Source organism: Leptodactylus fuscus, chromosome 5 (genome assembly GCF_031893055.1).
Source record: "Leptodactylus fuscus isolate aLepFus1 chromosome 5, aLepFus1.hap2, whole genome shotgun sequence".
Lineage (NCBI taxonomy): Eukaryota > Metazoa > Chordata > Amphibia > Anura > Leptodactylidae > Leptodactylus > Leptodactylus fuscus.
Window position 1 is genome coordinate 104,864,933 of NC_134269.1, and position 144,179 is coordinate 105,009,111.

Below are 144,179 nucleotides of genomic sequence, written 5' to 3' on the forward strand. Positions count from 1 at the left end.
TTCTGTATTAGTTAGAGTTTGGACAAGCAAGAGTTTTGTTTTCACTTTTGCCTGAAGTTAAGGCTGTATTTTATTTTGCTTCTTTTTGTACATGACGTGAAGGTTTATTTGTTTTGCCATTTTTTTTCTAAATAAACCTGTTTGCACCACATTTTGTGTCAGTATCTCTGACTGGGTCTGCACCATTGGTGCTACTGAGCTACCTTCTCCACAGAACCTATTGTAAAGCTATAACCATGTTAGTAGATGCCCATATGACTTACAAAATTAACTTTCTTTTAATATGTTTGTTTGTTATACTTATCTGTTACTACGTTTGTCATGTACTTTCTCTTTGTCCGGTTGATTGCAGGAAAAGAAAAACTCAGAGAATGTATTTGGGCTTTTAAATCCTAATAAAAGTTTATTAGTTATTTTAAAAAACCTCCTAGCTCTGGAAAAGATCACTTTAGGTGAAGATTTTAAAGAAAGCCTCTACAGAAAGTGCTGCCATGGAAACATTCAGATTTGCAGGAAAATATAGTACATTCTGCAGATGTGACCTGCTTTCAGCACAACGATCAACAGAGTAACATGTTTCAATTCTGATGTTAGCAGCTAGAAACGTAAAAGAAATACAGGGGATACATCTCGAATCATAGCTTACAAGTAAACATATCTATAAATATAATGAGCTAATAAATGCTGAAATTTTAAAGAAAACAATTAGAATTAAAGCTTATGTTAACAAAGGTAACAATTGGTCACCTAGAAGTCCTTTCCTTGACTTATAATATTATGGTTGAGAGTGATTTCAAATTGGATATATAGTATACTTTGTGAGATAAAATACTGATCAGGGATAAGGAAAGGTTATAGTCAGAGCAAAAGGTAAATGTCAACACAGTTCCATCCAATACTTCTAGTCCAAAACTCCTAGTCTTCCTGGGCAGTTATACATTGGACATTAAAGGGGCTCTATCATTGGGAAAAGTCATTTTTAACTAATCACATCCTTGCATAGTCTTTAGAAAGGCTATTCAACACCTACCTTTTGTATGTAAATCGCCTCAGTGGTTTTTGAATGAGCCCGTTTTTATTCATATGCTAATTAGCCTCTCGCTGCACCCTGGAAGTCTCATTGTGCACCCTCTGCCTATTCTTTCCTATGTAGCCTGTGCTGCTGATGACTTAGTTTCCTGTTTGCACACACAGATAGGAGATAATAGCAGAGACGAGGGCTGCTGGGAACTTCCTGTGCTGGCTGGAAGCTAATTAGCATATTAATAAAAACTGGCTCATTCAAAAGCCACTGAGGCAATTTACATACAAAAGGTAGGTATAAAATAGTATTTCTAAAGGCTATGCAAGGATGTGCTTAGTTAAAAATGACTTTTCCCAATGATAGAGCCCCTTTAAAGCATATCTACAACAATAAAGAAAATGTTCACATGTGGCAGAACATGTGATTATGCAGCTTTAACTAATTATTAAAGAGAGATCTGCACTCCACAAATTTAGCATACATAGCCAATGCTATAGAGAGAGGCTATAAGCAGCTGCAAGTATCATCTTGTAATGCTTAACTTTTGGTTTAAACGTAACTGTTCTTTCATTTTATTTTCACAATTGTATATGGGGGTGTATTGGGAACATTTTTCTATTATAGGTTAATAACCTATTTAATTTCTTTATATTAGAAAATCTTCTCTACAATTTCTCCTTAGCAACACTCCAATTCAGCATCACAAAGGAGAGTTTGCTCTGTACACACTGAGGCAGATTTATTAAGAGCTTATAAAGATAAGAAACAAGTACTCACCTGTCCCAGCTCCTCTGTTCCTAGTGACTGCAGTTCCATTCATTTGAATACAGGTTCTGTTTATGAACAGGTCAGCGCTGATGCCTGTGATTGGTTGCACCGGCCCCCTCGCACAAATGGGATATCATTGGCAACGTCAACCAAAGGACCTATATATAGAAGAACAGAGCTCCCGCCTCTGGAAATGGAGGCCCAGGGATATGTGAGTACTCATTTGTTTATAGGCTCAGTAGCAGCAGCAGTTTTAAATAATAAAAAATGTGTTGGACCACCCCCTTAAGGATTAAATCTCCATCACTGTATCTCCCTGCAAATTGACACTCTCACACTACTTAGTGAACTGACTACCTAGCTGTTAAAGAGGACCTTTCATGGTCCAGGGCACAGGCAGTTCTATATACTGCTGGAAAGCCGACAGTGCGCTGAATTCAGCGCACTGTCTGCTTTCCTGATCTGTGCCCCGGGTAAAGAGCTATCAGTCCCTGTAGCTCTTTACAGTCAGAAGGTCGTTCCTGACAGTCAGTCAGGTACATCCTTCTTCAAAGCAGCGCCTATCACGCTGTACTGTGTAAGTGGGGAGGAACGCCCCCCTCCCCTCCTGATAATACTCGTCTAGGGACGAGCACTGTGAGCAGAGAGAGGGGGCGTTCCTCCCTGCTCACACTGTACAGCGCGATAGGCACTGCTGTGGAGAAGGACGTACCTGACTGACTGTAAAAAGCTACTGTACCGGGACCAATAGCTCTTTACCGGGGCACAGAAGCGCACTGTCGGCTTTCCAGCAGTATATAGAACTGCCTGTGCCCCGGACCATGAAAGGTCCTCTTTAAACCCTAATAGATAATGTATTTGTTTCTCTTGCTTGTATAGCACCAACATATTCCACAATGCTGTTTGGAAGAAACCCATGCAAAAACAGGGAGACTATACAAACTCCATGCACATGTTGTCCTTGGTCAAATTCTTAACCTTGGACTACTAGCCACTTTTATGGCACTTTTTAGTCATATGACATAACAGTATTAGATGGTAAAACCACTTTAAATGAAAGAACAGATACATTACAATCCAACTTCCCTAACAATGTTTCCCTTAATAGCAAAAAGGGTAGTGGGAGTGATCTCATACTTATTAAGTTCTCTGTACTGAAACTCATTTAGTTCTCTGTAGGTACTGTTGACATTTGTCAAGTATCTAATATGCATAGCCAGCATAAGTTATCCTGCATTATATCACACACAAAAAATGTTCTCTACCACAGAGTCATACATTTTCATTGGAAAAAAAAACATTACAACATTACTGTATTGCTGATTTAATATGCTTTACCCTGGTGACAGACTCCCTTTAAATCTCAGTCTTAGCACTCTCATTCTCTCCTATGAAATATAGGTATACACAGTAAGTTTACTTCAAAAATAATACTCAATTGTTACTATTAGAACTTACTAATACTACAGCTTTAAAATACTTTGTTTTAATGAAATGAATAGATTTTAGTTGTTATTTAGTGTCAGGCTTTTAAAAGGTTCCAAAGTTTCATTCTGGTTCTAATACTTGCAGATTTTTCTATAGGGAGTAATCTAAAGGGAAGCTGTCATTTATTTCTCAGTTCTTTATACAGTCCTATGAAAAAGTTTGGGCACCCCTATTAATCTTAATCATTTTTAGTTCTAAATATTTTGGTGTTTGCAACAGCCATTTCAGTTTGATATATCTAATAACTGATGGACACAGTAATATTTCAGGATTGAAATGAGGTTTATTGTACTAACAGAAAATGTGCAATATGCATTAAACCAAAATTTGACCGGTGCAAAAGTATGGGCACCTCAACAGAAAAGTGACATTAATATTTAGTAGATCCTGCTTTTACAAAGATAACAGCCTCTAGTCGCTTCCTGTAGCTTTTAATCAGTTCCTGGATCCTGGATGAAGGTATTTTGGACCATTCCTCTGTACAAAACAATTCAAGTTCAGTTAAGTTTGATGGTCGCCGAGCATGGACAGCCGGCTTCAAAGCATCCCACAGATGTTCAATGATATTCAGGTCTGGGGACTAGGATGGCCATTCCAGAACATTCTCATTGTTCCTCTGCATGAATGCCTGAGTCGATTTGGAGTGGTGTTTTGGATCATTGTCTTGCTGAAATATCCATCCCCGGCGTAACTTCAACTTCGTCACTGATTCTTGAACATTATTCTCAAGAATCTGCTGATACTGAGTGGAATCCATGCGACCCTCAACTTTAACAAGATTCCCGGTGCCAGCATTGGCCACACAGCCCCAAAGCATGATGGAACCTCCACCAAATTTTACAGTGGGTAGCAAGTGTTTTTCTTGGAATGCTGTTTTTTTGGACGCCATGCATAACGCCTTTTTGTATGACCAAACAACTCAATCTTTGTTTCATCAGTCCACAGGACCTTCATCCAAAATGAAGCTGGCTTGTCCAAATGTGCTTTTGCATACCTCAGGCGACTCTGTTTGTGGCGTGCTTGCAGAAACGGCTTCTTTCTCATCACTCTCCCATACAGCTTCTCCTTGTGCAAAGTGCGCTGTATTGTTGACTGATGCACAGTGACACCATCTGCAGCAAGATGATGCTACAGCTCTTTGGAGGTCGTCTGTGGATTGTCCTTGACTGTTCTCACCATTCTTCTTCTCTGCCTTTCTGATATTTTTCTTGGCCTGCCACTTCTGGGCTTAACAAGAACTGTCCCTGTGGTCTTCCATTTCCTTACTATGTTCCTCACAGTGGAAACTGACAGGTTAAATCTCTGAGACAACTTTTTGTATCCTTCCCCTGAACAACTATGTTGAACAATCTTTGTTTTCAGATCATTTGAGAGTTGTTTTGAGTAGCCCATGATGCCATTCTTCAGAGGAGATTCAAATAGGAGATCAACTTGCAATTGGCCACCTTAACCCCTTAACGACCGGTCCATAGGGAATCTACGTCGGCACTTGCAGGTCCTTCCTGACTGCCCTATAGGAAAACTACGTCGGGCAGTCAGGGAAGGATTCCCTGTAAGTGCCGACATAATTGGATGGGATTTTAGCTGTATCTAACAGCTAAGACCCCATTCCATAACCCCCCATCGGAGGGGTCTCCGATCGGGGGGTTTTAACCCCTTCAGTTCCGTGATCAAACATGATCACGGAACTGAAGCGGTTCCGTGACAGTGCCGGCGGTATCGGCACCCCCCGCGGCGAGATCGGAGGGTGCCGATATACAAAACATGCAGTCTGGGGTCTGGCCAGTGACCCCAGACTGCTAAAGACCCCCAATACCTGGTTGATCCTGCCCGGGGTAAGAGGAAGTCAGACGCAGGCAGCCCCTGCGTCTGACTTCCTCTAGACGCTGCAAGACACTGACAGCTGTGTCCTGCAGCGTCTAATAGAGAATTAGTGATGCTTTTATCAAAGCATCACTAATCCAAGTGTCCTAAAGGGACACATGAAAAAGTAAGAGAAAAAAAGTGAAAAATAAATAAATAAAGTGACTGATAAAAATGAATAAACTTATAAAGCCCCAAAATTCCCTTTTTTCTATAGAAAATGAATTATATTAAAAAAACCCCTAAAAGTTAATAAAAACAATACATATTTGGTATTGTCGCGTCCGTAACAATCTGAACAATAAAACTGCAACAATATTTCATGCATACGGTGATCGTCGGAAAAAAAAACCCGGAAAAAACCCGCCGGAAGTAGTGATTTTTCGCCATCTCACCTTACAAAATATGCTATAAAAAGTGATCAAAAAGTCATAATCACCGCACAACAGTACCAATAAAAAGCGCACATTGTCCCGCAAAAAATAAGCCCTCAACCAACACTGTCAACCAAAAAATAAAAATGTTACGCCTCTCAGAAGATGGTGATACAAAAAACGTTGATTTATGTCCCTAAATGTGTTTTTATTCTACAGAATTAGTATCGCATTAAAAAATAACATAAATGAGGTATCGCTGTAACCGTACCGACCCGCAGAATAAAGGTCACATGTTACTTATACTGTACGCTGCATGGCGAAAAATTTAAAAGGTAGAATGCAATGCCAGAATTGATTTTTCTTTAGAAAATCCAGCAAAAAAAGAGTTAATAAAATGTATTCAATAAGTTGTAGGCACCCAAAAATGGTGTCATTACAAAATGCATCTCATCCCACAAACAACAAGCCCTTATATGGCCATGTCACCAGAAAAATAAAGAAAATATAGCATCTAGTAATGTGAAGACAAACAACCCCAAAATCGCCAAAATCATTAGAACACAACTGGCTGCGGCAGGAAGGGAATATATATGCTGTGCGAGCGAATATCAGGGGACTCCCCAGATTTACAGCTTGTGAGGGAACAGACACCAGAAGTGACCCCCAAAGTGACCCCCAGTTTGACTCCCCCAATCATAGGAGCTACTGGGACATAGTAGGGAATTTGGTGTCTCCAATGTCCTCCGCACAGCTTATATATTCCCTCTTTGCCATCCGCTGTGCAGTCACGTCTGGGATACTAATACTCACTACACCCCCTGATAAATTCTTTGAGGGGTGCAGTTTTCAAAATGGGGTCACTCCTTTGGGGAATCCACTTTTCTGGTACCTTACAGGCTCTACAAACATGACATGGCGTCCAGATACCAAACATCTGAATCTGTGCTCCAAAAGCCGCATCGCGCTCCTTCCCTTCTGCGCCCTGCTGTGTACCCCAACTGCAGATTATGCCCCATGTATGACACTGGTGTACCCAGGATAACGTACGTAATGTCATATGTGGGTATATACTGATATTAGGGCACAGCCGGACACAGAAGGGAAGAACGGTTATTGGGTTTTTGGAGCACAGACGGTTTGGTTTTTGGATGCCATGACACTTTTGCAGAGCTGAAGCGCCAGTAAAGTGGAATCCCCTGATATGAGACCTTATTTTGGAAACTACACCCCTGAAGGATTCATCCAGGGGTAGACAGCATTTTAACCCCCAAATGTTGCTATAACTTATTATCCATAAATGAATACGCGGCTGATTGTGAAAGGTGAAAATGACCATTTTTCCAGGAATCCGTCATTTCAGTGCATAATATGTTGTGCCCGCCTTGTATCAGAGATGAACGCTCTAAAAGCTGTTGTGCCCGGGATACCCGCTTAACAGTGTTTGGAGTGTCTCTGCTGACATAAGTCGGGCACAACATATCAGATACTGAAATGGCGAATCTCTGGAAAACTTCATTTTTAACTTCTCATTATCAGCCGCAATTTCATTTCTGGAAACCAAATAAATGCAACACTCAAGGGTTAAAAATTCTCGCTACACCACTTGATAAATCCCATCAGTGGGCTAGTGTCCAAAATGGCGTGACATGTCTGCGGATTCCACTTTATTGGCAATTCAGGGGCTTTGCAAAAGTGACGTCCAAAAACCAAACTGTGCGCCAAAAACCAAAATAGCGCTCCTTCCCTTCTGTGCCCGGCTGTACCCAAACAGCTGATTCTACCCACACATGGCATTAAGTCCGTTATCCAGGGTACACCAGTGTCATACATGTGGGCATACACCGCCATTTGGGTACACAGCAGGGCGCAGATGTGAAGGAGCGCTATGTGCTTTTGGAGTGCAGATTTAGATTGTTGGTGTTTGGACACCATGTCATTTTTGCCGAGACCCTAAAATTTCCCCTACAAAATAGGGTCACTTCTTGGCGAATTCCAGTTTACTGTCACCTCCAGGGCTCTGAAAAAACAACATGGCGCCCCAAAAGTCCCTCTAACTCTGTACCCCAATAGCTAAAAAGCGCAGTGCTCCTTCCCTTCTGCGCCCTGCTGTGTGCCCAAGCAGCAGTTTACACCCACATATATAATTTTCTGCCCCTCGGGATGGCCCCTTAATAGTTTTAGGAGTGCAGGTCTCTGACAACACAAAGTGGGTGCAACGTATTGGGCACCGAGATGGCAGATTTCTTTAAAAATTTCAATTTTCATTCTGTACATTAATTTTTGGGAAGCATTTTTAGGCTCAAAATGATAATACCCCTTGATACATTCCTTGATGGGTGTAGTTTTTAAAATGGGGTCACATCTGAGGACTTTCCATTGTATTGGTACTTTAGGGGCTCTGCAGATACGACATGGCACCTGAAAACTGCCCAGGTCCCCCCATTCCCGCGTCGCCCACTGGACCGGCAACCTCCTAACGCCCAACACCCCACCCCTCTCCCTTCTCAAAGTCCCCTAACTCGCCTGTCGTCACAATCCTTCTCCTGCGGCCGAATGACACTGTAGATAGCCCTGAGCAGACATCGGCGACATCCCCGACGGACATGCAGAGTCCAGAGGCCACGGGACAGCAGGCCGAACCGGCATTCCAGACCGCGGCACAGGCGACCCCCTGTCCGGCTGCGGTCCTGTGGTAAGCCCACACAGGCGGGGCATCGTACCACTTCTCGCTGCCCCAGAGTACAGGCGTTGGTTCAGGATGCTCTGGACCTCTGAGAGCCAGCATGTTCTTTTGGACGCCGGTTGGCTGATAGCTCCGCCCACATAGAGAAGCTACACCCATCCAGGTGAGCTGCTGACAACGTCATCCCAGGTCCTACAGCGTCCTAGGTCCTGCAGTGAATTCAAAAGTGAAAAGCACCGGTCACGGGAGTGAATTGCAGTGGTGTACAGGAATTCCATGTAGCCTATCGTTCAATCCGGGACCCAAGGTATGTATGTGCGCAATTTCAGCCAAATCCGTTCGTCCGTCTAGGTGTCATTGCGTCCCCTTTCCAAACCCCCTTCCCCTCCCCCCGACCCCTTTGCACCCACCCCCGCAACCCTGGCCTCCTCCCCTGCCTGGTGTTAGGAGCTAGGCCCGAGAGGGCAATAGGGAGTTTGTGGCTTGCTATGCTAAAAAGTGTGTGGGATTGCAGAGTTGGTGGTATGAGTTGCGGTTTTGTGGGGGTCCTGGCAAAAACGTATGTCTGCGATTGTGACGAAAAGTAGCCTATCGTTCAATGCTGCCTAGGAACTATGTTTGTTGAAAATTTGAGCCAAATCGGTTGAGCGGTTTTCGCGTGATTGATGTTTGCGTGATTGAGGAACAAACATCCAAACAAACAAACATCCAAACACACATACTTTCACATTTATAGTATTAGTAGGAAGGATATAACTCCATACCATGCTGCCTTTATAGATTGGACTATAATATAACAAATCTGTTTTGTCTTAACTACTTTTGTCAAATTATACATCCTATATGCATATTTATTTCTGTAAAAGTCAGGTGCTGTTGACCTATATGACTCACTCCCACACCAGATGTCACCCTGCTTTTCCAGGATCCTGCCAGGATCTGCTATATCACATCCCTGCTCTCTTAAGGAGTTAGATCTAGCTAGAATCCAGGATTCTTATGTTTGCTGGTGGATTTCTTACAAACCTTTGACGGTATATCTTTATTAACATTGGGATCCAACTGTTCTTGTATTTTAGAGGGCATGATAACATCCATTGCAAGAGCCTGAAACAAAGCTATTCTTAGGCCAAAGCTAATGCTGAGTCATGATCTTGACTTCAAGCACTTCTGTAGTACGCAACCCATTAACTTTATGGAAAACTACAAAAGATGTGTCATTGCATCCCGACAAGTCTGTATGTGCTCATGCTCTAGGTTGTTGAGCTGTGGGATGATGGTGCAGGGATGATGTTCCTGGTGATGATGAGCAGGGTGCTGATGCTGCCAGGGTTTGCTGCGTATCCTGTTTGCTGTTTCTGCAGTCACGTGGGGTCCCTTTAAGTTTCCATTGAGAGCAGCCTGTGGTGTCACATGATGGACATGATATAATGTAACCACATCAGAGAGGAGTCACAGGCTACAGCTACGACAGGGGACAGAGTGAGAGGGACTAGGACAGAGCTCTGCAGCACTCCCAGCCCTATCACATACACCATAGGCTCTAAGGATGTGGACGCAGGCACTAGCACAGCTCACTACGTACTACATTGTGTACTGCGCACTCACAGCTTCACTGGAAGGAGAACTTTCTCCACTGACACAGACTGCGAAAAAGGAGAAGTGACGGCAAAGCAGAGCAAAGTTGCCTTGATGGCAGCCACAACTTGTCCGCACATAGACACAGAGATGGAGGGAGAGGTGCAGCACAACGCAGCATGTTATTGGACAGCAGAGGGAGAAGCAGCAGGATCCACATCCAGCACTGGGAGAGCACAGAGGAGGGAGGAGCAGCCACTTCCAGCACAACACATGGAGAAGGAAGCAGCAGCAGCAGCCACCTGCAGTCCTCACCTCTGTCACCAAGTGCTGCTCTCTCATTCCCTGGCACACCCAGCGACATGGCAGGGGAGCTGTGGACACGGAGCCCGGAGTGAGGGGCTGCGGCTCCTCTCATCCTTCATGGTGAGTCATGGCCACCTGCGTGGCGTAGTCTTCTCCCTCTTACCTTGTGAGCACTGCAGCTCCTGAGCCATTATGCTTTAGGATACCATTCTACAGTTTAGCAAGAATCAACGTCATTTGTTTTCCAGTCATCCAGCATAATGCAGACTGGGAGCCCTGGGCATGCGCCACGCCCCCCTTTTGTTGTCCATTACACGAGTTTGGTGTGTTGTATAATATGGACCCTATAGAACTATCTGTATGTATAGGTGTCACCATATAGTGTGTCATTACTGGGGCACGTAGTTGTATCGCCCTATATAGCCCCTATGTCCCGTACGGGGATGCTGCGTATGTGTGTCGTACAGCCACATGCTAATCCCTGCTACGTAGCTGTGCTCAGGAGATCGGCTACACGTTGGTAAACTCCGGCTAGATGGCTAATCCGTCCTGCTGGAGCTTTGCGCAATGTCCACTCGCTGTTTACACACAGGGCACACGCCCCTTGTCTCATTGATTCCTTCCTCCACCAAGGTCAGCGCTGCTGGTTAGTGGCTAGTAATCGTATAGTCGGGCAGTGTAAAAGTCGCAGCAGGGAGGCAATGCACTGTGCTGCTATGGTGCTCCCTCCGTATACGCATGTAGAATGGACTGCTTGACGTCAGTTGTGTTTCCAGCCGCTACGTGTGTGATGTGGTGAGTTGTGGGCTATATCTTGTGTGTGATGTGAGGAGCTGCACGCTGTGACACCGAGTGTTGTGAGCGCTGCTCTATGTCCGCATTCCAGCTCATGTTGCGCAGATAAAATTCAGCCCTGTTGTAAACAGAGAGGAGGAGTCGGCTAGCTCGCTGTTCCCTCCAGCCCCGCCTTCCCCGAGCTCCCCGTGTGCACATGGTAGTGTGTACATCCCTAGAATAAACCTTTTACATAATCCACGGGCAAGTCCTATACAGATGTAGCTGCACATATGGTAAACTGAGCTGAGGGGATGACTAGTAGCCCAGTTCTCTTGTGTCCCACTGCCATAAGCTCACATACACAGCAATACGTACATATCTAAGACATATATGGTTACCCTGTGAGGAAAACCGAGCTGAGAGGATGACTAGTAGCCCAGTTCCCTTATGTCCCACTGCCATAAGCCCACACACACAGCAATACGTACATTTATATGAGACATATATGGTTACCCTGTGAGGTAAATTGAGCTGAGGGGATGACTAGTAGCCCAGTTCTCTTGTGTCCCACTGCCATAAGCTCACATACACAGCAATACGTACATTCCTATGAGACACATATGGTTACCCTGTGAGGTAAACCGAGCTGAGAGGATGACTAGTAGCCCAGTTCTCTTCTGGCCCACTGCCATAAGCTTACATACACAGGAATACGTACATTTAAATCTATGAGACACATTTATGTATGGTTATCCCATGAGGTAAACCAAGCTGATGACTACTAGTCCAGTTCTCTTATGTCCCACTGCCATAAGCTCACATACACAGGAGATATATATATGACTATCCCCATGAGGTAAACTGAGCTGAGGGGATGACTACTGGCCCAGCTCTCGTGTCCTTCAGCCATAAACTCACATACAGAGCAATGTGTACATTTCTATGGCACAGATATATATGTAGCTATACTGATAATGGGATGGAAAGCCTACTATAAACTCACACAGAGTAATGTATACATCTCTATGGCACAAAGACATATAGCTGTATGGTGAGCTAAACAGAGCTGATAGGGTGACTAGACCAATTGTTTTGTGTCCCTTCACGATAAACCCATATACAAGTGAATGTATACGTTTTTATGTGACATAGATATATGTAGTTGTGCTGTGAGGTAAATAGAGCTGAGAGGATGACTACTAGCCCAGTTTTCCTGTGCCCCTTTACAATAAACTCTCATATAGAGCAATATATATAGATCCAGGCTAGTCAACTCACCCCTCTTTCCCAGGAATCTTCTGGCGTTCAGGCCCCTTAGGGTTAGTTCACACGACAGATAACTTTTCTGCCGTGTGGCTTTTTCACGCGGTAGCCGTGACGGAATGCCGTTGTAGTGCAGCATCATTCTGCTACTGATAAGGCCCGGTTGAATTGGCCTAAGCAGTAGGATGTCTCGAGCCGCGGATGCCATGGCTGACTCAGCCGCTGAATCTGCGTGAAGATAGGACATATCGCATTTTTTTTCCATTAGCTAAAAAAAAATCGCTAGCTGATAAAAACTTTCGAGTGACTCTCATTGAAATGAATGGGAGGCGTTTTTGCAGGCGACTTTTGAGGCGGATTCTGTGTCACAATCCGCCTGCAAAAAACTCAGTGTGAACATACCCTAACCCAGTCACCCAATAAGCATTCGCTTTTACCCGGCTGCTAGCTCATTGGTATTCACTTCACTGTGACGTCACCTGCGGTGAATACTAATGAGAAGGTTGCCAGAGTGTCCACCATCTATGGAAAGTTTTATTTATTTATTTTTTTATTTATTTATGAGCAGGGGTTTGAACCCAGGATTACACCGAATAATGATGGTTGGAAGGCAGTCATTATACTCTATGGGAGGTTTTTCTCTTATTAAACTTGAACATTGTATGCTGAAGCTTGTTAAGAGATAAACTTCTCATTGACCATTAGGCGTGATCCTAGGTTCAAAACCCGCACCTGATAAAAAAAAAATACTCAGAATAACACATTAAACAGGTGGGTGGATACCCACCCACTATCCTGAAATATGTAATAAAATAAATGCAGTATTTAAAAGGGTTTTCCCAGCTGGAGTTCTGGGTTCAAATCCAGCCAAGCACAACATTTACAAGGAGTTTGTATGTTGCCCCTGTGTTTCCGTGGGTTTCCTCTGGGTACTCTAGTTTCTTCCCAGCACTCCGAAGACATACTGATTGGGAATTTAGATTGAGAGCCCTATATGGGACAGAGTTGACAAATATCTGTAAAGCTCTGGTGAATATAATGGCGCTATATAAGAAAGCAATAATAAATTAAATTCATCTCCCTCTCTCAGCAGTTTGCTTGCTCTCACTTCCTGTATTCTTCAACAAGCTGGGGCGCGGGCTGTGACTGTTTGATGAACAGGAGACTATGAAGTAGATCAGTAGATATAGACATTGCTTTACCATGAGAGATTATTTATTATAATTAGAAATCTAATATAAATGCAGATGGTATAATATGTACAGTAAATGCATATTACATAGGTTTGTAGAGAACACTTACATTCTGTTATCTTTGTGTTTATGTGTTTACATAGATAGTGTCTGTTATCTGTCTGAGTCTTTATCAACAAACTGCAATTAGTTGACCCGGACTGAAAATCAGTAAATAACAGCGCCAGGTAGCAGTGAGTGGGTCATGTCATCCCACCTAAGATCAGATACAGGGAGCAGTGAGTGAATTGCGTCATCCCTCCTAAGGCTAGGTTCACATTAGCGCACGGTCTCTGTTGGAGTTTCCATCCTCATTCCTCTTGAAAAATGTGGAGAGAAAAGTCCGGCAAGCAGGACTTTTCTCTCTGTGTTTTTTGGGCACAAACCTGGCGGACTCCATTATAGTCTATGAGGTCCTCAGATAACCACTTTTTAAGCAGATTAGGTTTCCGTTCTTCGGGTCTCCAAATGGACTCGAAGAAACGGAAAGCCAAACACTAGTATGGATCTAGCATGAGATCAGGTACAGCGAGCAGTGAGTTAGTCACGTCCACCTAAGATCAGATACAGGCCGGGAGCCTTGACAACGATGTGTAAACAATGGGAGGAATGAATTGACATAAGCTTGAATTTACATAACCTAGCAATATAGATTGCATCCTTGAGGTGGGAATACCCCTTTAATGAGCACTAAATAATTATTATTATTTAACTAGTAACTATTTAGGTTACAATATTGTTATATGGGGTTGGAGTATATTTGCTTTAGCTGAGTCCTTTTATAAAGGTTGTGCCCCTGTGAATCACCATGTGCCCCAGGTTGATGGCTCTGTGTATTTATGAGCTACATACATATGTAGCTGTACTGTGAGATAGTCGGAGTTGAGGAGGTGACTAGCCCGATTCTCTCGTGTCACTACAATAAACTATCACACGCACTAATATTTATATGCCACATATAGATGTTCTCTGAGGTAAATAAGAGCTGAGAGGAGTGTGAAAACATTTTTTGTCTTCTGCCTCTCTTTTCCCCGAACCCATGTGCAGGTATATACATGTGGTGCATATTCATATATATCAGTACCTTAATAAGTCAGTTTTTTTTTAAATTTATCTTTTATTTTCCTGATACTCCATGTGTGTAGCTATAGGGCACATGCTATGTAAGGATATGTACATACTGTATGTCACTGGTTTCTGTAAAGTAAAAGAGTAGGGAATGACAAGCTCACAGGATAATGTATATAAATCTATATGGTACATATGTATGAAATATATAAGGAGGATATGACTTTCATGGATGGGATAAAATACATACAGTCCTATGAAAAAGTTTGGGCACCCCTATTAATCTTAATCATTTTTAGTTCTAAATATTTTGGTGTTTGCAACAGCCGTTTCAGTTTGATATATCTAATAACTGATGGACACAGTAATATTTCAGGATTGAAATGAGGTTTATTGTACTAACAGAAAATGTGCAATATGCATTAAACCAAAATTTGACCGGTGCAAAAGTATGGGCACCTCAACAGAAAAGTGACATTAATATTTAGTAGATCCTAGATCCTCCTTTTGCAAAGATAACAGCCTCTAGTTGCTTCCTGTAGCTTTTAATCAGTTCCTGGATCCTGGATGAAGGTATTTTGGACCATTTCTTTCTACAAAACAATTCAAGTTCAGTTAAGTTAGATGGTCGCCGAACATGGACAGCCCGCTCTCAAATGATCTGAAAACAAAGATTGTTCAACATAGTTGTTCAGGGGAAGGATACAAAACGTTGTCTCAGAGATTTAACCTGTCAGTTTCCACTGTGAGGAACATAGTAAGGAAATGGAAGACCACAGGGACAGTTCTTGTTAAGCCCAGAAGTGGCAGGCCAAGAAAAATATCAGAAATGCAGAGAAGAAGAATGGTGAGAACAGTCAAGGACAATCCACAGACACCTCCAAAGAGCTGCAGCATCATCTTGCTGCAGATGGTGTCACTGCATCGGTCAACAATACAGCGCACTTTGCACAAGGAGAAGCTGTATGGGAGAGTGATGAGAAAGAAGCCGTTTCTGCACGTACGCCACAAATAGAGTTGCCTGAGGTATGCAAAAGCACATTTGGAGAAGCCAACTTCATTTTGGAAACAAAAATTGAGTTGTTTGGTTATAAAAAAAAAGGCGTTATGCATGGCGTCCAAAAAGAAACAGCATTCCAAGAAAAACACTTGCTACCCACTGTAAAATTTGGTGGAGGTTCCATCATGCTTTGGGGCTGTGTGGACAATGCCGGCACCGGGAATCTTGTTAAAGTTGAGGGTCGCATGGATTCCACTCAGTATCAGCAGATTCTTGAGAATAATGTTCAAGAATCAGTGACAAAGTTGAAGTTACGCGGGGGATGGATATTTCAGCAAGACAATGATCCAAAACACTGCTCCAAATCAACTCAGGCATTCATGCAGAGGAACAATGACAATGTTCTGGAATGGCCATCCCAGTCCCCAGACCTGAATATCATTGAACATCTGTGGGATGATTTGAAGCGGGCTGTCCATGCTCGGCGACCATCTAACTTAACTGAACTTGAATTGTTTGTCCAAAATACCTTTATCCAGGATCCAGGAACTGATTAAAAGCTACAGGAAGCGACTAGAGGCTGTTATCTTTGCAAAAGCAGGATCTACTAAATATTAATGTCACTTTTCTGTTGAGGTGCCCATACTTTTGCACCGGTCAAATTTTGGTTTAATGCATATTGCACATTTTCTGTTAGTACAATAAACCTCATTTCAATCCTGAAATATTACTGTGTCCATCAGTTATTAGATATATCAAACTGAAATGGCTGCTGCAAACACCAAAATATTTAGAACTAAAAATGATTAAGATTAATAGGGGTGCCCAAACTTTTTCATAGGACTGTACCTATTTTGCACTTATCTAATATATAAGGAGAGTATGAAGTTTACAGATTAATGTATCCAAACCTGTATGACACACCTACATCTATTATATAGAGAGGGAACGACATTCACAGGATATGTTCAAATGTATATATACGGTACATCTAATATGTATAGAGATGATGACGTTCACAAGATAATGTGTGAAAATCTATATGGCATGTATACATTCTCTACGTAGCTTTACTGTTTGATGTAAACCCAGCAGAGGATTTGACAAGCCCAGTTTTCCTCTTGATTTCTTCCTTTTCCAGAATTCTTTTTGTGCACTCCTATCCATAAAGCACATACCCTTCAAACATATTTAGCTGGCTTGTGTGATGTAAATAGAGGGGAGCGGATGGCAAGCTCATTTCTCCAGAGCCCTTCCTCTCCCAGAACTCTCTTTGTGCACTTGGTGATATATAGAAAGCACATAAACATGTAGCTGTACAGCACGGATGAGGAGGAGCTGATGAGCTTGCTTTTTTCTTTATCCATCCTTTCCATAGCTTCCTGCGTGTATACATGAACAAATACGTTGCTGGCAAGATTCTCTAGCTTCTTTGCTTTTCTGTCCTCCATTTTTGCGTGCTCATATGTATAAGGCAGATGTTATATAAGCACATATACACAAGCTTCAGCTCCATTCCGGCTTGTTCCTTCCTCATTCCCTGGTTTATTTAAAAACGGACCCATTGATTTCTATTGGGTTTGACTATCCATATTTTTTTAAAGGGAATTTTATCAGCTCCCCCTGACACTGTAAACCACTGTTATGGTAATGTACCTGATATGAATACAAATCCCTCCATACCTTACAAATGTCAATCCGCCGCCGGGATGGCTGTAAAAGCCTGTTTTAACTGATATGCATATTAGGTTCACAGAGCACAGGAGGCGTTGTCTTCAGTCCCCAAGCACAGCTGTGCCATCAGTAAACACGCCCATCTAGTCCTTTTGTTTGGCCCCTCTGAGCAGTGGAAGAGCAGCATCATGAGCCCTGACATCGTTGAAATCCTGCACATGTGCAGTAAGCTCCTGTAGTACTGTACAACAGGAGTGTACTGCACATGCATGGGATTTCAGCATGGTGCTTAATGACAGCAGGCAGACCGAACAAGAAGCCTGGATAGGCGTATTTATTGATGAAACGGCGGGGCTCAGGGACTGAAGGCAAAGCCCCCTGTGCTCCGTGAAGCTAATTCGAGTATCGGTAAAACAGGTTTTTACAGGCATCCCAGTGGCCTATTACAACTTGAAAGTTATGGTTGGAATTGTATTCATATCATTTACATTACCATACCAGTGGTTTACAATGGCTGGGGGAAGAGAGAGACTCCCTTTAACTGAACGTTTTTTTTCTGTCAATCAAAAAAAATGGAAATCGGAATACATTTATTCACACTTAATAATTCTAAAATGGCCATCATGTGTATAAGACTTTTGCATTCAGTGAATGAGTACATTCCTATTTACATTTAGAGTTGAAAACCTAGAATTTATATATAATACTGTGACGTACTGTACCGTGAAATGGACTTGAAAAACCAGTGATGTGGTCCATTTTATAACAATCCAATTTGCATCCACATGGCACCAATTTTCATAGATCTGAGACTGAGTGATCTATGAAAAATGACCAGAAATAGAATGAGTCCTATTTTTTGGACAGGCTGTTCAACCTGTTTGTTAAAAGAATGAATTGTGAAAAGTACTGTAACCTTTGATTGTTTTGTAAGTAGTCACGCTCCACTTTCAAAACAAGTGGTGGAGATTTGGCATAATATCTGTGATTAGAGTTCTCTCTGATCTTGGGCATTAAATGCCTGTGCTGCCTCTATCCCCCTGCTCACCTTTTGTTGCTGGTCTGGCTCCTGTGTGACTTTTGAAGGCTCTCAGACCTTTCGCAGTAACATAACTATTGAGGGGGTAAAACACCACCCATCCTCAGGATCAGTGGGGGTCTAAGCAATTATACCTGTACTTATCAGCAATGTTACCATAACCATAATCCACATGAAAAATTTTTTTTTTCAAATCGTCCTCTTTACATAAAATGCGTATAAAAATAAATACATTATCTGTCCCGCATACAAAAATGCCCAAACAATAGAAATGCTCATATTATGGAATCTCCATTCTTTTACTGTTTTGCCTACCTTGCCCCCAAAAATCTAATATTAATCAATACAACAGACGTTCTCCAAAATGGTGTGCTACATTTTGTGCCGCAAAAAAAGACCTCTTACACAGCTCTGTATGTAATCAGAAATGTAAATTTACTGGTGTCAGATTTTGGTGACTTAGACCAGTACCCCAAATTGTGAATCCGAAGTGTTGTGGCCATTGCGAAAACACTCCAGTAAAAGTTGGTGAGCTCTACCTTACCTGCAAAGTGCATGGGATTCTGGCTAATCCCATCGACACACTGCAGAAAAGAAAAAGTCTGGCGGCCATTTTCCTGCTACCTCTCCCGTTTGGCCACAGGAAATGGGCTGCTGGACATTCCCAGTCGGTGCTTTTGAATGAAGACACGATGGGAGAGCGACTACAAAGGAAGTCTGAAGAGCAGGAAGGTAACAGCATGAAAACCCCCCACAGAGGATGCAGCAGCAACCAGAAACACCCAGAAATCACTCCAAAACCTGGTAAAGGTATATGGGTGTACTTATTAACCCATCACTAGCACTAACAGACCTTTATGAAAAAAAAAGATTTTCTGCTTGTAAAACCCCTTTAAAGGGGTACTCCCACGTCGCATACTCACTCGTCTTCGTTCTTCTAAAATCTTCTGTCTTCCGGCTTTGTTTCGTCATTGGTGGGCGGGGTCACATATGCAAAGCAGCAAGCTGCCGGCCCTGCGTGCGCGCTCATACACCAGTCTACCCTTCACAATGCGAATACAGACCCGACACCCTGCGGGTCTGTATTAGCATTGTGAAGGCTAGACTGGTGTATGAGCTTGCACGCAGGGCCGGCGGCATCTCGCCGCTTGGCTTTGCATATGTGACCCCGAAGCGGAACAGCATCGCTTCTGCTGCTGCTGTCTTCATGCAGGGCAGAAACATAGCGATGTGCCTGTGCCGGTGTCTAACAGTCCCCAGCATCCGCCTATTACAGCGGATGCCGGGGAGTTAGATGCCGGCACAGGTGAAGCCAGGAACATCGCTATGTGCCTGCCCTGCATGAAGCCAGCAGCGGCAGAAGCGATGCTGTTATTCCGCTCCTCCGCCCCCCCGGAATAACAGCATCGCTTCTGCCGCTGCTGTCTTCATGCAGGGCAGAAGCATAGCGATGTTGCTGGCTTCACCTGTCCCCCAAAGGGTAAACTGCCCCACCCTCCAGGCTCGCTACCGTGCACTTAGCCCCTCCTCCCTCCCCCCTGAGAGCAGGCAGATACATCACTTGACTCAGGAGCAGCTAGGTCAGGGCTGTGGCCACAAAAAATTTAATAAAGTGAGATAGTGGCCAAACAAAGCAGTTTTGCTGAAGCAATGTATTTAGGAAAAGTCTTACATTCACATTAATAAGCATTATAGATAGGATCCTTGTGACGGGACAACCCCTTTAATCACAGGCTTTATAACTTAAAATTTTAGGAATCTTATAACTTAGGGCTCGTTCACATCTGCGCCCGTACTCCGTTCTTCAGGTTTCCATTTACTGCACAAAACAGGGCAGGAGACAGAAACCTGCAGGCATTTTTCAAACCCATTCATTTGAATGGGCTTGAAGAGTGTCCGGCCGTGAGCACCGGTGAGCGTTTTATGCTCTCCGTGGCGAAACAGATTTCTGCCAGCAGAAGATGGAAACCTAATACGGAGTGCTGAACGCTGGTGTGAACCCAGCGTCATTGTTATTACCATTATTTAAATTTATTTTTATCTTTACCGTATGTGATATATTGTAGCTGAGATTACCACTGTTATACAGACGTGGCCATTCCTCTTACTTGAAACACAGAGTTCTGTTAACTTTATTGTTTTACTTCAAGACTAGAAAGGATACTATACTAGGCCATAAACCCCTGAGGATGTGATAATTTAGCTTCATTAGCATGTACTGTATTTTGTTAATGTTACCAAATATACACACTGCAGGGACGGTCTAGACATACCAGTTCCTCAAAAATAGTTTACTTCCTGTTTGTGAAAATTATTTGTTATATATTCATACATTTACAAAAGCGATAACAAAGTAATGATATCTGTGTCAGAATTATTGTGTCCTCACGATTAATTGAATTGCTGTTTGGGATCTAAAAGGGAACCTGAGTTGAATGAAAAATTGTGGTATCTGCAGGTCTTAGTGAGCAAGTTGTCCTATGACTGCATAAGTCTTTATACATGGTGTCCTATTTCATTACACATAATTCTGCCAGGGGTAACTGGAAAAGCTAGCATATAACTGAGAAAAACCCAAGTAAACATAATAGAGGAAATCAGTGTACAGCAGGGTACAGCAAATATAGGCCATTATGCAAATAAAAAGTAAACTTTTCTTACATTGTAAGCTGCGAGATCTTTAGAAATAGCATAAACAGGGAAAGGGGAAACACAGCCCACTTACTTGACCTTTGATCACTTGAAAGATATTTCCACGGTGATGTAATTTCAACTCTGAAGACCGGAGGAAGCCCGGATACGACCCATCGGCTTGGGACACAAAATGTAGAAAATCCAGCTCCACTCCAAAGGTCTTTAAATAAAACTTAACATTTATTGTACACCGTATAAAATCCAATTCAGTTGATGAAACATGAACACCATTATGGTGTTTCCATATCCATTGTTTCAGAAAACGCAGCTGACGCGTTTCGAGGAGTGTTCCTCTTAGTCGTAGCCTAGTTTTTTACCTCCTAGTAGGATATTTATATGTTATATGTTCCAATCAAATTAAAACACCTGTTGTATCCACATGGGAACAACCTTTCTAAGAGCAAATTAACCCTTTCACTAGTTAGCTAGAGGAGGGGGGAGGTGAGAGCTTCGGGATTACTGCACTGTCTATCTTCAGCTTTTCCAATTATCAGCCGGTTTAATTGAATTTGGCTGATAAGGGCTGAGATAAGGAGTCTGTTACCTCTGTATGTAATGGAAGCTGACTCAAATCCAGCTCTGCTACATCAGCCTCTACATCAGCTTCATACTGTGGATCATAGCAGATAGCAGAGCAAGTGAAACCCTGCCCACCACTGTGCGAGAAATCCAGGAAGTGAAGAGAGTACAGAGCCTTCAGGCTGCAGAACAAGAGTTATGGGAATACCCCTTTAAGTTAGTCAGTGATCATGAAACAATGTGCAACTTCTCATGAATTTATGATAATGTTACCAAAATGCACCATAGGCCTGGTACAATTTCTATTGATTGAATCCATTCAGGGTGTTTCAAAAAGACTGGTGCAAAATGAAAGCCTCGGAGTATATAAAACAAATGTGTTAACATGAAAAGGCATGCTACTTATCCAAGATTTATTCAAATAATACAATCTACAATTACATTAATTTAGTCTGTCAGCAGGATGGAGCACTTCCACATTTCTACTTGGATGTTTGCTGATATCTGAATGAAACTTTATCAGAACAACTTCTTTCTGTGGAGCTACATCAAGGACACAGTGTATCTCCTCCCTTCCCCTCAACCACAGTAACTGAACGATCTGAGATGACACATCACTGAAACAGTGGAGCCCATATCTGGATATACAGGTACTCTCTGGACAGAACTGGACTACCACCTAGACATCTGGCGTGTCACCAGTGGAAATCACATTGAACATTTGTAGTGTATAGATAAAACTTTTTATGTTGTTATATTCTCTCAGTTATGAATACGGAGGTAAGGGGGCGTTCACACTACCGTTGGTAATGTCCGTTGCTGCCTTCCATCATGGGTTGACAGCATTAGACATTAAGGTGTCACCGAGAATGGTCACAGATGGAATTTGTGTTCGTTCCCATTGACACTAATGTAAAAACATTATGGGAGCTGGCTGCTGTCATGTTTATTTACTTTTGTAGCAGAAGATAAAGTCATACATGCAGGACTTTCCATCTCAAAGGTAAACAAATATGACGCAAGATAGCTTCCATCATGTTATTTACATTAGTGTCAATGGGAACAGACACAGAATCAGTCTGTGACCGTTCTCTGTGGCAGTTTAATGTCTATTGCTGTCAACCTATGAAGGAAGACAGCAACGGACATTACAAACGGTAGTGTGAACGCCCCCTTATAATTTTGCACCATTCTTTTTTATTCACCCTGTATTATGTTTGTAAAAGTCATTCCATGTTCCCCAGTATATTGATACAGATGTGTAATCTTATGATTTACCAGTCCCGATCAAACCATTTCCATGTAGACCTCTATTAAATTAAATTTTTTACCATTTTTGATCGTTTTTCCTGTTATACCAGCAATATTCTTTGTTTCAACTTCTCACAGTCTCACTACTTGTAAAGCTTAAACATTTTTATCTGATTTGCTACCCCTCATTTGTTCCCATTTACTTCCTGTTTTCTAAGTTTCTTAGAATAGCTGTACGTGTGAAGTGGTTTTGAGTCTTTGAATGTTTTTATGTTTTATATTTTGTAAAACACATTAAAGTCACTTTTAATGTTTTATGTAGATGTGTTATGTACAGCCAATACAAATATACAGGTTAATGTTCTTTATTCTGCAAAGCAAGGAATGACAAAAGTTTTAGAGTTTCAAGAATTTATCGTTATCAAATGTACTCAAACATCATTATACAAGTATGATTTGATCCCCAAGAGCGGATTTGGGCTGCAGGACCAAAGGAAGTTGTATATGAGTATAATGCTGCTTCATATTGATCAATGTACTTTTGTAGTGATCACGATAGACCCAACTAGGTTAAGAATGGAGCTAAGGATGGAGTGTCGTAGTTTGAAACACACATGCAGTCAACTGATCTATAAGAAATAAGTCTTGCCAATATATACATATGATAGTAAAAGCTTAATAGCAAATAACAACACATACTATATACTCTATTTAATTAGTAATTCCATATAGTAATAATTTATAAATGGCAGTTATAATAAAGTGCACAGAAATGTATAAATACTCACCAAACAGAATGAGCAAATAAAGTGGGTACAGGAGTGGTGACCGCGATTTCCATTCTTCAGCCCTCAGAGGAAGTGGCTGGGTAACATTATTGTGGCTAACATTTTCTTGGGATTCATGTAGGTTATTATTGCTTTAGTTAGTATTCCCTGTGTATTCTGAATTACATTGGAATTTTGTAGGATTATTAATAAGATCTATTTGAGTTTATTAATTTTATTAATTTTTATTTGCATCAAAATGATGTTAATCCTTTATAACTAAGTCATGTCATATGCTGTTAGCATTCATCATAAACTCCTACCCATTGAAATTTGAAAACAACCTCAAAAATTGGATTAATGATGTAGGATCATTGTGCAACTTTACAGTTATCACCATTTGTTACAAAGTGAGAGGGACAAAATCCTTGAACTGAGAGATGTTGGTTTATCACGGCAGCAGATTACTGCACACCTAGTCCAAGATATCAGCACTGTTCAACATTGCATGCCTTGATGGCTAGAATAATGATGAACTATATTAACCACATGTATTAACAGGTGTATAGAGGTGAGCATCTGTCTGATTGAAAAATTGGACAATATGATGGAGCTATGTAAGTAAGCAAAAATAAAGATGGTGCATGTGCTGATTTATTTGTCCAAGTGCATTCAGTGTTGCATAACATTCCTCAAACAACCATTAAGCCTTAATGCCACAGCCATTTGTTGTTTTTGAATGTTTATTTTTTACTCCCAGCCTTCCAGAAGCCATAATCCTTTTAGTTTTTCCATTGTCAGAGTGGTATAAAGACTTACCGTATTTTTCGGACTATAAGACGCACCGGACCATAAGACTTTAGAGGAGGAAATGAGAGGAGGAAAATAGGGAAAAAAAAAATTTTAAGGAAAAAAAATTGGTGAAATATTTAATAACCTAATAATATAATATTTCACCAATGTAAATAGAACCGGGGGCTTTCGGACACAGGGATACCAAATGTGTATGTGTTTCACAGTAATGTTTTTGTTTTATATGTATTCTAGGGATATGGGGGTGATTTGAACATTATCTATCTATCTATCTGTCTGTCTGTCTATCTATCTAATCTCATCCATGGATGGAAAGAGACACCCTGCAGTGAAGCTATGCAAGAAGAGAAAAAGGGGCGGGCCAGACGGGTGAAGGAGGTGTGGTTTTCTAAGCAAACTTGAAAACACGCCTCCTCCCGTCTGGCCCGCCCCTCCTTCACTGCCTCTCAGATCTTGCTCCTGCAATGAAGCCACACAGGCAGGGAAGTAGGGGCGGGCCAGACGGGTGAAGGAGGCGTGGTTTCAAGCTTGCCGAGAAAACCACGCCTCCTCCTCCCGTTTGGCCCGCCCCTCCTTCCCTGTCTGTGTGGCTTCATTGCACGAGCCAGATCTGAGAGGCAGTGAAAGAGGGGCGGGCCAGACGGGAGAAGGAGGCGTGGTTTTCTCGGCAAGCTTGAAACCACGCTTCCTTCACCTGTCTGGCCCGCCCCTACTTCCCTGCCTCTCATATCTCGCTCCTGCAAATACGTGACACAGACAGGGAAGGAGGGGCAGAGCAGGCAGGCACCGTGCTGCTCTCCTTTTGATTCTCATAGACAGGACACAGACGCTGCACGCTGCATTCGGACTATAAGACGCACACACATTTTCCTCCCATATTGGGAGGAAAAAAAGTGCGTCTTATAGTCCGAAAAATACGGTAATATTTTGAGGACAAATTTTACATGTGCACATTCCGTCGCGGCTGCGCGACGAGATGCCGGTGCAGTGCATCGACATCCCGTCGCGGATTTCCGCTCCGGATTAGGCCTAAATGAATGGGGAATGGGTGTCCGAGGCGCACACCACAGCTGAATCAGCCGCGGAATCTGCCTGAAGAAAGGGCAGCTTGCTTCTTTTTTCCACAAGCGGGAACAAACCGTTAGCGGGAAAAAAGAACGCTAGTGGTCTACATAGACCTCAATTGTGAGGTAGATTTTGAGGTGGATTCTGTGCCAAAATCCGCCTCCTCTTGCCCGTGTGAACTAGCCCTAATGGTACCATTTAATATTCCATAAGGAACTAGGGAAACAATTCAGAATGGGGTGGAAGTAGAGAAAAGCTGTACTTGCACCTTTTCCTTATGATGTTCACTTTGAAACTAAAATGACATGTTACCTATATTCTGTGGGCTGTTATTATTACGGCAATATCAAATCTATATAGTTTTTGCTCTGTTTTAATACCCTAACAAAAATGCAAAAGTTTGGGAAGAAAAATTCTTATACCGTATATACTCTAGTATAAGCCGACCCGAATATAAGCCGAGGCCCCTAATTTTACCACAAAGAAATGGGAAAACTTATTGACTCAATTATAAGCTATGAGGGGGAAATCCACCATTGCAGATAAAAAGTCTGGTCATGTGCATTACAGCTTACGCTGGGTTCACACTAGCGCCCGGACTCCGTTCTGAGCTTTCCGTCTTCTGCATGCAGAAGACGGAAACCTGTCAGACCGGGTCTGGCCATGAGTGCTGGTGAGCGTTTTATGTTTATGCTTTGATGACATCACAGTCACGTGACCTCATGACAAGCCAATCACAGAGCAGTAGCACTAAAGGACCTCCCCCTTCCAGGTCTTTCCAGTTTTCTGTGCTCTGTGGACCCTGACTCGTGTATAAGCCGAGGAGAGCTTTTTCAGCATGAAAAATGTGCTGAAAAAGTTGGCTTATACTCGAGTATATACGGTACTTATGTATATAGAGTTGTATGAGGCATCTTTTTTTATGAGGAAAGGTTTTATTTTATATTTATATTCTTTTGGGTGTGTCTGATGTTTTGATTTCTCTTCATTAAAAATTTTTGGAAGGTGAAACTTCAAAAATACGGCGCCCGCCCCCCCCCCCCCAAGGGTGTCATATGAAAATGAATATGAAAAATATTTGATTTTTGTAGTATGGGCATAATGTAATAATAATAAATTTTATTTATATAGCGCCAACATATTCCGCAGCACTGTACAATTTGTAGGGTATTTTCAGACATGCCTAATTTGTTTTTTTTATTTTTTTTTATTTGAGATCAAGGGAAAGGGAGGTGATTTGAATGTTTAAGGTTTTTGGTTTTTTTTAACTTATTTTCTTTAATCGTTAATTAATTGGAATCAGAGTAAAGTATTCAATCATTGCTCAGTTTTACTATCAATCATTTAGTTTCCGTAATTACAAAACTTTTCTTCTTGATCTTGCAGTTTCATTGTTTAGAAGTTTATGAAAGATCTGGTAGAGTGTTTTGGCTTCTGTTGTGACATAGAATAAGGCCCTGATCACATGGTGGAGTCTGCCCAAAATAATCAGCAGTTTCTTTCTGAATTTTGCCGCCTATTGTTTTCAATGGAAGGCAGGAGATTGGAGCACGGTCTTGTCCTTCTGGATCTTGCTGTGGATTCTGTGGCTGAATCATTCTTCTGCACCTAATCAGTGATGGAAAGTCATGGCAGAATGCTGATGCTCTGAATTGGCATAGCTCCGGGGCTATGAAGACTGGCATTAGTAACACCAGTCTTTATAAATCTGCCCCATAGTATCTATTTGGTGACTCGGTTTGAGCTGGTCCAGAAACTTTGACTTCCTTTGTAATAACGAATTACAGTTTTCCAAGAGTTTGAATGTTTAAGAGGAAATATATTCTCTGTATGCAACTGGCTTCCCAATTATCCATAAAAGGCTTTATGTAAAAATGGAATTATAAGTAAAAAGTGACCACTTTTTATTTAAAGGCTTGATATGTTTGTATTGGAATTTTTACAGAAAGTTCCAGGCTGTTCGTGAGCTTTCTTTTTTGTCATTTTATCTTTCAAGATTTCATCTCATTTTCCTTCTCATGCATGTAGTTATAATGAAAAATTGGTTTATTTCCTCATTCCCTTTAGATTCGGTAACATTGCTGTTTTGTTTGACCAAGGCTGCCCAGTGTATTCATAAAAATATTGGAAATGCAAAGTACCTATTAAGTGATTACATAATGCGTCATGCTTCAGAATTCTTCCTCAAAGATCCTTTGTTCTTCATCTTTGTTTTCAACATTTTGTGTTACTCTTGAACTGTTTCCGTGTTGTTTACAAAAAAGAAATCTCAAGTACAGTAAAACCAGACTCTATTTTTCTGGAACAACAACTGCAGCCTTTGTTCACATCAGAAACATTTCACTTTTTAACAGTATGGCATTGAAGTATACTAACCTTTTGCTGTAAGTAAATATAGTAAATCTATACTCTCACCCCCTCAAAAATGATACAACTGAGGACCAGAAGAGAGTGGATAACTGACAAATGCAGCCACTACTAAGAAAAATTACCTTTACTATATACTAGTACATCTCAATAAATTGGAATATCATTAGAGATGAGCGAGTAGTGAAATATTCGACATTCGATATTTGTTTCGAATAGAGCCTCAATATTCGACTATTCGATCGAATATCGAATCCCATCTATTAATTTTTTTATTCTGGTTTATTGTTTGGTTCTCTGGTGTAAATGTTCCGGTCATGCTGACCGTTCTCCACCACCAAAAGTGCATAAAAAGGTCAATTGAACATCAGAACTAAACCATTAAACCATGTAGTAATGCTGGGAGATAAATCTAAAAATAACTGAAGCCAATTTGATTAATTTGTGAAGTTCTATCTGCAGTTTCGTTTGTACCGAATACATCCAAATCTGAACTGCTAATATACTCTTTAGACTCCAGGGGAGGTGAAGAAACCTAAAAAACTGTGTTACCTCTCCTGGGCTTCAGCGCTACTCTCTGCTGCCTATGGCACTCCTGACTGACTTCGGGGACCGCTGAGGCATGTGGTTGGGCCAAAAGCTGGTCATGTAACTTCATGACTCCTGTGACCGATGGGTCTAACTATGACATTTTGCCTGGGTGTAGCCATTGGCCTGTTGCCATTCACTGTTATCTCGGGGTTTCCAATGTATGCTGACGGTGTGCAAGTAAGTGCTACTTTTTCAGTGGAGTGTGGCAAAGCTTAGCTCTTTCTTGGACTTGCAGATTTATCATGAATTCTTGGGGGGTTTAAGACACAAATTTGCCAAAAATTATATTGTTTTCCATTTTACCAGGTTCACACAAAGAGAATCAAAAAGAGCTTGTTGACCATAATTTTTGTAGATACATTTTTTTTTTTTTTTATAAAAAATGTACTTCTTTACAACTAGGGAATGAATTAACTACTTTTCTATTTATATGGGAGAAATATAGCCAGTGACACAATTTCACATATTTGCTCTGGGTGCATTGGGAGATAAGTCTGCTAACTCAACTGTATTTAGAGTCACTGACATAAATACATATAGAAAAATGGATCTTAGTGGAATTACTTAAATTGTGAGTTCAAAAGGTATATCCACATACATTTTGCCCTTACCTTGTATAACAGTGACATGAAAATACAAGTTGATGTCAGATTGTGCTGTAATGAGCTTCAATGACCCAGATCATCCTGTTTCTTTTATCAAGGCAGGGAACTGGAATAATGCCCGGTCAATAAAATTACACAACATAGCGCTTACTTTGAAGACTATTTTCACAGATACAGTTGTTTACTATTGAAACATTATAAAATTATGATGTCAACGGTTTTCCTCACAGTATTCATCTGTAATCTCATTCTAAGTAGAGAGAGACAGTCCACACCGGTTGGTTTTGTCCCCCATTTTAGTGTGTAATAGGAATCTATTTCTTACACAGTCCTTGGTCATGTGATGTACACAAAGGTGCGCTGCCCGTTACAAATCTGATGACTTGACTACTGTGCCGTGACTGTAACAAGTTGTTCACCTGTGCGTCTATCACATGACCATGGCCTGATTTTTATCCATTGACTCACAGAAAGCAGAGATCTAGAAAATTTGATACCAAAAGTATTTTGGGAATTTGTACAACTTTTCATTATACAAACTATAACCTTTATTTGCTGAAGCTGGAAATCCCGGTTAGTGGAAAAAAAGCTACAGTTTTTAAAATACATTTTTCTTTTTTCCTTTTTTTTTCTTGTTGTATCAGAAAAACTGGCTTTGTTGAGAAATTTGGACACTATGGATAATTGATGCCAGTAGCTCTCTAATAACAAATAAACCTTCTTTGAGGAGACAGAAATAATTTCTTGAAGTAAGACAGTAGTAAAATGGATTGGGATAAAGTGGTGGTCTATTCCTCTACTGACAATATCCCCATAATCTGGTCTAGTAGTCTCTCGCCTCTGCCAAGTCAGTTCTCCTTAACTGTGCTGATGAGATCCAATCAGATCGAAACGGCGCTGTCCACAGTTGGGATGATACTGACTTGGCAAAATCCCGCATCATTGCAATAAAGGCTTGTTGCAAAGTCGGGCATGATGTTCAAGGGAGCTTCCCATAGAGGGCAGCATACAGAGGCAGTGTTTCCCTAGTTACATCTTGGGAAACATATTTGCATATTCTTTCCATTCTACTGATCTAGGAATGGTTTTCTGGTCTTAAGTCAGTGGCAGTCATGTGCCCTATTACTGGAATTGTGGCCCAGTCACTGATTAGATACCGCGGTCACATGCCACCTACATATTAATGGAAGAGCCAGCCATGGATCAGCAGGGGTTAGACACAAGTAATTATTTTATGCTATTTGCAGCTGCTTTAATTTTTTTCACAACCTAGACAACACTGCAGGGAGCGAGATGAAAATGTACTGTTGGTGTCTCTAATGTACATTTTAGTAATTCATCACAACCTCTAACCCAATACTACATTTACTTAGCATTTAAACCACATGTATGTAATGCTCTAAAAATATTTTTCTCAGAAATGTCTGAAGACTTCCTTATTTTGACTAGCCCTGGCACCAGACAAATTAACTAGTGTGAACTTCCTTTTTCCTGCACTTGTTGGTTTAGGATTTAGGGAAATTGAAGAACAAAATGAAATGTCATGTCACTGCCTCATTATGGTTTGAGTTACATCCCAGAATGCTTATTGCTGAAGGCCCCATCCAGATAAACGGAACCAATTTTCTGGTGCAGAGATTTCTGTAGCAGAACCTGCTGCATGTGACGATGCTTCAACTATTAGACCCCATGCAGACATCCAAGTGTGCGTCCAATGTGGGGCTGACTTTTCGGCAGGATGCACTTGGATGAAACTTGGAGTGACATCCAAGGATCATCCGAGTGAATTACCTCTATGGGGGATTCATTCTATTCTGATGAAATGGAGCAGCAATGGAGTACATGGTCTATTTTTATCAGAACTGAACAGAGCATCAAGCACACTTTGACGTATATATGGAGCTTTTTTTTTATAAAACCCCAGGCATGGATAGGCTTGCTATAGGGATATTTGCGACATAAAGTCCTGCTGATCCTTTACTGTTACTCTGGTGATTTTTTTTTGTGATTAATTACCATATATACTCGAGTATAAGCCGACTTTTTCGGCACATTTTTCATGTTGAAAAAGCTCTCCCCGGTTTATACACGAGTCAGGGTCCATGGAGCACAGAAAACTGGAAGGGGGAGGTCCTTTAGTGCTACTGCTCTGTAATTGGTTTGTCATGAGGTCACGTGACTGTGATGTCATCAAAGGTCCTGTAGCCACTGGTATGTAACATCTGTAGATTAGGTTGAGTCTAAATCCTAGTAGCTCCGCCCACACCAGAGTCCGATCATATGGTCATGACGTCATCAGAGGTCCTTTAGCACACGAGGATTTAGCGCCTACCCTGCAGATGAGTGGCCAGGATTCATTGTGTCTTATGGAAGATGTCTGTTGTATGGAGAAGAGGAAGCTACAGTAAAGTGAAACACACAGGGACCTTCCTTTAGTTACTCTGCCTATTAATGTCAGGCATTTGGGGTTATTAATTTAGTTTCAGTAACTCAATGTGCCTCACATTAATAACAGTTAACCCCATCATGTCCCTCATATTAACCCCTGTGTGCCCATATAAGGGTTACTAATATGTGAGACACATGGGGGTACTAATAAAGGACTTTAAAGGGGTATTCCCACGTCGCATACTCACCAGTCTTCGTTGCTGTAAAATCTTCTGTCTTCCTGCTTTGTTGCGTCATTGGTGGGCGGGGTTACATATGCAAAGCCAGCGGCGAGATGCCGATGGCCCTGCGTGCACGCTCATAGACCAGTCTAGCCTTCACAATGCGAATACAGACCCGGCATCCGCCTCTCTCTATTACAGCAGATGCCGGGTCTGTATTTACATTGTGAAGGCTAGACTGGTCTCACCATCTATGAGCGTGCATGCAGGGCCAGCGGCATCTCGCCGCTGGCTTTGCATATGTGAATGCAGACCCGGCATCCGCTGTAATAGAGAGGCGGATGCCGGGGAGCCAGCAGCGGCAGGAGCGATGCTGTTATTCCGCTCCTCCGCCCCCCAACCCCGGAATAGCAGCATAGCTCCAGCAGCTGCTGGCTTCATGCAGGGCTGGAGCATAGCGATGTTGCAGGCATCTGTGCCGACGTCTAACCGTATGCGAGCATGCTGTTCGGATTGGCTGATCCGAACAGTACTCGCTCATCTCTAATGTTTACGTGTCTAAATGAGAGGCGCGTTACTCCGTGAGAACGCAGCCTAAGGTAGATCTGCAAAGAGCTATTTTTTAGAAATGGGTACAGGCGCACTACTAATGGGCAACAGCTTCAGCAATAGCATATGTTGAATGTCTACTGTAAAGACTACCCTGCATAGATAAAAAAAACAATGCTGCATTGTTGCTTTAAGACAATAAATATACTTCTTTGTGTTTTAGAATTTATTTTTTTTTGCTAAGGTATTAGGCAGGGAAAAAAAATTGCAGTGTCCAGATGTTACAGAAATGGCATTTTTTTGTAGAATTTGTTGCATGAAGGAGGAAATCGATTATATTGAAATTCAAGTTAAAAATACAGTCTTGTTAGTAATGCCAAAAAAGTAGAAGGGATCAGTTAAATGCACAGGACGATTCCGTCACTACTAACAACAGTTACATGAAATTGGTTAAAAGAAATGTTTTTTATTGAGGTAAAATGTAATAACTTACTATAACACAGGGGTCATCAACCTCCGGCACCTGTATCAAGGTTGGCACTTCAGGCATATTTACTTGGCACAGGGATCTCTCTAATGGGTATATAACACTGCTGCTCCATGTAGTCCCTCTATCTCCTGGATCATGTAAACACATTCAGAGGGGAGAAAGCATGAGGCATGGCATCCTGTTTTCCGGGCTGTGATTTAGCCTAGCCAGGGGACAGCAATTGCCTGTGTGTTTTTGTACCTTAAAGCAAGTGCAAAATATAATATGGCAGTTGAACACGCTAAAGTAGGCGTTTGTTCATATTAGCAAGGCTGGGCAGATTTGGATGAGTTAATGAATCATCTTTACACAAGAAAGTCATAAACAAGGATATCAATGAAATGCAAATATAATCAACTAGTTAGTTGGTTACTGCTCTGGTGTGCATTATTTAACTTTCACATATGGGTCAACATCCCTATGATTATTGCACGTAATTCTGACAACTTCATCTTTGACTTTTTTTTTGAAAATCGGTACATGACACAAAATAAGGTTTCTGACTACTACTATAATACATCCCTTTGCTAAATTATCCACTTGCATTTATCTGTTTCATTCACTAGGCGGACACAAAGACCAGATATTACAAATTGTCATGTGACGACTGAAAGAGTAGAAAACCTTTTGTACCTTTGTGCTCTTTACTTAAACTGAATTATTAGTATTGGAGCTGTATTTATCACCCTGGAAGTTATCACTCAGTCAGCTATGAGTTGAATCTCCAGCGTGAGTAACTTCTACAGATCTTTCTTAAGGGGTTATTGCCATCTCAGCCTTTCATAGCTGAGATGAAAATTGACTTGTCCAGCCTTCCTTGAGGTGGGAAAATGCAGAAAGAAAAAGAGAAAGAGGTGGGAAAATGTTATGGAGGCTGCTTTGGTAAATAGAAGTTAAGGAACAGTGTAACAGTGCAGTAACTCCTGAAGTTATAGAACAAGCATAGCTCAGTTATTCTGTTTCTGTAACTGAAAGGAATAGGGAACTGGTGAGAGAGTTAAGAGAATGAGGTACATTTTCCCACTACCATCATTGGCCAAAATAGGAATACTCCTTTGACCCTATCAATACCACAGGCACCTTGGCAGTCCCATCTAGATAACCCCTTCTTTATTCCTTTAGTGACCAGCTTCATTTAGGCCTTGATGTCCAAACCATTTTTTTTTCAATTTTCCGTCACTGCCTAGCATGCCCTATAGCTTTTTATTTTCCAGTCATTTATCAACCACTTCAGTACCGAACCAACTTTTTGGTTCAAGACGAGACGCGTTTTCGAAGTTACTCATACTGACCGCTGTGGGAGTGATTTATTACTTGGTAAGATATGCAAGGGAATGCGGTACGTCACAGACTGAACAACTGAGACACAAGACAGACACTGTGACACAATACAGACTCTGTAAGGGGAGGGAATTTGCACACAGGGGAGAGTGGAGAAGGGAGGGGTATACAGAGAATAAGAGCAGGAAGATGAATCATGGGAAATGTAGTTTATCCACAGATTATTACATGTAAATAACAGTGATACAAGAAGCAGCAACTAAAATAAACCAAGCAAAGGGTGCAAAAGGGAACAGAAACAATGAATATTTAGCTCTGACATGGATGTATTTTCAGATAATTTTTGTTAGCTGCATAACCCCTTTAAGGTGACATTCACATCTGTACCAGAGACCAGTGTTCGCTTAAAAATCGGTGGAGAAAAAATTTCTGTACGGAGGATTTCTCCCTCCGCTGGTTTCAGTTTTAAAGTGACGGACACCCGACGTACCCCATTATAGTAACTAATATTTTAGCGGTCCGCATCTGGGATGGACAGGAACAACATAGGGGAAGCGGCAATGTGAACCTAGCGTAAATTGTAATACTCACTAAAGCTCAACTAAACTTCCAAAAAATCAAAAGTTGTCTGAAAGTTTAGTTGCATTTTAGAAACTACATTCACATTTACAACAGAATCTCCATTGGAGATTGTTGCAATGTCTGTAAACAAAAAAATCCTGCACGCATAGCTTTCTCATATACCACATTCAGTTTAAAAACAATGGACGCCCAACAGACCCCATTATAGTCATTGGCTTCACATTTCACCATTTCTGTTGTTCTGGTCCTCCAACAGACCATAATAATGGCCAATCAATGCTAATATGAATTTGGCGTGAACCCGCTATATTTAACTGTTGGTAAATCTTTTATGTCAATTGTATGTCTGGAACACACTCTTCTCTGGCTGTAGTTTTTGTTTAACTATATTGTTTGTTAATAAAAATCATTGGTAGGGAAACTGCAGGGTTTGGAACTTTAAAAAAACAACCCCTAAAAAGTGATATGGAAAACTTAAAAAAAAACTCTTAAAAAATATGTTCAACTTTTAAACTGAGCTTTTGGTTTAAAAATAGGTCATATTTTGGTGGCACATTCTCTTTAAACAGAAATAAATATATATATATATATATATATATATATATATATATATATATATAAAATACTTGATAGGCGCATGTCGCAATGGTAGCAGGTACAGTAAGTTAAGCCATTTCTGTAACATAAGATAGATGTGAGTTAGATATGTGGAACTTTGCTACACTTCTGGTAGTTCTGCAGATTTGAGAGCCATGCCATTCTCTGGATAATGGTCATGGTTGTCAGCCCAACATGGACTAATAAGCCTTGGGTGGTCACCAACCCTATCATGCTGTCCTTAGGGATAGCAACATAGTGCGGGTAAGAGGTTCCTTTTAAATGTATATAGGACATTACCTACCTAACTGCTTATACATTTTCTGCCAATATGTGGTACACATTTATCCAAACAACTATTATGGAATTATAGGATTTGTGAGAAATTATTGACAAAAATTTAACTGCTTATTCTCTTATTATTAACCATTAAAAATATACATCTATATTTTAGTATCCATTATATGGGACATTGCAAGTACAATGACACGTGCAGCGTGTGAATCTCTCCTAACTCACACCACTGCAGATTAACCACGTCTAACCAAGGCAAACCAATGGTTATGCTTGGTTATAGAATTTATGTTTTTGTGTTAGCTAATTGGGGCAGCCCCTCTACCTCACATCTGTATAAACCGGGTGTTTTTTCACTAGGGGATTTCTACAAAACCATTATTGAGAGTGAAACTTTTTTTTGTCTTTGTTTTATTTTTAATAATACATTGTTATTTTTAATGATACTTTAGTTCACAAGTATGTCTAAATTTTAGTAAGCCTGCTGAATTGTTTGTAATAATAACACTTTTCTTCATATACAAGCAAGTTATCTTAGTGGTATATGAACAGATATTACAGGAAAAGGTTTCATTTATTGCATCCAATCAAGAAATCTAAAATGTAGTATATAGTGCCAGTGACTTGATACAGAAATGTACTTACGTGTGCTTATGTTCTTGCACTTGCTAAATTTTTATCACAAACAGGCAAAATATACATATAGCCTTTGTCAAGGTCTGAGGTTGCTAGGTGGGGTGGCATAGACACACAAGTCCAGATTTTTAGTCCAAAACGGTAGAGTTTTATTTTTACTCCACAAGAAATAGTGCAGCAACAAAAAGAAAGAAAAAACAATACAAAATAAATACCTGCCCGGCTAGGCTCTAACTAAACACATAAATAGGTTACCTCACCTATAATAGCAGATTCAATAGCAAACTTGAATGGTACAAGACACAGCTCCCACAGTGTGACCTTCCAGCAGGCCCTGCAGCCCAGCTCTGTCCAAAGTCTTGCTGCTGGAGCTGACCTTTTAAACCTCACTGATGAGAACAATCCACAGCAGCTGACATGCTGCAGAAACATCCACAATGTGTGGACTGGAGGGGGTGTGGAATGACAGGTCCCACTGCCAATCCTACCTGCCATTCCTAAAAAATCCAGCCCAATACTGAGCATGTAACAAAATGCTCAGCAGACAAAAGCTGTCTGCTGAAAACAAGTCATCCCTGGACTTTTTCTCATCTTGCCCACCTGAGTAGTCTGGGTGAGATGTACACCCCCTCCATTATTTTGCCGGCCATCGGCTTACACCTTTCAGAGTCAGGGCTGTTTTCATCTTTTCAGAGTACTGGTCCTTCACTATAACTATCACTTCGTATGTTGTAACCTAAAGCCTGGCCTTGTTTTATTACTATTGTCCTGTACCCCAATAAGTTGGTAATGATCATAAAATATACCTAAAACGTGCAGGATCAGTACTATGTATTGTAACTCATACATATTCTTTATAATGTAAAGTGATGCAAAGCTATTTAAAGGGGTTTTTCGGGATTTTTTATTTTTTTTATTTCTGGCCGATCCTTAGGCTATAGACAATCAGTAATTTTTAGTCTGTTTTCTGTCAGGTGGGTAGTCATCAGCTGGAGCAGACAACAATTGGAGGCTGACACTAAGGGTAAGTTAACAGGGGGGTCCTTTGGTCCGCCTCAAGTTCCGGACCAAAATATGGGTAGCTGTGACTGGATCCGCTCTGGATTATGCTCAAATGAATGGGCCTAGTCGGGAGGGAGTGCCTTCAGGCGGATGTTGCGAGGCGAATCCGCCTGAAAGAATGAGCATCTCTCTTCTTTTTCCCGGGAGCCGAAACACACGGCTCCCGGAAAAAAGAACCGACCGGGTCCCATTGATTTCAATGGGAGCCGTCTTTGTGGTTAGGATTTTGAGGCGGATATGGCCTCAAAATTGTGACCAAAACCCCTGTGTGAGCTCCGATTGAAATGGCAAGGGCTGGATAAAAGCAATTCCAGCTGTTCTATAATTAGTGTGGGGGCACCTCCAACCCCTTCCTTCAACAGCTGTTTTTTTTTTCGTTTTTGACTCCACGCCTTCCAAATGCCATAACTTTTTAATTTTTTTCTTTTCCCAGAGGCGTATGAGGGCTTAATTTTTGCAGGACAAATTGTACTTTGTAATGATATCTTTTTATATCCTGTATGAGGCATTGGGAAGCTGGAAGACAAATCATATTGGAGTGTAATTGAAGAAGAACTACATTTGTGCAATTTTCTTACGGGCTTTGTTTTTACGGTGTTCACTGTGTAGCCAAAATGACATAATACCTGTATTCTATGGGTTGGTATGATTCCAGAGATGGATAGTTTTTATGTTTTAACCTCTTAAAAAAACAAAACTTTGCAAAAAAATAAATTTCTTGGAGTTGCAATGTTTTGTCATCAGTAACTTTTTTGTATTTCCGTGTATGGGGATACATAAGGTGTCTCTTTTTACGGGGCCAGATGTAGTTTTTATGTAGACCAATTTGGGAAATGTCTATTGCTTTGATTGCTTTTTATCCAAATTGTTATAGAAGGCAAAACAGTGAAAAAATGGTAGTTTGGCTCTTTTGATGTTTTTTCCTGTTATGGGGTTCACTGTATGGGAAATATATTTGATATGTTTGAAGACCAGGCATTTCTGGACACTGTGGCACCGAGTGTCTATGCATTTCCGGGGGACATAATGCCTGCGATCAGTGTGGGCATTAATTGCAGGTGTCGCTTCCAGGTCTCCACTGTATAATACAGTGCTGACTCCTAAGTGGCTGCCATATTTAAATACCCAATATTGGCTGTACTATTAATGTGGCTATCAGAAAAGAGTTAAAACAGGCAGAGAGTTGAAGTTGATGGAGGTGATGAAAGGCCCTCTATAACTAGCAGCCAGTGCCCGGCAGCTGCTGTAAGTGGAATTAAGGTTGTAGTTGCATTACAATGGATATGGATGCACATTATGCATAGTTCTGTCAGCAAAGTAATGCATGGAATTTGTGGACTACTGTACCCGTAAAGAGTATCAAAACTGGGGTTGTTAAATTGAAAAAATATAGATAGTAGAGTAGAGGTATGTGAAGGCAGCACATGGACACCAGAGTAACTTTTAATGGGTGCTGGTTCAAAGAGGGACTGACCACCTGCCCATCAAAGGGCAATTCCGAATATACTGTATAGAACCGCACTCCAGACCGAGGTTATGTTTCAATAAATTATCCTTTATTAGAACTAGGTACAACGTTTCGGGAAAAACCCTTCATCAGGCAAATAAATTGCGTATGAAACAGGATATCCATGGTATGGTCCCAAATAGACAATAGGGTTCCACACACTATGGTGAATCACATTAGTACATAGTTGCAGGATGAGTGTAAATGCACAAAAGTCGCATATGGAACATAATATCTGCACAATGGCCAATGAAAAACTATCCCATATGGTATGGCAGATAAGCCAATCAGAATATGGCCGCTGGATCGGAGAGGACACAAAGAATGCGCCTGTTGCAGCGTGGATCCACTCACAATGGTTTACTATGAAAATGTCACAATAAATGCATAATGCGTAGCAAAAATACCTCATCTACTTTTTAATCTTTCTGGTGCTGCTCTTCTGACTCCAAGTCTTCTTTTCATTTCTGTAAAATGGTCACCAGCTTCTCACTGCCACTATGGGTATAGGGTGGGTTGCAATTGTGTTTTGGTGTGGGGGACTTAAAATTATTTTCCCACTTATGACATATTTGTCTATTCACAGGGGAATTACTCTCTGTTTGAGTTCAACCAGTGGAACCTCCACTGATCATGAGATAAGGGGCCTGTAAGGGCCCTATGTGAATGGATCGATGGGCGTATAGGAGACAACCATCCTGGAAGTCACATAGAGGGGAATGAAACACCAGCCAAACATGTGCACCACTGCCTTATTCACATGGTTCACTAACAGACCCTAGGGTCTACAGCAGTAAGACCCCAGCCATCTGACATTTGCCCCCTACCCTGTCAGTGGGTGTATACAGTAGGAAACCCATCTTCAGGTTCTGTCTGTGCTTTGCAGTTTTTTCTTAGCCAGTGGATGGGGACTAGCTACCATAACCTACGCTGAGTAAGCAAAGAAGAGTCTGCTCCCCAATTTTCACTGAATCAGAAACAGCTCCACGACAATGCAGGACACATATAGAAAAGTCCTAACCGGCATTGCGTGAATAAAGAACTTGGGATGTATTAGAAACTTCCTACTTATATCCATGAGCCTAAACTTCTGTCTCTATTTCAGTCTTTCTTAACTCCTGTTTGACTATAGCCGAGATTTCAGAGAGTATGGGCATTTAGGAGGGGAGGAGGATGGAAAGAGTCTGATAAGAGGAAAAAGAAAAGAAGATACTGCAAAGTTACATATATTTGTCTGTACTATCGATTTATGGAATGCAATGTATCTCTTTTATCTATCCAGTCCAATATAGTCAGAAAATGCATGCATGAGAATACTAAATGAGGGCTAAAAATATTGTCTGATTTTGCAAATAAAGTTAAGTGAGAACCCAATGTGCCCATGTAAATATATCCTCTGTGTAATGGAAGCAATAGCTCATTCTGGAATTACTTTATGTAAACAAGCATATCTGTAGCTGCAGTCCCAGAAATCTGTTCTAAGGGTCTGAATGGCTGAAAGATTTATCTCAAAGTTTGAGCACAGCATGTGCCGATTCGGAGTCTTTATTATACAGCTGGAGGGCCTGTTTCATTAGGTCAGTCCACTTCTTATCTATATTACAATGTGTAAATGCATCCTTTGAAATACTTCTCTTTCTGTGCTGAGTATTGATATATTGGTGTAGCTCTTACAGTAGAATCTCTTACATTAAAATGTATTTTTTCTTCTTTTGCAAATGACGGGTAAACCTTTCTTTATCGGGATTCCTATACAAAGCTATATCTGTATTATATTCATAAACACTGCACCAAACAGGGATTATGGAAATACAAGTCTGATGTATAATTGCCTAGGCTACCACAATAACATGAAAGTAGAATGTCAGTAGCTGACATACAATCCATTGCAGGCATGGCAACCCTAAAACAAAACAAGAGAAGTATAAGGACTGCAGCTTATAGGCTGGCAAAATCTTGAGGTAATAATTTTAAGATGTTGAGAACACAAACTCTTAGAAATGTGAAGTCATATAAATTAAAATATTTTGGTTACAATGAAGGCTTTTCTGTGCTCACTTTTTCCCAATCTAACAATAATATACATTGCTTGTTGTTGTACATTTACCATTCAGAGTACAGTAGCAGCTGTCAGATGGCCTTGATGTCGGTGAAAACTGCACTTACATGTATGTCACCACAGTAGAATTTATGGTAATAATGGTCATCCTGTGGATTTCACAATCTGCAGAGTGTGCATTATTTCAGTTTTTCCTGAGAGCATGTAAATGACGTAGAAAATATCCTATTTATCTGCATTACCTGTGGATTCCAGCAGATTCTGCTTACATTTAGAAGGGGGAAAAGTCCTGAACATGTGAACATGATCTCAGAGATTGCAAACCTTTGTACTTCCGGTTATTAAAGGGGTTCTATCATTGGGAAACGTCATTGTTAGCTAAGCACATCCTTGCATAGCCTTCAGAAAGGCTATTTCACACATTTTGTATGTAAATTGCCTCAGTAGATTTAGAATCTATCCTATTCTCATTAGCACAAGGAAGCACAAGAAGCAATGGGATGAAACTAAAGGGAAAGAGATACAGATTAGACATTGGGAAAAATTTTCTGACAGTGAGAGTAGTGAGAGAGTGGAATAGGCTGCCACGGGAGGTGGTGGGCGCTCCATCAATGGAAATCTTCAAGCGGAATCTGGATAAACATATAGCTGGGATGATTTAGGAAAACCTGCACTCGCAGGGGGTTGGACCCGATGGCCCTTGAGGTCCCTTCCAACTCTACCAAAAAGAAAAGAATAAGTCCGTTTTTATACATATGCTAATTAACTTCTCCGTGCACTCTGAAAGTGATCACTGTCTGCTCTATGTGTATGTATAACAGAGATGACCCTCTACTGTACATGCACATAGAGAATAGCAGAGAGGGTGCACAGAGACATTTCTGGGATGCACAAACATGCTAATTAGCATATGAATAAAAACTGACTTATTCAAAATCTACTGAGGCAATTTCCATACAAAAGGAATGTGTGAAATAGCCTTTCTAAAGGCTATGCAAGTATGTGCTTAGCTAAAAATGACGTTTCCCAATGATAGAGCCCCTTTAAATAAAATAATAATTGAATAGTACAGGTAGCTATAAGAAATCTTGCAGTACATCTTATTAAATAAATATATGTTTCCTTCTTCATTTCTTAGGCTTCTCTCCTCCTCCTTATCTTCACTCAAACTGTTTATTTGTATAGAATCTATCTCCATACTCAAAGTCTATGAATCGGGTAGGGGAAGGAGGAGTCTGCTGCCAGCTGTTTCACTGAATTATTAATAGCAGCCTTCACCTCCCCTCCCCTACATCATGTACTATTCATTTACATTATCACCATGTGCTGGGAGGATGTTTTTCGTGCTTCCCATTTTGTGATGGGGGAGTAGATATCAGTGGATTTATTATGAGATGCCACAGAACCCTACTGTTTGTGCTGTTGAAGAGCCGACTGGCTCTCACACTTCTTGGCGGCTCTCCCTCCCTCCCCATCGTCCATTAGCCGCTTCTTTACACGCGTTAAGTCAATGTGTGTGGCCGAAGGGACAGTTAGAAATACCCTGTCGGAAAGATATGCTATATTGGGGTTCCCTCTGGATAAGCCCCCTGCCCTTAATGGGCATTGGGAGAGTGATTTACAGATTAACTCATGTATGGCTAGGGTAATTTGCCTATTTTCTAAAGACAGGGCTCACAGACTCAGTATGTATTGCAGTAGACCAACATAACTTGTAATAAACAATAAATAAAACTTTCTGTGTCTATTTGTGTAGATAATGAATAAATAGAAGTCACATAATAACCCTGCTAAAACCAGATAATATTTATATGTGCAACAGGGAAAATGGAGAGGCTACACATATATATGAAAGTGGCACCACTACCAGAAAATTAAACTCCAAAGCAAAGCAACGAGAGTCACTCCAGTAGACCAGATGCATAGTGCATAATAGCTACCAGGCTGTAAACAGGCTGAGGTTACTGGCCTATTGCCACGCCAACAGCACCTGGAACCTCAAAACAGCTCTGGGTCAATGCTTCTGGAAGAGGAGAAATGCTCCGAAACAATTACAGCAGAACTTATGTGTTTTCTTTAAAACAAATTCCTCAGGGGTCACAATTACAATGGCAGAAATTACTGCTTTTGATGTTGCAAACATTAGAAAAAAAACATAATACTTTGGTGGTGTAATGTGACCTCAACTGACTGAGCTGTTGTGAGGTTCCTGGTGCTGTCGCCATGGCAATAAGCCAATAGGAAGACAGTTTTTAGAGTTAAGAATTTTAAAGAGTGCCTTACTTCAAATAGGGGAGGAACCATACCTCCAGGACTAAGTTTAAGTCCCAGGGTGCTACTCATTTCTTAAGGGATGGCCTTAATCAAGATATAGCCTGGATAAACCTTTTCACCCATCTGTGCTCTGCTATTCGGTTGTCAAAGAAGTGACGCCGTGCTGATATTTGTACCTTCATGGTACTAAATGAGAGACCATGGTTGAATCCCGCCTGCAAAAAATCCTGAATTTTTGCTATGTTTCGAGAGAAGAAATCTGGGAGATGCCAGGAAGAGATTTTTTTTTTTCCAGATTTTATTGTAAACGGCAGAGGTTACTTTCTTGTGGCTTTTCTTGAGTGTGGAGATGACTTAATCTGATAACCCTTTTTGTTTTGTGATAGTCCTTTCAGGATCCATGATGTTAACATCAGGTTTTTTTACATCTGGGTGCAGAAGGGGACCCTGAGACAACAAGTCTGGTCTTGAAGGAAGAAGGACTGGTCTTCCAGGAACAATTGCTTCAAAACTGGAAACCAGCTCCTCTTGGGCCAAGATAGGTTAATTTATTTGTAACGCCATGAGAGGGGACATTCAACTTTGCCCATCTGAGTATTTCTATAGTTAAAGTTTGAAAGTGACTTGTGTCTTGTTCCTCCTTGATGACGAAGAAAAGAGACTGCTGTGATGTTGTCAGACATCACATTCAAGCGGTATCTGCTTAGAAGATGTGGTGATCTTTTCAGAGTTTGCAAGACCGCTCTTAACTCCCTGTAGTTTGAAGATAGGTTCTAGATGTGAGACTGTCATAGCCCCTGGAAATATGCATCTCCTATACTTTTACCCCAGCCTGTACTGCTGGCGTATTTAACTATGACCGTCTGAAAACAGCCGTTTCTCAGCATCTTCCCATTCAGATTGGATGAAATGTTTTAGGGTCTCATTTACTGGAAAAAAAAAAATGACTTTCTTGCCATCAGGCCCCCAAACATTTCGTCCTGAGTAGAACCTCAACTGGGATTTTCATAATAGCCGTGATGGCCTGAATTAGTGTCTCCACAGCCTCCGAGAAAAAACAAAACCATCCATCTTCCTGGGATATTGGAGGAGTAATTAAAGGGGCTATATCAGCAAAATCATGCTGATAGAGCCCCACATATGCGTGAATAGCCTTTAAAAAGGCTATTCAGGCACCGTAAATGTTATATTAAACTACCCCCCCCCCTCCCCGGTTTTAAAATACAACCCTAAAACAGAATGTGATAAACTTACCCATCGTGCACGGGGGGCAGACATTCAGGGTGCGCCATCTTCTTCATCCACGCCTCCTCTTCCTGCGATGTCCTCGGGTCCCGTCTTCCTCTGGCGCTCGCGAACTGACATTGCTAAAAAAAAATGGCCTGGGCGCATGCGCAGTAGCATGCTGCTTCTACTATGGCTACTGCTCATGCGCCCAGGCCATTTTTGTTTTTGTTTTCTTTATAGCAATGTCAGTTCGCGAGTGCCGGAGGAAGACGGGACCCGAGGACATCGCAGGAAGAAGAGGCGTTAATGAAGAAGACGGTGCACCCTGAATGCCCACCCACTGTGCACGATGCGTAAGTAGATCACATTCTGTTTTAGGGTTTTATTTTAAAACGGGGGGGGGGGGGGGGGGTAGTTTAATATAACATTTACGATGCCTGAATAGCCTTTTTAAAGGCTATTCACGCATATGTGGGGCTCTATCAGCCAGATTTTGCCGAAAGAGCCCCTTTAAACTTTCGTCATCTTCTAATTCTCCCTCAGACAAATAGAAACAGTCTTCTTCTGAATCCGATCCCTTAGGACTCATGTGAGAGGACCCAGAGCAAAAAACAGAAACCAGTCATGGTCTTTTAATGCAAGATTCACATGTACTCTCCTGCGGCTGTTACAAGGATGATACAGAGATTTTCACTTCATCTCTAATTAAGGTCCTCAATTTCAGGCATAAATTAAGGTGCTTCATCTTTAATAAATTTGGCGAAGCAACCCCGAGATATGTATTTTTTATAAGCTTCCTGTAAGGGTTAGGTGCAATTTATACACTTCTAGCATTTTTTTATATTCAAGCTTTAGTGGTAAATCTTTATCCTAAAAAACAGCAGAATTCTATACTAAGTACACAAATAGGACTGGCAATACAAAAAAACTCCACCATAGTTTTTTTTTTTACTTAGATGCCCTTTGGCTAAATCAGCCTCAGGGTGAGGTTTTTGGGTTCCCCCCCTTCCTCTACTCCATGACCACAGCAAAGCCAGGCTGTATACACAACCGTTCTGGAGGTGACATTGCTATGGATCTTCCTGTTGCGGCACTGGACGTGATACACGAGGAGCAGAGGGGATGCCTGTGATAACCAACAACCCCAGTGAGGGGGAGCAGATAATAATAATAAATAATAATAATACATTTTATTTATATAGCGCCAACATATTCCGCAGCGCTGTACAATTTATAGGGTTCAGATACAGACATACATAACAAAGAACGTCATTTCACACAATGGGACTGAGGGCCCTGCTCAAAAGAGCTTACAATCTATGAGGTAGAGGGGGTAACACAAGAGGTAGCAGGGGCAGCATTGCATATACAGTGTTCAGACAATTTTGTGCATTAGGAATTGTGATAGGCTTGTCTGAAAAGATGTGTCTTTAGTTTGCGTTTGAAACTGTAGAAGTTGGGAGTTAATCTTATTGTCCGGGGTAGAGCATTCCAGAGAAGTGGTGCAGCTCGGGAGAAGTCTTGTATACGAGCGTGGGAGGTTCTGATAATAGAGGATGTAAGTGTTAGATCATTGAGTGAGCGGAGAACACGGGTTGGGCGGTAGACAGAGATGAGGGAAGAAATGTAGGGAGGTGCGGCTTTATGGAGAGCCTTGTTGATGAGAGTAATAACTTTATATTTTATTCTATATTGAATAGGCAGCCAATGTAGTGACTGGCACAGACCAGAGGCATCGCTGTAGCGTCTAGCCTGATAGATGAGCCTGGCCGCTGCATTCAGAATAGATTGTAGAGGGGAGAGTTTCGTGAGGGGAAGACCGATTAGTAAGGAGTTACAGTAGTCAAGGCGAGAATGAATCAGAGAGACAATAAGTGTCTTTAGTGTATCTCTGGTAAGGAAAGGGCGTATTCTGGAGATGTTTTTGAGGTGGAGGTGACATGAACGTGCGAGTGATTCAATATGAGGGGTGAAGGAAAGGTCTGCGTCAAATATGACCCCGAGGCAGCGGGCATGCTGCCTAGGAGTTATAGTAAGGCCTGAGACTGCAATGGATATATCAGGGACAGATCTGTTAGATGGTGGAAACAGTAGTAGTTCAGTCTTAGAGAGATTTAGTTTCAGATAGAGCGAGGACATGATATTAGAGACAGCAGAGAGACAGTCACTGGTGTTCTGTATGAGTGCAGGGGTGATGTCACGGGAAGATGTGTATAATTGGGTGTCATCAGCATAAAGATGGTACCTGAAGCCAAATCTGGCAATGGTTTGTCCAATGGGGGCTGTGTAGCGAGAAAAGAGCAGGGGGCCGAGGACCGAGCCCTGAGGAACCCCAACAGCAAGGGAAAGAGGGGAGGAAACAGAGCCCGCGAATGATACACTGAAAGTGCGGTCTGAGAGATAAGAGGAGAACCAGGAGAGCGCAGTGTCATTGAGGCCGACTGAGCGGAGCATAGTGAGGAGAAGTTGATGGTCAACAGTGTCAAAAGCTGCAGAGAGGTCCAGAAGAATAAGAAGAGAGAAGTCACCATTGGATTTAGCCTTTAGTAGATCATTAGAGACTTTTGTGAGAGCTGTTTCAGTAGAGTGCAGAGCGCGGAAACCAGATTGAAAGGGGTCAAGCAGAGAGTTAGCAGAGAGATAACGAATTAACCGAGAATAAACCAGGCGTTCCAAAAGTTTAGAGATGAAGGGGAGGTTAGAGACGGGTCGATAGTTAGCAGCACAGGATGGGTCCAGGGAGGGTTTTTTCAGTAGCGGGGTTATAACAGTATGCTTGAAGGAGGATGGGAAGATTCCAGAAGAGAGAGAGGTTAAATATTTTAGTAAGGTAAGTAGTGACAGCAGGGGACAGAGATTGGAGAAGGTGTGAGGGGAAGGGGTCACTACTGCAGGTTGTGGGGCGAGATGAAGAAAGTAGCTGGGAGACTTACTCTTCTGTAACAGGTTCAAAAGATGAGAATGGACAGTCTGAAGTGCGGCTGGTGAGGGGATCAGTACTATCGTAGGTGTGGGAGTCAATGCCACCTGGGGCTTGGGCAGTAATTTCCTGACGGATCTTATCAATTTTATCATGGAAATACATGGCCAGGTCATCAGCACTAAGGTGTGTGAATGGCGTCTGTACCTTGGGTGTGAGTAAGGAGTGAAAGGTTTCAAAAAGCCTTTTAGGGTTGCTGGAGAGAGAAGAGATGAGGGCGGTGAAATAGTCTTGTTTGGCGAGGTAAAGGGCAGAGCTATATGTTTTAAGCATAAACTTGAAGTGGAGGAAATCTGCAGGTGAGCGTGATTTTCTCCAGAGACGTTCGGCACACCTAGAGCATCGCTGGAGAAATCGTGTCTGTGGCGTGTGCCAGGGTTGCTGCCTCCTATGTGGGACTTTACGAGTGGAGGGGGGAGCAACCTCGTCCAATGCATTTTTGAGGGTTTCATTATAGTGACTGGTGGCCAGATTGGGACAGGAGATTGAAGAGATGGGGGACAGGGAGGACTGTAGAGTATCTGAGAGGTGCTGGGTGTCAATAGCACGCAAGTTCCTATATGTGTGATGGGTAGGGGCGTCTTGTGAAGGGGAGAGAGCACTGATGGTGAGTGATAGAAGGTTGTGGTAAGAGAGCGGCAGAGAAGAGTTAGAAAATTTAGAGACTGTGAGGAGTCGATGGAAGACTAGATCAATCGTGTTACCATCTATATGTGTGGCGGAAGAAGAACATTGTGAGAGACCAAGAGAAGTGGTTAATGAGAGAAACTGTGAGGCAGCCGGGGAGTGAGGGGGGGCAATAGGGATGTTAAAGTCACCCATGATGAGGGTAGGAATGTCACTGGATAAACAGTGGGGAAGCCAAGATGCAAAGTGGTCCAAAAATTGGTAGGGTGAGCCAGGTGGGCGGTAGATCACAGCTACACGTAAGGAGAGTGGCCGGAAAAGTCTGATAGCATGGACTTCAAATGAAGAGAATGTGAGTGAGGGGACGGGGGGAATGGACTGAAAAATGCACTGCAGTGACAGAAGTAATCCTACCCCACCACCCTGCCTATTATCAGGCCTAGAGGTGTGTGCGAATTGTAGGCCACCATGAGACAGAGCAGCAGGGGAGGCCGTATCTGACTGCTGGATCCAAGTCTCAGTAAGGGCGAGCAGGCCAAGGGATTTGCTAAGGAATAAGTCATTAATGTATTCTAGTTTGTTACACACTGAGCGGGCGTTCCAGAGAGAGCAGTTAAAAGAGACAGGGGAGAGATGAGGGGAAGGAACACAGTAAATATTGATGAGGTTTGTAGGCCTTCTATGTGTGCAGGGAGAAGAGTTAGTGAAGGAAGGAGGGCCGGGGTTAGGAGAGATGTCCCCAGCAGCTAGGAGGAGCAGAATGGACAGAGACAGAAGGTGGTTCAGGGATTTATGTGGGCGCTTATGTTTGGTGTCACTGCTAAAAGAAATAAAGGGATGATTACAGAGTGTGAAAAGTGTGTGAGAGTTGTACATGGGAGAAGGAAGAAGAGAGGGACTGATATGGATGGCGTGTACTGGTGGTGGAGGTGGAGGAGAGATCTGCAGGAAGCCAATGGCTAAGATAGTAAGAGACAGTGCAGCTGCGACCAAATTTGAAAATCTCGGTGCCAGAGGTCCCAAAAAGGAACACCAAATCTGGAAAACTGCCGCAAAATCTTCTGGCTAGGGATCCCCTACCCCAAGGGGTGCTAGCATTGGCTTCCGGACTCTGAAATGAGGGAGACAAGCAAAAGGTAGGAGACTCCTCTCTTGTACCTGCTGCTGAGATGAACATGAAGAACACTGGAGCATGGAGATGGCCTGGGGGTTTTTAACCTCTCTATCTTCTTGTCCCCTCCGAGGTCAAGAGGGCAACCTCCAGTGTGCTGCCATAATGATGTCCTGGAAAATATGGTTAATATAATGTCTTGAATTATGTAATAGATCGCTTTCTCGTGACACATTCCTTCACAGAGATGAGTGTATACTGCCAAACTTTCAGAGAAATTACTTTGGTGATTACACTGGTACAATTTAGGGTAGAGAATATATTATAGTGGAATAACCATAAGTTACCAAGTTAGGTCAGATGTTTGATATGTGTGTTTTTTCAAGCGCTTATGTATAACTTCGTGTTATGTTAGCTAATGATATTTTTCATATTTTGTAGGGATCAGGTTTGCATCTTCAATGGATTGATCTTCCTTCTAATGGATTACCTGACAGACTGCTACCAGAAATTGAAAAGTTAAGTGACTTACATGCACAATTCACAATAGGCCACATACTGGCTTTAAGAATCCTGTGAAATCCATAGTACATTCTGTTGGAAATCGGTTGGTTACTGCTCCCAGAAGAATAATATGGTGTCACCATATTATGTCCAAGTTCAGTGGTTCCCGACAAAGAGTTTAAGAAAATAAATATATAAAACCAAGCCCTATGTAGCTGCAAGGTATGTTCAAATTGTTATTTGTACTTTTCTTGAAGACTATCTGATTAAGATGTATTGTTATTTTGCAAATCCAAAACTGCTGCTGTGTAACGTCCTCAGTGTATAGTAAAAATAAAATGGAGTTCTCAGCTCACTTGGTATCCAGAGATTTAGCATATACTAATGAGACTAGCACAAGCAGAGAGACAAAGAACATATATTACAGATAGCTAGTAAAATGGTATATGTAGTTCAAAAAGCAATTCTGTACACTTACTATAGGTATGTAGCAGTATAATACATGTAGTACTGGGAGATAGCAAGCAGTACATTTGGATATCAGTGTACTACATGTAGTATAATTAAAGCAATACACTGCGTTTAGTTTATATAGCTATCAATACAATACCTGTAGCACAGGTAGAGAGCCAGTGAACATAGATCTGCACTTCAGAGATCTGCAACTGTACAGCTAATCTGTACATGATCTCATAACTGATTTTATATACGCTCAGTGTAATGCATTGATAGATTGTTGACTTTGGCCTATCATTTAACCACTTCCGGACCGCCCATAGACTATATACGTCCGGGAAGTGGTTGCCTAGTTCTGCCAGGACGTACCTGTACGTCCACCAGAACACAGCAGCTGCACGGAGATCATGTAGCTGCTTTCAATAGGAGCCGGCTGTAACTTCAGCCAGAGCTCCTAGAGAGAAGACAGGGCAGATTTATTACCTCCCCTGCCTTCTCGATCGCTGTGTATACAGCGCTCAATGAGCGCTGTATACACAGCTATGGACGCAGCCATAAATCAGCTGCCCTCTGACCCGGCAGACATGTGATCTGCCGGGAGCAGTGTCCTGCCAGAGCTGCTGGGTCCTACAGGACCCCAGATCAGCTCTGTATACTGTGTATACAGTGTGCAGGAGTCTGTATTCCTCCTGTAACTGAGGTTAAATGTAGCAGCCCCAGTTATAGGAGAAATCAGCCTCACTAACAAAAAAAAAGTGATCAGATGTCCCCAAAGGTCTCTTAGCACCTTATGGGGCCACAATCTGGAAAAAAAATAAAATAAAAATATAATAAAAAAAAGTTTTAAAAAAATGTAAATAAAATAATAATAAAAAATAAATAATACGCTAATAAAACGCCGTTATTAAAGGTTATAGCCCCACCCCCGACGACACCATACAAAATAAAAATTACCGTAACTGAGAGGAAAAACTATTTTATAAAGTTTTTCAGTGACACTTTGTGTTATTAAATTTAAAAAAAATTATAAATTGAAAACCAGACACAATTTCCCTCCTATTTTGTTTATATTTTCCTGGATATAAAAAAAATTAAAACACATTTGAAAATAAAGATAACATAAAAATAAAGCCCTATGTGTCCCCGAAAAAAGACGCAAAAATTAGTTGACTAAGACATACGAGAAAAATTTTACAGACCTCAAAACCGCACATACAAAATAAACCTAAAATGTGTCTGGTCCTGGACTACAAATTGGCCCGGTACTGAAGTGGTTAATTAAATAAATTTATTTATTTATTTATTTATTTATTTATTTATTTATTTAGCATACATAAGGTTTCATCAGTGAAAAAACTGATGGTGTGCAGTACTGATATTGGTATATTGTGATTCATTTAGACTTTGCTTTAATGTCTTTTGCCCTGCAGACCTATGTACTATGCAATAAATCTATAACTGTATGTACATTATATTTATTCTGATTTCATGGCTGGTAACTGTTGAGAAATTTTCGGTTATATCTTTTCTGATACTTTACTCAGTACTTCACACATTATTTCACCATGAATACCATTAACCCCTTAGCGACCTTTGACGTACTATTACGTCATGGACGCGAGGTACTTCGCGCACCATGAAGTAATTGTACGTCATGGTGATTCCGCCCGCTCACTAGCTGAGCGGGCGGAATCGGAACTGGGTGATGGCTGTTACTGACAGCTATCACCCTTTTCCATAACCTCCGGTCGGTACTTTTACCGATCAGAGGTTTTAACCCTTTGATTGCGATGATCAAACATGACCACCGCAAACAAAGGGTGCCGCGATCTCTCCCCCCCCCCGCCGGCACCCCCCGCGGTGAGATCGGTGGGTGCCGGTATCTGTAATATGTAGTCTGGGGTCTGGTTAGTGACCCCAGACAGCCCTGAGCACTCACTTACCTGGTGATGCTCCCGGCGTCTTCTGGAAGTGAGTCTGTGCCGTCCGCACAGCTCACTTCCTGTGTCTAGAGTGAGACACGTGCAGGCTGTCACTGCAGCCTGTGTCTCATTCTATAGTAGAGAATCAGTGATGCAATCATCACTGATCCATGTGTCCCATAGGGACACAAGAACAAGTAAAAAAAAAGTGTAAAAAAAAAAAAAATAAAGTATTTGAAAACAATTAATAAAGTTATAAAGTCCCAAAAATCCCTTTTTTCTATAAAAAATGAATTATGTAAAAAAAAAACACAAAAAATTAATAAAAACAATACATATTTGGTATTGTCGCGTCCGTAACAACCTGTACAACAAAACTGAAACAATATTTAATGTACACAGTGAACGGCGATAAAAAATAACGGAAAAAACCCGCCGGAAGTAGTGATTTTTCGCCATCTCACCTTACAAAATGTGCTATAAAAAGTGATCAAAAAGTCATATGCACCCCAAAATAGTACCAATAAAATGCACAGGTTGTCCCGCAAAAAATAAGCCCTCAACCAACACTGTCAAGCGAAAAATAAAAATGTTACGCCTCTCAGAAGATGGCGATGCAAAAATCACTGATTTATGTCCCCAAATGTGTTTTTGTTCTGCAGACTTAGTATCGCATAAAAAAAATAACATAAATGAGGTATCGCCGTAACCGTACCGACCCGCAGAATAAAGGTCACATGTTACTTATACTGTACGCTGCATGGCGTAAAAGGTAAAACTCAATACCAGAATTGATTTTTTCTCTTTTAAATCCAGCAAAAAGAGTTAATAAAATGTAATCAGTAAGTTTTAGGCACCCCAAGATGGTGTCATTACAAAATACATCGCATCCCGCAAACAACAAGCCCTTATATGGCCACGTCAGCAGAAAAATAAAGAAAATATAGCCTCTACCAATGTGAAGACAAAATCACGCAAAATCGCCAAATCATTAGAACACAACTGGGTGCGGCAGGCAGGGAATGTATAAGCTGTGCGAGCGAATATCAGGGGACACCCCAGATTTACAGCTTATGAGGGAAAATATACCAGAAGTGACCCCCAAAGTGACCCCAGTGTGACTTCCCCAATCATAGGAGCTACTGGGGGTACAGTAGGGAATTTAGTGTCTGCAATGTCCTCCGCACCGCTTATACATTCCCTCTTCGCCATCCGCTGTGCAGTCACGTCCGGGATACTAATACTCACTACACCCCATGATAAATTATTTTAGGGGTGCAGTTTTCAAACTGCGGTCACTCCTTTGGGGAATCCACTTTTCTGGTACCTTACAGGCTCTACAAACATGACATGGCGTCTAGATACCAAACATCTGAATCTGTGCTCCAAAAGCCACATCGCGCTCCTTCCCTTCTGCCCCCTGCTGTGCGCCCAAACTGCAGTGTATGCCACATGTATGACACTGGTGTAACCGGGGTAATGTCATATGTGAGTATAAACTGATATTAGGGCACATATATGACACTGGTGTACCCGGGATAACATATGTAATGTCATATGTGGGTATAAACTGATATTAGGGCCCAGCCAGACACAGAAGGGAAGAAGGTTATTTGGTGTTTGGAGCACAGACTTAGACGGTTTGGTTTTTGGATGCCATGGCACTTTTGCAGAGACTCTAAAATTTTCCCTACAAAATGGGGTCACTTCTTGGGGAATTCCAGTTTACTGGCACCTCCAGGGCTCTGCAAAAACAACATGGCGCCCAGAAAGTCCCTCTAAATCTGTACCCCAAAAGCTATAAAGCGCAGTGCTCCTTCCCTTCTGAGCCCTGCTGTGTGCCCAAGCAGCAATTTATACCCACATATATAATTTTTTTGCCCCTCGGGAAGGCCCACTTAATAGTTTTAGGAGTGCAGGTCTCTGACAACACAAAGTGGGTGCAATGCATTGGATACCAAAATGGCATATTTCTTTAAAAATTTCAATTTTTGGGAAGCATTTTTAGTCTCAAAATCATAATACCACTTGATACATTCCTTGACGGGTGTAGTTTCTAAAATGGGGTCACTTTTGAGGGGTTTCTATTGTATTGATACTTTAGGGGCTCAGCAAATGCGACATGGCACCTCAAAACTATTCCAGCAATATATGCCCTCCAAAATCCAAATAGCGCTCTTTCCATTCTGAGCCCCAACATGTACCCATACAGCAGATTATGATCCCATATGGGGTATTGCCGTGTTCAGGGGAAATTGTGTAACAAACTGTGGGGGGCTCTTAATTCTCTAACTACTTGCAAAAATTAAAAATATGGCGCTAAATGGACGATTTATTGGAAAAAAAGTAATTTTTCATTTTCACATCTCAATGGTAAAAAAAATCTGTGAAACACCGGTAGGGTCCAAGTGCTCACTAAACCCCTTGATAAATTCCTTGAGGGGTCTATTTTTCAAAATGGGGTCGTTTTGGGGGGGGGGGGGGGGGGGGGTGTTTCCACTGTTCTAGCACTTCAGGGGCTCTCCAAATGCAACATGGTGCCTGAAACAGATTTCAGCTAAATTTGGCCTCCAAAATCCCAATAGCGATCCTTGAGCTCTGGACTTTACAGTGTACCCATAGATCACTTTACATCCACATGTGGGGCATTTCTGTAGTTGGGGCAAAGTGCTTGACAATTTGTGGGGTGCATTTTCTTTTTTAACCCCTTGTGGAAATGCATAATTTGGGGTTAAAGCTACATTTTATAGCAAAAAATGTCACTTTTCCTTTTGTTGGGCCAATTCTGTTACACTCCTGTAGGGTCAAAGGGCTCACTAAACCCCTTGGTAAATTCCTTGAGGGGTATAGTTTCCAAAATGGGGTGACATTTTGGGGGTTTCCACTGTTTTGGCACATTGGGGGCTCTGCAAAAGGGACATGGTGCCTGAAAAGTATTCTAGTAAAATCTGGCCTACAAAATCCAATTAGCGCTCCATCTGCTCTGAGAGCGACCGTGTGCCTGTACATTAGGGTACCAGCACATATGGGGTATTGTCGTGTTCAGGAGAAATTGTGTAACAAAATGTGGGGTGCAGTTTCTCCTTTAAGACCTTGGTGAAGATGAAAAATTTGGGGCTACAGTGACATTTTATTATAAAAAAAAGTAATTTTTCATTTTCACATCTCAATGGTAAAAAAATCTGTGAAACACCTGTAGGGTCCAAGTGCTCATTATACCCCTTGATAAATTCCTTGATGGGTCTAGTTTCCAAAATGGGGTGACATTTTGGGGTTTTCCACTGTTTTGGCACCTTGGGGGCTTTGCAATCGGGGCATGGCGCCTGAAAAATATTCTAGCAAAATCTGGCCTACAAAATCCAATTAGCGCTCCATCCGCTCTGAGAGCGACCGTGTGCCCGTACATTAGGGTACCAGCACATATGGGGTATTGTCGTGTTCGGGAGAAATTGTGTAACAAAATGTGGGGTGCAGTTTCTCCTTTAAACCTTAGTAAATGTGTAAATTCTAGGGCTAAATGAATATATTAGTGACAGAAATTGAAAAATGTAAATTTGACCTCCATTTTGTTTTAATTGTTGTGAAATGCTGAAAGGGTTAAGATACTTTCTAACTGCTGTTTTGGATTCTTTCAGGAGTGCAGTTTTTAGAATGGGGTGACTTTTGGGGGGTTTTATTAGAGAGGCCTTTCAAGTTCCCTTCAGAACTGAACTGGTCCCTTGAAAAATGTGTTTTGGAAATTTTCTTGAAAATTTGGAAAATTACTGCTTGACTTGTAAGCCTTATAATATCTGAAAAAAATGAAAGGGTGCTTAAAATTTGATTGCTACATAAATCAGAGACATGGTTAATTATATTTATGAAAAAATTCGGGTAGTATGACTTTCTATTTGAAAGGCTTGCAATTTCAAAGTTTGAAAACTGCATTTTTTTCAAAATTTTCACCAAATTTCCTATTTTTTCATAATTAAAGACAAAACATATCGACGAAAATTTACTACTGACATGAAGTACAATGTGTTACGAAAAAACAATCTCAGAATCACTTGTGTAAGTTAAAGCGTCTCAAAGTTATTGCCATTTAAAGTGACACATGTCAGATTTGAAAAAAGAGGCCTGGTCCTTAAGTCACTTTTGGGCTGTGTCTCTAAGGGGTTAAGATAGTGCTATAGGCAATAGTAGAACAAAGACCAGAGACATATCATCATTCCCACACCTCTCTAGTTTATCCCCTTTATGTTCCATGCCATTAACATGGCAGGTGGGTGAAAGATGTTGGTATTGTTTTGTACTTCTATGGACGATGGAAAATCTCAATAGAGCTGTACTCTGTTTTATAACGTGTACTTTGTCCCTCCTGTGATGAACACTATTGAAGTCCTTTTGTTCAGCGTTTAGCAGTGGGAGTTTTAGGCTGAACTGGTTTTATGGTCTCACCATCAAAGCAACAGTTTTGTAACGATTTTCTAACAATCACCTAAATGTGCCAACCTTTCCCATAGTCTAAAGGTTAGCAAAACTTTCACATAAGTTTAATTTAGTGTACTATATATCTAGTGTTATGGAGCATTAAAAGCCAATTATGATATTATTATTATTACCATTAATAACAGTACAAAGCGAACATCATATATAACTGTCTGGCCACCCAGCCCCATCTTGATCCTCAACACATAATATGAGCTGCCCTTCAAGCACATGGGGGTGGGGATTGTATTTTATGCATTTTCCTAGTATTCAAGTATGGATTCGCCAAATGTGTATTTCTTCATTTCTGTTTTGTGATATTGACAGTTCATGTATTTAAAGTGCAACTCACCATTTATAAACCATTAAAGTTATCAGGAGACAGTATAATCCTTTGAATTTCATCACTTCTACATTTTATCACTACATTTTCCTACACTTTCAGTAAAATGTGGGTCACATATTACTCTATACTGAATAGCCCCCTACAAATAACAACTACTACTGAGGTTTTGAGAACTTGCTTTACGTTTGAGAATTACTGCTTAGTTGTAAAGAAATGCAGCACAGAAGCATTATTAAATACTAGCTTCTGCCCGTGACTTCGTCTGTTGTTGGTGTCAATGAACCGCCTTCTCTGGCATTTCGGCAGCTCTGAAGCTGGCCTGCCTCTGAACTTGTTCCTCGTGCCATGTTTGTAATTGTTCCAGCATCTCAGCAGCTCGCTGGGACGCCATATAATGAGCGTGTTGTTGGCGTCCATGATCCGCCTGCTCCAGCGTTTCGGCTGCTCTAAGAGCCGTTTGCCGCTTAGCTTGCTCAATCCTCAACTCCACTTGACTTTTGGCTATCTTCGTAGCTCTCGTTTTTTGAGAATTTTTCTAGAAATTAGATTTTCGTTTTCCTGGCATGTTTAATATATAAAGATTGATAACAGTCATCAAGCCATGTCATTTACTGGGATAAAAAGTATCCTATGTGTTAATCTAGGTTACAAACGATCTATGTACCAAATTTCATACAAATCTGTTCAGCTGTTTTTGCATGATTGAGTAACACACATACAAACTTTCACATTTATAATATTAGTAGGAGGATTAGTAGGATAGGATTAGTAGGAAGTATAGGATCTTAGAAACATGTCAAGAATCATGTAGATTCCAAATATATTTAGCATTTCAGAAACTAAATTTATATAAACGGTGATGTTATTATAACTTCCCAACATCATACATTGGTTACCATGTATGCACAACTGACATCACTAGTATAGCTGTTGCTACATGTAGATATACAGTCCTATGAAAAAGTTTGGGCACCCCTATTAATCTTAATCATTTTTAGTTCTAAATATTTTGGTGTTTGCAACAGCCATTTCAGTTTGATATATCTAATAACTGATGGACACAGTAATATTTCAGGATTGAAATGAGGTTTATTGTACTAACAGAAAATGCGCAATATGCATTAAACCAAAATTTGACCGGTGCAAAAATATGGGCACCTCAACAGAAAAGTGACATTAATATTTAGTACATCCTCCTTTTGCAAAGATAACAGCCTCTAGTCGCTTCCTGTAGCTTTTAATCAGTTCCTGGATCCTGGATGAAGGTATTTTGGACCATTTCTTTCTACAAAACAATTCAAGTTCAGTTAAGTTTGATGGTCGCCGAACATGGACAGCCCGCTCTCAAATGATCTGAAAACAAAGATTGTTCAACATAGTTGTTCAGGGGAAGGATACAAAAAGTTGTCTCAGAGATTTAACCTGTCAGTTTCCACTGTGAGGAACATAGTAAGGAAATGGAAGACCACAGGGACAGTTCTTGTTAAGCCCAGAAGTGGCAGGCCAAGAAAAATATCAGAAAGGCAGAGAAGAAGAATGGTGAGAACAGTCAAGGACAATCCACAGACCACCTCCAAAGAGCTGCAGCATCATCTTGCTGCAGATGGTGTCACTGTGCATCGGTCAACTATACAGCGCACTTTGCACAAATAGAAGCTGTATGGGAGAGTGATGAGAAAGAAGCCGTTTCTGCACGTACGCCACAAATAGAGTTGCCTGAGGTATGAAAAAGCACATTTGGACAAGGCAGCTTCATTTTGGAAACAAAAATTGAGTTGTTTGGTTATAAAAAAAGGCGTTATGCATGGCGTCCAAAAAGAAACAGCATTCCAAGAAAAACACATGCTACCCACTGTAAAATTTGGTGGAGGTTCCATCATGCTTTGGGGCTGTGTGGCCAATGCCGGCATCGGGAATCTTGTTAAAGTTGAGAGTCGCATGGATTCCACTCAGTATCAGCAGATTCTTGAGAATAATGTTCAAGAATCAGTGACGAAGTTGAAGTTACGCCGGGGATGGATATTTCAGCAAGACAATGATCCAAAACACCGCTCCAAATCCTCAGGTATTCATGCAGAGGAACAATTACAATGTTCTGGAATGGCCATCCCAGTCCCCAGACCTGAATATCATTGAACCTCTGTGGGATGATTTGAAGCGGGCTGTCCATGCTTGGCGACCATCTAACTTAACTGAACTTGAATTGTTTGTCCAAAATACCTTTATCCAGGATCCAGGAACTGATTAAAAGCTACAGGAAGCGACTAGAGGCTGTTATCTTTGCAAAAGGAGAATCTACTAAATATTAATGTCACTTTTCTGTTGAGGTGCCCATACTTTTGCAGCGGTCAAATTTTGGTTTAATGCATATTGCACATTTTCTGTTAGTACAATAAACCTCATTTCAATCCTGAAATATTACTGTGTCCATCAGTTATTAGATATATCAAACGGAAATGGCTGTTATAAACACCAAAATATTTAGAACTAAAAATGATTAAGATTAATAGGGGTGCCCAAACTTTTTCATAGGACTGTATGTATAATAAAAACAGCGCTGCTGGCCACAGCAACCAGATCACAAGCCTTTGTTGAGAGGGAATGAAAGTAAATGCATATTATTATATTTCCTCTTGTGCTTATACCAGAGTGTCTTAGGTGAAATATCAGATGACATAATCTCTGTTATCTGTCTTCATCTTAAAGTACTTACCTTCTCTGCACACTATCCTGTCATAGGCCTATGAGAAATGTTTCAACAATCTCTGTTTTTATATTGTTCATACTCAATGAAAGAGTATAAGGCTGAGGCCCCACGTTGCTGAAACTCAGCTTTTTTGTTGCAAATTTTTTTTGCAGTTTTTTAAGCCAAAGCCAAGAATTTCTACTAAATGAATGGGAAATATCGAGGAAGCTCTTATATTTCTACCTCCTGCTCAATCCACTCCTGGCTTTGGCTCCAAAAACTGCAACAAAATCTGCAACAAAAAAAAGCTGCATTTCTGCAATGTGGGGCTTTAGCCTAAAACGGATTTACTGACCTCCGTCAATGTACATATAAATATAATCACTAATCATTTACATTTTTACAATGAACATTACACTTATTTATATGATTCATATAAAGCCTCTGTTTTTTTTGTCTTTTTCCATTGTCACATACCATGTATAACTTTTCTATTTTTCCATCAATGTAATTATGAAGGCTTGATTTTTTTGGGGACAAGTTCCAATGTTTAATGGCACTATTTTGAGGTACATATATTTCAATTATTTACTTTTATTTACTCTTTTTGGAAAGAAATAGAAAAACTTGACAATTCTAACAGTGTCTTTTTACGCTACCAATTTTGCATTGTGCGGCTTTACAACTTTCTGCAAAGTAAAACCCATTTTTTTGCTGGTATCACTACAGTCTAAATCTCAGTGACATTTTGACAGACAATGTTTTAACAAACTGATAAAAGTTTACATTGCATCACTTTACTCTGTTTGTTATAAGTTAGGAAATAGGGTTGGAGATAGGGTTAGAGCATGTGTGCAGATTCATGGATTGGGATCGATTAATGTATATAGATTCATTTATCAGGCTTCAAATGTCATTTATTCATGTATTATGGGCTTCAAACATCAGTAAAGTTGTCTTATTTAATACTTTGCCTAAAACTCTAGATATTTCATAGAATATGTCATGTCTTGTAAAGCGTAATTACACTGTCATATTGTACCAGCACAATATTATTTCACATAGTAGAACTGTATTGGTATAATTATGTATTTAGAAGCATTGGAGTGATATTTGTATTACTTTCTTAGCTTTTACTACCACTGTAACAGTACCAATTGAAGACTTCTTAAGACTGACCTGTAGTAACTTGTGTTTACTGTTGGAAAGTACATTTGTTATGTTCCAGCAGAGTGTTTCATAATTGTTATGCAACAAAATGTAATGATAAGGAATGTTACTGGAGGACATAGAGGACGCTGAGCATCAGACCATCGGCTTCTAAACTTGTGTTAATACGAATGCAAGATTCAAAAGTGAAAGGAAATGGTTGCAGTCTGTTAATAGCTTTAGTGTTTGTGATGGCAATAAGAAATAACAAAGAAAGGTTATTAAAGCATTAAAAGGGGCATCCTAACTCCTAGTTTGTAGTAAATAAAATAAAAAAATCTTGAGTTGAAATATCTCCATAACTACGTTTTCTGCTGAGCATAGAATAAATACCTTGATACCTGATGGTGAAGTTTGTCTTTGTTTATGCTCTTAGAGGAACAAGTCAGCTACTTAAAACCTTTTTTAGACTTGTGCGCATTCTTCATTACAGATTTACCTTATTCAGTAGCATCCTTAACTACTGAAAACAGCGCTACAGTTCTGATAGTATGTTCAAAATAAGCATCCCCTACTTAGGATACATTACAAAGGTATATTTTTATAGAAAGGAGTGAAATGTCTCAGGATACAGCAGCCTGTACCCTAAAAATTATAGTGGCAGTTACAGTGTTGGGCAAAAGTATTGGCACCCCTGCAATTCTGTCAGATACTACTCATTTTCTTCCAAAAAATTATTGCAAGCACAAATTCTTTGGTATTAATATCTTTATTTATTTTGCTTGCAATGAAAAAACACAAAAGAGAATGAAAAAAAGTCAAATCATTGATCATTTTACACAAAACTCTAAAAATGGGCCGGACAAAAGTATTGGAACCCTCAGCCTAATACTTGGTATCACAACCTTTAGACAAAATAACTGCGAACAACCGCTTCCGGTAACCATCAATGAGTTTTTTTACAATGCTCTGCTGGAATTTTAGACCATTCCTCTTTGGCAAACTGCTCCAGGTCCCTGAGATTTGAAGGGTGCCTTCTCCAAACTGCCATTTTGAGATCTCTCCACAGGTGTTCTATGGGATTCAGGTCTGGACTCATTGCTGGCCACTTTAGAAGTCTCCAGTGCTTTCTCTCAAACCATTTTCTAGTGTTTTTTGAAGTGTGTTTTGGGTCATTGTCCTGCTGGAAGACCCATGACCTCTGAGGGAGACCCAGCTTTCTCACACTGGGCCCTACATTATGCTGCAAAATTTGTTGGTAGTCTTCAGACTTCATAATGCCATGCACACGGTCAAGCAGTCCAGGGCAAGAGGCAGCAAAGCAACCCCAAAACATCAGGGAACCTCCGCCATGTTTGACTGTAGGGACCGTGTTCTTTTCTTTGAAGGCCTCTTTTTTTCCTGTAAACTCTATGTTGATGTATTTTCCCTAAAAGCTCTACATTTGTCTCATCTGACCAGAGAACATTCTTCCAAAACGTTTTTTGGCTTTCTCAGGTAAGTTTTGGCAAACTCCAGCCTGGCTTTTTTATGTCTCTGGGTAAGAAGTGGCGTCTTCCTGGGTATCCTACCATACAGTCCCTTTTCATTCAGACGCCGACGGATAGTACGGGTTGACACTGTTGTGCCCTCGGACTGCAGGGCAGCTTGAACTTGTTTGGATGTTAGTCGAGGTTCTTTATCCACCATCTGCACAATCTTGCGTTGAAATCTCTCGTCAATTTTTCTTTTCCGTCCACATCTAGGGAGGTTAGCCACAGTGCCATGGGCTTTAAACTTCTTGATGACACTGCGCACGGTAGACACAGGAACATTCAGGTCTTTGGAGATGGACTTGTAGCCTTTAGATTGCTCATGCTTCCTCACAATTTTGCTTTTCAAGTCTTCAGACAGTTCTTTGGTCTTCTTTCTTTTCTCCATGCTCAATGTGATACACACAAGGACACATGACAGAGGTTGAGTCAACTTTAATCCATTTCAACTGGCTGCAAGTGTGATTTATTTATTGCCACCACCTGTTAGGTGCCTCAAGTAAGTAACAGGTACTGTTAATTACACAAATTAGAGAAGCATCACATGATTTTTCAAACAGTGCCAATACTTTTGTCCACCCCCTTTTTATGTTTGGTGTGGAATTATATCCAATTTGGCTTTTTGACAATTCTTTTTGTGGTTTTCCAGTGAAGACAAATTAAATGAAGATAGTAATACCAAAGAATTTGTGATTGTGATGGAAGAAAATGAGTATTATCTGACAGAATTGCAGGGGTGCCAATACTTTTGGCCAACACTGTATTTATTTATCTATATTATGTATTTATTACAATTTAGCTAGTTATTATAGATGTCAATGTATTTTTGGTTGTACAGTGTTAACACACTAGATTGCTTTAGTAGATTCAAATCAATTGCAGTATATCTGTAGTATGTAAGTTATTTGTACATTTCTTAATTTTTGTCATTATTTTATGTATAAGATTAAGGTATGTTTTAATAGAATGAAGTCAGATTTTCTACATCATTTACAGAACATTCGTAAGAAAGGTTTTAAAGAGGGCATTTCATCTCTTCATGAAAGTGCAGTTTTATATACCACTAGAAAATTCAGCGCACTGTCTGTTTCCTGGTATGTGCCCCAGTGGTGGCGGTATCAGTGCCGTTAGTTTCGGAACCCATATATCACCACTACTAGTAGGGCGTTCCTCACATCTCAGCGTCATCACTGATATCTCCACCACTGGGGCATATACAGAGAAAGCCGGCAATGTGCTGATTTCAGTGAACTGTCGGCTTTTTAGTGATATATAAAACTGCACTTTTATGAGGTCCTCTTTAACCCTTTCCTGACTTCCGCCGTAGTAGTACGGCGCATGTCGGGTGTTTAACTATGGCGGCCACCCGGGAGTCGAGCAGCCGCCATAGCCACCGGGTGTCTACTGTGTTGCACAGTAGACAGACAGCGCTAATGCCTCTGATCGTTCCCCGGACCGATCGGAGGCATTAACCCCTCCGGCGCCTCGGTCAAAGGCGCGGGAGGCACCATTTTCCCAGCGGTGCATGGGCGGCGCCATTTTGCTAGTGATCACCGGTGCCTGGAGCAAGCTCCAGGGCCGACGTCACGTTTCCATGACAGCCGGGAGCCTTGTAAAGGCTCCCGGCGAGTCTGCAGTCTCTTTCTTTTGCCAGCTGGTCTATGCAGCCTGCAAAAGAAATCATGATTTTTTTGCAATGCATTAGCATTGTAATGCATTGCATTAGTGATCAGACCCCCTGGGGTTCAATACCACTAGGGGGTCTAATAAATGCAAAAATAAAAAATAAAAAAAGTAAAAAAAAAAAAAAATTAAAAAGTATTAAAAATTCAAATCACCCCCCTTTCCCTAGAACACATATAAAAGTAGTTAAATACTGTGAAACACATACATGTTAGGTATCCCTGTGTCCAAAATCGCCAGCTCTACAAATCTATAAAAAATATTTTTCCTGTACGGTAAACGCCTTAGCGAGAAAAATAGTCAAATAATAGTCATTTTGGCTGCACAGTGAATGCCGTAAAACCAAAGCCCATAAGAAAGTCGCAGAAATGCATTTTTTCTTCAAATCCACCCCATTCAGAATTTTTTTCCAGCTTCCCAGTACATTATACAAAATAATTAAGGTGGCATCATGAAGAAAAATTTGTCCCGCAAAGATCAAGACCTCATATGGCTCTGGGAACGGAGAAATAAAAAAGTTATGGGGTTTAGAAGGAGGGGAGTCAAAAACGAAAATCAAAAAATGCCATCGGTGGGAAGGGGTTAAGATATGATTTGACAGTTGTGATTCTGATTTTCAGACATTGCCATTCAACATATTTATTTGAGAATATCTATTAATATTTTCTTTATATATCTTCCAACATGCATCACATTTCCCAGAAGAACTCTCTGTTTTCCTTCTAGATGAGTTAACTAAACTAAGATTAGCAACAGGAATAGATTTATGTTATTGTTTTCAGCCATATTCCTCATCCAAGTGTGCTGGTTATCTAACGTATAAGAGTTTCCAGGATTGTTCTGCCATTACTATTATATTGGAAGTTACTCATCACCTTCACGTTAGAATACATTGCAAGTGGGTGATATTTTTCTTTTTTTTTTTTTTTTTTTTTTTTTACTATTTTTATGTTTTTTTCTGCAAGGCAGAATTATTTACCCTAATATTTGCTTAAATTTTAAAACAAAGTTTGGGGTTTGTATTTTCTGGAATATTGGCTATTAGGATAAAGGGATTACTTTGTAATGGGCAGCATTTATGGCCACCAAGTCTCTTAACTGTGATCTCATAAATAGGGTTACTGGAGAACTGTACATAAGAGTTATGTTTGACTTGTGAATTTACTGATGAATGATGCTAGGTTCACACAAGCTCTTGCTCTTTGTTGTTCAGATCCATTAGGGACTGCTAAAACAGTGGTTACACATGTAGCCCATTGGGCCTCATTGACGTCCAATGGAGATTCCAGCGCAGATGTGAACCTAGCATGACTGTACTGTGCTGTAATTGACAAGCAAAAGAAGAAAATTGCATAAAATAATAAAACAGATTGATACGACAATACTAAAGTGAAGCTGCTGTGAGACACACATTATGTCCCATACTATTTTATCCTAGAATTCCATTCATTGTTTAATACGCCAACAATCACAATAACATAAAGTACAGATTTTTAAGGTTATTCCATATCATTTCAAAGTTGTTCCCAAGGAATTAGGCAAACAACCCTGTAAGGGTACTGTGAGATTTTCAGAGGGATCAGCTCATGGGACTGCTATCTTTTCCTCCATAGACGGAATGGCACAACAATAATTACAGTCCAACATAGAGAATTTTCTGTTTTAAACGGACCTCAGCTAGTTTTATGCCACAGGTTTCACACTGATAACAAACCATGACCTGAAACTCCTAGCCTTGTCCAGGCACTAACTAAACAAAGAATAGTCCCTAAGGGAGCGTTCACACTACCGTCGGTGTCCGACATGTAGTGTCCGCTCCTAGTGTCCGCTCAAAATCTGTCACGGACACTAGGAGCGGACACTAGATGTGTCCGTGACACCTGTCATTCACTTTAATGGGCATCGGGTGCGTTCTTTTGCACTCCGTGCCCGTCCTTCACTGTCCGCTTGTAAAGATGTCCGACTTCTCAAGCGGACAGAAGAACCCTGCATGCAGGGTTTTTCTGTCCGCTTGAGAAGTCGGACATCTTCTCTTGCGGACAGGAAAGGACGGGCACGGAGTGCAAAAGAACGCACCCGATGCCCATTAAAGTGAATGACAGGTGTCACGGACACATCTAGTGTCCGCTCCTAGTGTCCGTGACAGATTTTGAGCGGACACTAGGAGCGGACACTACATGTCGGACACCGACGGTAGTGTGAACGCCCCCTAACTCCTTGGACTAGACTAAGCTTATCTCAGGCCAGACAACACACAATCACTATGTGAACCACAACCTGTATTTGCAGTTGTCCAGTCTTTCAGCAATGTCTCCTCAGGGAGATGTGTCCTCTCTCCTTCTATAGGCTGAGAGACCTGTTTTGAGTAATGAACGCCCTTCTTCAGAACACTTTTCAGCCATAGCTTTTTATTTTTCAGTTCACAGAGCCATATGAGTGCTTAATTTTTGTGGGACAAATGTACCCTGTGATTTTACTATTTAATATTACTGTACATGCATTGTACTGGGATGCTGGAAAAAATGGGGTGAAATTGAAGAAAAAACATTTGTGAGACATTCTTAACATTTTTGTTTTTGACCTTTAATTTCATTATTTATTAATGTTTAATGATGATTGTATGACTGTTTTGTAAGATATTTTCTTGCATATGCAGTAGTGGCCATTGGTAATGTTCACATTTTACCGCTAATTGTTTGTCTGCATATGGACTTTCAAACAGTGGCAAGACCTGGTGCATCCCGGCAAATAGCAGGAAACCAAAAGTGGTACCCTTAGGGCGCATTTACATGACCAAGTTTCAGTACGGGATAGTATATTGCTGGGAGGCAAGTACTCTTAGCATCATGGGTAACTATACTGCTTGGAGTTTTTAGCCCTGCATTCACACTACCGTTATAGGATGACTACTACAATCATTAACTGTAGCAGAGCAATGAACACAGATGAAGGACCCTCTGTTCCCATGGACTCTAATGTAAACAACATGGTGGACACTTTCTTCTTGTTGGTTTACTTTTGTAACAGAAGAAAGAGTCCTACATGCACAACTTTTTCCTCTGTCAGTACAGCTTCCGTCATGTTTTTTACATTGGGGTGAATGCAGACAGACACCCAACGGAGGGGGCTCCATCTGTATTTTTTATATAACGGATGAGAGCAACGGACATTAAATAACAATAGTATGAATCTCCCTTTAGCGCTGCTTTAACGGCATCCTTAGATCCACTCCATGCCAAAAGCTAACTTTTTAGCTACTAAATTCAACTTCTGGAGTTTGCTAAAAACTATGTCTAAGACAGTGTAACTAAAACAATGTGATATGTTATCAATATTACTTAAAGAACCAGAGCGCCTGGGTTTCAGTTTGGATTCATTAAAGTAGTTATGCCATGAGACTGTACTTAAGCTATCTCCAGCACTCCCATTGAAGTGAATTGAATTGAAGTGGGAGTGCCAGAGATAGCTGAGTGCTTTTCTTCACCTTTCTCTGGCTCTCCGCCACCACCAGTCACTATACTCAGCCTGAATGTAAATTGGGGAGAAAGTTCTCAGGATTGGTCGGGGTCTTAGCAGTCAGACCCCCACCATTAAGGTATTTATCCTCTATTCTATGAATAAAAAAGAAATAATTTTCATGGAATAACCCCTTTAAAGGGTTTTCTGGGACAAATCCTAACACTTGTGATCTATCCTCCGGATAAGTCATCAATATCAAACACCCATATACAGCATTGATTTACTGCACCTAAACCTATAAATGGAATAAAGCTGGAATCAGAAGACACAATCCCCTATATAGTCGCCATGCCAAAGTACCATATTTTCCGGATTATAAGGCGCACATAAAATCCTACGATTTCCTCAGGAGTTAAGCGGCGGCCGCCGGCAAAGTCTGCTTTCAATCACATATAAGGCGCACCGGACTAACTTCTTACAATTGAAGTTAGAGATGAATGAATACTATTCGAATAGCACGCTCCCATTGCAATGTATGGAAGCGGCACGCAGACTTTGCCGGCAGCCGCCGCTTAACTCCTCACGTGCCGAGCGCTTCCATTCATTTCAATGGAAGCGTGCCATTGAAATGAATAGAAGCGGCTGGCACGCGGGGGGTTAAGTGGCCGCCGGCAAAGTCTGCGTGCCACCGCTTTCAATCACATATAAGGCGCACCGGACAGCGCTGCGCCTTATAGTCCGGTGCGCCTTATATATGAACCTAGGCAGGACTATAAGGCGCTCATGGGTAATGCGCCTTGTAGTCCAGTGCGCCTTATGGTACGGTACTGCAGCTCCATTCCTATTTACTGTCTGTCTGTTATAATGTTCTGACACCACTGATATAAAATGCTAGGAGCCTTCTGCTTCCATCTCCAATCCCTGTATAGGTTCTGGCCCTAGAGGCTGTCAGGTTTGGGATGATCTGGGTGACCTGAAAATTGGTTAGAAGCTGCAAAACTGACCCTCCAGTCTAGAAAACCCCTGAGAAAGGCCAACACTATTGTGAACCTAGCATTAACATGTAGTTTTCAATATATTTCTTTTTTGTTACGTCATAGTTGAGCAGCAAGAAGAGGGAATGAACTGCACAAATATTATTATTTTGTAGATTTTGTGCCACAAATATTATTTACAGTAATAATAATAATAACACATTTTATTTATTTAGCACCAAGATATTCACTGTTGCACTGTATAATTTGTAGGGTTTAAGTACAGACAAAAAAGATACATTGGGGCAACATGGTGGCTCAGTGCTTGCAGTGCTGGAGTCCCTGGTTCAACTCCTGCCAAGGACAACATCTGCAGGGAGTTTGTATGTTCTCTCCCTGTTTGCGTGGATTTCCTCCCATACTCCAAAGACATACTGATAGGGAAACATGTAGATTGTGAGCCCTATATGGGACTCACAATCTACATAGAAAAAAAAAAAGATTCATTACAAAAGAAATAGTCACTTCACACAATGTGACTGAGGGCCCTACTTGCAAGAGCTTACAATCTATGAGGTAGAGTGGGTGACACAAGAGGTAGCAGGGGCGGCATCAGAGGTAGCATTGCTTATACAGTGGTCAGACAATTTTGTCATAGAGGTTACTGTCATTACACAAACATAAAACTGTATGAGCCGTCACATGTTGTGTCCTTCTCGTGCAGATGGTTCCTGGACATATAAAGTTAGTGTCAAATGGCATAATATCCTGTGGGGTAATGTGGGAGCTGGAACAGAGGAGGGTTTGTTTTAGGGATTCTATTTCTGGTACAGAAGGGTTTACATTAGGAATTGTGATAGGTCTGTCTGAAAAGATGTGTTTTTAGTTTGCACTTGAAGCTGTAGAAATTGGGAGTTAATCTGATTGTCCGGGATAGAGCATTCCAGAGGAGTGGTGCAACTTGGGAGAAGTCTTGTATACGAGCGTGGGAGGTTCTGATAATAGCACATAAATGCTTTTTCTCCTTTTTATTTATGCTGTTCTTATGTGTTAGGGACCATTCACACAGAGTAACGCGGCACGCAATTTGGCGCGTTTGCGCCGCGTGTTATACGAACCGTGTTTGCCGTCGCGTTAACGCCGCGTTTACGCTGCGCAACGCGGCGTTAACGCGACGGCAAACACGGTCCGTATAACACGCGGCGCAAACGCGGCGGCGCCAAATTGCGTGCTGCGTTACTCCGTGTGAATGCTCCCTTAGTCTCCACTATGGGGCTAGCACTCTGTTCAAAGGGAGCTACTAGTAACTATTGCCAGGAAAGGATGAGCGTCAAACATGTTACATTAGTAACGCTGAGTTCACACCAGTGCTTGTACTCTTTTCGGGGTTCCCATCCCTGAAGGTGCTAAAAAATGTTTGTATTTTTCGTCCTTTTTGGAAAGAAACCCCATTATAGTCTATGGGGTCAGCGAATAACCACTTTTTTAAGCGGATTAGGTTTCCATTTGGGGAGGTCCCCAAGCAGAACCCCTTGAACACAGGTGTGAACCTACTCTAACAAATAGTTTTCATATTAAAATGTAATTATTTTTTCCTGTTATGCCATCTGGAAAACAACCAGTTAATAGTTTATAGTTAATAGTTTTGTGTCTCTACCATGTATGGCAAAGTTTTAACATTCCTGTTATGATGGATTTGATGGACTTGAAGAACAGTTTTTTCCATCATCATTTTATTCACCATGTGAAACCTCAAAGTGAGCTATATTAGTACCATGGAAACCTTTATTTGAGTCACTTCTTCAGCATGGCCTCATTTCCCAATTGTACTAGATAGCCTCAGTTTCAGTTCACAGCAATCAAATTCATAAAAGTGTTAATTTTCCCATTCAGAGGCTGACCACACCATCTCCATTATTAGCTGTTACCATACATACCAACATTGAGCAGTGCTGAGGCTCTGTGTATAGTCATGCAGACATGTGATACATTTAGATCTATTTATTTATTTATTGTCATACATAGAGAAGACTATACTAGTGTATGACTTACTGATATGTCGCTGTAGGCTTGAGCCTGCAACATGTGTTACCAGTATCCTGCACGTATTGTCCCAGTATTGTGCGACGTTTTTAATTTGAGTTTTTAATTTGTTGGACAGTGAAGACCAAAAGGGAAGTGAAGAAAGCCTAAAGATCTGTCACCATATGCAAAATACTAAATGCCATAGATCACGTGATTTGTGCTGTGCCCCTGATCAGTTTGTCATTTATTTTTTTTATTGCTTTCCAAGTGAGGGCTCGTTCACATCTGCTCCCGGTCTCCATTCATGCAGGTTTCCGTTTCCTGATCAAAACTGAGCAGGAGACGGAAACTTGCAGGACTCTTTCAAACCCATTCGTTTAAATGGGTTTGAAAGATGTCCGGCCGTGAGCGCCGGTGAGCGTTTTATGCTCTCTCCTGCAAAACCGTTGACACAGAGTCGGACATGCAGTATTCTGTGTCCGGTTTTTAAAAAAAACGGTTTTGTGGCGGAGAGCATAAAACGCTCACTGGCGCTCACAGCCAGACCCGGTCTCACAGCTTTCCAACTTTTGAACAGGTGAATGGATTTTAAAATAAAACAAAACAAAAAACACCAAATCGATCAGGGGCACAGTAGCTATCAAATGATATATACTGTAGCATTTAGCAGTTTAGCATTTGGTGACACGTCGACTTTAAAGAGGACCTTTCTTGTCTTCTTACCCAGTGTATGTTACAAATCATTCACCTGCTGAGATCCGCTCGTACTATAGCAGAGATATTGGTGCCATTAGTTGTGACTTCCAATGTCACTGTACTGTCAGGGAACCATCATTTGTGCGCAGTGTCATCACAGGGCAATAATACAAGGCAATACCAGTGTACCATCAGGTGGGCGTTCCCTGCTGTCCAGTGATAATGTAACCTCATTAGAATATGAGAAAACTTCTATATCTTACCAGTTACACCTGTCCCTGGGGCTACAAAGGTAAGTTTGCACAACTGTATCAGTGCATTACCCAATACTGTCATTAGATTAATGTGCAGAATAGGACTGATAGACATCCTTCAGTCATTTAGTTAGTGCTATAAAATGGCTATAGACTCAAAGTCCTCTATTTATATAGACTTTCATGTCCCTCATTTGCATGAATCTTATGATTCTTTCTTTTTTTTTTTTTCTTTTTTTTTTTTTTTAGTAATGTGTGGAGATGTATTATGAGGCCACATGTACTGGATTATCTGTATGGTGAGTGGAATAGGAAGTGGTTTGGATGACCCAAGTCACTTTTAGTTTATAGAGGTTTACCAGATGAAGAGATATTGGATTTACAGAGTATCCAAGCATGGGGTTTTCTTACAGTGGTTTAGTGTAGATTAGTTAGAAATACTGACATTTTCAATAAACATGACTCGCTGGAATTTTTGGTGACATTTTATCGACTTATTCTTATTAAGGAATGTATCTGCTGAATTACTGCAGTAAAGATACCTATGAAAGACCAATATTACACACCGTTCTATTTATTTCATACATACTCATCTCTCTTACTCTTCTATTTCATCAGACAGATCTCATTGGCTTGCTAACATAGTACTCCACATTACTTACATGAAACTTTTTTTTTTTCTTTTACCACAATCGACTAGTGAAAAAAAACTGCAGTACACTTTTCTTCCTCACATTTCTTAAGGTTGAGAAGTGACACTGCGCTCAGACATCAGGCTTCTGTAAATGAAAGGCGCTCAAGGATTTACTGGTAAGAGTAACATCATTTTTTTTCTTTGAGATGATAACACCAGAGATAAATAGATGTTCATGGTTGTTGGCAAAGAAGAATTGCAAGTAGGACTTTACATTAGTTTGTTAGCAAATAATATAGAATTCTGGATTTAAAAGTATAACTGTTATGATAAAAATTGCAGAAACTAGCTGATACCAGAGAGCAGTAGAACAAACTAAATCCTACACAGCTCTGGGAGATAGAGTCTAAAGTTGCCCAGACAAATTCACCAGAGCCCATTGTTACATCAGTTGGTCTTTGCAGTATCTGAGTCCCGGGGTATTGCCCCAAAAGCTTAGGGTAAGAAATAGATGCCTCTACAATCTGAAATAAAAAACAGAATCCACAGAAAAACTCACAATACAGGTCAAAACAGGAGAGCAGAATCAAGTAGAAATGTATCCAGACCGAGGTCAATCTAAGAGTACACTGTAAATACCGAACAAAACAAGGGAATATTCGGTAAACTACCCAAGGTCTGTCTGTCTATCAATCTATCTATAGAAAATATTAGTAGGCACCTAGGAAGTTCTGAAGACACTTTAAACATTACTCCTCAGATGCTGATTAATTGTTGGCATGGAAACTTTAAAGCAATAGTAGCAAACTATACCATAGTAAGAAGAATGCATAGTGGTAGTGGCGGTCCTAACTGTTACGGCTCTGGAAGGAGTGGGAATTATATAGGAAGTTCTTACACTTCTACCTTTTGCTCAATCTACTCCTGGCTTTGCTCCAAAAACGCGCGGCAAAATCTGAAACATAAAAAAAAAATGCTGTTTCCACAACGTGGGGCCTCAGCTTAAAGGCAGTACAAAAAACCTTATTCATTGTTGCATTCACCTGTTCTGGGAAAGGCTCCTGATTTATAATTTAGGCATGTTGAAAAGACTGTGAATATTAGGGGATACATTTTTTACTGTTTACTTCAGTGGGAAAGAAATTCTTTGGTTGATGATTAATCCCGTGAACATGCATTTAATCATATAAAGTGGACTCTTTCTTGTTATATCATGTTTCTCATCTTCTTCCTGAAGGCTTTAAGTCCTATTTAACATGACAGAACTGTTTAATGGAGATTGCACCACAGAGGCTGATAAAAGTTTAAAGGTAATATGTCAGCAGTAAAATGGGTAATAAATAGACCCCTTTACTTGTACTAAAGTCTCCTAATCATTGTCCTACCACTATAGATACAGATTGTTGCTCTACTTGTAAGAAAAAGAAAACATTTTTCCTAATATGCAAATGAACCCACATGCAGTAGGGGTGTGTCAGAGCCTGGATACGTTCCGTTCTCAGCACTTTCTTCTGCCCAAAAATTTACCTAGTGTTGCGCTCTGACATTTGGCTGATAGTCTCTGCCATGTTGTTGGCTGCAAGATGCACCATGAGGTGGGGAACCACCTGGTACATATGCAGTGCGAGTGACATGACCATTACATTAAATCTGATTCATAATAGCTATGCAATGTAATTACAGCACCATCCCATAGAAATGAATAGGACGGGGTTGTAATTACTGTATATATACGATTATAAGCCGACCCGAATATAAGCCGAGACCCCTAATTTTACTGCTAAAAACTGGGAAAATTTATTGACTCGAGTATAAGCCTAGGGGGGAATCCACCATTGCAGATAAAAAGTCTGGTCATGTGCATTACAGCTTAGTAACTCCATGTGCCTCATAGTAATAGCAGTTAACCCCATCATGTTCCTCACATTAACCCCCTGTGTACCTCACATAAGAGTTACTGATATGTGGGACATATGGAGGTAATAATTAGGTATCTTCATAATTAAGGTCCTTCATTAGTACCCTCATGTATCTCACATATTAGTAACCCTTATATGGGCACACAGGGGTTAATGTGAGGGACATGATGGGGTTAACTGTTATTAATGTGAGGCATATGGAGTTGCTGAAACTAAATTAATAACCCCAAATGCCTGACGTTACTAGGCATAGTAACCCCAGCAGGTACCTATGTTTTACTTTCTCTTTACTGTAGCTTCCTCTCCTCGATACAACAGACATCTTCTATAAGACACAATGAATCCTGCACATAATGGCCACTGACTTATCTGCAGATGTTACATTCTAGTGGTTACAGGACCTTTGATGACATCACAGTCACATGACCTTACATGACAAGCCAGTCACAGAGCAGCAGCACTAAAGGACCTCCCCCTTCGTTTAATTTATGCAGGTCCTTGCAGTTTTCTGTGCTCCGTGGACCCTGACTCGAGTATAAGCCGAGGGGTCTTTTCAAGCTTAAACACTGTCCTTAAAAAGTTGGCTTATACTCGAGTATATACAGTATATCACATAGCCGCTATAAATCAGATGGCGTGCAATGTAAACAGTGAAGAACTCTCGGCATTCCCACAAGCCGGCATGGCCAAGTAACACAGCTGATCAGTTGGGGTCCCAGGTGTTGGATCCTCTTTGATCTCTTATTTGTGATATGTCACTAATAACAAATAACTGGACAACCCATTTAATTATTTTACTGCTGAAAGACTCTCTTTAAGGGCTTGTTCACATCTGCGCCCGGGACTCCGTTCTGCAGGTTTCCGTTTCCTGCACAAAACAGGGCAGGAGATGGAAACCTGCCAGCATCTTTCAAACCCATTCATTTGAATGGGTTTGAAAAGTGTCCGGCCGTGAGCACCGGTAAGCGTTTTATGCTCTCCGCGGCAAAACCGTTTTTTTTAAGTACTCTGTGTCCGGTTTTAAAAAAAAAAAACGTTTTCACCGCAGAGAGCATAAATCACTCACCGGCACTCACAGCCGGACTCGGCATGACAGGTTTCAGTCTTCTGCACGCAGAAGACGGAAACCTGATAACGGAGTCCAGACGCTGGTGTGAACCCAGCATAACTCTCTGCTTGTTTTGCTTACTGTGTCCTTACTGACTCTCTCTGGGGTCACTGGTTTTCTTCTGAAGCCTTTAGAAGTGGGATGTTCTGATAACAGAAGGTGCAAGTCTAAGGTCATTGGCAGAATGGAGAGTATGGTTAGGGTGGTGATGAACGAGGAGATAAGGGGGGGGGGGGGGGTGTCGCAGATTGATTTGCGAGTGAGTGCAATAATTTTATATTGTATTCTGTGATGGATAGACAACCGAAACATCGACTGACACAAGGTAGATGCATCTGTATGCCAGTTTGAAAATGCTTGCTTAGCAAGTGGTTGGTCACATCCATCAGAAAACAAATGTTCAGCTGGTATTTGGCCTTTGTAAAAGACCCATACCTTACATAGATAGGTACATAGGGGCAGTTTTATTAATATAGTCTAAAAGTAAAACTGTCTTAGTTACTCATATCAACCAATCACAATGCAGCTTTCTGTAAGAAGAATGAAAATGTTTTTTTTCATGCAAGTTTACAGTTTTATTTACTCCAGTAACCCTTTTCATTCCTGAGTACAGATGTACAATAGTATTAACATCACAGTATTACAGCAACTTCTATAGTATACAAAACTCTGTTAGTGAAGAAACCCTATTGCAGTTTTTCCAAAGCTGTAAGGTCTTTGTGGGGATCTTAAATCGAATAAGACGTTTCGTATTCTATACTACTGATAGGTTTCTCAAGTAATCTTCCATTTATTCATTTTGCTGCTAAGCCAAAAGTCTCCATTCACAAAGTTTGTGGGGGTGGATTGTTTGCCTGGGTGGGGTGTGCCTGTCGGATCTAATACAAGTCTCCAGATTGTGTTTGAACTTTGCCTTTGCTGAGGAAAGTTTTCATAAAAATAAAACAAGTGAAAGAAGGAGGAACAATGATCTGAACAATAAGGTGGAAAAGTTTCCTTATCAGCTATAAAGTTACTGATTGATTCTTCAAATACACTGTGTACCATAAACAAAAGCTTTTCAAGTAAAGTTAGGCTCTGTTCATATCTGTATTTCTTATTTCTATTGTTTTACTCCATCATAGGAGCAGAAACATGAAGATAATGTAAGTGCCGGATTCCTGACTTGAGAGATACAAATCGCACCCTTTGAACCCACTTTGACTGTAAAGGCATCCGTATGCATTCTGTGATGGGGTAATGGGGCCTATCATTTTATGTGACAAAATAGCACAGCATGTCCGATTCTGTAAAGGGAATGTGAACAGAGCCATAGACTTTAGGAGAATCTTTGCATATTTATTGATAGTCTCTGCCTCTCACTATCACTCCAGTACTGCAATCTAAATTGGGCTGGGCAAGTTCCATGGGCCAAGTTTCTACAAAATTTTGGGCTGCTCTCTACTGCCTTTTACAAATATTAATCAACAGGCCGCTCAGATGTCTCCTGAGTGATATAACTGGATCCTACTGTCTATAAAATACTGCCCTTCCTTGAGACTTGGAAATCAAAAATGTATATATATAAAACTTATGGTTCACATTTTACAGATCTATTGTCCCAAACTGGCATGCTTGGAGAAGGTATTAACAGGTACCCAATTTGTTCATATTTTTATGCATTGGAGCAGTGCAAAGGATTAATTGCAAAGGTGCACATACCCCTGATTTTATTTTTACTTATTTTTTTTGTGATAGAATTTGCTCTTTAAATGATAGGGTTTTTTTTTATAGGGACTTTTACAGAATAATTAGCAGAACTATTTGTTTCTCAACTATTACCCCATGTAAAGGGCCCTATGAACATCTTGTTTATGTAGCATTAAAAATTATTGTTAACAGCAAATCTCCACCGATAATGGGAATGAATGGTTGCACAAACAATGCAAGTCATAAACTAGGAGGAAGCTGTAGGGGGTACAGAGGTAACCTTGAGGGGACCACAAAGATTCCTCTGCCACACAAAATGTACTACTATTCTAAGTGGGATAAAGTATGTAGGATTCATATTACAGATTATACATTTGGGCACAGGAGATTTAAGTTACTCCTCAGTTATGGAGCGCTTCCTTTTCCACACATGCCCAGTGTAAACAGGTCCTTTAATTATTACCAATTAACTTTTAACACTTAGGCCCGGTTCACATCTGCATTCGGTAATCCGTTCGAAGAGTCCGCACGGAGTCTCCCTGAATGGAATACCGAATGCATTGGCAAGCGGTGAGCAGTGAAAGCACACGGACCCCATAGACTATAATGTGGTTCGTGTGCTTTCCGCGTGGTGTCCGCATAAGTCACGTGGACAGGAAAGTAGATCATGAAGTACTTTTCTGTCCGCATGTTTGGTGCAAACACCGCGCGGAAGGCACACGGATCCCATTACAGTCTTTGGGGTCCGTGTGCTATCATAAGCTCACCGCTTGCCAGTGCGTTCAGTATTCCATTTGGAGGGGTCCCCATGCGCACTCCCCGAACGGATTACCAAACACAGATGTGAACCAGGCCTTATTCTACACAGAAATATTCCACATAACAAGATGTTAGGGTAGGTATATCATTAGAAATATTGATTTCATGTTTCCTTCCATCTAATTTTTTCATCTTCTTTAACATGTTTGATTTGAAATTGTACATACATATCTATCCTTTAATTCATTTTTCCTTTCTTGATTTAGAAGTGTAATTGGTTATTATCACCATGTTGACAATTTTATTGCATCTACAGTAGGGAAATCAAACAAAACAAAATGTATGTTTTCTGTGAAATATCAGTATTTTGCCGCAACACTGCTACCTAGTGGCTCAATTTGGTGCTTCAACCTGTTCGTCACAAGCCACCTGTTGTTTGAGATGAAAGATGAGTTTGCTCAGTGGAATTGATACATACATTCCAGCAATTATTAAAGCATCAATCATTCATCAAACTTATCTGAGTCATAAAAGCCCACCTAAAATCCCATTTTCATTCTTTTCTTTGTGATTATAAGGTTTGCATGATGATGGCTTGAGTCATTTGGAATGTGATTAAGAAAGAAATATCATATTCACTCTTTTTTTTCTCAATAACTGACTAATTTATCTTATATAGAGACATGCACTTTGATTTACCTTTAAATGTCTGACATACCAGAACAACGGACACAAGCGCGCACATGTGAACATAGCGTCAGCTTGTCATGCATTGCACAGATGGTCATTTATTTAGTTGCTGAAGGGGAAATGTCTGGTTCACCCCAATGCCAACAGTAATCCGCTCATCTGATTTACTGATTTTTTTAAAGGGGTTGTCTACATCAGACCTCTTCAGACTTTAAGTCATGTCTGTGATGGTTTGCTGGTAACTTTATGGAAAGGTTGACTTTTTTAGAGATACAGTCCTATGAAAAAGTTTGGGCACCCCTATTAATCTTAATCATTTTTAGTTCTAAATATTTTGGTATTTGCAACAGCCATTTCAGTTTGATATATCTAATAACTGATGGACACAGTAATATTTCAGGATTGAAATGAGGTTTATTGTACTAACAGAAAATGCGCAATATGCATTAAACCAAAATTTGACCGGTGCAAAAGTATGGGCACCTCAACAGAAAAGTGACATTAATATTTAGTAGATCCTAGATCCTCCTTTTGCAAAGATAACAGCCTCTAGTCGCTTCCTGTAGCTTTTAATCAGTTCCTGGATCCTGGATGAAGGTATTTTGGACCATTTCTTTCTACAAAACAATTCAAGTTCAGTTAAGTTTGATGGTCGCCGAACATGGACAGCCCGCTCTCAAATGATCTGAAAACAAAGATTGTTCAACATAGTTGTTCAGGGGAAGGATACAAAACGTTGTCTCAGAGATTTAACCTGTCAGTTTCCACTGTGAGGAACATAGTAAGGAAATGGAAGACCACAGGGACAGTTCTTGTTAAGCCCAGAAGTGGCAGGCCAAGAAAAATATCAGAAAGGCAGAGAAGAAGAATGGTGAGAACAGTCAAGGACAATCCACAGACCACCTCCAAAGAGCTGCAGCATCATCTTGCTGCAGATGGTGTCACTGTGCATCGGTCAGCAATACAGCGCACTTTGCACAAGGAGAAGCTGTATGGGAGAGTGATGAGAAAGAAGCCGTTACTGCACGTACGCCACAAATAGAGTTGCCTGAGGTATGCAAAAGCACATTTGGACAAGCCAACTTCATTTTGGAAACAAAGATTGAGTTGTTTGGTTATAAAAAAAGGCGTTATGCATGGCGTCCAAAAAGAAACAGCATTCCAAGAAAAACACTTGCTACCCACTGTAAAATTTGGTGGAGGTTCCATCATGCTTTGGGGGCTGTGTGGCCAATGCCGGCATCGGGAATCTTGTTAAAGTTGAGGGTCGCATGGATTCCACTCAGTATCAGCAGATTCTTGAGAATAATGTTCAAGAATCAGTGACGAAGTTGAAGTTACGCCGGGGATGGATATTTCAGCAAGACAATGATCCAAAACACCGCTCCAAATCAACTCAGGCATTCATGCAGAGGAACAATTACAATGTTCTGGAATGGCCATCCTAGTCCCCAGACCTGAATATCATTGAACATCTGTGGGATGATTTGAAGCGAGCTGTCCATGCTCGGCGACCATCAAACTTAACTGAACTTGAATTGTTTGTCCAAAATACCTTTATCCAGGATCCAGGAACTGATTAAAAGCTACAGGAAGCGACTAGAGGCTGTTATCTTTGCAAAAGGAGGATCTACTAAATATTAATGTCACTTTTCTGTTGAGGTGCCCATATTTTTGCACCGGTCAAATTTTGGTTTAATGCATATTGCGCATTTTCTGTTAGTACAATAAACCTCATTTCAATCCTGAAATATTACTGTGTCCATCAGTTATTAGATATATCAAACTGAAATGGCTGTTGCAAATACCAAAATATTTAGAACTAAAAATGATTAAGATTAATAGGGGTGCCCAAACTTTTTCATAGGACTGTATATACCGTATATACTTGAGTATAAGCCGACCTGAATATAAGCCAAGGCCCCTAATTTTACCACAAAAAACTGGGAAAACTTATTGACTCGAGTATAAGCCTAGGTCGGAGTTTTTGGGTGCAGTAGTTGCTGGGGTAGGGGAAGGGGTGTTTTGGTTGTCTGTCTGCCCCTTCCCTGAGATTGAGGACTGGGTTTTTTTTTTCTCCCACTTGGAATTCAGCCTGGCTGAATATAGGGTATCTGCAGTGCTCCTATTAACCCCTTCCTGACGGAACAGGAGCACTGTAGATACCCTATATTCAGTAGACCGGGCACTTTCAGACACAGGGATACCTAATGTGTATGTGTTAAACAGTCATTTTCTACTTTTATGTGTATAATAGGGAAAGGATTGATTTAGAACTTTTATTTACTTTATTTTTTTTCTTATATTTTTTTATAGCTTCTTTTCTTTCCCACTATTTTATGGTAGATTCTATGCAGTATATTGAGGCTGGTCATAGACCACCCCTCCCCTCCCCCCCAAAAAAAATTATAATTTTTTTTTTGCTTGACTCGAGTATAAGCCGAGGTGGGCTTTTTCAGCACAAACACTGTGCTGAAAAATTCGGCTTATACTCGAGTATATACGGTACCTATAATTTTGCTTCCATCCTGCAAAACAAATGTAAAAATTGTTATCTTTCATGGACAAAGCGCTAATATAAGTATATTGTATGTCAGTGAAAAGTAAAGTGCTCATAGGAACACTGCAGGAAAATGAACAAAATTAAAAGGTGAGTGCCATATGTATTTGTAACATCGATAACTTATGGCACAGGTTCTAATTGTATTTGCATCTGACAACACATCAGAATCCAACAAAATCTATTAAGTCAGTGGAATCCAACAATGTTTGTTGTAAACTGAAATTCATAAGCAAGTTGTAAGGGAATTGCTAAGACAGCAATTCCCAGAATTGTTAAACCCTGGGAGGGGCACAAGAGACAGTGAGCCCTAAGCTGAAGCCCCCCGCTTTCCTTTCCTATTGCCAGGCCCTATCCTAGGTAATAGGCGACAACCACGAGGACAGTCCCTCCCTGAATATGTGAAACACAAAACGCAGACAAGACAAACAACAACAAAGGGAGGTCAACTAGCCAGGGTTCGGTAACAGGAGAGCGATGCAGTGCCGAATCGGAGTCAAGAGAATAGTCAATGAGGGAAGCCAAAGGTCAAGGATAATAGTATATGCAAAACAGGGACAGTAAGAGCAGGTATGCACACGGCAATAACAAGCACTGGTGTGAATGGGAACCAAGGCTAAATAGGGAGGAAGAACCCGCCCATGGAGTTCACAGAAAGGCAGCTGTCAATCAAAGGGCAAGGCCAGATTAACCACTTAATGGACAGAGGCAACATAGGCAGAAGACGGGTGTGGTGCAAATGCAATCACAGAACTACAGCCGAGTTCACACAGTGCGACCAAAAACTTTAATCCAAGAACCAAACTGCACCCGCCTCCTGCACCGCAGCATGCGAGCAGAGGGTGGTGCAGTGACCCGAACATGCAGAGATGTTACACAAGTCCTGCTAGTGTAATGTCTTATCCATGGATTTCATGTGATACATTATAGTTGAAGTTCCTTGGAGCCCTTTGTTTGTTCAACAGTGCATTGAGGTTGACTTACAGAAGAGCAATGCTTCTCAAACTGAGAAGTAAGCCTCACTAGTCAAGCAACAACTGGCTTGTAGTAAGATTCACCTGTGGAGGTAATTTTTACAGACATGATCATATGCTACACAGCATTGTTTGCAGAAATGTCTGGTTTAGCAACATGGCTGACTCATGGCTTGCTTATGTTAGTGTTATAGTTGGCTCACAAAAACCAATGGAAGAAAAAATAAATATTACATTTTACTATGGACACTTCACTGCATTAGAATGAGGTTGAAAAGTCCTCTATTATTATCTGGCATGGCTCCAGTTATTTGCGATTCTTTATATCTTGAATCTTATACAGGGGTGAACCATTAGTTTCTGCCGCCTGAAGCAGACGTCAGAAAGCTGCCCCCCCCCCCCAGGAGGGGGCTGGGTCGAGCAGAGCGAGCGTCTTTAGCAGGCAAAGAGCAGGCACGGAGAGGACCTGCTCTCTGCCGGAGCGTGAGGGGCAGCTGCTGGAGCAGCACTGCTCCAGTGGCCTCCCCAATCCACCGCTCAGTGACGGTGACCCTAAGCCAGTCCAGGACAGCTTGTCCTGGACTGGCTTAGGTCTGCAAAAATGCCACACTCCCCGTGGCCCTGGCATAACGCCGCCTGAAGCGGCCGCTTCAGGGCGCCTCATGGGAGGTGCGGCACTGGATTTATACATTTCTTCTGTACAAGTTTCTTTGTTTTTGATATTGCTGGAAGGAGAGAATTGGGTTGCAGGACCCAAGGCCCCACATTGTGGAAAATAAGCTTTTTTTTGTTTCAGATATTGTTGCATTTTTTTGAGCCAAAGCCAGGAGTGAATTGAGTAGAAGGGAGAAGTGTAAGAACTTCCTATGTATTTCCCATTCCTTATGTAGCCATTGTTGGCTTTGGCTCAAAAAAACGCAATAGAATCTGCAACCAAAAAAAGCTGCGTTTACGCAATGTGGGGCCTTAGCTTAAGGCTGAGGCCCCACGTTGCAGAAACACAACTTTTTTTTGTTGCAGATTTTGCTGTGTTTTTTGCTGTGTTTTTTGAGCCAAAGTCAAGAATGGCTACAAAAGGAATGGGAAATATAAATTAAATCCTTATACATCTACCTTCTGCTCAATCCACTCCTGGCTTTGGCTTAAAAAAACGCAACAAAATCTGCAGCAAAAAAAAACTGTTTTGCGGTGGGCCCACGGGCCGGAACTGCCACGTGAAAGCACTGCAGGAACAACCACGATGTGAACGCATTGCGGTTCTTCCTGTAGTGCTTTGAACAGAAAGTTCATGGAGTTTTCCTCCACGGACTTTCTGTTACAATTATATCTATGGGAAAGCCACCGGCGTTTCCATAGATATAATTGACATGCTGCGATTTTCAAAACCAGAACCTTTTTGGAAATCGGAAATCCACGCTGTGATTTTTTCCGCAAAGTGGGCATGGAATTTGCATGAATCCCATCCACTTTGCAAGTACTGTAAAACGCTGCTATTTTTCCCGTGGACAAATTGCGTCATTTCCGGCATGTGGGGCCTTGGCCAAAAGGTGTTTTCCAGGCAGATTTTTATTTATTTTATTTTATTTTTTAGAAAGGTCTGTTTGTGCTAGTAATAGGTTAACAAGTATACCCATATACGTTTAGCAGTGTTTGGAATTATTTCTGGATGTCTCTTGCAGCTGCTAGTATCCTCTGCATTTGTCTACTTGGTGTTAGCTTCCTGCTGTGCAGCTTCCTGTGTAGCTGCTACACTAGTTCCGTCTCACAGCCCCCCTTCCTCTCTCACGCCTTTACAAAACCCTCCCTGTCTCACTAGCCTAGCCCCTCCCACCCTCCGTCTCAATAAGCCTAGCCTCTCCCAACCTCCCTGTCTCACTAAGACTAGCGATCCCACCAATTACTAGCCCCTCCCACTCTCTCTGTCTCACTAAGCCTAATGATCCCACCAATTACTAGCTGTAACGTCACCGGATTATCAGAAAGTGTCCCTGGGGTGGTCACATGACCGCTCCAGGGATATGGGAAATTATAGATTTTTTTAAATTGAAGTAAATTAGAAATTAGGTGGGGGGAGGGAGTTTATTTTAGGGGTTTAATTATCAGTTTATCCTGGACAATCCCTTTAAGTACACAATATGGGGTTGTTACTGGCAGAAGAAAGGTAGAGAATGTGCACTGGTTCCGAAATGAAAAGCAAGTTCAATATTTAGTGGGGGCTTGGAGAGATAGAAGATTCAGTAGATGCTCCCCTGATTCTCTGCTGTGTATCTTATCAATTGGTCACATGTTTTGTCTGAGACAGACATGACTTGTAGCAGGTGCACTTGGAGTAGTTTTAGGCTGTAGATGTGTGTATCACCCATTGAGCTCAGGGACTGGGGGGAATGGTTAGGGGAGCGTTTTGTGGGTGGGGTGAAAGAGTGTTTTGATGGGGATGGTTTGTCTCTTGTATGTGTAACATACTTCTCAATTGTTTGTAGTATGATAAACACTAGAGATGAGTGAACACTAAAATGTTCGAGGTTCGAAATTCGATTAGAACAGCCGCTCCCTGTTCGACTGTTCGAACGGGTTTCGAACTCCATTATAGTCTATGGGGAACATATACTCGTTAAGGGGGAAACCCAAATCCGTGTCTGGAGGGTCACCAAGTCCACTATGACACCCCAGGAAATGATACCAACACCCTGGAATGACACTGGGACAGCAGGGGAAGCATGTCTGGGGGCATAAAAGTCACTTTATTTCATGGAAATCCCTGTCAGCTTGCGATTTTCGCAAGCTAACTTTTCCCCATAGGAATGCATTGGACAGCGCTGATTGGCCAGAGTACGGAATTCGACCAATCAGCGCTGGCTCTGCTGGAGGAGGCGGAGTCTAAGATCACTCCACACCAGTCTCCATTCAGGTCCGACCTTAGACTCCGCCTCCTCCGGCAGAGCCAGCGCTGATTGGCCGAAGGCTGGCCAATGCATTCCTATGGGTATGCAGAGACTTAGCAGTGTTGAGCCAGTTCTGCTCAACTACACCGTGTGCCGGTCAGCCCATCTGATATAGCAGATGTAGCAGAGCCGAGGGTGCACTGGAACCCCTGTGCAAACTCAGTTCACGCTAATAGAATGCATTGGCTAGCGCTGATTGGTCAATGCATTCTATTAGCCCGATGAAGTAGAGCTGAATGTGTGTGCTTAGCTCAACTACTCCACCGGCGTAGTTGAGCTAAGCACACACATTCAGCTCTACTTCATCGGGCTAATAGAATGCATTGGCCAGCGCTGATTGGCCAGAGTACGGAATTCAACCAATCAGCGCTGGCTCTGCTGGAGGAGGCGGAGTCTAAGATCGCTCCACACCAGTCTCCATTCAGGTTCGACCTTAGACTCCGCCTCCTCCGGCAGAGCCAGCGCTTATTGGCCGAAGGCCGGCCAATGCATTCCTATGGGAATGCAGAGACTTAGCAGTGCTGAGCCAGTTCTGCTCAACTACACCGTGTGCCGGTCAGCCCATCAGATGTAGCAGAGCCGAGGGTGCACTAGAACCCTTATGCACACTCGGCTCTGCTACATCAGATGTAGCAGAGCAGAGTGTGCATAAGGGTTCTAGTGCACCCTATATTCGATAGAACACTGTTCGCTCATCTCTAATAAACACAATAGTACTTGGATTTTTACTTTCCTTTCTTCCTTTTTTGTATTGTTATTTTTGAAAATAAATCAAAAGCATTTAAAAAAGCAGAAGAATTTTATTTGGAAACTCCGTTTAATGCTAATACTGTTATCATTGAGCTGACCTTAACACTGTTGTGGGAAGTGAATCCAAATTTCAATGGCAAATGTATTTTGGTTCCTCTATCCTTAACTGTTAATTGCTACAGTTTCACAAATGTTTTACCCTGACATAAAATTACTTAGTTCTTCACATGAAAAATAGTTTTTAGGTATCTTACGTACTAGTTTATACACACATGAAAGGCAGGATTCACCTCTAAGTACTAGTGATACATATGAAAGGTATTGCTCTATTTGCTGTGGCATGAATCTCACGTCACAAGAATACATGGAATGTAACGTGTGCTCTGGATACTCCCCTTCACACAAACAGGAATGTCTTTTAAGACCTGTGGGACAAACAAGAATTTATAAACATTATAATACACACACGCATATATATAGTATTAGTTTCTATGTGGAGCAGCTAGTTATAATGAATCACACATTGGATTTAAAGGGAGTGTGTCATCATAAAGGATATAAAGTAATCACAGTACCTTGTAGGGCTCTCTGCCCAGTTTACAAAGATGTATTTCTTATGTAGGACCACCACTCTATTCTTGTTTTTTTTTATCCCTATGCAAATGAACAGAAAAGGGCTTTATGGGCTTTGCTTTCCATCAATAGGCTTTACTCTTTGCTGCTGCTAACTGCTGCTCATCTGCTCTCACTAAACGTACTGTGCATTTCTGACGATAACACATGCACAGTACAGTTAGCGGGCAGAGCTGAGCAGCAGATAGTAAAGCCCATTGATGGAAAGCAACGTCCCTAAAGCCCTTTTCTGATCATTTACATAGGGGTAAAAGGACGATTTTTACAAGAATGGAACAGCGGTCCTGAATAAGAAATACATAATTGTAAACTTAGCTGACAGCTCTAGAAGGGGCTGTGATTTGTTTATATCTCAGTGATCTGCTGACAGACTCCCTTTAAGCCTCTCTTTTATTTTAGTAGGATAATGTAGCAAACTGTTTTGCATGTGATAGCACACACATGGAACACAGCTGAAGGAACAGAGTGTACAAAAATAACATTGAAATAACTTTTTTTTTTTTTTAAACACTTTTCTATTTATGGAAAGGATTGGTACTTTATGGAAAAGGCAGACCTTGGAAGAATGTTGACATTCTTTACATGGTGTTTCCTATGTATATAAGCTAAAGAACTGGAAAAAGGGACTGTAGAGGGGAGCACTATGATCTACTTTGGTGCTTAAAGTGAAAATACAGCTGAAGAATATCTGCTAATATATCATAGATATTTGTCAGGAAAAGCCATTGGGTGATATTGTGAGGTCGTATAAGCAGTGATTTCTAGAATGAAGAGGCTGCAGCTTTATATGGAGTACCTCAAATCCTTTTATCCCACTGTCGATTCAGATGCTGAACCTGAGTATAGGGAGAGCCCTTCTGAGTGGATTTTCTGTTTAATATCTTAATATAGACTTAATATACAGTTAGAGATCATATCTCCTTTACAGCTACAAAAATATCACTACTACACTTTCTTACTGTTCCTTTCTGGCTTCAAATACTCTGAAATGAGTGGTGCAAGATGACCAATTCTGAGAAAAAGAACATTCACGTTACAAAGCTTAACAGTCAGTTATGTTCATCCTAAGTAAAAAAAAAAAAAACATGACAGAAAAAGCTTCCATCGTGTGTTTTTTAAAAAAATGTATTTAAATTTTCAACAAAACATTAACAACAACATTAACAAGTATGAAGACCCTCAAGACAATCAACAAACAAAGGAGTTACGTGAAATAGTAGATATATGTTGAATTTGAGAATGAAATTAGTCCCAGGCCCCCCCACCCCATAGAAGCACTTAAACCCATAAATCCCATAATCCTCCCTAGGTCATCCTCAAGTTACTCAAAGTGCTTTTCCATCACTCCACCAGATTCCAATCAGTGAGGGTGAATGGGGACATCAGTGTCTGATCAGCTAGATGCGTCCAAATAAAAGATATTCACTTCACCAGAAACTTTTTTGTAGCAGAATTTTTGCCTGCTCTGCCTCCAAATGCCTCTTTTTGATATACAAACAATAGCATTTGTCTCTCAAAATTGGTAAAAGTGGCCAACCCCTTTCATTTACCATAACTTGGTATGTTCATAGATGAAGAGAAGAGACATCTTTTCAGACAGGCCTATCACAATTCCTAATGTAAACCCATCTGCAGTTAGAAACCCTAAAACGACCCCTCCTCTGTTCACGCTCCCGCATTACCCTACGGGATCTGATTCCATATATGACTAACTTTTTGTGTCAGGGCACCATCTCTGCACTAAAGGACACAGACTGGCGATGGCTCGTACAGCTTTATTTATGTGCAATGAAAGTAACCTCTATCTATTCTATGCCGCTCCTGCTACCTCTTGTGTCACTCCCTCCACCTCATAGATAGTAAGCTCTTGAGAGCAGGGCCCTCAGTCCCATTGTGTGAATTGACTATTACTCTCTAATGTATCTTTTTGTCTGTATATGAACCATACAAATCGTAAAATGCTGCGGAATGTGTTTACGATATATAAATAAAATATATTATTATTATAGAGCAGAAATCCCTAATCTTTTATAAGGCAACTTTACAATATAGCAGGTGCTTTAGTGAGAAGAAAATGGCGATCAAAGATATATACAATTGATATATCTTTAACCCTATCTTTAACTGTCAGTGATCTCCTTGGTCCTACTAAAACATAATAGTGTCTAGACTTGCCTCTGCTACATACCTTATCAAGTTCCTGTGTAGTTGTGATCCTTTTGTGCTGGAGCAAAACAATGGTTAATTCTTCTAAGTTCTGAGCTGTGTTATGTCTCATTCCTGTTACTTAAACCAAGTTCAATCCTCTACAGGTTTGCCACCCTTTTTGTTACATTGTGTATTTCAGATCCAATTCCTGACTTCTGCTTGTTGTTGACCCTCCTTCTGCTTGTTCCCTTGGATTTACACTTCACACTATATTCCTTCTTTGATATTTGACCATTACATTTGTTCTTGACCTTGTCTTCTCTTGTTGTCAAATGTTGTCAAACCATTGACTAGCTCATGACTATGTTTGCACCACCAAACAGAGACTACTTAGGGGATCACAACCTTGGGCTTCTGTGTAGAGAAGTCCATATCTCCATGTAGAGTTTAAAAGGTGAATTCTAGAGAATCCCTTAGATTTAATACCCTAGTTTGGACATCACAGATGAGGATCCACTTTCTAAGTGTAACAGCCAACTGGTAGGGAGTCATATTCAGGGGACCTGAAAATCATAGGTGGCTGTTGGGCCTTTGCTTGGTGAACACTGCTATGGAGTATATGTTAGATTAGAGAGTTGCTTTACTTTACATGGTGGAGCTTGGATGTTTGAGATATGAGTATTTTCTTAAGTATCTTGTTCTGCGAAACACAATAGCTCCATAACAGGTTCAAAGGTACTTTTTATATAAATAGAACAAGACATATTATACGTAATAAAAGTACTATCTATTTTTAATAGTAGTCATTTCACTACAATAAATGACATTGATGAATGGCATACTGTTTGATTTCAGATATGACTAATATCCTCTTCATAAGGATTTGCAGGTGAATGGATATGGAACTCATAATTACAGAGCAGTGCAAGAGACAGTGAATCTGGAGATAAATCAATTGAAGGGAGACAAGAGGAAGTGTCTCAGGGCGAATCATCTAATGAAATATGTGACTCACGCCATTTGTTGGTGGTCACAAAGACACGTGCCCCCAACATAAACCAGATCTCTATTCACAATGAGTTGCTTTTTTATACACCAGCAGGGGCTTTGTGATTCTTAGCACATGAATCACTTCCAGTCAGGAATAGCTGCACTGAAAGGAATGAAGGTTGTGTAATCACTGTTTACTTCAGGCTCCTCACAAGGGTGACTAAGAGCCCAGCGTCCAAGCTCATCTCAGAATGAAAGTTTGGCTGTCAAGATTAGTAATCACATGGAGCAATATTACTCTCCCTGAGCCTCAGGAAGGGACACGGGGGTCACACATTAAAAGTTATAGAGACCATGAAAAATAGTTAACAAATTAGGTTCCTATTGGTACCTTCTTAAACGATAGATAGATAGATAGATAGATAGATAGATAGATAGATAGACAGACAGACATTGTATGCCGACAGCTTAGCAATTTCGTTGCTTAAATGGATTTTATAAAGTTAAAAAAAAGTATTTTTTTTCTCCACTCTTGCCCATGGCCTGTTTATAGCTTTACAGTATTTAAGTGGCTAAAACTGAGCTGCAATACCATCACCAGCCCATAGATAGTAGTAATCTTTCTTGGAAAGGCTGGTTTATAATAATGAATATTTTCATTAACAAGATTTGGTACTAAATACCTTATGTCTGTAAAATCTGTGTAGACTAGTGCTTCTTGTAATATTCTTACTAAAACTATTATAGCAAGTAAGAGCAGGGTACATTGTAGTAGAGTGCTGTGTAAAACAATGTCATCATAGCATAGCTTCGTAGTGTAACAGGTGAATACAGAGTGGTGTGTCTTTACAATGACTTGTTTGATATGCCCTACCCTGTGTTCTGGAGTGGAAAAGTAGCTTTGAAATCACTTAAAACCATAAACCAGTCTGAGACTAATTCATGAAAATGCTAGTGATTAAATCCCTGTGAAAGTAAAACATGCCTACTATGCATCTAATTAATTATACAATATTAATAATTATATATTGAAAAATAATCATTTTATTTTGAAATGGAGGTAACTTTTTCTACTAACTATTATTATCAGCATTATTAATATTTATCAAGTACCATCAGTGACTTCTCCCACAGTGCAACTCATAGGCACAACTCTGTTCTACCTATTAAAGAGCCATTACCTGATCCGGCTTCCAGAAACTTCCCAGAGCCCGACTTCCCGATGACCTGCGCCGGCCAAAGTGACACACATTATTATTATTGTTTATTTATATAGCACCATTAATTTCATGGTGCGTTACATTATTATATTAATTCCATGGTGCTGTACATATGAGGGTTCATATACAGTACACAAAATGTACAAAACAAATATAATACCAACAATGATCGACTGGCACAGTGGAATAGAGGGCCCTGCCCGTATGGCCTTACAAGCTATGAGGAAAGAGGGACAGAGACAGTAGGTGAGGGTAGAGACTGTTCAGATGGTGGTGTGGTGACCGTAATGTTATTGGAGGTTGTAGGCCTTCCTGAATAGGTGAGTCTTCAGGGCCTTCTTGAAGCTTGTGATTGTGGGGGGCATTCTTAAGTGTTGCGGTAGTAATTTCGAGTATGACGGATATATGGAAGAAATCTTGGAGACAGTTGTGTGAAGAGCGGATAAGAGCAGAGTGGAGTAGGAGGTCTTTGGAGGATCAGAGGTTACGTGTTGGCAGGTAGCAGGAGAATAGGTCAGAGATATTTGACGGGCACAGGTTGCGTATGGCTTTGTATGTAAGCGTTAACATTTTGATTCTATTCGCTGGGCAATGGGTAGTCAGTGAAGGGATTGGCAGAGGGGATTGGCTGATGAAGAACAGGGGGAGAGGTGTATTAAGTGAGAAGCATGATTTAAGGTGGACTGGAGGGGAGCGAGAGTATTCACTGGGAGGCCATGGAGAAGGGTGTTACAGTAATCTAAGTGGGAGATTATTAGGGCATGGACTAGCATTTTTGTAGTTTCAGGGTGAGGATGCAGCATCAAAGGATGTTTTTGAGTTTGAGGTGGCAGGAGGTGTTGAGAATTTGGATGTATGGCTTCAAGGATAGATCAGAGTCCAAGGTTATCCCAAGGCAGTGGAACCTTGGGACTGAAGTAAGTATGGTTCAATTAACTTTGATAGCTGGGTCATGAGGTGGGGTAAAGATAATGAGCTCCATTTTCTCCATATTGAGTTTGAGAAAGCGGGAGGGGAGAAAGGAGGCTACAACTGTTAGACATTCTGGAACAACAGAGATGTAAGGTCTAGTCCAGAGAAATATATTTGAGTGCTTCAGCATAGCGTACTACAACCTACACAGCCGTGCACCATTCTGTCGAATTATTTATTTATTTATTTATTTATTTAGTGGTGAATGGATCAAAAAATAAGTAAAATTGCAATATTTAATAAGTTGGCCCAATTGTGTTTATTTTTTTAATGTGACTTTATACTTGAGATGAGGCTATACGAGCCCCGTGTTGTACAGTGGTAAGCCACAAATTTAACTTTATGTAATTTGTAACCAACAGTAGTTTTTGCTCATTCTTTCTATTGTCAATATGTTTCATTGGGCGCTACTATTGTATTGAGAATTTGGAGCATGTTACCTTGCAACTTGTTGTGGATACATAGAATAGCTTTTTTAGCAGAGCATGTAGCTCAGCCTAAGGACATGTGTACAGGTGGAGATATGAAATATGTGACAAAATCTGCATTTGGTACAAGTAATTGGATTTTGATGCAGTCTTGGAGTGAATTTCACCTTTTGGTTGGGAGAATTTTTCAATAATTCAGAAAAAGAGGAGTGACAGACAGATGGAGTATGCCTTTGCACATTATGTTATGTGAGATACCATTCATATGCAATGCATGGTTTCTTTGCTGAAGATTTGTGATCTGCAACCCCCTATTGATAAACCATTAGGAATGCATATGGCTTTATAGCTAATATAGTTCACAATTTGCTGTCTATAATATATGTAGGCCATGTGTATGTTTTTTGGTTTGCTTGTAGAGGCTCTGTGTAGGGTCACATAGTAGAGATTCATTCTGCCAGGCTTCATATGTAACTAGACCTAGTGTGTACGTGTTTGTATTCTTGTAGCAGGTTATTGGATTATTTGCACCTCAGAGCATAGAAAGGAATGTGTTCTCTGATAGTCACAGTGGCAAGTAAACTGGGTTTTAGGTTTTTGTGTGTTTTTTGTTTTTAAGGGCATAATAACCTAATATTATTATTATGGTCATTGTTTTCATGTTTTCAGCTGTATGCTATTACATGTACCTCCCATGATTACTGCGAACTCCTAGATCATTTATTGGGAAGGGACCAGGATAGTGAAGTGCTCATTGTAAGTGAGGTTACTGTTTAATATTCCAGCGCAGGTCTTGAAACCTTACTTTATTTCTTGGAAGAGACAGTACTGGCAGTTTCACTACAGCTTCCTGTGCTGTCTTTCTATTGCTTAGTGCAAATGTGAGTAGGTGGAACAGGCTGGTTAAGTAAGAGGCTGTTGCGAAATCTTTAGCTGTTTGTTACAGCAAGCAAGACTGGAGAGAAGAGCTTATACACTGAAGGCAGAGGTCTGACAGTCCTGCTGTCTAAAACAGGAAGGTGAAGCTGAAGAGAAGGCAATGTATAATCCTGAAATACAAGAAGAAAAACAGAAGAATTTTGTTCTCCTCATTTAATCTGATCTTTATTCATACATCTTATTTTCTTGGATCTGTAAACACTTATACAAGTTAAGGATTGCCTGAGATTGTCACTTAGCATGGCATGTCCCGTCTGAGAACAGGATGGATTCGGCATTATGATGGATGCCTTGGAACTCTTATACAAATCCAACTGGGCTTTTGGATTTTGCCCTGGGTTATACACACATAGTATGCTGATGATGATAGACTGACTCAGTTTCGAGGAATTAGAAAAACAGCTCATTGTGGTTTGCATTGTTGACTTTTATTTCAAAGGATTTGGAGGAGGACCAGGCAGTATAGGAGAAGACCAGACTCCTGAGGGGCAGCACTTGTCCCACATGATGTGTAGAGCAGCATTTCCACCCTTTACCAGAGCACGTGAGATGTCCCAGCCATAAGGGAAAGAGAAAGTAAGTACTCTAGAAGTTCCTGATGATTTTTCAACCACTTACATGTTTCATAGCGTGATAGTATAGGGATGGAGTGCACTTGTTACTACTGAGTGGGTGGTAATATCAAGCAAGTGCATTTCAAGTACCAAAGTCCATTTCCTTCATTCGTTGTGGAGCATCGGTCCTGGAGATAGGGACTGCAGCACATTTCTGGTAAGAGATGGACGTTATTTCTTATCATATGCTTTTTACGTCTCGTAGATTTACAGTGTAACTGAGGACAATTATTCAGGGTGTGCTTAGATTATTGACATAGTGGTACAATGATAATCTGTCAGGATTGTATATCAAAATATCAAAAGATGATAATTCTATTATCAATATAAGTTTCATGTTGGAAATCATTACATTTCTATAACATTTTCAGTTTTGACAAGTATGGTATTATACATGTATATTTTATTATCCTTCACATTACTTGACATATATTCTTTTAGGCTTTTTTTGTCTCTTGAGGTTCTGGAGCTAGTTGTGCCACACTTTTATACAGGTAATTTAAATATTTGCTGGGAAACCGTATGATTCAGTTCCTATCGAACAGCATGTTGCAATTTCCTTCAAGTGGCATCTCTTCCATGAGTCACCTCCGTGAGTCGACCCCCTCTACATTACTGGAGATTGCAATATTGGTTTTCACATTTCCAGAGAACTCACACCCCTCTTCCCTTTTGCTTCCGTTTTCATTCTGAGAAATACAGTTTGCTTTCTGTATTGCTGCCAAAACTTTCAATATAGTCACTTAAGGCTTCTTTCTGACTGGATTTTGCTGTGTCCATGTGCTATATGTGCAAATGTTAAAGATAACCATAGTCCCCATTCACGCAATGGAGGTCAAAAGTGTATCCCCTGTGTATGGCCAGGATAGTATATGTTATACTTTATATTCTGTGAATAACGTAGTTTGTTGAGCTATTAGAAAGGCAAACATTAAAATATATATCCGTACTGAGGGCTGGAAGAAGCGTTTTCCTCTGCAGACTTTGTGCTTTTATTATACCAATCCGGAGAACACCAACATTTCCATAAGTATAATTGACATGCCGAATCCCATCCAATTTGCAGGTACCTTAAATACCTGAAAAGATGCTAAAGGTGATATCCACTTTCTAAAATAGATGTTCTGTCCATAGGATAGGTTAGGGCCGTCCTCTGCAGACTTTGTGCTTTTATTATACCAATCCGGAGAACACCAACATTTCCATAGGTATAACTGACATGCTGAATCCCATCCAATTTGCAGGTACCTTAAATACCTGAAAAGATGCTAAAGGTGTTATTCACTTTCTAAAATAGACATTCTGTCCATAGGATGGGTTAGGGCCGTCCAATTAATCGAGAAATGACAGAAACTGGCTATCAATATGGTTAAGGTTAGGTTCACACCTATGCCCGGATTCCGTTCGGGGATTCCGTCCTCCATTCCGCTTGAAAAATGCAGAACTCACTTTTCGGGCGGAAATCCGGTGGACCCCGGGTTGGGTTTCCCGAGTCCCCAAGCAGACCCCAAGAATGGAAACCGGGCACAGGTGTAAAGCGAGGGTAATTGACACGATTTTGCGCGAGTTGGCTATTTCAAATCAGTTATTACATTATTTGCGAGTCTTTGCCTGCAGTTTCATTTAGACCAATATTAGAAAGTGGATAACCCCTTTTAAAGTTAGAATGAACATGTTGAATTGGGTAGAGCCTAGTTGATAAGGTGATAACTGCTAGTATTTTCTCATGTATTTGTATTTTAGGCCTGTGGGTGGAGGTATAAAGTAAATCCTCTATTCAAATACTTGGCTGGTATATGATGTTCTTTGCCACTTGATTGTGTTTTTGTACATTTTTTGTTTTTGTATGTTTTTGTACATTCCAGCAATGGTACCCACATAATATACTAATCTTCTGTACACAGCACATATTTTTCTTGGCCAGTGAATATTATCCATGCTATAGTGTTGGACATGTCGTCATATAGCATAACATGCTCAGGAAGTTATCCCTGTTGGAAATGATCTTCTTTGTCACCGGAGGACGCTCAGCTGATCACCAGGAATGAAAGGGATCTATAAGGTGATTAAACACCCATGACACCACTCAAGTGACCTGTTACTGACACAGCATCCTAAGAAAGTGATAACAGAAACCTCTAACACTAGGGTCACATTAGCACTGCCTCTCTGTTGTTCTGGTCGCTAATTTTAAGTGGAATCTGCAGTGGAGTCTTGTTCGGAGACTCCAATACAGATGTGAACCAATGCTTATACTGTATCTTTTCCCACAGACCTATACATCAGTTACCAGTACTGTAGATATTACAAGTATACAGTTATTACACTGTAGAGAATCAGAAAATGTCCATACGGTGACTTTGATGAAGGAGGTACAGTGGTTGAGATCTGTTCATATAGCATTCAGTGGTGGCAACAGTTTAGGGAATGACTTTGCAGATGGCTGCTACTGCTCCATTCACACAGGAGACTCTCATGGACCCAGCAGTCAGAGTCCCAGCGATCATCCTGATCCAGTTTTCATTAATGTTGTTTGTTGTTTTTGCCTGGTCACAAAGTGAATTGAGGTCTGAAATTGTTATGTCAAAGCAGCAAATATTCTTTATTTATAGAGAATATACAGAGCCATACTTGGAAACTGTAGAATCACTTTAACAAGGTACTGGGATTAGTTTTATAATGAATTTAATGTGGACAGACTCCCTTTTATCAAAATATAGCAATATGTCTTACTGCCCCCTCTTGGCCATAGACTGGAGCTGATCCATTGAGGAGAGTTTTCTAGACATGCTCTATGAAAAGAGGGGTTGTATCATAACACAAACCTGCTAGCATCCCTATGGCCTATACAAACTACTTTCATACTTGGTACTGCTGTCATCTCTTTCCCCATGATTTCCTTACCTGCAATTGCTTTCCATTTCATAAAAATGGCAGCTATGGCAAAACAACTCATTTATACAGCTAAACCCATTAAATTAGAAGGATAACTGTCTGATCAATGGAGTTCTGACCACTGCCCCCCCCCCCCCATCAACCACAAGAATGGAGTCCTGTATGTCCTCTATGAATGGAGTTCTAGGTCGCTCATGCAGGTCTCTGCTGCATTCATCTCCATGGTAATGCTGAGATGTTGCTTGGCTTCTCTTCAGTAGTCCCATAAAGATGAATTGACATGCTGTTTAATTCATATTGGGCACACAGGACTCTGTCCTCATGATCAGTGGTAGTACGAGTGGTCAGACTTCCAGTGATCAGATGGGTAATTTCTATAAGTAGGGGTGTTGGGTTTATTACTATAATATTTCTTTAAGAGAGCATGTTGTATTATACCCCTGAGTTCTCCAGATGAAAACAATCCTGTCCTGTCCCTTTCTCCAGAAATCCAAGAGTACACTGCTCAAACACTGAAAAGGCTAGAACCTTCCAGCTCTAGGAAAGTGGTTTATATACATATTCCTTCCACAATATACTTAACAATTCCTAAATTAAAATGAACATAACACTCCTACAGATTGGATAAGTGCCCATCTGGTCCATACGGTTTCCCTTTAGTGATTTCCAGGTTCAGTAGTCTTTGGCCACTTTAAATATTTTAAGACCCCCATGCAGCTGAGAGCCATTCCCACCACCAAGCATCCAGGAAATATAGCAGGTCATATGGTGTCTAGGTATCAGAAATGAACTTGATCTGTGTGTTGCCTCTATAGCATCAGTAATTGTCAGTAAGGTGTTAAAATGGCTATACTCATTAGATTGGACCAGCTAGTTAGTACATGCCTGAAGAGATTTACCACCACCATCGGCGGTGTCTGGCATTGACTTAATTACACGCATCTTAACTTATTTCCTAATAGACCAAATTCATCTTCTGCATTTTCCAAAATTCATTGGCTAGGCATTGGTAAGTGAAAAGAACATAGCTGTTCCTCTGACTATGGTACCCAAAAGTGTAGTAGGGTATACTTCATTATTTATCCATTGGGGCTGTAATATGCTATGTCCCACTATTTATGCAACCAGGAAGCAGTAAATGGCTTGTGTTACATGTTTAAACACACATAGAAATCTTCTAAGTAACTTTCTCTGAGTGCCAGGCGTGGGCGGCAAGGTCATAGGCAACTTGCTTACTGTAGTTGCTATGTGGGTGTATTACGCTAAAGAAAAGGAAAGGGTGTGGAGATACCAAAAAGAATGGAGATTATTTGTTCTTTGTGCTTAACCCTTTGCTCCAGGTTGTGGCATATGATCTCTTACTTACTCAATCCTGGGACTGACGTAATGATTCATAAATGTACAGTATATGGACTTTTATTCTGTTCTGTCCAGTTTAGCAAAAAAGTAAATAAAAATAAATGTATCCCAGCATAAAAATGTGAAAAATATGCGTAGAAGCCAGTAGGTACATCACAGTATATGTATGCATATTATTTTGTATTACACAAAAAAATTTTCAACGTTGTAGTGTGAACCTAGCCTAGCACCGCAGCATGAAATGCTAAATTACAGTTGCCAATCTTTTTTGCCATTCTCTCTGTCATGACTGATATTTTAATTGTTTTGTTTTAAATTCTCATTTTATTGAAAAGTTTGAAACATTAAAAGTACAAAGGTGAAAAGAGCATCCGTTATAATCATACATCCAAACAATTGAAAAATTGAAAAGAGCAATTACAAATAACAACTTGATGACAAAGACAACAGGTAAATAGGGGCCCATCGTCCAGGCGGCCCCAGTGTCACATTATGCCGAATATGGCAGTAAAGGAAATAAACTGTCCAATGACATATAAAATTATTACATTTTAAGAGTAAGTGGGATTAAACCACCAAAAAAAAAAAGGTAAATAGGGAGGGGGGGAGAGGGGGGGAACAGGTACGTTGGAGTGGGTAGGATGAGGAAATCAGGGAAGGCGGAAAGAAAGGGAAGAGGCAGGGAGACGGTATTCCCATCCAGTCAGACAGTAGAAGAATACAATCATAGGTGTAGATATTCATAGGCTGGCTCTACAGAACGAGTACTAGGAAGTTACAAATATCAATCTGTGTGTATAGACGTATTTTGGTCCAAGAACCACGGTTTCCAGGTTTTCAGGAAATTCTCATGTGTACCTGTGGACCAACTTAAAAGTTCCTCGAAACGAGCAACTTGTGAGACCTTCTCATTCCAGTGTGAGATCGGAGGGGCAGATGGATTTAACCAATAATAGGGTATCAAAGACTTGGCCAGTTCGATCAGATGTGTCTGGAGATTCCTCCGGTGGTGCCTGAAATCGTTTGAGGGGGTGGATAATAAAACAATTGCTGGAGTTAGATCAATAGGAGAACCTGTAACCCTCTGAATAGCCGATTGGATCTGATCCCAATAATCCCTAATGATTGGACAGCTCCACCAGATGTGCAACATGGAGCCTTTTTCAGTTTTACATCTCCAGCATAAATCCGTGTCAGAGAGCCCACGATCATGTAGCCATATTGGGGTTCTGTACCACCTAGAGAGAACTTTGAAGTGTAGTTCCTGTAGCTTGACGCACTTGGAAAACCCATGGGAGTGCTTCAAAATATGAGACACCTCCTCCTCCGTGAATTGAATCTCAAGATCTTTTTCCCAATCTCTAACAAACTTCGGGGTCTCTACCTGAGCAACATCAAGTAAAATTTGTTTGCACTGAGCCAGATTCCATCTTTTATTGGAGGGTAGCGAAAGTATTTGTTCCAATTTAGTAAGAGGTCTAAAGAAGGCTCTTCGTATGGGGATCGATTTCAGGCACCAGCGAAAATGATCGTAATGAAGAGGGGTTATGTTAGAGAGAGTCATTCTTTCCTGAAGTTGCTCTAATGGGAGGGGTTCAAAATCCATAGTGTACAGTTCTGACAAAGTTAAATGCCTCAGTTGCGACCAGAAGCCACCGTAACCATCTATGGGGTTCTTTAATAGTTTTGGTGCAAGCTGAGCGGGACATAATCTAGAGGGAGGAGGGGCTAATTTATCTCTCCACTTCAACCAAATCCTACAAGGGCCTTTCAAAATACAATCCCAAGTCGGGTTTCTAAGATGTCGAGTCTCTGGGGTCCAGAGGTGAGAAATGAGACTTTGTCCATGCTGTAAGTCTGCCATCTCTCTAACTATAGAATTTTGTCTTGGGGAAGCTAAAGAGAGCCATCTCGACAATAAGTTCGCCTCATAGTACAGTGTTACATCAGGAAATTGGATACCACCTGCACTTTTCCTACAAATCAATTTGTCATAAGCCAGTCTCGCTGGCTTTCCTCTCCAGAGGAACCGGAGAAAAAGTGACCTGAGTGAGCCCAAGTATGTGTTAGGGAGATCGATCGGCAACATTTGGAGTTTATACAATAACTTTGGCAAAATATACATCTGTAACAAATTACGTCTGCCAAACCATGACAAGTAAGGGATGTCCATTTTTTGCAAAGAGGATTTTAAGTCATGTAAAAGAGGGAGAAAATTTTCCTTATATAAATTGAGAAGATTGCTGGTTAACTTCACTCCTAGATAAGTGATATGATCTCTTTTCCAGACGTAAGGGGACGAAGCCTCTAATTCCCTTCTAGTTTTGCTCGGAAGAGAGATCACAAGCACCTCAGACTTAGAAACATTCGGTTTGTAGTTCGATAACTTCCCATACTGTTCCATCAATTTAGTAAGTATGGGGAGCTCCTTGGCTGGATCCGTGACCAGAAACAAAACGTCATCGGCAAAGGCTACACTGTGCAATGCCCGGGAACCCACACGAAAGCCTACAATCTCGGGATGTAGTCTAACAGCCTGTAATAACGTTTCGAGGGTAAGAATAAATAACGTGGGCGATAACGGACACCCTTGGCGGGTACCGTTTTGTATATAGAAAGGAGTAGAGAGAGTCCCATTAACCCGTAGCCTGGCATGTGGTTCTGTGTAAAGCGAAAAGACCATCTGGACAAAGACAGGCGGAAAGCCAAAAGATTTAAGGGTGGCTGCCATGAAGGACCAATTGACTCTATCAAAGGCCTTCTCGGCGTCAACACCGAGAAGGACCAATGACTTGCCTGAGGATTTAGCCAGCGCTATGGCATGCAACAACTTATGTGCATTGTCTTTGCCCTCCCTTCCTTTGACAAAACCTGCTTGTTCTTCGTGGATGAGTTTGGGGACAATGGCTTTCAATCTATTTGCGAGCAGTTTAGCCCAAATCTTAATATCCTGATTCAGGAGGGAAATGGGGCGGTAGTTTCCGCACTGCGTTGAATCCTTGCCTTCCTTAGCTATCAAGGTTATAAAGGCCTCTTGAGACTGTTTAGGAAGTTTTTCGCCAGAGATCAGGGCATTGCACAGTGCAGCCAGCTGGGGAAGAAGAACATCTTGCAACTTCTTATAATACATGGCCGTCAGACCGTCCGGCCCCGGGCTTTTCCCTAATGGAAAACTTTGTAAAACATTTTGCAATTCTGGGACAGTAACAGGGGCAAGCAATTTCTCTACATCCTCCGAGGGGACAGTCGGGAGTTGCAATTTTTGTAGAAAGAGGAGTGTCTGTCTATCCCTCTCTTCGGGTGCGTCTGCCTTCTCAATATTATAAAGTTTTTCGTAATAATCTCTAAAGATTCTAGCAATTTCAGGTGTATTACAATGTGTGATCCCTGAGGCATCTTTAATCGAAGAAATAAATGATTTTGCCTTCGCTTTCTTCACTAGGGTCGACATAGTTTTGCCCCCTTTATCTCCATGTGAGTACACACGAAGTTTGTGATAAAGTTGATTCTTAGCTTGTTGTTTCTGAAAAATGCGCTGCAATCTCTCCCTAAGCGCCACTAGATCCTTTTGTATAGAGGCTAACTGTGTCCGTTTATGAGCCCGTTCTAAGTTAGAGATCTGAGCTAAAAGGGAGTCTATTTCAAGCTGCTTTTTCTTCTTAAGCAGTGAGCCTCTCGCTAACAATAGACCTCTGACATAGGCCTTATGAGCCTCCCAGATAGAGCCCGTGGATACTTCATTAGATTGGTTAATACGGAAGAACTCCCCAAGCCTAAGTCTAAGCTCATCTAAAAACACTGCGTCACTCAAAAGCGTCTCATTTAGCGTCCAGTTCCATTCAGTTGGCGTAATTTCAGGTATCACAACGGAGATTGAGACTGGACCGTGATCTGAAAGGGTCGCATAGCCTATATCTGAACCAGTAAGATTGGTAAGAAGCGATTTAGAGCAAAACACATAATCTAAGCGCTGATGCGAGTTATATTTAGGAGAAAAATGCGTGAAGTCCTTGACATTTGGGTGCAAAGATCTCCAAGTGTCAATCAGATGACAATCATGGAAGGTTTTAAGAAGAGAAGCTAAAGCTACTTGTGAGACTGCTGATTTCCCGGTTGAAGTGTCTAATAGTGGGTTTAAGGTGACATTTAAGTCTCCTCCCATCACTATTTCTCCTTCTGCAAATTGTTGGAGATCACTAAGCGTCTGTTTGATCCAGCTCACCTGGCCTTGGTTAGGCGCATACAGGCAAGCGAAGGTGAGGGGTCTGGTAGCCAAGGTCCCCTTAACAAATAAGTATCTACCCTCTGCGTCCATCTGTGACTGTTTACAAGCGAAGGGGACAGAGCGGTGGAACGCAATCGCCACCCCTTTGGACGCAGACGTAGGGTGTGAACTAAAGAACCATTGGTCTAAATATTTTTTTGGAAAATTGGGCAAATTAGTGGCTTTAAAATGAGTCTCCTGTAGCATTATCACTTCCGCCTTCAATTTTTGGACTAACCGCAGAATCCCATGTCTCTTCTGTGGAGAGTTAAAACCGTTCACATTTAGAGAAGTGATTGAGAGCGACGCCATAACTACAGATGCAGACCAAAGCAAGGACTTCACTACTCAATAAAACGTAACACCGTCTCTAGTACCGTAAAGAGGGGGGGGGATAGGGTATAGGAAATGAAATATACGGTTAAGAATGGAGAGAGGGGGGGGGGAAGGAAGGTGGGTCAATGGAAAAAAAACTCTGAAAAACACTAGGGACCTAGATGCCCAAACGAAGTGCACCTACATCCGAGTGTTATCCAATGTAAAATAAACACAATTATAAGAGGAATAATGTTGCTAACAAGAAGATGATAGGGACGGAACAATTTGGAGATAGGTCTGATCGGAATTCCAGCCCTATCAGTCTCCCTGGATACAAACCGCTGGAGAAAGTAGCATAAAAGATACGGCTACTAAGTAAAACATACAACTGCTGAAAAAAAAAAAAAAAAAAAGAAAATACAGAAGTGTATAAATCTATAACACCTGTAAATAACTATACACTGCATTGTACATCCATAAACTAGGAAATACAATCAAGTTAGTATAGCGCTGAGGCACATATAAACCGTGCAATCTTGGGCAAAAACAATAAGAAACCTTTCACGGGACTCCTTGCCTCGAACGTGCCAGGAACTTTTTAATTTTTGGTGACTTGGCGCAGCGCCCCTCAGACCACTGGTCGCAATCTGGCAAGTCCGGCCAATCTGGAAGTGGGGGTGTTGGTAGCCAGGAAGGAATGTCCAACGGCTCTATGCGGAGTTGAGCCCAGAGAGAGGGTAGGTCTGATGGGGAGTGTACCGTAATCCTCCTCCCTTTGTAATGAACAGCCAGACCGAAGGGGTACAGCCATGCGTATTTTATATCTTTCGCTCTGAGGATGTCCAGCAATGGTTTAAGCAGTCTACGTTTAGCCAGAATAGAAGGGGCAATGTCCTGAAAAATAGACACTTCAGACTCTGCATAAGTTATAACAGGCTTATTCCTTGCAGCAGTTAAAATGTCCGCCACATCCGGATACATCAGTAGGCCGCAAATTACATCACGTGGAGGCTCCCCCTGTTGGGGTTTAGGCCGGAGTGCTCTATGAATCCTCTCAATCTTAATGTCCTTAGCCCTGTCAGGGCCTAAAAGTTCAGCAAAAATAGCCAATGCCGTGTCATTTAGGTTTTCATTATTATCTTGTTCTGGTATCCCCTTTCATCTCAAGTTTTTCCTCCTCCCTCTGTTTTCTTGGTCTTCCACAAGCACCAATGATCTGTCTATATATTCCTTTTACACGGCCATCCTAGCAGCGACAGAAGTAGCATGGTTAGTAAGAGCCATGGCCCCGTTTTCTAATTGAGACACCCGCTGCCCCATATGCTGTAAATCTGACCTGATTGCCGCCAGCTCCGACATAACCGGGTGAAGAGCCTTAGTCAAGGCTTTCTGTAGCATCGCCATAGACACAGTGGCTTGTCCGGTCTCTTGCTGCTGAGACTGGTCTGTGAGCGCCACACTCTCTGCCTCCGAATCCTCTTCCGACTCATATCCTCTGCGTGTGCCCGGCGCCATCTTGGAAGGCCTAGCAGGTGAGTACCCGACCTTCTTCCTCGCTGATTTGTGCAAATCTCCCAAGTGTTTCGACTGATTTGGGGTCCCGGGGGGATCCGGGCCCCGTTCTTTACCATTTTTGCCCATGGTAGTAGCCGTATCAGCTATCAGGGAGTCCGAAAAAGGGCTGCGTGTGAGGAGCTCAGCAGGCTTGCATCCTACACCGTGCGCGGTCAGACTCCGCCCCTGACTGATATTTTAATTGATAATGACCCATATCTCTCCAATGTGGCTGTCAGGTATAATGGCTCTAGAAATATCCTGTTTTAATGTCTCACTGTAGCTTTCGCTCTTTCTTAATAGTGATATCAGAATTAGATGGAGTGTGTATTTTAGGATATGACATTCGTCCCAATTTTGGTGCTAGGGGAACATTGATTGTGATTTATTAAACAAAATGCGCCAGAATTCTGATGTATTTTGAATAAAAAAAAAATGTCTAGCATGATGTGTGCCACATTTATCAAGTGTTTTAGACACTTCTCTGACTTAACCGAAAAGAGGGCTTGGCCTTGTGGGGAATAGGCATGGCTTCCCGAGGAAAGGGAGTTGTCTAATTTGTGCCTCTGTGTGACAAAAATGTGCCACAAATGTGCCTGAACTTTTAAACCAACTAATAGGAGGTGTAAACTTAGACTAGACAACTGGCAGGTCAGTGAAGTGTTTCAATCTGACTGAGACATTCCCACAAAATCATCCTTGAATCACAAATAGAACCTGGATTTTTTGCTAAACGTGAAAAGGTTTGAGTCCATAGCAGTTCATGTTTCTCATTTGTAACATCACTGTAAGCGACGGTGGCTGGCTCCCAATGGCAGGAGACATAATAGGCACAGTGACACCAAATTTCCCTCTCTGCCTGGAAATGGTTTCGGCAGACTCAGGGGTGTGTAACAAAAGTGTTAACACCAGTTGTTGTTGGGTGGTGTAAAGGAAACTGTGGGAGCTGCTCATGTTTGTCAGTGGATCAAATGATCCTCTTTAATGGTGGTCTGTGTGGTCTTGCTTGCTGCATGTGCATGTTCTCATGTAAGCACTGCTCCCATCAGGTAATTTGTCAAAACAACCATCCTGCTTTTCTCAGTCCTATGATGCACTCCCTCTCAAAGTCTGTCAGGTGGGCATCATAGTTGCATGCATCATAGAGGCATATCTAGCAGTCAATGATCTCCCACCAAGAAGTACACTACCCAAATCTATAGTGCATGTAAAAGAGCAAAAAAAGTGGCACTACTGCAGCTGAGGCAGAACTGCTTTATAAGCAGGTTAAGGCAAAAACTGCATATGGGCTCAGAAAAAAAGATCCCTGGTGGTGCTCACTATTATAAATACATCAACATTTGGCACGTGAAAAAAATAGAAAAGAAAAATAGGGCACTCACCAGTCAATGGATCTAAAAACAGCAACATTTTATTTCATCCTTAAAATACAAAGTCAGCCATTTCGACCATCAGGACAGAGAAGATGGACCCAAATGTAGCTACCCAAATGTAGCCTCTGGAAGTGTTTGTCTATGGCAGTGGGGGAACAACTTTTACTCCCTCTTGTGGCAGGACCAAGTGTCTAATCAGACCACAGCTATAATAATTTATATATCTGCCTGAGATATAACTGTATACCTAGTTTTGCAGCTATCTGACATTTGTCTAGTACAGAAACAATAGCTAATGAAGAGATGATGGATATTATCACCTTTTGGGAGTCCTACGCGACCCCATGATCCACTGTGAAGACGTGACTTCTTGTCCCCCCTGACCACTATTTATCGACCAATTTGTCAGAAGGTTCTAATTTTATTCACTACATCATATTATATTTGCACTGATTTTGTTGACTCCTGCATAAGATACTTTTTAACCATCTATCAGGACAGGATTCTTTTTAATTTTGGTATATCTAGTACACAGGAAGAATAGTTTCCTATAGGAAAGGGAAGTGGCTGTCACTATTAATGCTGAGTGTTTAGCAAAAGAACACAAATATAGCTTGTGACTTTTTACTGAATTTGTCATGTCTTGCTATACAAGCTGAAGGAGCACCTCGCTATTAATTCCACAAAACGTTACATGTTCGTACAAGACGATCTCAGGCACTGCTTTCCATTGTGGCATATAGTTTAAGATCCTAGACATGGTATTCCCCCTATACTGTATCAGTATAGTTGACTTAGTAGCTTAGTACCAGAATAGGACCCATTTAGCTTTTTACATATTTCTGATCATGCAGCGTGAGTGGCATATAAGGTAGGAATAACTTACTGGACCTACAATGGTAGAGTAATATATATATATATGACCCTATAGGTTCTGTCTTTACATACTGTAGAATGAAGTTTGTTTAGCAGCACTGTGACAGGACAAGGGACCAGAAAGAGTAGCTCAAGGGAGCAGTATATCAAGAGTATCTGTGATCAGTGCTACAGGTAGCAGTAAGAGAGTCATTCACAAATGTCATGTAGAAGATCTTTTAATGGCTCTAGTTTATTAAACAATTAGTATGACAAGCTGAGTCTTGTTTTTTTTTTTTATTTCTAGAGAGCTCATTTACATAGCTTTTTCCCACGAGAGCATTGAGCGACCTATAAGACACTTTTATTGAGAAAAAGTTCCCCTGATCCCCTTTAAGACATTCTGACTTACAAGTTGATTCCAAATCCTTAAGCTCTATTCATACACTGAGATATTGTGCCACTTGGCCAAAAACATGGACTTATCACTAGTTTTGCATTGCAGTTATTGGCCATGCAGCTGGACAGGGTGGACAGATAAGTATAACTTGGTTTATCATTTTGAATAAGTCAAAATTATACAACGCGAAAAAAATCCTTTTTTTACGATAGGTTATTAATATCAGAGCAGCAGGGACCTAAAAGCCACAACCCCTACTGATCAGCTGTTCTGACCAGCCGCTTTACAGAGAACAGACCCAGAAATTGATAGCTCTGCAGTATAGCTACTATAAGGAAAGTGGCTCTGTTCTCCATATAGTGGCTGGTAAGAATAGCTGATCTGCAGGAGTCCCAAGGGTTGCATCTTGGTCATCAATATCATTTGCCCAGAAAACTCCTTTAACCCAGTGTTATGTCAATAATGTATGCATCTGGAATTATTTAATAATTATATTGACCTGACCCGATGTGACGAAAACTTTGGCGAGCTCACTAAAGTTGGTTAGATCTAATAAAACTTTTTTTTTTCTTTTTTTTTTTACAGGTGATCTTTGGTTCATTTGGTTTACTAAAAAGGACATTGTGTACATCACAGAATTTGGATGTGGGAGAGGATCATTGCTGATATGAATAATATTGTGAGTAAATTTAGCAGCTACATTATCTGGTAAATATAGAATGCATATATCACCACATACTATTGGATAGAGTTTTTACGAAGATCTCACTTATCAGAAGATAAGTTGCAGATTATTGGAGAAACATTTCCAGAGCTTTAAAGGGGCTTATCCAGTTTCTAAAATTGATCACCTATCCTCAGAGATAGACCATCGATATTAAATCTGCGGGGTCCAAGACCCTGGATCCCTGCAGATCACCTGTACCGAGAAGTAAGATAAGATAAAATAATCCTTTAATAGTCCCAATTCTGCGGCTCTCAATTCTAGTTATAAAATATGTGGTTCATAGAAAAGATCAATTATTACTATTACAAGGATAATCTTGGCAGAGTCCATGCCACAGATCTCAAACAACACAAGACTTTCAAAATTGGCTCAGGTTTTAACATAAAGAAATGACGGAAAAGGTGATCAGGATAGGGTTCTTTATACCCAGGGTACAATACCTGATAAATGCTGGAAAGCATGCTTTGCTATCTGTTTTTTTGTTGTTTTTTTTTTAAAAAAAAAAAAAAAAAAAAAAAAAACAGATAATAACAATAGTACATTTCTGTACCGACCAGTCGGGACTTTATGTATAGCTATATTAAGCAGTAATAGAGCACACACATTACCATTGGTAATAGTAGTCATTTCTACCATAAATCAGATCTTTTCTTGTAAATCTCCTACCTCTATATATGAATTTATGGCTTGTGTGGTAGAGATTTAACTGGCTGAAATTTACAAACTCTTATCCATATGCAGAAATTTTACCCCTTAATAAATAGATACAGAAAATTTTCTACGGGCTTTTCACCTAGTCTGTCACTGAATATGACCCACATGGCATGGCGGCACTACCGATTTTGGTCCCTTGCCATTTTTCCCTTCTTGGTGTTTGCTATAGTCTTGCCACTCCCCAAATACTTTCTCTTTTTGTGAATCTTCTGATGCAAGCAGCATCCTTGTTTCCACCCGTTTTCCTCCAGCCTGTCCAGGCAGGCGATGACAGGATGGAAACCGTCACTATTAAGGTATTTGGTGCTTTTATTAACTGCAGGAAGCAAACTAAAGCATAGCGATGGTATGAAGTGTAGGTCATATTCTTAAGGTGTGTCATTAATAGGACAATTACATGTATGTATATTTTTTGATTCATTAAAATATTTTACATTCCAAGCATAGGAATCTGATGTACTATACTTAACCCTCTCACAACTTCAGTGTGTTCCTGCTAATCGAGGTTAGAAACACAAACGTAAAAAATTGGTCAACCACAGATGCTAAGCTCCGATGCTCTGATGAGGTCAGTAAGATCATCTCTAGGTGAAGACAGTGAATAAATGATTCAGACATATTGATAGGGAATGTAGAGTGTGAGCCCTAAATGGAACGGTGTTGGCAATATCTGTAAAGTGTTGCTGAATGTGATGGTGCTATATAAATAAGCAAAATCAAAGAAATAAATGTCAGAATGAAACCAGAATTGGAGGTTCCAATAGGGCAAAACAGGGTCTGGAAAGAAGCCTCAGTCATTGTGGAACGTGGTCTCCATTAGAGATGAGCGAGTAGTATTCGATCGAATACCTCCATTGCAGTTATTGGTGTACTCAGTCGAATACCACGCAGTAAACGCGGGAAATATTCCATTCCCCTCCATCCTTCCCTGGCGCCTTTTTTTTTTTTTTTTTTAACACCAGTGTCTCTGCAGGGGAGGTATTCGATCGAATATACTCGCTCATCTCTAGTTTCCATCCATTCATCTCATAAGTGTCTATAAAAGCCCACATCTCTTAGTCACTATGACACAAGATGAGGATTGGCAGCATGTCTTCTAGAAACAGAGTTGCTATTCAATTACCAGAACTACATTAAATAGGTTATTAACCTAAATCATTGAAGTTAAACATTCACAAAGTGTAATGTCTCACACTATTTCAGTAGTTTAGAAAAGTTGTCACTGGAGCAGATCCATTTTCTCCATATGTGTGGATGTCTAAAAATTCTTCAGTAGAAATAGCTATGACTCAATCTTCATAATGATGCTAGATTAATAACAACATAAGCTTTTAACATGACAAACAGTATGTGGATGAAAAATAATGAGTAATTTAGTTAGTCCTGCAGGAAGTCTGCAGTTGTGCTTTACCCTGCACCTACACATATTCTCATTTACTGGAAACTTGGATTTCACCATAAACATTTCATTCTGCAGTATATTTAGAATACTTGACATTATACTGTAATGTTGCTCAGAATTATACTGCTATTGAGATGCTGTACAGTTATCACTAACCAGTGACTGCGGCATCATTGGCCTTACATACCATATATTCAGAGATCAGCAATTGACTGCTGTGGTCACTTTTATGCCATAATACAGCATTGCTGATTCACCATCGGGACCACCAGAACGGCAGTACTGGTGCCACAGAATATTTAACATGTAAGTGATGGTGGTTTTCATTTTACACCTTAGGCAATTTGCTTAACATCACAGAAAACCTCTTTCAAGCTGAGGTCCCATGTTGCGGAAACACAACATTTTTTGTTAATTTTTTTTTTTTTTTTTTTTTTTTTAGCCAAAGCGAAGAGTGGATTGATCAGAAGGTAGAAGTATAAGAGCTTCCTGTATGTTTCCTCTTCCTTTTGTAGCCATTCTTGACTTTGGCTGAAAAAAACTACTGCAAAATCTGCAACATTAAAAGCTTCATCTCCATTGGGTATGTCGGTATAAACACTCTCTGTACTTATGCCCAATGTTACGTACAGTACAGTATAGTAGATTATGAACTCTCCTTTCCACTATGGAGACCCTTTTTAACCTGTGGTATCTTTTCCAGCGATATAAATAAATAAATGTAAAGATTAATACTTAAAATATGTTTTAGTATTATGTTCCTTACTAATACCATGCAGTGCTCAGATTGCCCAGTGCCTTCTTGAACATGCATTGTATGGACCCTCTTCCGATTAGTGGATTGAATAATTCAGCCAAGCATTTGGGTTAAAGGTGCAAAATACCATGTAGTCCTGCTACCTTAGCAGTACAGTGGGTTGTATGTTATGGCCAGGCTCTGCCACAAGGCACTATCTTTCTATTAACATAATATATACCTGTCATATTTGCTGCTGTTAAAGATGATCTGTCATTATGTTTTACCCCTACAAACTGCTGGGATGGCTGGATATGTGAATCGACACAGATTTAGAATATGTCATTATTATTTTGGTAATCTGGTAACTATTGCTTCTCCACAGTCTATCTACAAATGGTCCTTGTGCTGAAGTACTTAGGAATCCTCTCCATTATATCACAAAGCTTATGAGTGGCAGGTATGTATTAGCTTACAGAGAATGGATCCTATGTGGGTTGCTTGTGGGGGTATATCACTGAATACCAAGATAAAAATGACATACAGTTGTGTCCACACATAACTTGCATTTAGCTAAGGACTCCGGTTTTTCATTAAACCAGGTCAGTACAATATTGTGGCATGCTAACAAAACCAGTGAAAGGCTGCAATCTGTAATACAACCACTGGGTGGCCTCACATAGACACTACTCTGACAGAAGGTGACTAATTCAGTTTATTCTAAGTAGATCTATGTTAATTTTATGATATATGGTTTGCAGCTGCATTTACCATGTAAGTGGTGACCGTGCACAAGCTCAGTGTGCAGTATATAAAATCTGTCTGTCCTTGTTGGCAGCACTCACTGCACTGTTTCTTCAGCTTGTGACCTTTTGGATTTTCTTGAGCATTAGTGTTTAGAAACAACATTCTAACCTTTACCAATGCAAAATGCTACAATACTGTGACAGTACATGTTGAAGAATCCTTTGCTTTCTAAAGTACAAAGTGTAATAACTTAGACTTTAACAGACTATCTATATGAAGGCCACAGTTTTGCTATTTTTCTGGACACAAATTTCTAACTGCAGTAACTACTTGGCCAAATATTGCTTAAAGTTGCTGCTAGTAGAAACCAGTGCCAGCAGGCAAGCCAAGCTCATCATAGGCACGGCTCATTAAAAAAAACACACAAATCAGCCCCTTTTCAAAGAGGAACCCTAATAATGAAGAAAAAGCAGGTGCCTTGCATTTCTGTCTAAATAGAGTGGCGGTCACGTAGAATCACTGCCACTGTATTTCTTTTTTTTTTTTTTTTCAATTCAAAAGTTTTATTGGTATTTCAAAAAATTTTAAAAGAACAACATAGCATAAACATGAGACAGGAGTATTATAAATCAACATAATAGACAACATTAGCAGAAGATTAGTTGTAAGTCAGTGTTCTATACGGCAACAGAACCTAACAGCAGAATTCAAAGCTGCAATCAACAGTGGTATCATCGCAACAGTAACGAGACTAGCTCTAAAGAAAGAAAGAGAAGAGAACAAGGGAGAAGACATAGAGTAGGCCAAGAAAAGAGGGAAGGAGAAAAATAAGAAGAGAGGAGAGTGAGGTGGGGAACAAAAACAGCAGAAGGGACCAGAGGCAAAGAGATGAAAAAGAGAAAAAGGAGGGGAAGGGGGGGGGGGAGCAAAGAGATGGGGGAAAACTAGGGAAGGGAAAAGTGACTGATGCCAAGTCTAATGCTTATGTAGAAGTCAAGGGGTCCACGTTTTCACATAACGGTCATGAGCTCTGGAGGACCAACTCATGAGTTCATCAAAACGACAGATCTGATTCACTTTATCAATCCACAGCGAGAGCGGAGGAGCTGACGAATTCATCCCTGCCACTGTATTTCTGTGAGACTGTTAGGGGGAGTTCACACTACTGTCAAGGTCCGACAGCTAGTGTCCGCTGCTAATGTCCGTGCAAGATTTTGAAAGGACATTAGCAGCGGACACTACCTGTCGGACAATGACGGTAGTGTGAACGCCCCCTTAGAGATAACCAAGTGCTGTACTTTGGCATACCAGAAATGAATAGAGGAGCAGCATGTGACCACTACTTAGTTCTGATGGAGGTTCAAAGCTTCCCTGTTCTCATGATTAATGAGGATGCCTTTTGGATAGGGCATAAATCGCACTTGATAGGAAACCCCATTAAATTCAATGCGTTCTCCATTTTTCACTATTGTGTGAATAAACCTTTACATATAGTACACGTGCCAGATTTGCATATTGTAAACCCAACACATATTTATCTCCTGATGCATGACTGAACTGAGAGGCTGACACTTAGATCCTGCTTTTCTGCACGAAGTAAGTAGCATGCTTTCTGTGACAGTTTATTTTTTCTCCTGCAGCAGTTCCAGTTATCTGCCTGACAGTTTTATGTGAACAGGAAACCCGTCTCACATGAATTGGATATGGATGATCCATGGATGTGAAGCAGATTTTAGTGCCAGACTCGTGTGAAAGTTGACACGTGTGAGCAGATCCTTAAGAGCGCAAAGTCTTTGATGATTTGGAATCTGTTGAGTAATATAATGGAGTGATGTGTATTACTCACAGGGATTGTGGTAAGGAATCTCCACACACTGATAGGCTTATCTCTGAAGTCACTGCCGAGGTTTGAGCAGTTTGGATATTTTACACCGCAAGTGTAGGTCCGAAAATAGTATTAGTCGAATCTGATCAGAGATTAGTCACTAAAGATTTGCTGCCTGTGGTCACTTATAGCTAGGTCAAAGCCTTACATCTGTCATACGTACGAGCTACATATATCATGACATTCATCCCCATCACTGCTTGCCCAATACCGCTGACACTGAACATTGTTACTACTGGAAGTCCTGCTTAGGCTACAGTGGCATGCATTTGTGTACTGTAGCCTTATGCTTATTGTTTCTACATGTTCTATGAGTTTCTGAGAAATAAACAGTACAGGGATTAATAGACGCAGAAAGCCCCCAGAGGAAAACTCTGCAGAATTTCTCTGAAAAATACTGCAGGAGGAAAAAAAACGCTTTTTTGCCATTTTTTGGGCTGTGGCTTGCTACATGGAGCCTTAGCGTTTGATCAAGACATTTTCTCCACATTGGTGGAGGAAAACACAAGCCAAAACAAAGCGACAGGGAAAAAAATTCTTCTATATTTTTATTACTATTTAAATGCAATCTATGAGATCCATCAGGATCCGTTACTTTACCAGATTGTAATGGATCAGTCATATATGTTATGGCTTCTGACATCACTGGGATCAGTTTTACGTAACACCACATCTTGCCATGCAGTGGTATTTATTAATCTACCTTTACAGGTCTAGGGGAATAGTGGCTCCTGTAAGATCCTCAGCAGTCGTACAACACCCTCCAGTGGTGGTTGAACCCTATAGTATTTTCTACTTGTCATTTATAAGGGAGTTGGCATTACACAGTAAAACCAGCTGTTCACACGCTAGTAATTTTAATGATTCTTTGAACTTACACTTTAGAGATCATTGAAACAGTAGTGCTGTGCATCCGGTTATGAAAAAATACTTTTTTCACTGGCAAGTATACACGGAGGGTAATCTGTTTCAACAATTTCTTTTTTATAGACAAGAATCTATTGAGGGATCAGGGAAATTGGCCCAAGAAATGGTACGTTCTAATTTTTCTCAGTCACACGGACTGCTAAAACAACAGTCGTGTGAATAGATCTATTAAAGTGCATGGGCTGTTTGCTGGCTGTTAATACAACAGCTAACACGTCAGTTGAGTCGTAACATGTGAATAACTCTTTATTTAAATTGGCCTCATTATATCTATGCAGTGGTGTAAATAAAGTCTTGTTAACATTGTGCAAACTTTTGTCTGGGGCCCCCTTACCCCGTTCCTACAGTGAATTTTTGATAGTGATGGTTATGGAGCCTCACACAATATAATATGCTCCACAGTGGCCCACACTTAGCTTTATATGCTCCACAGTGGCCCACACACAGCATTATATGCTCCACAGTGGCCTCCATCCAGTATTATGTGTTCCCAACAGCCCCCCTCCGTTTAGGTGCTATTATTATACTCTGGGGTCTCCTCAGACCCCAGAGTATAATAATCAGAGGCCCAGGGAAGGTGATTAAAAATAACGAAAACTTATACTCACCTTACATCACCTTTCCTGGGCATCCTCGCTCTGTTCTTCTGTCTTCCGCGCTTTCGGCCATCTTCAGACATCTGCTGAGGCCTGTGATTGAGCCTCAGCGGTCATGTGGGGCACACTGACATGATTACATTGACACAACTCATGTTGTGAGGTCGCTGGGGCCTCAATCACATGATAGAAGAGTGCCAAAGAAGACGCTGAGCCCAGGGAAGGTGAGTGTAAGTATTTTTTATTTTAACACACTTCCCCTGGGCTGGCATCAATCGGAAAGGGGCCTGGCATTATGCCAGGGCCCCTTTCCATTAACAGTATGTATAGCAGTTGTGGAACCAGGAGTTCCCAGACCACTATCATAGTCCCCGCTATCACCCCCTGCGACTATGAATGTTACACCACTGTGTCTAGGACCAAAGTCAAATAAGAATATTTTCACCATTTGCTAGTATCTAAATAGCATCTGCTTCTAAAACAATAGCAATAGTGATATTCAGCTGTCCCTGAAAAACTCGGTCTACCAAATTTCAGAGGCAAACAGTAAGGGTGCATTCACACTGAGTATACGCTGACTGATTCTGAACGTTACGCATGTATCACATTGAAACCAATAGGGAAAAAAGCAGCCCATTCATTTCAATGGGGATCGCACGTATGCCAGCTCCCATTGAAATGAATGGGATCTGCTTTGTACGCACTGATTCTGAATGTGTTTAACGTTCAGAATCAGTCAGCGTATACTCAGTGTGAATGCACCATAAGGCTTAGGCCCCATGTTGTGGAAATGCTGCTTTTTTTGTTGAAGATCTTGTGGCAGCTTTTTGAGTCAAAGTCAAGAGTGGCTTGAAAGCAATGGGGAATATAAAGGAAACTCTTATACTTTTCTTTCCTGTTAAATCCCTTCTTGCTTTGGCTAAAAAAAAAACGCAGCAAAATCTGCAACAAATAAAAAAGTAGCTTTTCCACAACATGGAGCCATAGCCTAATAGTTGTATGTCACCAAGCTTTGCACTGCCCTTAAATGTAGAATAAACCTATGTTATGTGGGGGTACAGTCTTGTAGCTTTGGTTTTAGGATAAGTTAAGTTAAATTATAGTATGAAATCATAGTAAAATATTACACTGTAATTATAAAACATGTTAAGTTGCTGCAAAAAACGCAACAAAAATGCCATGTGTGAGCCCACGTTCACTACAGTTCTGAAATTCAGATTGTACATTAAAGGGATGACAAGCCCAGAAGACAACCTCTTCTAAGGTTTAAATAGGAGACCCCCTACGGTGACACCCACATACACTTATAGAGCACATTGACAATCTTTGTTATACTTAATGACTTGGTAATGTTATTTCCTCATTCCATTCTCAAAGACACAGTAAAAGCTTAAGAAGAAGTACTGTGTATTTCTGCAAACATGTTGTCATAGCTGAAAATCATAATCCGCTTGATTGTGACAGATCCCTAAATAGCTTAGCTGTAAACAGTGTGGGATATTTGACTAATTGTAATAAAAAACACTTCTATGGCACCCCATTCATTGTCATAAGCTATGCTTCATCTTGTGTATTGTTATACGCAGACTATATAAACAATAAGTGAATGGAACAAATAAGTGAATGGAACAAACCGCTCCCTCGGAGTGCCTCTGATCTCATCGGGAGGGGCCGCCTGACCAAATAGTTAAATAGTTAAAGAAAGTGAAAAACAAGCCATAAGGCAAAATAAAACATTTGTGATATTTATATCTACCATAGAATCTGTAGAAAAGCAAATTCACACAAGAGACAGAAAATCCATTCTATTTCCATAAAGCCCACAGCAAGCATATGACTCACAGTTCAGGGTTTATGTTCTTGTCTTCAGTATATAGAATAAGTCTTACGTTCTGCAATACTATGATGATGGTAGGGCTGTGGTTTCTAAAACAGGACATTACATGCCACATGAAACAATTGTGCAGTAACTGTATACATTTGGCTGCGTTTATAGCCACTGCGAATCCCATCCACACACTGTAGAAAAATACACTAGTATTTGGGTTTCCGTTCTTCAGGTCCACTTGGTGACCCGAAAAATGGAAACACTATCTGTGGAGACTATAATGGAGTCCGCCGAGTTTCTGCCTGTATGCTTAAAGGGGTATTCCCATAACTCTCGTTCACCAACCTGCAGGCTGTGTACTCTCTTCACTTCCTAGTTTTCTCGGCATATTGGTGGGCGGGGATTCACTTGCTCTGCTATCTGCTATGTTTGCAGTCAGTAATGAGGGATTGATTGTAAATGCATTATCACAGTATGAAGCTGATGTAGAGGCTGATGTAGCAGAACTGGATTTGAGTCAGAGGTACCAGACTTCCTATCTCAGCCCTTATCAGCCAACTTCAATTAAACCGGCTGATAAGTGGAAGAGCTGAAGATAAAGAGTTTAGAAATCCCGGAGCTCTCACCTCCCCTATCTGAGAAGCTCCGTTACTTGTCAGACATACACAGCTCAGAGCTGCTGCCGAGCACTCAGCCCCTCTCTCCTCCCTGAGAGCAGGCAGCTATGTCACTGAGGGACTGAGCAGATAAGCCGTGGTCCGGGGCCCGTGGTCATAGAAACGCATGTAAACAATGAAGTGAATAAATTAAGATAGCAGCCAAACAAAGCAGTTTTGATAAAGCAATGTATTTAGGAAAAGTCTTAAATCCACATAAACTAGCAGTATAGATAGGATCCTTGTTATGAGACAACCCCTTTAAACGCTAGTGTGACCGCAGCTGTAACCTGAGGCATTGTAGCATATACGCCACGTGGGACTCCGGCCTGAAAGGGGTATTCTAGTGTTAGCAGACAGTGTTGTCCTTTCTATATTGGTTGTACAAATTTCTCTCAAGATCTCGATTTGCTGTCTTTTAATAAGAACTTGCATTGTTTACTTCCAGTAGATGACAATCTGTCCTTTTCTTGTGTAGATTTGTATAGTGTTATTACAGTTGTTGTGTTACTGACTTGTAATAAAGTTTCCTTACTGTTTTGAGGGCCTGATACAGGTATTTGGGACTTATTAGGAATTCCATTTTGTCAGACTCAGTTGTAGGTTTGTCTGAATTTCAGTTTGTATAAAAGTAGGAATGTAGAGCCTAGGTAAGTACATTCACCAGCAGTACTGTTATATACAACAATTTTATAGCTACATGGCATATTCCAGAACCAGGAACCTGAAATAAAGTGATGACTAGGTGCAGGTCATTCTGGAGGTTTATAGAACGTGGTGTTTTCCTGCTGTCTTTATTTTTATGTTAGCCTGACATTAGTTTATTTTTTGCCTTCTATGCTGAGTCACCCAAACAATCAGCAAGGTTATTTACTTTGTGCTGTCTTCTGACTGGCACGAGGTACCAAGAAGGATAGTGTATCGCTGCCAGGCTCCTTCACTGCTGTAACTATTGCAGTGCTGGGACCTCACAGAACATTTTTATGATACTGTGACTATTTTTAATTCAGTCGTTTTTTAGATTTGCCTTAGTTATAGAGAGTGTTCATAGTTATACAAAGTGGGGTAGACAGCAATTTCTGTGTACATAGTAAAGCTAATTGTGAAATAACATGTGTATACCCAATTGTCATATAAGTTGTTTTTTTTCACTTCCAAATAGGTCAGTCCCTGGTTTACAGCTGGCAGCTGTCTCTGCTACACTGCATCCTGGGCCCTCCAGTATGGAGACATGTGAGTAGTGACATAGGAATAAAATGACAGAGGCCTGCAATGGTAGGTAACCTGTGCTTTGATCTAATCCAGCAGTGTCAGAAGAAACTAAGAATGGGGCAAGATGAGCTGGACACTATAACTTTCTCAGGAGGCTGGTTTCACATGGTGGTTTAGATTTAAAATGCAATGTCTAGCACCATATGAAATCAGTGTCCTTGGAAGGAGCAATTCTACATCAAGCAGTAGAAAACAAATATATATATTTCTACAACAACGGCAATTTTTTTTGTGCTTCTGTGTAGATTTCATATTAGCTGAACGCTGTGTTCTGTTCACCTTTGTTCGTTGCCCTATTTTTTTCTTATTGTTACTGCTAACGGAATTATAACATTATCTACAATGGCAAAGAAAATCTTCTTTTATCGTCATGAAGGCTATTTGTACGGTTTCATTTTTCAGTATCAGTTTTTTTTCTTTTGTACAGGATTGCAAATTCCCTGCCATATCCTAATTAGGCTCCATACTGACTTAAACTGAATCATTGGAGTAGCACTTATTAAATAATGCTTCTATATAAGGCCAGGTACACAAGAACATATTTAAAAATCATCTGACAACATTTGTTTTTTATACTTTTATGTGGTCTGTATTGTGATCCCTTCAAATAGATGACCAGCAGGGATACCAATAGTTACAACCCGCAAATCTAATGTTAATGGTCTAACCTAAGGATAATCTATCAATCAATATACTAGGCTTGAAAACCCTTATAATATTACTTGAATTCACTAATAGAGAAGAGTAAACATTAGAAATTAGATGTGACTGTTCTCTCCAGTGAACAAAATATATATGCACCTAAAAGATCCTGTATTCAGTTAATGTAGATGGATACTAAGATGGTTATTAGCAATATGACTCTAAGGAATAAGCCCACAAAGGACAGAAATCCTGGAGATCACAGCGACAGGCAATTGGTTGAGATCTTACAAATCCGACTTTGATCCACATACTGTGGAAATTTTAAAATGTCAATTTGAATATTAGTCTATTGTTAGACTGCAGAAGTATCCATACTTTACAGAATGGAGGAACCCATTGACTATACCCCCAGAGCTCCATGACAGATTTGCCTGTACCGGTGCGAAAGAGAGGAGAAAAAACAAAAATTGTCAGTTTCTGTTGTGGATTTTTACGACTCAATTCACACCTTTCAGTTTAGCAGAAATTAAATCTGTGATGAATCTGCAGCAAAATGTTAAAAGTGTGGATTTTGATGCAAATTTGCTGCTGATTTATTTTGGAAAATTCTGTTTTAGGCCAGGGCTGTCAAAAAACGCTGCGTTATACAGTACCTGAAAGTGCATTGGATTCTGGCTAATCCCATCCACACATTGCAGAAAAGCTGTGGTTTCAAACAGACTTGCGTTTTGAAAATCGCAGCATGTCCATTATACGTACTGAAACATTGGCATATAGGTATAATAGGAGCAGAAAGTCCGCAGAGGAAAACTCTGTAGACTTCTGTGAAAATCGCTAAGGGGCCTTCGCCTTCGTCTTAAGAGCAAGAAATATTCTTGACTAGATGAAATGTTCCCATTTCTTTCATTCCTGTGTATTGGCTTTGAAACGGTTAACTTTACAGGACATTTTTCAGAAAACCTGGCTTGTTTTCAACAAATTCAATCTTACATTATCTTGGAAAATGATCTGGAAGGATATCCACATACTGTAGGCAGTAACATAGAAGTGTTTGACATCAGAAAGGGAAATAATTGACCACTTAGTCTGAACATTTTCCTATTTGTGCGTCTGCCCATCCAGAACGTCTGGCATTAGAGCTTCTTGTGCTCTGCAAAATATGTCGGTAGTCTGCAATACTAAATTGTGCGCCCTGAATCAACCTCATTTCTCTGTGGGATAGCTCTACTGGGTTATAACCTGTTGCATTGAAATGTTTTATTGATTTCCTTTGTTCACAGTGATATCCAGATTGCAAAATGAAAGCCACCTCCTGAGCATCAGTACTATGAACCCCTTATAAAGGATGACCGATTTCTTTTGGTGTTCAGAGTCCTCTGCTTTTCTAGCACCATTTGAAATCGGTTATAATGACTGGGGAAAAGCTCTGCTATATTAAAGCAAGGATTCATCACCATCACGGCTACATCTGCATTATTGTATGTGCTTATGCTTTGTATATCTCTGAATAAAGAAAAACCATTAATGAAAATAACATGTTGAAGCTGTGAATATAAACATGAAGGGATTAAAGGTCAAAATAAATGTTCTCTGTATATTCATTTCTGCTTTATTATCTCGACCATCAAACATTGTAGAGTTACATTTATTTTTGGTATATATATTTTCTCAAAAAAATTAAATATTGCACATATTTTTTTTTATAAACTATTAAAGTGGTTGTCCAGCCCCAAATCGAATTTTCATACTGAAGACCACAGCACAAGGTACGTGATCTTTAGAGTTCCTGCACCAAGACCCTTCATAGATCACTTGTTCTATCACCCTCTGGATGCTGGAAACTGTTAGGGGGCATTCGCACGGAGTAACGCGGCACTGATTCTGCCACAATAACCTGCGTAAGAATCAGCGCTGCAAAACAGAATCCTATTGAGGTCAATGGGTTCTGTTTAACATGCGTAACACATTGAAATCAATAGGTTAAAAAGCCTCCCATTGATTTCAATGTGTTATGCCGTGTGAATGCCCCCTTAGTGAACCACTCCTAAACAAGTAATAGGAGTGAGGCTGCAGTCACCAGGGTATTCCATAAAGACAGGCAACCTGGGACTTAAGATCAGTTTCAAGTGGATTTATTCAGTCCATGAAATACTGACCACATATTACATAGGGATCCAGTCTCACAGCATTATAATCTTCTGAAACTAGCCTAAGATTAGATTCATACGACCAAGTTTCACACATGAAACTCGGCCCGTGCAAGTGCTGGATTTACTAGCCTGAACTTTATGCCGGTAGAGGCAGTCCTAGCATTATTGTTATCTATGCTGCTTAGATTCCTTGCCTCCACTCTACATACTGTCCCACGCCGATTACAGCAGGGATACCTAGCAGCATAGATACTAGGCATTATAGAAGCTAGGCTTGAGAAAGGCTCATCTGACATGGGCTGAAATGTCGCTATATTTGGCAATAAACTAGCCTCACTGATTTTCCACTTTGAAATGGAGTGCCTGCCTACTTTTTGGATTTTCTATTACATAGGTACATTGCTGATTCCCTGGGGCCCTTACTCTTTCTGGAGCGGTCTTTGGTTTTTGTTCAGCATCATAGATAACTATAATGCTAGGAATCCTTCTCCCAACATGAACACACAGCACCAAGTTTAATGTGAAACTTGGTTTTGTGGATCTAGCTTAAGGCTGAGGCCACACATTGTAGAAAAGCGATTTTTCGGTATGGATTATCTCTGTGGTCTTCTTCCATTTTTGAGCCAAGGGCAGGAATGGATTTAGCAGAATAGATAAATAGTGCTTCATTTATATTTCAGATTACTTTTGAAACCAGTCTTGACTTTAGCTCAAAAAGCAGCAACAAAATCTGAAACAAAAAAATGCAATGTTTCCACAGTGTGTCCTAAGGCCAAGCCCACATAGTGGGGCGCAGCAGGAAAAACCGTGGCAGCAACGCATTGTGGTTTTTCCCATAGCGTGTTACACAAAAAGTCTGCAGAGGTTTCCTTTATGGTCTTTATTCTTCCATTTTATCTATAGGGAAATGGCTGGCATTTCCGTAGGTATAATTGACATGCTGCAATTTCACAAACAGCACTCCACCTTGCTTATGTTAAGGGCAAGTGACATCAAGGGTTGATTACCTTTATTTTTCGTTTCCTATACTTTCTATGTCTCCGGGTCAGTAAAAAACAGATGATGGATTGTAGCTGTCCTTTTTTTCCACACAGACCCTTAGACTTGCATGGATGTGATGCATCCTTATTAGTGGAAAAAAACAAACATGCTACATTAGCAAGGAAAAAATAAATGTTTCCTATGATACCATACATCAGTCTAGATTATGACTCTAATAATAAATTTCTAAAATACATTTCTAATACTCTTAGGGGGCGTTCACACTACCGTTGTTAATGTCCTTTGCTGTCTTCCGTCATTGGTTGACAGCAGCGAATATTAAACTGTCACAGAAAATGGTCACAGACTGATTTTGTTTCCGGTCCCATTGACACTAATGTAAACACCATGACGAAAGCTATCTTCAGTCATGTTTGTTTACCTTTGTAATGCAAGACTTTATTTTCCATCACAAAAGTAACCAAGCAACTGTTCTTTGTGACAATTTAATATCCATTTAAGTCTTCCTATGACTGAAGGCAGCAATGGTAGTGTGAACGCCCCTTTACTATGTACTTTCTATAAATATTCTGTTGCACCTATGGTAAGTATGAGTTATAAGGAAAGGTCATCTACAACAAGGCAATAAAAGGAAACTAGAGTGAAAAGCTCCCTGGCAGAAGGAATGGAATTCTGTTTAGGACTAGTTTTTTTCCTTGTTGTGTTTGCCAACTGAAAAACCTCATGAGGATTAAAGAGAAAATACTGAGAAATCCAGTCAAAAGGAAAACAAGCAGAGAGTACACTTACTTCAAGGAATTCAACGTAATGCAAAAATGTCTGGCTGGAGACTCGTGATGTGGCCTAAACATTGCATAATGATGTTATAAAGTGTTGCACAAACATTCTCAGATGACGACAGCTTTTATTGAGATGACAGACTTCAGACCTACGTGGGGAGTACAGCTGAATAAAGCAACAACCAAAATGGCTCTGTGAACTTCATACACTCATCTGCACTTCACATTGGGCCCTTTCTGCATTTATTTCTGGAAATCATCAGGTTTTATTTCATGTTGCCACTTTGGCTATTTATGAAGCCCAACTACACTTCTCTTCAGTTCCTTTCTTGTATGATACCTCAACTGTCATAAGTAGCCCTGTTCTCATTAAAGAGGACCTTTCATGGTCCGGGGCACAGGCAGTTCTATATACTGCTGGAAAGCCGACAGTACACTGAATTCAGCGCACTGTCGGCTTTCCCGATCTGTGTCCCGGGTAAAGAGCTAGCGGTACCGATACTGTAGCTCTTCATAGTCAGAAGGGCGTTCCTGACAGTCTGTCAGGAACGTCCTTCACAGCAGCGCCTATCGCGCTGTACTGTGAGAGCGGTGAGGAACGCCCCCTCCCTCTGCAGTATATAGAACTGCCTGTGCACAAACCCATGATAGGTCCTCTTTAAGGCTGAGGCACCACGTTGCAAAAACGCAGTTTTTTTTGTTGCAGATTTTGCTGTGTTTTTTTGAGCCAAAGCCAGGAGTGGTTTGAACAGAAGGTAGAAGTATAAGAAGCTACCTATATATTTCAAAATTCCATTGTAGCCATGCTTGGCATTGGCTCCAAAAAACGCAGGAAAAACTGCAATTTAAAAAAAGCTACGTTCCTCAATGTGGGGCCTCATATTAAAAAGCTGTTTTCCAGAGGGATAAAAAATTATAGCAAAGGGGCGGAAAGATTTATAAAACGATGTTATTAACCTTTACAATCTCCTGTGTTGCCATTTCAGTGCTTATTACGTACCTGATAGTCTATACATAATTCTCCCATCTCAACATACAGGAATTGTTAGGCAATGCCCACTGATGACCAATCTCAGCCAGTGATTTGCTGAGTGAGCATTTCCTGTGTGACCAACAGGAAGTATAAGACACAAACCAGAATACAGCAAGTGTTAGAAATGGGGAATTTGCGAGTAATAATTATTGTATTTTATAACTCATTCTTTCTCTTTGCTGAAGTTTTTGTATCAGTAGAAAAGACTAGAGATGAGCGAACAGTGTTCTATCGAACTCATGTTCGATCGGATATTAGGCTGTTCGGCATGTTCGAATCGAATCGAACACCGCGTGGTAAAGTGCGCCATTACTCGATTCCCCTCCCACCTTCCCTGGTGCCTTTTTTGCTCCAATAACAGCGCAGGGTAGGTGGGACAGGAACTACGACACCGGTGACGTTGAAAAAAGTAGGCAAAACCCATTGGCTGCCGAAAACATGTGACCTCTAATTTAAAAGAACAGCGCCGCCCAGGTTCGCGTCATTCTGAGCTTGCAATTCACCGAGGACGGAGGTTTCCGTCCAGCTAGCTAGGGCTTAGATTCTGGGTAGGCAGGGACAGGCTAGGATAGGAAGGAGAAGACAACCACAACAGCTCTTATAAGAGCTAAATTCCAGGGAGAAGCTTGTCAGTGTAACGTGGCACTGACAGGCTCAATCGCCGCAACCCAGCTTTCCCAGGATCCTGAATGGAATACACTGGCAGTGTATTCCCGTATACCCGATATATACCCCCGATACCCGTTCCAACGGTGTGCCCCCCCACCTTCACCCCAGAAATACCCTGCAAGTCCCCTAGCAATAGAATTGGGGCTATATACACCCACTATTTTTGCTACTGCCATATAGTGCCATTGTCTCACTGGGAATTCAAAGAATATATTGGGCTTACATATAACTTCAATTCCAGGGAGAAGCATGTCAGTGTAACGTGGCACTGACGGGCTCAATCGCCGCAACCCAGCTTTCCCAGGATCCTGAATGGAATACACTGTCAGTGTATTCCCGTATACCCGATATATACCCCCGATACCCGTTCCAACGGTGTGCCCCCCCACCTTCACCCCAGAAATACCCTGCAAGTCCCCTAGCAATAGAATTGGGGCTATATACACCCACAATTTTTACTACTGGTATACAGTGCCATTGTCTGACTGGGAATTCAAAGAATATATTGGGGTTATAAATACCCTCATTTCTTGCTACTGCCATATAGTGCCAGTTTCTGACTGGTAATTCAAAGAATATATTGGGGTTACGTGCACCCACAATTTTTACTACTGGTATACAGTGCCATTGTCTGACTGGGAATTCAAAGAATATATTGGGAATACAAATACCCTCATTTCTTGCTACTGCCATATAGTGCCAGTTTCTGACTGGTAATTCAAAGAATATATTGGGGTTACGTGCACCCACAATTTTTACTACTGGTATACAGTGCCATTGTCTGACTGGGAATTCAAAGAATATATTGGGGTTATAAATACCCTCATTTCTTGCTACTGCCATATAGTGCCAGTTTCTGACTGGTAATTCAAAGAATATATTGGGGTTACGTGCACCCACAATTTTTACTACTGGTATACAGTGCCATTGTCTGACTGGGAATTCAAAGAATATATTGGGAATACAAATACCCTCATTTCTTGCTACTGCCATATAGTGCCAGTTTCTGACTGGTAATTCAAAGAATATATTGGGGTTACGTGCACCCACAATTTTTACTACTGGTATACAGTGCCATTGTCTGACTGGGAATTCAATGAATATATTGGGAATACAAATACCCTCATTTCTTGCTACTGCCATATAGTGCCAGTTTCTGACTGGTAATTCAAAGAATATATTGGGGTTACGTGCACCCACAATTTTTACTACTGGTATACAGTGCCATTGTCTGACTGGGAATTCAAAGAATATATTGGGAATACAAATACCCTCATTTCTTGCTACTGCCATATAGTGCCAGTTTCTGACTGGTAATTCAAAGAATATATTGGGGTTACGTGCACCCACAATTTTTACTACTGGTATACAGTGCCATTGTCTGACTGGGAATTCAAAGAATATATTGGGGTTATAAATACCCTCATTTCTTGCTACTGCCATATAGTGCCAGTTTCTGACTGGGAATTCAAAGAATATATTGGGGTTACGTGCACCCACAATTTTTACTACTGGTATACAGTGCCATTGTCTGACTGGGAATTCAAAGAATATATTGGGAATACAAATACCCTCATTTCTTGCTACTGCCATATAGTGCCAGTTTCTGACTGGTAATTCAAAGAATATATTGGGGTTACGTGCACCCACAATTTTTACTACTGGTATACAGTGCCATTGTCTGACTGGGAATTCAAAGAATATATTGGGGTTATAAATACCCTCATTTCTTGCTACTGCCATATAGTGCCAGTTTCTGACTGGGAATTCAAAGAATATATTGGGGTTACGTGCACCCACAATTTTTACTACTGGTATACAGTGCCATTGTCTGACTGGGAATTCAAAGAATATATTGGGAATACAAATACCCTCATTTCTTGCTACTGCCATATAGTGCCAGTTTTTGACTGGTAATTCAAAGAATATATTGGGGTTACGTGCACCCACAATTTTTACTACTGGTATACAGTGCCATTGTCTGACTGGGAATTCAAAGAATATATTGGGGTTATAAATACCCTCATTTCTTGCTACTGCCATATAGTGCCAGTTTCTGACTGGTAATTCAAAGAATATATTGGGGTTACGTGCACCCACAATTTTTACTACTGGTATACAGTGCCATTGTCTGACTGGGAATTCAAAGAATATATTGGGAATACAAATACCCTCATTTCTTGCTACTGCCATATAGTGCCAGTTTCTGACTGGTAATTCAAAGAATATATTGGGGTTACGTGCACCCACAATTTTTACTACTGGTATACAGTGCCATTGTCTGACTGGGAATTCAAAGAATATATTGGGGTTATAAATACCCTCATTTCTTGCTACTGCCATATAGTGCCAGTTTCTGACTGGTAATTCAAAGAATATATTGGGGTTACGTGCACCCACAATTTTTACTACTGGTATACAGTGCCATTGTCTGACTGGGAATTCAAAGAATATATTGGGAATACAAATACCCTCATTTCTTGCTACTGCCATATAGTGCCAGTTTCTGACTGGTAATTCAAAGAATATATTGGGGTTACGTGCACCCACAATTTTTACTACTGGTATACAGTGCCAATTTCTAACTAGGAATTCAAAATGCGCAAGGCTCCCGGAAAGGGACGTGGACGAGGCCGTGGGCGAGGTCGGGGGAATGGCTCTGGGGAGCAAGGTAGCAGTGAAGCCACAGGGCGTCCCGTGCCTACTCCTGTGGGACAGCAAGCATTGCGCCACTCCACAGTGCCAGGGTTGCTTGCCACATTAACTAAACTGCAGGGTACAAACCTTAGTAGGCCCGAGAACCAGGAACAGGTCTTGCAATGGCTGTCAGAGAACGCTTACAGCACATTGTCCAGCAGCCAGTCAGACTCTGCCTCCTCTCCTCCTATTACCCAACAGTCTTGTCTTACTTCCTCCCAAAATTCCGAAGCTTTACAGAACAATAACCCAAACTGTCCCTGCTCCCCAGAGCTGTTCTCCGCTCCTTTCATTGTCCCTCAACCTGCCTCTCCACGTCACGATTCCACGAACCTAACAGAGGAGCATCTGTGTCCAGATGCTCAAACACTAGAGTCTCCTCCATCTCCGTTCGATTTGGTGGTGGATGACCAGCAACCCACCCTCATCGACGATGATGTGACGCAGTTGCCGTCAGGGCATCCAGTTGACCGGCGCATTGTGCGGGAGGAGGAGATGAGACAGGAGTTGGAAGAGGAAGTGGTGGATGATGAGGACACTGACCCGACCTGGACAGGGGGGATGTCAAGCGGGGAAAGTAGTGTGGATGTTGAGGCAGGTGCAGCACCAAAAAGGGTAGCTAGAGGCAGAGGTCAGCAGCTTAGGCGAAGCCAGGCCACACCCGGAATCTCCCAAGATGTTCCAGTTCGTACCCAGCCCCGAAAAACTCCCACCTCGAGGGCACGTTTCTCGAAGGTGTGGAGTTTTTTCAAGGAATGCGCCGAGGACAGATATAGTGTTGTCTGCACAATTTGCCTCTCGAAATTGATTAGGGGCTCTGAGAAGAGCAACCTGTCCACCACTTCAATGCGCCGTCATTTGGAATCCAAGCACTGGAATCAGTGGCAGGCAGCAACGGCAGGACAAAGGCCGCCTGCCGTTCACGCCACTGCCACTGCCTCTGCCTCTGCCACTGCCACTGCTGACTGTGCTGGCGATGCACTCCAGAGGACGAGCCAGGACACCACTTCATCTGCCTCCGCCACTTTGTTGACTTCTCCCTCATCCTCCCCTGTTCCTGTCTTATCTCCTTCTCCTGCACCATCAAAGGCACCATCAGGCGCTTCTTTACAACAACCCACCATCTCTCAGACATTGGAGCGGCGGCAGAAATACACTGCTAACCACCCACACGCGCAAGCCTTGAACGCCAACATCGCTAAACTGCTGGCCCAGGAGATGTTGGCGTTCCGGCTTGTTGAAACTCCCGCCTTCCTGGACCTGATGGCAACTGCGGCACCTCGCTATGCCGTCCCTAGCCGTCACTACTTCTCCCGGTGTGCCGTCCCCGCCTTGCACCAGCACGTGTCACTCAACATCAGGTGGGCCCTTAGTTCCGCGCTTTGCACAAAGGTCCACTTGACCACCGACGCGTGGACAAGTGCATGCGGACAGGGACGCTACATTTCACTGACGGCACACTGGGTGAATGTAGTTGAGGCTGGGACTGCTTCCCAAACTGGCCCGGTGTACCTCGTCTCCCCGCCTAACATTCCTGGCAGGGACACGAGAAGAACACCCCCCTCCTCCTCCTCCTCTACCGCCTCCTCCTCCGCCACCGCCTCCTCCTCCGCCACCGCCTCCTCCTCCGCTGTTAGATTGACCCTAGCTACGAGTTGGAAACGTTGCAGCACTGGCGTTGGTAGACGTCAGCAGGCTGTGCTGAAGCTGATCAGCTTGGGGGACAGACAGCACACTGCCTCCGAGGTGAGGGATGCCCTCCTCGATGAGACGGCAATATGGTTTGAGCCGCTGCACCTGGGCCCAGGCATGGTCGTTTGTGATAATGGCCGGAACCTGGTAGCAGCTCTGGAGCTTGCCGGACTCCAACATGTTCCATGCCTGGCCCACGTCTTCAACCTAGTGGTGCAACGTTTCCTAAAGAGCTACCCCAATGTTCCAGAGCTACTGGTGAAAGTGCGGCGCATGTGCGCCCACTTTCGCAAGTCGACAGTAGCCGCTGCTAGCTTAAAATCTCTCCAGCAACGCCTGCATGTGCCACAACACCGGCTTTTGTGCGACGTCCCCACACGCTGGAACTCAACGTTTCAGATGTTGAATAGAGTGGTTGAGCAGCAGAGACCTTTGATGGAATACCAGCTACAAAACCCTAGGGTGCCACAAAGTCAGCTGCCTCAGTTTCACATCCATGAGTGGCCATGGATGAGAGACCTTTGTGACATCCTACGGGTCTTTGAGGAGTCCACAAGGAGGGTGAGCTCTGAGGATGCGATGGTGAGCCTTACAATCCCGCTCTTGTGTGTTCTGAGAGAATCCCTGATTGACATCAGGGATAACTCAGATCACACAGAGGAGTTAGGGATAGCATCCGATCCGTCACAGCTGGAGAGTAGGTCCACACATCTGTCCGCTTCACTGCGTTTAATGGAGGAGGAGGAGGAGGAGGAGGAGGAAGAAGAGTTGTCCGATGATGTGATGGTGATACAGGAGGCTTCCGGGCAACTTCGAATCGTCCCATTGTTGCAGCGCGGATGGGTAGACATGGAGGATGAGGAGGAAATGGAGATTGAACTTTCCGGTGGGGCCAGAGGAGTCATGCCAACTAACACTGTGGCAGACATGGCTGAGTTCATGTTGGGGTGCTTTACAACCGACAAGCGTATTGTCAAAATCATGGAGGACAACCAGTACTGGATCTTTGCTATCCTTGACCCCCGGTATAAAAACAACATCTCGTCTTTTATTCCGGTAGAGGGGAGGGCCAATCGCATCAATGCTTGCCACAGGCAATTGGTGCAGAATATGATGGAGATGTTTCCAGCATGTGACGTTGGCGGCAGGGAGGGCAGTTCCTCCAGTAGGCAACCAAGTTCTCACCGGTCCACACAAACGAGGGGCACACTGTCTAAGGTCTGGGACACCTTGATGGCACCCCCTCGCCAAAGTGCCGCCACGGAGGGTCCTAGTGTCACCAGGCGTGAGAAGTATAGGCGCATGTTGCGGGAATACCTTTCCGACCACAGCCCTGTCCTCTCCGACCCCTCTGCGCCCTACACGTATTGGGTGTCGAAGTTGGACCTGTGGCTTGAACTTGCCCTATATGCCTTGGAGGTGCTGTCCTGTCCTGCCACCAGCGTCCTATCTGAGAGGGTGTTCAGTGCAGCCGGTGGCATCATCACTGACAAGCGCACCCGTCTGTCAGCTGAGAGTGCCGACCGGCTCACTTTGATAAAAATGAACCACCACTGGGTAAAGCCGTCATTTTTGTGCCCACCTGTGTAAAGCACCCCAACATGAAACTCCATGTCTGTACTCAACCTCTCCAATTCCTCCGCATCCTCATACTCATCCACCATAAGCGTTGCACAATTCTGCTAATACTAGGCTCCCTCCACCCTGATTTCCCCCAACTCTGCTGGTTAGAGGCTCCCTCCACCCTGATTTCCACCAACTCTGCTGGTTAGAGGCTCCCTCCACCATGAATTGGTCCAAACTGGGCTGTTTAGCGGCTCCCTCCACCATTAATTGGTCCAAACTGGGCTGGTTAGAGGCTCCCTCCACCATGAATTGGTCCAAACTGGGTTTTTTAGAGGCTCCCTCCACCATGAATTTGCCCAAACTGGGCTGGTTAGAGGCTCCCTCCACCATGAATTGGTCCAAACTGGGTTTTTTAGAGGCTCCCTCCACCATGAATTTGCCCAAACTGGGCTGGTTAGAGGCTCCCTCCACCATGAATTGGTCCAAACTGGGCTGGTTAGAGGCTCCCTCCACCATTAATTGGTCCAAACTGGGCTGTTTAGAGGCTCCCTCCACCATGAATTTGCCCAAACTGGGCTGGTTAGAGGCTCCCTCCACCATGAATTTGCCCAAACTGGGCTGTTTAGAGGCTCCCTCCACCATGAATTGGTCCAAACTGGGGTTTTTAGGGGCTCCCTCCACCATGAATTTCCCAAAACTTGGCTGTTTAGAGGCTCCCTCCACCATTAATTGGTCCAAACTGGGCTGGTTAGAGGCTCCCTCCACCATGAATTTCCCAAAACACGGCTGTTTAGAGGCTCCCTCCACCATTAATTGGTCCAAACTGGGCTGCTTAGAGGCTCCCTCCACCATGAATTTGCCCAAACTGGGCTGTTTAGAGGCTCCCTCCACCATGAATTTGCCCAAACTGGGCTGGTTAGAGGCTCCCTCCACCATGAATTGGTCCAAACTGGGGTTTTTAGAGGCTCCCTCCACCATGAATTGGTCCAAACTTGGCTGTTTAGAGGCTCCCTCCACCATTAATTGGTCCAAACTGGGCTGGTTAGAGGCTCCCTCCACCATGAATTGGTTCAAACTGGGTTTTTTAGAGGCTCCCTCCACCATGAATTGGTCCAAACTGGGCTGGTTAGAGGCTCCCTCCACCATGAATTTGCCCAAACTGGGCTGTTTAGAGGCTCCCTCCACCATGAATTGGTCCAAACTGGGTTTTTTAGAGGCTCCCTCCACCATGAATTGGTCCAAACTGGGCTGTTTAGAGGCTCCCTCCACCATGAATTTGCCCAAACTGGGCTGTTTAGAGGCTCCCTCCACCATTAATTGGTCCAAACTGGGCTGGTTAGAGGCTCCCTCCACCATGAATTGGTCCAAACTGGGTTTTTTAGAGGCTCCCTCCACCATGAATTTGCCCAAACTGGGCTGTTTAGAGGCTCCCTCCACCATTAATTGGTCCAAACTGGGCTGGTTAGAGGCTCCCTCCACCATGAATTTGCCCAAACTGGGCTGTTTAGAGGCTCCCTCCACCATGAATTGGTCCAAACTGGGTTTTTTAGAGGCTCCCTCCACCATGAATTGGTCCAAACTGGGCTGTTTAGAGGCTCCCTCCACCATGAATTTGCCCAAACTGGGCTGTTTAGAGGCTCCCTCCACCATGAATTTGCCCAAACTGGGCTGGTTAGAGGCTCCCTCCACCATGAATTGGTCCAAGCTGGGTTTTTTAGAGGCTCCCTCCACCATGAATTTGCCCAAACTGGGCTGGTTAGAGGCTCCCTCCACCATGAATTGGTCCAAACTGGGCTGGTTAGAGGCTCCCTCCACCATGAATTGGTCCAAACTGGGCTGTTTAGAGGCTCCCTCCACCATGAATTTGCCCAAACTGGGCTGGTTAGAGGCTCCCTCCACCATGAATTGGTCCAAACTGGGCTGGTTAGAGGCTCCCTCCACCATGAATTTCCCAAAACTTGGCTGTTTAGAGGCTCCCTCCACCATTAATTGGTCCAAACTGGGCTGGTTAGAGGCTCCCTCCACCATGAATTTGCCCAAACTGGGTTTTTTAGAGGCTCCCTCCACCATGAATTTGCCCAAACTGGGCTGTTTAGAGGCTCCCTCCACCATGAATTGGTCCAAACTGGGTTTTTTAGAGGCTCCCTCCACCATGAATTGGTCCAAACTGGGCTGTTTAGAGGCTCCCTCCACCATGAATTTGCCCAAACTGGGCTGTTTAGAGGCTCCCTCCACCATTAATTGGTCCAAACTGGGCTGGTTAGAGGCTCCCTCCACCATGAATTGGTCCAAACTGGGTTTTTTAGAGGCTCCCTCCACCATGAATTTGCCCAAACTGGGCTGTTTAGAGGCTCCCTCCACCATTAATTGGTCCAAACTGGGCTGGTTAGAGGCTCCCTCCACCATGAATTTGCCCAAACTGGGCTGTTTAGAGGCTCCCTCCACCATGAATTGGTCCAAACTGGGTTTTTTAGAGGCTCCCTCCACCATGAATTGGTCCAAACTGGGCTGTTTAGAGGCTCCCTCCACCATGAATTTGCCCAAACTGGGCTGTTTAGAGGCTCCCTCCACCATGAATTTGCCCAAACTGGGCTGGTTAGAGGCTCCCTCCACCATGAATTGGTCCAAGCTGGGTTTTTTAGAGGCTCCCTCCACCATGAATTTGCCCAAACTGGGCTGGTTAGAGGCTCCCTCCACCATGAATTGGTCCAAACTGGGCTGGTTAGAGGCTCCCTCCACCATGAATTGGTCCAAACTGGGCTGTTTAGAGGCTCCCTCCACCATGAATTTGCCCAAACTGGGCTGGTTAGAGGCTCCCTCCACCATGAATTGGTCCAAACTGGGCTGGTTAGAGGCTCCCTCCACCATGAATTTCCCAAAACTTGGCTGTTTAGAGGCTCCCTCCACCATTAATTGGTCCAAACTGGGCTGGTTAGAGGCTCCCTCCACCATGAATTTGCCCAAACTGGGCTGTTTAGAGGCTCCCTCCACCATGAATTGGTCCAAACTGGGTTTTTTAGAGGCTCCCTCCACCATGAATTGGTCCAAACTGGGCTGTTTAGAGGCTCCCTCCACCATGAATTTGCCCAAACTGGGCTGTTTAGAGGCTCCCTCCACCATGAATTTGCCCAAACTGGGCTGGTTAGAGGCTCCCTCCACCATGAATTGGTCCAAACTGGGTTTTTTAGAGGCTCCCTCCACCATGAATTTGCCCAAACTGGGCTGGTTAGAGGCTCCCTCCACCATGAATTGGTCCAAACTGGGGTTTTTAGAGGCTCCCTCCACCATGAATTTGCCCAAACTGGGCTGGTTAGAGGCTCCCTCCACCATGTATTGGTCCAAACTGGGTTTTTTAGAGGCTCCCTCCACCATGAATTGGTCCAAACTTGGCTGTTTAGAGGCTCCCTCCACCATTAATTGGTCCAAACTGGGCTGGTTAGAGGCTCCCTCCACCATGAATTGGTCCAAACTGGGTTTTTTAGAGGCTCCCTCCACCATGAATTTGCCCAAACTGGGCTGTTTAGAGGCTCCCTCCACCATGAATTGGTCCAAACTGGGGTTTTTAGGGGCTCCCTCCACCATGAATTTCCCAAAACTTGGCTGTTTAGAGGCTCCCTCCACCATTAATTGGTCCAAACTGGGCTGGTTAGAGGCTCCCTCCACCATGAATTTGCCCAAACTGGGCTGTTTAGAGGCTCCCTCCACCATGAATTGGTCCAAACTGGGTTTTTTAGAGGCTCCCTCCACCATGAATTGGTCCAAACTGGGCTGTTTAGAGGCTCCCTCCACCATGAATTTGCCCAAACTGGGCTGTTTAGAGGCTCCCTCCACCATGAATTTGCCCAAACTGGGCTGGTTAGAGGCTCCCTCCACCATGAATTGGTCCAAGCTGGGTTTTTTAGAGGTTCCCTCCACCATGAATTTGCCCAAACTGGGCTGGTTAGAGGCTCCCTCCACCATGAATTGGTCCAAACTGGGCTGTTTAGAGGCTCCCTCCACCATTAATTGGTCCAAACTGGGCTGTTTAGAGGCTCCCTCCACCATGAATTTGCCCAAACTGGGCTGGTTAGAGGCTCCCTCCACCATGAATTGGTCCAAACTGGGCTGGTTAGAGGCTCCCTCCACCATGAATTTCCCAAAACTTGGCTGTTTAGAGGCTCCCTCCACAATTAATTGGTCCAAACTGGGCTGGTTAGAGGCTCCCTCCACCATGAATTTGCCCAAACTGGGCTGTTTAGAGGCTCCCTCCACCATGAATTTGTCCAAACTGGGTTTTTTAGAGGCTCCCTCCACCATGAATTGGTCCAAACTGGGCTGTTTAGAGGCTCCCTCCACCATGAATTTGCCCAAACTGGGCTGTTTAGAGGCTCCCTCCACCATGAATTGGTCCAAACTGGGTTTTTTAGAGGCTCCCTCCACCATGAATTGGTCCAAACTGGGCTGTTTAGAGGCTCCCTCCACCATGAATTTGCCCAAACTGGGCTGTTTAGAGGCTCCCTCCACCATGAATTTGCCCAAACTGGGCTGGTTAGAGGCTCCCTCCACCATGAATTGGTCCAAGCTGGGTTTTTTAGAGGTTCCCTCCACCATGAATTTGCCCAAACTGGGCTGGTTAGAGGCTCCCTCCACCATGAATTGGTCCAAACTGGGCTGTTTAGAGGCTCCCTCCACCATTAATTGGTCCAAACTGGGCTGTTTAGAGGCTCCCTCCACCATGAATTTGCCCAAACTGGGCTGGTTAGAGGCTCCCTCCACCATGAATTGGTCCAAACTGGGCTGGTTAGAGGCTCCCTCCACCATGAATTTCCCAAAACTTGGCTGTTTAGAGGCTCCCTCCACAATTAATTGGTCCAAACTGGGCTGGTTAGAGGCTCCCTCCACCATGAATTTGCCCAAACTGGGCTGTTTAGAGGCTCCCTCCACCATGAATTTGTCCAAACTGGGTTTTTTAGAGGCTCCCTCCACCATGAATTGGTCCAAACTGGGCTGTTTAGAGGCTCCCTCCACCATGAATTTGCCCAAACTGGGCTGTTTAGAGGCTCCCTCCACCATGAATTTGCCCAAACTGGGCTGGTTAGAGGCTCCCTCCACCATGAATTGGTCCAAACTGGGTTTTTTAGAGGCTCCCTCCACCATGAATTTGCCCAAACTGGGCTGGTTAGAGGCTCCCTCCACCATGAATTGGTCCAAACTGGGGGTTTTAGAGGCTCCCTCCACCATGAATTTGCCCAAACTGGGGTGTTTAGAGGCTCCCTCCACCATGAATTTGCCCATACTCTGCTGGTTAGAGGCTCAATCCACCCTGATTTTCAAAACAAATGTTGGTGCCAACCTCAACTTACTACAAGGGCCAAATTCACTGCTGGTGACAAGCTCTCCTCACTGCAAGTGCCAAATACACATGTTTCAAGGTGTTTTCCTACTGTCAGAGAGGTGGTATTGAGTGTGTAAAGTGTGTAGTTGTTAGGCTGTGATGTTGGGGTAATAGAGGGTCTTTGGTGTGTTAGATGCCCCCAGACATGCTTCCCCTGCTGTCCCAGTGTCATTCCAGAGGTGTTGGCATCATTTCCTGGGGTGTCATAGTGGACTTGGTGACCCTCCAGACACGGATTTGGGTTTCCCCCTTAACGAGTATCTGTTCCCCATAGACTATAATGGGGTTCGAAACCCATTCGAACACACGAACATTGAGCGGCTGTTCGAATCGAATTTCGAACCTCGAACATTTTAGTGTTCGCTCATCTCTAGAAAAGACCATTAACTAGTTTTCCACATCCAACTTCTCTTATTTGCAATATAGCACCCACCAGGGCCGTATTAAAAGAGGGGCTCCTGGGGATCTGTAAGTATTTAGCAGTGCTGTAGATGTATTTGCAGATGTATGGAAGCTGGATAACTCATTTAATGGTAAGTCCCCACGTAATGAGCCACAGCCAAAAACTGCAGCAGAAATGCATCCTATTAAAAATGATTTTGGATTTTGAAGTTTTGTGTTATTTTAAGGGATTAAAATGTAAAAAAAAAAATCTAATATATTCATTTGGTTCTGCCATAATCGACCCACAGAATACAGGTGACATCATTTTGGCTGCACAGTGAATTCCATAAAACAAAGCACAAAAAAAACTTGGACAAATGCAGTTTTTCTTCAATTCCACCTCATTCCAATTTTTTTTTCTGTCTTCCCAGTATGTTGAATAGAATATTAAATGTTACTGTTGTGAAGAACAATTTGTCCTGCAAAACTTTAGCCCCTAATTTTACTGCAGCAGGAAGGGTTTAGAGTCTGTCAACAAGAAAATTGGTGTCAAACTAAAGGGCTGCTTCTACAAGTGTAAGATGTCACTGGGGGCAGAGCTTGGCAGCAGTCATCAGTGATTATCTAGGCAGAGAGTGAAGACTCGATAGTAGAAGAAATGCCACTATACCCTTTTCAGCTAATTTGCAGAACAATAGGACTGATCATGAAATTGGAGCTGCAATGCAGAATAAGGCAATAAAGAAAACTTTGGAAGGTGTAGAAGTCTCCCTATAAAGTACTGTCATTAGTTTGATACGGATTGTTCTGCTGACTGACTCTTTTGAACAAAAAGAAAAAAAATGTGAGGCCTCCACCCATATCACAGGGATACACCTGCTAAGATTCCAGCCAGCCCCAGGACATCATGCTTTACACATTTGCTTTCATCAATGGTTTTGATATCTGTGACAGCAAAAATAGCGCAGTCTGCAGTACTGTTCTTGTTGCCAAAGATACCAAAAACACTTCACTGAATTAAAATGGGATCAGTAAGTATTTGTTAGACTCCAGTATAACTCTCAATGAAAGTCATAACACTAGTGTGAGCCAGGGGTGTAATTACCGGAGTAGCAGCGATGCCGCTGCCACAAGGCCCATGACATTAGGGGGCCCCAGATGTGTTTTTTTTTTTTTTAATAGCCCCTTACCTGCTGGAGTAATTCCAGCAGGTAACAGGCTCTATTTCCTTACCGAACTTTACTCCCGCTCATAGCCACCTATGCTTCTACGGATGTGGCTGTGAGCATGAGCGAGAATCGGTAAGTGAGACCGCGGGCCCACAAACACCTATATCATTATACTCTGGGGTCTTTTCAGACCCTGGAGTATAATGCTCGTTGGGCCAGGGGAGGTAAGGAAACATTAAAAAACACTGTTACTTACCTCTCCTGCACACCAATAGACTTTGGACCTGTTTGGTAACATTATGTGTCCCAGGCCTGTGCCATTATGTGTCGCAGCGGATCAGGTGACGTCTGGTCCAACATTGAAGAGATCTGCGGGGAGTGCGCCGAAGCCAGGGAGAGGTAAGTAACATTTGTTTCTTTATGTTTGTATCCTCCCCTGGGTCTCCAACCATTATACTCTGGGGTCTGAAAAGGCCCCAGAGTATAATAATTGTTCATGGTGGGGCCCCCATGTCAAATGTTCGCATTGGGGCTCTGCCATTTTTAGTTACGCCACTGGTGTGAGCAGAGTCTTAGAAGGCATTTACTACGTACATTGGAGTGACGATTTCAATTGTAGACGTCAAGCACCCTGAACAATTCATGTTTTGAAGATTTGCCATATTAAGTAAATTTATATCAACTGCGCAATAATCCTGAGAACATAATGTATTCAGAAGTTGAAGAAACACTAGAATAGAGTGTGACTTACCAACTAAAATGATTTGTAGTGCACATACTGGCCTTGGTTTAGAGCCTCTTATCCTGTGTCAAGGTCTGAAGTGTTATTGGGAGAGTAGCACAGAAAACATACTAAGGTTAAGGCCCCACGGGCCATAGCGCTGCGGGAAGAACCGCTGCGTGATCGCATTGCGGTTCTTTCCGCAGCGCTTTTAAGAGACTGTTCACAGAGTTTTCCTCTACGGACTTTCTCTTAACACTATATCTACGGGAAAGCCACCGGCGTTTCCGTAGATATAATTGACATGCTGTGATTTGTAAAGTTGCAACGGCTTTGCAAATCGCAGCGTGTCCGCAGTGCGTTTTTTTCGCATGAATCCCATCCCCTTTGCTTGCACTGTAAAACGCCACAATTTTTCCTGCAGCGTCAGACGGATTTACTAAGCTAAATGTGCCAGACTTCTGGTTCAGTTTGTACCAGAAAACTGGCCTACGTGTTGTGCATCACATTTATCATGTATCTTAGAAACATTTTTTGTGTTGTCCAAATAATATGTTGCTCAGGATGTGACAACTTTGGCGCAAATTTCTGTCTCAAACTAAACTAATTAACAGTTGCTATCAAATTAGACTGTACAGTATAACTTGCACTAAATTTATTGTCTGACATCAGACTCTTTGATTTGTCTCATCTAGTACAGCATATTATACCAACTGCTTTAATAGGGGCTGTTTACATTTTTTTCACAAAGAAACCATTTTCTGTTTACATAGCGGCCTTCCCACATGCTTACTATTATATTTCCTGGCGGGGCACAGGCTCTGCAACATTGAGCTGACTATGGAGACATTTCACTGTAATAGTAATATAATACACAACTGCCATAAAATGGAATAATAACAGATGTATTATTGCAAAACATTTCTCTTCATCGTGATTATAAATATCTCGGAAATGAAGTAGGCTTGGTAAAAGTCCCCATTCTAATTACATTACTGGAGGAACTGCCTAGTCATTCCAAGATCTTTGCTGACAGTGTCTTAATAGGGGATCATGGAATTATACTGGGACATTGTAGAAGTAGTGCAGATCATTTATGGTGAACTTTTGGATTAGGCTAAATTCACACTGGCTTCTTTTAATTCTTTTGGTATGATTTGTCATAAGATCAGAACAACAGACTGAAAAACTAATAGAATGATGGATGCAGAGTGAGCACATTCTAATTTCAGCCATCATCACTCACTGTAAAGTAATAGCAAGGTGGAAAAAAGCTGAACAGGACTTTATTTTCTGTTTGAAAGCAAACAAAATGAGAGAAAGCTTATGTCTTGTTTTGAAGGCACACTACATTGATATTTTTTGACTCATTATATTGTGAGAAAGACCATCCCCTCAATGGGAATAGATATTTATTCAGTGTCTTCCCTTAAAGGGAGTATCATTCGATATACCCTTTTTATACCCAATATACCCTCAATATACCCTCCTGGCCCTTTCTTTCAACCCCCTCTCTATGGAAATGACAGCTCCTCTTCATCCTTTTTGCTGCTTCAGCAGCAGCATCTCAATGAGTGTCCTGCACCGTACACTCGTGTAGTTTTGAGGAGTACTGAGTTACTTAGAAGTACACATGTATGCTGCACTTCTGCAGTACTTGGTTTCTGGGTTCTCTGGGAGCTCCTGGCATCCTCTGCATTAGTTTACATTGGCATGTTCCTGTTCTGTACATTTCCTACAACTCCAATGACTCTTTGAACTGCACTCAGGCCTGACTCACTCCCTCTCCCTTTCTCACACATCCCCCCATCCTATTTTGTTAGCTAGTCTGCCCATTACACTCCCCAAAAGCCATCTTTATTTATTATTATTGTTTATTTATTTATTTATTTATTTATTTATTTATAAAGCACCATTAATTCTATGGTGCTTGACTTTTGAGGGTTTACATATGGTATACAAAACAAGGACAATACTAACAGTGACCAAATGACACAGTGGGGTAGAGGGTCCTGCTCACAAGGGCTTACAATCTATGAGGGAAGAGGGATAGAGATAGACGGTGAGGGGAGAGACTGTTCAGATGGTGGTTTGGTGGCAGTAGTGTTATTGGAAGTTGTAGGCCCTCCTGAATAGATGAGTCTTCAGGACCTTCTTGAAGCCTGTGATTGTGGGGGTCAGTCTTATGTGTCTTGGTAAGGAGTTCTAGAGTATGGGGGATGCACGAGAGAAATCTTAGAGATGATTATGTGAAGAGCGGATAAGAGCAGAGCGGAGTAGGAGGTCTTTGGAGGATCTGAGGTTACGTGTAGGCAGGTAACGGGAGATTAGGTCAGAGATATATGGAGGGGACAGGTTGTGGATGGCTTTGTTTGTCATTATTAGTATTTTGAGCTCTATTCGCTGGACAATGGGTAACCAATGAAGGGATTGGCAAAGGGAAGCAGCCGATGAAGAATGGGGGGAGAGACTGGAAGAGGCAATAGTATTTGCAGGGAGGTCATGGAAAAGGGTGTTACAGTAGTCTAAGCAGGAGATTACGAGGGCATGGACTAGCATTTTTGTGGTTTCAGGGGTGAGGAAGGAGCGGATTTGATGGTCAAGTCCAGGGTTATCCCAGGGCAACGGACCCATGGGACAGGGGTAAGCTTGGTTCCATTAACTTTGATAGCTCGGGTAGAGGGGCCGTACCAGGTGGGACAAAGATGATGAACTCTGTTTTCTCCATGCTGAGTTTGAGAAAACGGAAGGAGAGAAAGGAGGATATAGGCCGCTAGACACTTCTAGATAACCTTCTCCTTTGGCTGTAATATTGTAATCACTTCCGTATATCATCATTACAATCACACAGAGAAAACTTCAGGGCAACAATGAATTCTTGATGCTTTTTTGGCATTTGTTAAATATCTATATGCACAAATACATACATAAACAGAATAATGCTCTACAGTGGCCACCGCACAGTAAAATATGTTCCACAATGGTCCCCGCACAGTATAATATGCTCCACACTGGCCCCTGCACAGTATAATGCTCTCTAGTGACCCCCGCACAGTATACTCTGGACATTATAATATGCTACACAGTGGCCCCTGCACTGTATAATGCTCTATATTGGCCACTGCACAGTATAATGCTCCACAGTGACCCCTGCACAGTATATTATGCTCCACGGTGGCCCCAATACAATATAATATGGATTGCGCATGTACAGTCCATATTATATGGCGCTACATGTCGACAGGATTCCCCGCCCCCCACTCTACAGAGGTGCTGGTCGGCAACTCCTCTTTGTGACATGTACCTACCTCCTCTTTGGCATGCTGTCAATGAGGATATTAATGGTTATCTGAAGAATGTTATACCATGTTGAATGCAGTTAGGCATGCAAATTACCAAGATCCCTTTGTAATTACTAGGCTTAGAGACACTGCAAGCCATGGTAGCTCAATTAGGCCACACAGGATGATCATGATAGCACAAGGAACAAGTGGCCTGGTGTTGTCCTGTTGAAAAATGTCTCCTGGGACACTTTCGAAAAATGGCCGTACCACTAGTTCCACGTTTAAATCAATGTAATGCCAAGCTTATAGTGCACACTAAATGAAGATTAGATCTGGCTGCCCTATATTATAGCACCCAACACAAACTTGTGTGATGTTCCCTTGTGAAGGCCTTTTCATGACATGGCCAATTTGATCTCCAGAAGAATCTCTAGCTATCAGTACATCTGAGACAAAAGCGGGACTTACTGCTAAAGAGGACAAATGTCCATCAAGCTTCAGTTGCCGTTTTGCTGTGTATTTGTGTGTATTTGCATGAATGTGTTATCAATCTCTCTATTTATGAACCCACAAAGCAGAATTTGGGGTACTCTCCAGGGGACTTTCGTTTTGTCCTACTAAAACCATGGATAAAATTGAACTATGCAGTGACATGGAAGGTTTTTTCAGGAGACTGCACCTGATAAAGGTGGAGCAATAGTCATGATGAACACATCAGACTACATACAGGAAGCACACAGACACCTGAGTGACACACACTACTACTAGAAATGAGCGAGTACTGTTCGGATCAGCCGATCCGAACAGCACGCTCGCATAGAAATGAATGAATGTAGCCGGCACGCGGGGGGTTAAGCGGTCGGCCGCCGTCAAAGCGGAAGTACCAGGTGCATCCATTCATTTCTAATGGAGCGTGCTGTTCGGATCAGCTGATCCGAACAGTACTCGCTCATCTCTAACTACTACTCCAATTGGATTCAGACTCCACAGTGGAATATTCCAAAAAACTGAAAAAGGTTATCTAATGGAGCAGAAAGCCTAAGTGGCCTCATACCATCAAGTCCAAGAACGGGGACCTTTTATATGCTTCCAAAACTGCACAATCTGGGAACCCAGAGAGACCAATCATTTCATGTGTGGGCACCCTCACTGAACAGATTTCTGGATGGGTGGAGGATACTCTTAAACCTTTAGTGAAGGATACAGCCAGCTACCTTCAGGACACCACAGACTTATTAAATAAACTATCCCCTAGCCACTATCCAGATGGAACCATCCTGGCCACCGTGGATGTAGAATCCTTCTACTCCAACATCCCACACCAGGACGGTGTAAACGCCTGCCAGTTTTCATGGAAAAGCAAGGTATGAACGCTGAATCGATGGTGAAACTGACAAAATTCATCCTCACCCATAATTACTTTTCTTTTGGTGACTGCATCTATCTACAGCAGACCGGCACCGCAATGGAGAGCAAAATGGCGCCACAGTATGCTAATCTCTTCATGGCCAAGCTTGAGAGTGACTTTCTATCCACCTGCACCACCAGGCCTCTGGCCCACTACCGTTTCATTGCCGATATCCTAATCATTTGGACTGGGTCTGAACAACAGCTGAAAACCTTCCATGAACAATTCAACCAGTTCCATCCCACCATCAACCTGACGCTCAATTACTCCTTGTCTGAAATAAACTTCCTGGACGCAGTCATCAAGATACAGGACAACAAAATTGAGACATCACTGTATCGGAAACCAATTGACCGCCCTACCTATCTAATATGATAGCTTTCATCCCAAACACATAAAGAACTCCATTGTCTACAGCCAGGCCATCAGATATCATTGCATATGTTCAAACCCTGCAGATAGAGACAAACACCTTGGAAGCCTCAAAAACACATTCTTGAGGCAGGACTACCATCCAAGAACAGTTGAAAACCAAATCACCAGGGCCACCAGAATACCAAGATCGGATTCATTAAAATACAAAACCAAACAGGAAAACAATCAGGTGCCCCTGGTCGTCACATATAACCCCCACCTGGAGACGCTGAGAGGAATCACACGCAAATTACATCCACTACTGAAAAAAGACAACCGTCTAAAATCCATATTTCCAGACCCCCATCTCCTGTGATATAGACAGCCACCAAACATCAGGAATTTTAGCAGCTCACTGTCACCTCCAACTAACACAGGAACATTCCCATGTGCACAGAAAAGGTGCAAAACCTGCTCTCACATACTGACCACTGACAGGATAGAGATACCAAACTCTAACAGGGAATATAAAATCCCAGGTGTGTTCACCTGTAACACACCTAATGTAGTGTATTTAATAATGTGCACCAAATGTTCCACCGAAAATCTGTATGTTGGAGAGACCGGTCAGAAGCTCAGAATGAGAATTAATTCACATCGCCATACAATTAGAGAACAAAGGATGGACCTTCCCAAAACATTTCTGCAATGAAGATCATAATATCACCAATGACATGAAAATTTTGGTTTTAACAGGGAATTTTCAATCAAGGAAACAGAGAAGGATTTATGAGTACAAGAGCATGACCTTATTTAACACTCTGGAGAATGGAATGAATGTCTCACATGGGTTCATGTCATTCTATAGAAATTACTGAACTAAGACAGCCATAACGATAAGGAACCTGGGAACTGTGAATTGTTTACATGTATATACTAATAAGCCTCTTCCCCCCTCCCTCCTGAAATTCTATCCCTGTGTCCTGTTGTACATAAATATGCATCCTTCAGAAATTGTATTTAGTTATATCTGAAGAAGAAGCCAAAGAGCTTATAAACGTTATATTCTGTCATCATTATGAGTTAGCCATTAAAAAAGGTATCATCTACTGAAGACTCTCAAGTTTTTTGTTTTTTTTATATTTTGCATGAATGTGCATTTTGCCTTTGAGAGTGTTAACTTGAGGTCAGTGGAAAACCAAAATTGTTGGATGTCTGACTCAACACAATAGCTCAATGATGTGCAAGTGCCTTTTGATGGTTTGCCTTGATACTGTTTTCCACCTTAGGTTTGGGAAGTGATGTCCAATTTTACTTGCAGTATAGAATGGATCAACATGCACCATTCTTCCAATCTGATGATTTATCTGTGACAAGGTTCGCCTCCACGCACCTCTTACTGTCGTTGCAGTTCGTTATTATTACCCCAACCACCAAGGCATGCAACGCTGAACAGTGCTTGCATTTCAGCCTAGATGTGTAGCAATTTGCTGAAGAAATAAACCAAGTTCTATCAGTTCAGTTTTTCCTTCCCTCTCATCTTGTGAAAAGTGGTTTTAACTGGCACATCAATAATGATTTTTAAGGTTTCATGTAGTGAAAACACTTTGCTTTCAATCTGACTTTAATGCCCCTCCCACATGCCAGATTGGTGCTAAATGCTTGAAAATTTGGTGATTTGCAGATGCTTGTGACACCCGATAGATCATCGATTTACATAACATTACAACTTGTCCTTCTTGTTGTAGGAACTATATCATATAATAGCCTGTAAAAACAAAATTGCCTATTTTTAAGAATCATTGTCAGGAGAACCTTTGTAGATCCAGCCGCAAATTCTGTTTAGCTATAGTCATAGAAGTAAATAGCAAGAGTAAACGAAAAAA

The 144,179-nt window shown here is 41.7% G+C and overlaps 1 long non-coding RNA gene across 1 annotated transcript; it reads left to right on the top strand.

Moving 5' to 3' along the window:
- The first annotated feature begins 9,289 nt into the window (after positions 1 to 9,289).
- LOC142203340 (uncharacterized) lies at positions 9,290 to 93,135 on the top strand. Its single transcript, XR_012716105.1, has 3 exons — positions 9,290 to 10,207; positions 49,178 to 49,462; positions 92,684 to 93,135. It is a non-coding gene; the product is annotated as an uncharacterized LOC142203340 (long non-coding RNA).
- The last annotated feature ends 51,044 nt before the right edge of the window (positions 93,136 to 144,179 follow it).